This window comes from Miniopterus natalensis, chromosome 4, assembly GCF_054644295.1.
Source record: "Miniopterus natalensis isolate mMinNat1 chromosome 4, mMinNat1.hap1, whole genome shotgun sequence".
Lineage (NCBI taxonomy): Eukaryota > Metazoa > Chordata > Mammalia > Chiroptera > Miniopteridae > Miniopterus > Miniopterus natalensis.
The window spans coordinates 66643344-66786030 of record NC_142084.1 but is presented as its reverse complement, the minus strand read 5'-3'; the positions used below and the strand labels follow the sequence as shown (position 1 = coordinate 66786030).

The 142687-nt window shown below is 41.1% G+C and overlaps 10 protein-coding genes, 1 long non-coding RNA gene, 1 other non-coding gene and 2 pseudogenes across 21 annotated transcripts in view; 8 read left to right on the top strand and 6 right to left on the bottom strand.

Annotated features, from left to right (window-relative positions):
* LOC107533320 (uncharacterized) overlaps positions 1-14999 on the bottom strand; it is a 21742-nt gene extending 6743 nt beyond the window's left edge. Inside the window, exon 1 of one of the 2 annotated variants that reach the window (XR_015714410.1) lies at positions 14776-14999. This is a non-coding gene — a long non-coding RNA (uncharacterized LOC107533320). Of the gene's footprint in view, positions 1-526; positions 1160-14775 lie in introns of those variants that run through there. The other variant, XR_015714409.1, reaches the window with a different exon arrangement.
* LOC148093340 (U2 spliceosomal RNA) lies at positions 4565-4755 on the bottom strand. Its single transcript, XR_015714431.1, has one exon. It is a non-coding gene; the product is annotated as a U2 spliceosomal RNA (small nuclear RNA).
* LOC148093339 (small nucleolar RNA U3) lies at positions 11106-11308 on the bottom strand (annotated as a pseudogene).
* A 139-nt stretch (positions 15000-15138) lies between the features above and the next one.
* On the top strand, positions 15139-21824 carry ZNF846 (zinc finger protein 846). 8 transcript variants are annotated; one of them, XM_016207975.2, is made up of 7 exons: positions 15141-15479; positions 15997-16093; positions 16539-16624; positions 17119-17196; positions 17421-17547; positions 19998-20080; positions 20575-21824. In XM_016207975.2, the coding sequence occupies exons 3-7, from the start codon at positions 16592-16594 to the stop codon at positions 21709-21711; spliced, it is 1458 nt and encodes a 485-aa protein (XP_016063461.2). In that variant the 5' UTR covers positions 15141-15479; positions 15997-16093; positions 16539-16591; the 3' UTR covers positions 21712-21824. The 8 variants fall into 8 exon arrangements, with proteins under 8 accessions (XP_087672828.1, XP_016063461.2, XP_016063459.2 ...); XM_016207973.2 differs by having other exon boundaries at positions 15868-16093; XM_087816702.1 differs by lacking the exons at positions 15997-16093; positions 17119-17196 and adding an exon at positions 18022-18102 and having other exon boundaries at positions 15139-15479.
* LOC107533230 (ubiquitin-ribosomal protein eL40 fusion protein pseudogene) lies at positions 21737-22288 on the top strand (annotated as a pseudogene).
* Positions 22289-30981: 8693 nt separating this feature from the next.
* LOC107533318 (olfactory receptor 7D4-like) lies at positions 30982-32115 on the top strand. Its single transcript, XM_016207976.2, has one exon. It carries the CDS (start codon positions 30991-30993, stop codon positions 31990-31992), a length of 1002 nt encoding a protein of 333 aa, XP_016063462.2. The 5' UTR covers positions 30982-30990; the 3' UTR covers positions 31993-32115.
* A 4358-nt stretch (positions 32116-36473) lies between these two features.
* On the bottom strand, positions 36474-41433 carry ZNF177 (zinc finger protein 177). Its single transcript, XM_016207966.2, has 5 exons — positions 41155-41433; positions 40409-40535; positions 39665-39757; positions 39065-39153; positions 36474-38519 (listed from the first exon to the last, which is right to left on the bottom strand). Exons 1-5 carry the CDS (start codon positions 41305-41307, stop codon positions 37407-37409), a joined length of 1575 nt encoding a protein of 524 aa, XP_016063452.2. The 5' UTR covers positions 41308-41433; the 3' UTR covers positions 36474-37406.
* Positions 41434-48041: 6608 nt separating this feature from the next.
* On the top strand, positions 48042-48989 carry LOC107533319 (olfactory receptor 7D4-like). Its single transcript, XM_016207977.2, has one exon. The coding sequence runs from the start codon at positions 48051-48053 to the stop codon at positions 48987-48989; it is 939 nt and encodes a 312-aa protein (XP_016063463.2). The 5' UTR covers positions 48042-48050.
* Positions 48990-64027: 15038 nt separating this feature from the next.
* ZNF699 (zinc finger protein 699) lies at positions 64028-71740 on the top strand. Of its 2 annotated transcripts, XM_016207965.2 has the most exons (5): positions 64028-65793; positions 66748-66874; positions 69168-69266; positions 69662-69845; positions 70192-71740. In XM_016207965.2, exons 1-5 carry the CDS (start codon positions 65647-65649, stop codon positions 71648-71650), a joined length of 2016 nt encoding a protein of 671 aa, XP_016063451.2. In that variant the 5' UTR covers positions 64028-65646; the 3' UTR covers positions 71651-71740. The 2 variants fall into 2 exon arrangements, with proteins under 2 accessions (XP_016063451.2, XP_087672825.1); XM_087816699.1 differs by lacking the exon at positions 69168-69266.
* Positions 71741-86994: 15254 nt separating this feature from the next.
* LOC107533231 (olfactory receptor 7E24-like) lies at positions 86995-87984 on the top strand. The gene has a single exon (XM_087816164.1). It carries the CDS (start codon positions 87100-87102, stop codon positions 87982-87984), a length of 885 nt encoding a protein of 294 aa, XP_087672290.1. The 5' UTR covers positions 86995-87099.
* Positions 87985-96446: 8462 nt separating this feature from the next.
* Positions 96447-97394, bottom strand: LOC107545215 (olfactory receptor 7D4-like). The gene has a single exon (XM_087816019.1). It carries the CDS (start codon positions 97383-97385, stop codon positions 96447-96449), a length of 939 nt encoding a protein of 312 aa, XP_087672145.1. The 5' UTR covers positions 97386-97394.
* Positions 97395-105860: 8466 nt separating this feature from the next.
* Positions 105861-113365, top strand: LOC148093338 (olfactory receptor 7E24-like). The gene is made up of 2 exons (XM_087816163.1): positions 105861-105889; positions 112417-113365. The coding sequence occupies exons 1-2, from the start codon at positions 105861-105863 to the stop codon at positions 113363-113365; spliced, it is 978 nt and encodes a 325-aa protein (XP_087672289.1).
* Positions 113366-121898: 8533 nt separating this feature from the next.
* LOC148093337 (olfactory receptor 7D4-like) lies at positions 121899-122837 on the bottom strand. The gene has a single exon (XM_087816018.1). It carries the CDS (start codon positions 122835-122837, stop codon positions 121899-121901), a length of 939 nt encoding a protein of 312 aa, XP_087672144.1.
* An 8483-nt stretch (positions 122838-131320) lies between these two features.
* Positions 131321-138826, top strand: LOC107545209 (olfactory receptor 7E24-like). Its single transcript, XM_087816162.1, has 2 exons — positions 131321-131349; positions 137878-138826. Exons 1-2 carry the CDS (start codon positions 131321-131323, stop codon positions 138824-138826), a joined length of 978 nt encoding a protein of 325 aa, XP_087672288.1.
* Positions 138827-142687: the final 3861 nt, after the last annotated feature.

The window sequence follows — 142687 nt, the reverse complement described above, 5'->3', positions numbered from 1 at the left end:
ACATGTGTTGTCAGTTTGGGTCAGATAAAGGTCTTATAAAAACTCCCTTTATTTGGAAATCAGTTTGGATGTTTTTTGCACCAACAGAGTTCTATACATTTTGTTTATCCATTCATCTGTTGATAGGCACTGTTCAGAAAATGCTGCACAGAGACGTGATGCTGGAGAATTACAGGAAAACCTGACCTCAGTGGGTAAGGCCAGCTTTGTCTTCACTGGTAGATTTTTACTGCACATATTTCTTAAGCACCCGCTATGTCCCGGGAATCATTCTTGGTCTTGGGAAGAGAGTGGTGAAGAAAGAGATGTGACCTACACTTTGAGGAGTGACAGTGTAGAGCAGGGGCAGGCACACTTTTCCTTTAAGGGCCAGAGAAGAAATATTTTCAGCTTAGTGGCTAATAGGATCTCTGTTGCAACTACTCAGCACTGCCAATGTAGTGCCAAAGCAGCCACAGATAGTACTTAAAGAAATAGACAGGGGTGTGTTCCAATAAAACTTTATTTACAAAAGTAGGTGGCTAACCTTTGGGCTGTAGTCACCAACCCCTAGTCTAACATCTCTTGAGAATGAAGATTCCTCCATTATGATGACTTTATTCTCTCCTTGATAAGAAGCTTGGTTTTCCTTAAGTGTGTCTCTGTACTTGGGTCTGAGGATCCCTGATTCCTGTAGGGCATGACATTAGCTAGTTTGAGTTTTAGGTCCTGGGTACCATCAATTTACTGCTCATGGGGTCACACATGCCCATCTCTTGAAAACGCTGGCCCCACTCTGGGTGGGGGGGTGGTCCCTTGTCATCCCTTCACATCCCTCCTACATGTGCAGAGTATCATCTCTGTAAGTACACTGTGCTCACTTAGGTGGAGCAGGAGGAGCTGGGGAACAAGAGGAGAATTCTCCCACACACCAGTGCAGGTGAGCCCTGGATGAAAGGAGCCCCTTTAGGGAATTTCTAAAATGTTATTTTGTCTGAGAGATTGTCTCAGCCTACTTGGGGGGTGAGTTTCCTCTGGAAGTTTCAGCTTTCCTTTCTCACCTCCTCTCTTTTCTCTCCACTTTCTTTTGCTCTCAGTGAAAGCTTTGTCCTGCTTCCTCTTTCCAGAACATTTCCACTTTTGTAAATGAAGTGTTACTGGAACATAGCCTACTTGTTTGTCCATTCCGCCCCCCCCCCCCGCTGTTCCCAAACTTTGCTTGCCTAATAGTACCCCTCTATCAGACTATTAGCTCCCATCTAATTTTTGACAAAATTATTTCTTAGCAAGTCACCTGCCACTTTCCACTTCTTGTTCCTATCATTATCAAGTTCTTCACATTGCTGAAATCCTTGAGGTCTGCTGCTGGTCTATTCCCTGTCACATTGACTTCTCATGCTGAGGGTCCGTGTCTGAAAAAAAATTAGCATGGACCTGGCATATTTAAAAAAATTACCTTTATCTCATTTATTTCTTTAAGAGTTTAGTTTTTTTCTTTCCATTAATTTCAGACTAGAAGTCTTGACTTCAACCTAAAACCAAAGAGACTACTGCAAAGCAGAATAAAATTTGGGAAAAACCATCTACTGGCAGGAAAAGGGTAAGGGCTGTCCAGGGCTCATTGCTGGCTTTCTGTAGTGGAAGTCTGGGTTTGCCTTGAGGGAAAAGAACAGTACAGCCACAAGGAGAGACAGTTGGGGCCAGTGACCTTCACTCAAGAGAAGTCATTTCTTAGGAGAGAGTCTCTGAGTATTATGAGTTTAGGGAACATTCTATACCAATTTCAAAATTTATTTATTCATGGAGAATTCCCACAAGCATATCCACAACTATGACTCAGATAGTGAATATTAACATGTAATTCAGTTTTTGTTTAAACAATTATCAGAAAAAAAGTCTGTACATAATAAGCAGTATGAATGTCATGACTGTGATAGAACGTTGTGGCAGAGCATTCACCTTAATTTGAAAGAACTCAAAGAGGCTGGAAGCAGCAGGCAGGCTCTGGAAATGGTAGCAACTTCCAGTGTGGGATTTTGCTTTCTTGATACTTCAGACTTTCTCTGGGGGAGAATCCTTGTGAGTGCAATGAAAATGAGAAGCATTTAGTTACCACTTATCCCTTAAGTAACAGGCACCAACTCATCCTGGAGTGAAACCCCATGAATATAATCTATGTGGAGAAGTCATCAGAAATTGACATTTTTTTGCCCAAGAGAAATTACACGAGAGAGAAGTGCAATGAATGTAAAGAATGTGGGAAAGTGCTATTATCCTTCAACCCTTAAAATCCATGCTCAAGCTCATGCTGGGGAGAAACCATATGAATGTTTTTGGTACAGGAAAGCTGTTAGTCATCACTAATCCTTTAGGACACACTTGGGAACTCACACTGTAGAGAAACTGTAGGCATATAACCTGTGTGGGAAATTCTTCAGATCTAGCTCAAGCCTTTTCATACACAAGAGGGTACACACACTTGGGAGAAACTATATGAATGCTGTTACTGGGGAAAAGCCATCAGGAGCAGTGACCTGACTGCATAAGAGTGCATACTGGGGAGAAACTATCTGTGCAGTGACTGCAGCAAAAACTTAAGCAGGAAGTTCTATCTGCTGGTGCACATGAGAACCCATACTGGGGAGAAGCCCTACCAATGCTGTGACTGTGGAAAAACCTTCAATAGGGGCTCTAACCCAACTGCCCACAAGAGGGTACATATAAGGGAGAAGATGTACCAATGCAATCACTGTGGGAAACTTCAGTGGTCACTCATTCCATAAGAAACATGTGAGAACTCACAGTGAAGAGAAGCCCTAGGAATGGAAGCATGTGGGAAAGCCCAATTGACGTTACATGTGAGTATCTTCAGTCTTGAGAAGACTTCTGCTGGGACTTCACCTTTGTACGAGGAAATTCAGAGTGGGAGGGAAACTGTAAATGTTGCAAATGTGGGATTGTTTTATTTTTTTAAATCAATGTCTTATCCTTAAGTTGGAAATCTAACATTATTTTTCAGCCTTTGTTTTTTAATATAAGCATTTAAGGCCATAGATAACCCTTTAAATACCCCTTTTGCAACATTACACGAAGTTAAAAAACAATTTTTATTTTTTTGGTGTCTCCCATATATATAAGTGCTATAGACACATAAGCATAGAGTAAGAATGGTTTATATTACATTTTTCAGCTTTTTAAAAAAAATGTTTTTATTGATTTTTAGAGAGAGAGGAAAGGAGAGGGAAAAGGGGGAGAGAGAGAGAAACATCAATGGGCTGCCTCCTGCACACCCCCTACTGGGGAGTGAGCCCCCAATCTGGGCATGTTCTCTGACAGGGAATTGAACCAGTGACCTCTTGGTGGATGGGTCTACACTTAACCACTTAGCTATACCTGCTGGACTCTGCTGTTCTCTGATATTTTTAATTTTTTGAATACTCAATGCCTCAAGCTGCTGCAGGGAGTTCCTGAGTTTGCCCAGGTGGAGCTGACACATGGCAGCATTGTTGTTGCCCACTGCATTTGTTGGGTCAATCCTTAAAATTTCTGTGAATCTCTAAGCTTCTGTGAAGTTATCCTGACTGTGGTGAAGGAAAGCTCTGTTTTTTAAAACCATTATCTTCCCCTGCAGTCCATCCAGTTTCTGTGTTAATTCCTCCACATCTTGAAACCACTTTTCAGCTGCTTTTAGGTCTCCAGTATGAAGGGAAATTCAGGGATGCACTGAGCAGCTTCTGCCCGGGGTGGGCCTGGGTGACAGAGTGGTACCATCTACCACCAGCACATAGTCCCAGGAAGTGCATGCCTCCCTGGGCTTCCACAGCCAACCTGGAACTGAGGCCCTTCTCTAAACAGAATCAGTGAACATCCTCCCATCATGGAGGCTATCTGAGGAGCCTCTGGTGGTTATTTAGGCCTGAGGGTCTTTCTGCTTCCACTTTCTAAGCAGCAACAGTATTTCACCTGGACTGTCTCTAATGCTTTCTTCTTCAGAAGCAAGCAGTTTGCCATGGAGCACATCATCTGGCCCAGGTGGGACCGCTGCAGCTGCATGGAGGCTTACTCTGACCTTCCTGCTTACTGAATGTGCTTTTTTCCATGGCCAGGACTAATGGTCAATTTTGAGATGATGATCACCTAGAAATTATGCTTAATATTGGAGTGATTTATTCCTGGGATTATCTGGTGCAGGTGGGTCTTCTTCACTGGGCTATGTTTATAGGCAAAATTTATGTCTTCAACTGTAATTATGTCCTTGAGGAGCTGGCAGTAGTCCACTTTCCATACAGCCCAATTGTCCTGAAACTCATAGGCAAGAATAATGGCTCCCAAAGCAATTCTTTTCCAGTTAGTGGGACAAATGTCAATCTTGGCATAAGTCAAAAGCCTTTCAAAGTAAACCAGTTACTATTGCAGCCAGCTGTTAGCTGTGTGGCTCTGACGAACAAAATCTGTATATAAATCTGGCTTTGGGATTATGCTTAAAGTATCCTCTGGAACCATTTCTCATATGAATGGACATGTTTTTTCATCAAAAATATCATATGATCTACTTCCAGCTCTGTTTTCTTCTTTTTTGTTTCCAAGGGGTTGCACCATTCCTGGAAGTACTGCAATACCAGGTCGATGTGCAGCATGAATGGAAAAAGCTCCGATTCCATCTCCCTGCTCCAAAAATCCACTTAATATGTTGTCCTCAGATAGAGGATGGATCAGATGTTAAACTGATAAGAACAGATATCTGTGCTTGATCTTAGGCAAAGGCCAGGAAGTGGTCCATCTCTGTTTTTTAGGAGGAAACATATTTCTAAGCTCACACACTGGACTGTGGTTCTAAGATTAGGCTGGCTGGCTGTGCTGCCATCTAGGAATACTGTTGAGCATGAGCGAGTTACATTTTTTGGTAAGGTGCACTGGAAATACGTGGTTTAAGAAGTTCCTCTTCTCTTGCTCATTCGTTTCAGACTTGTTCAGAAAAATTGTGCTTGCCTTTGGGTAGTCAGAAGGGTTTGATTCTAAAGGTACCTCTTTGGGCATCTCCTTGTTGCTCAGATGCTGCACATTGTGGCCCTGGAAGGCTCCAAAATCCAACTTGACAGGCTCCAGAGCAGATTGGGCTGGTGGAACTGTCACTGAGTCTTGGCCTCCGCCTCATAGACCTCAGACTCATTGTCAGGCTTCACTCACCTGGAGTGTGGGCCCAGACTGGGGCTGACATTGGGCTTCAGGCAACAGATCAGTTTGTTCCCCATGAGGAACCTCTGCTCCTCTCTGCTGTGACCACCTTGGCACTCAGCAGTCTCCCTCCCTCTCCCAACAATGGCAAAGCTCTGTGATGCACAGGGACCCTTGAGCTATGGGCCCTGGGCAGGGCTTAAGGCCTGGCTGCAACCCCCACTGTGGTGCTGCTACTGCCTCTCTTGAGTTACCTAGTCTGTAGATACATTTTTTTTGTGAATCAGCTGAGGATATTTTTCCATTGTTTTTTTTTTATCCTCACCTGAGGATATTTTTTCCATTGCTTTTCAGACAGACAGACAGAGAGAGAGAGAGAGAGAGACATCAGTGTGAGAGAGACACATTGATTGGTTGCCTGCTGCATGCACCCCAACCAGGGCTGAGGATAGAACTTGCAACCCAGGTATGTACTCTTGACTGGGAATCGAACCCAAGATCCTTTTGTGCATGGGCTGATGCTCTAACCACTGAGCACACTGGCCAGGGCTGTGCCCTTTATTTCTTCATATGCAGTTAACAGTAAGCTTGCAGAGGTCCACAAAAAATCATTCTGGTATCATGTCTGGAATTTAACTGAATTAGTACTGGTAGAATCAACATCTTTATGTTGTTAAATCTTTCAGGCCATCAACTCAGTATCTGCACTTATTTAGGCATTCTTTAATGTGTTTCAGTAAAGTTTTATATATTTTTCTATGGAGGTTTGGCACATTTATCATCAGATATCTTCCTAGGAACGCCATATTTTCTCATGTTTTTCTTAAAATTGTTTTTTTCTAAGTACTACACAATTGACTCTGAACAATGTGGGTGTTAGGGGCACTGATACCGTTAAAAATCTAGGTCAAGACAGCCCAATATACTTCATATAACTTTGAACTCCTCAAAAACTTAACTCCAGTTGTACCTCAATATCTGGAGGAGACTGGTTCCAGGAACCCCACAGATGATATAAAATGGCATAGACCAATGATATAGTTGGCCCTCCATATCCATGGGTTCTGACCCATGGATTGAAAACAGTATTTTGGTTGAATCTGTGGCTGTGAAATGGAGATATAGAGGGCTGACTATTTATTGAAAAACTACTAAAATGGTCAAAGTCATAGAAGCAGAGGATACAATAGTGATTTCCAGGGATTGGGAGGTGAGGAAAATGGGGAGTTATTATTGTTCAATGGGTATTAAGTTTAGTTATGTTAGATGAATTATTTCTAGAGCGCTGCTGTATAACATAGTGTCCATAGTTTACAATACAGAATTGTCCATTTCAAAATTTGTTAAGAGGGCAAATCTCTTAAGTTCTCTTCCCACACACACAGAAGAGAGACACAAGGAAACTCTGGGAGGTGTTGGATATGTCTATTACCTTGATTATGGTGATAGTTTCACTAGTGTTTTCATATGTCCAAACCCATCAAATTGTATACCTTTAATATTTGCAGTTTTTTATATTTCAATAAAGCTGTCTTTAAAAAATTTGCATATAAGTGGACTTGTGCAGTTCAAACCAGTGTTCTTTAAAGGTCAACTGTATAGTAAAAATGTAATTTTCTTTGTGCACATATAATCTTAATGTTTTTGGATGCTAGAGATCAATGTTTGTTAAAAATTCTAACCCAGCCCAACCAGCATGGCTCAGTGGTTGAGCATCAACCTATAACCCAGGCAATTGCTTCGATTTCCATCTGGGCACATGCTTGGGCTGCAGGCTTGATCCCCAGTAGGGGGTGTGCAGGAGGCAGCCAATCAATGACTCATCGATGTGTCTATCTCTCTCCCTCTCCCTTCCTCTCTCTGAAATCAATACATATTTAAGTTAAAAAAATAATTCTAACCCAGTGATTCCACTTCTGGGAATTTATCCAAAGAAACCCAAAACACTACTTTGAAAGAATATATGCATCCCTATGTTCACTGCAACATTATTTACAATAGCCAAGGTTTGGTAGCAGCTCAAGTGCCCATAAGTAGATGAGTGGGTAGAAAAAAGCTGTGGTACATTTACACAATGGAATAGTTTTTGACATAAGAAAGAAGGAAATCTTACCCTTTGCGACAGCATGGATGGAACCTGGAAAGTATTATGCTAAGTGAAATCAGCTACTCAGAGAAAGACAAATACCATATGATTTCACTTGTATGTGGAATCTAATGAACAAAATGAACTAACAAGCAAAGTAGAAATTGACTCATAGATAGAGAGCAGGCAGACAGCTGTTGGGGGTGGGTATTGAGGAGCCGGGTTGGAGGAGGGTGGTGGTGGTGGTGGAGGGATTGAACAGAAAAGAAAAAAAAGAATTCATGGATATGGACAAGAGTGTGGTTATTGCCAGGAGGAGGGATAGAGGGAAGAGGTGGAGGAGGGTATGGGGGGGATAAAGGGTGATGGAAGGAGACTTGACTTGGTTGGTGAACACAATACAGATGATATGTTGTGGAATTGTACACCTGAAACCTGTATAATTTTGCCAACCAGTGTCACCCCAATAAATTTAATAAAAAGGAAAAAAATTAAAAAAATCTAAATCTTGTCGAACATTTCCAAAAAGATCTCTAAACATAGTACCTTCTTTTTTGAAGGGTAGCACTTTGGAGACAAATATGGTAAGACAATGCAATTTGAATTAACAGTTCAAAATCTTTACATCTTTGACCACATAATTTATGTTCAAAGTCAAAAGGTGAACACCATGAAATGGAAGTTTGTGCTAATTGATGAATCACAGAGTTTTATAGTTCAATATCTGTTCTTTTTCTATCCCCTATTTCCAAGACCAAAAACATCTTTAAACATATATTTCATGCAGGCAATAATTTCTTTCAATATATCTTAAAATTGTTTAATTTTGTCTCAAAATGTAATTTACACATAATAAAAAAACCATTTTAAATGTACAGGTTGATGAGATCTGACAAATGTTTACACCCCCATAAATCACCACCCCAATTCAGATATAAAACATTTCTATCACCCCAGAAAGCATAACATTTATTTTGCAGAATGCTAACAAAGCTGTAAACTGGTAATGGAAATGCTTTTGTCTTCCATAAAGAAGGAGTAATTTGACAGAAAAAAACCACCTGACAGTGAGCCTGTTCAGCGGTTTAACCTGAGCAAACAGCCTAGGAAGAATATTGGCTTTTTTTCCTGTTTAAGCATTCCTACATCCACATGACCTGGAAGTCAGCATCCTTGCCAGTAATCCAATTAATGGCTATGTCCCCAACTGTAAACTCCTTGAAGCAGTCATTGCATTGGGGCTTAAATTGCAAGCTGAACTTACTGTTCTAGGTCAAGTTAGCTTGCTATATACTCCGTTCTATTCTTAGCCCCCCCAAACTGTAGTTTAATTATTTGTATTTAGTGCAAATTTCTGAACCTTCTACTGTTATCAGTGGAAGTGGAGTTCTTGAAGTGCCATTGGGAAAATAATTTCCTGAGGCCTCCATGGGAGGATGGGGTATCACGGAAAGCTTTATTGATGATGTAAAATTAAGGGAGTTCCTCTTCAAGGTATCATCTCCATTCATCCCGCCATAGAAAAAGTCAAAGCTTGTCTTCAGAAGGGCTAGAATTAAGGCCACTGCCCAGAGCCTCCACTCTACATTAAAGCACAGTCTAGTCTAGCACCTGGCTAGCTTATCTTGTGTTCCCAGCTGCAGTCCATTGGGAGTGGGGTCTGCATGGCCATAGGCCATGCAGCTGCTTAAGGCTACATGGTAGGCAAGGGCATAGGGTGACTGTGGGTCATGGAGCAAGTGAGAGCAAGAAGAGAGAACTCTTTGTGGATTTTAATCTAAGATTTCCCGCACTTGCCAATTCACCCTACAAGCCAATGATCTTTTTCCCAGGTTAGACTGACAGGCAAGCACCTTCCCTGTATCACCCCAACTTCACTGTGCATGTGTTCATCTGCCCCTTTGTTCGATTTCTTCCCCCAGTGATCTGTAGGGAATGGGCTAGTGGTTTCCTGGGGAGTGTGAAGCTATAGCTTCCTGGCAAAGCTGCTCTGATGACCATGCTTATAATGTCTGGCCTTTCCTTTGCTCTTCTTTCCTTTATTAATCTTAACTAGCTAATTATGACAATAACACTACTGTTTAAGACAGGAGTCTACAAGCTTCTTTTGTAAATGGACAGATAGGAAATACTTTAGGCTTTGTGGGCCATAAGGTCTATTTTGCAACTATTCACCTCTGCCATGTAGCAAAGAAGTGGCCATAGAAAATTCATAAATGAATTTTGGGGACTTGTGCCAATAAAACTGTTTATAAAAACAGAAGCCAGGCCCAGCCAGGTGTGGCTCAGTAGTTGAGCATTGACCTAGGATCCAGGAGATCGTGGTTTGATTCCCAGTCAGGGCACATGCCTGGGTTGCGGGCTCAATCCCCAGTAAAGGGTGTGCAGGAGGCAGCCAATCAATGACGACTCTCTCATCATTGATATTTCTCTCTCTCTCTCTCTTCCTTTCATCTCTCTGAAATCAATAAAGGTATATTTAAAAAAAACAAAAAACAAAACAGAAGTCAGGCTGGCCAGTCCTTTTTTTAAGGCAAAGAGCTTGCATTTAAAAAGTTATGAAAAGACTGGAGTGGTGAACATACAATACAGTTTACAGATGATGCATTACAGAATTGTGCACCTGAAACCTGTATAATTTTGTTAGCCAGTGTCACTCCAATAAATTTTTTTAAATCCTCACCCCAGGATACGTTTTTATTGATTTTAGAGAGAGAGGAAGAGAGAAACATCGATGTGAGAAACATCAATTGGCTGCCTTCCACACATGCCCCAACTGGGGACTGAACCCACACCCTTTGGTACATGGGAAAACACTCTAATCAACTGAGCCACAGTGGCCAGGGCACCCCAATAAATTTAATAAAATGAAAAAAAGTAAAAAGTTAAGAGAAGAGGCTTATTTTCCAAAAGCCTTTTACCTTTTTAAAAACACACGCACAACTCTGAAGTGGACATTGGATCCTTGATATCTAAAAAAATCATTTCTATTGACAAATATGAATCTTGAAGGGAGAAGGGAACCAGAAAAAAGCAGCTTTCAAAATTCAGGGAACATTCCATTTTTGGTGAGCATGGTAACATGGTGTGGCCATTTTGAAAAATCATTTTGTAAGGGTCCTTTTTAAAACATAAATTACTGTTTGACCCCAAGAGAAATAAAAAGATATGTCCACACAAAAGACTTGCACACAAGTGTTCATAAAGTTAGAAAGGACATGGGTTTCAAGGTCTGGGTAGTTCTTACTAAATGCTAATCTTGCTAAATGTTAAATGCAGCGCAGTATTTTGCAGATGCAGCTGAGAACATGATGAGCTTAACAGGAACTCAACGGGGTAAGTGTGGCCAACTGCAAAGAAGAAATTAGTGTGTAACTGACCAAATAGTGTATATAAGCAATGACTAGGCCCTCCTGGGAGACAGAGCTTTGAATGTGAGTCCCGTCTCCTTTACTTGCTGCAAGTAAATAAAACTACTTAACAATGACCACATCTTGATCTTGAACAGAACACCCAAGCAGAGAACATCAAGTTCTGTGACAATAACATGTTTTATAATTGCCAAAGGGGGAAAACCCAAGAGCCCATCAACTAGGGAATGGATAAACAAAATCTAGTTATCCATACAATGAAATATTACTTGGCAATACAAAGAAATGAAGTTCTGATACACGCTACATGGATGAAACTTGAAAACTTGTTCAGAGAAGGAAACCAGTCACAAAGGACCATGTGTTGTATGATTCCATTTATATGAAACATCCAGAATAGGCAGAGTCATAGGAACAGTAAGTTAGTGTTTGCATGGGCTGGGGGTGGGAGCCCAATTAAACAGGCATGAGGCTTTTTTTTTTTTTTTAATTAAACCATTCAGACTGTTCTCTCCCCTCCTACTCTCTCAAAAGAGAGAGAACAGTCATTGAAGGCAAATGGCAGCTACTGAAACAACATCAAGAGCTGCCACACCCCAGAGAGAGCGCCTCCTTCTTGTGGTTTTGGGGGCTCTACACATGCAGAGAAAGTCCTCTAGTAACGAACTATAGAAATGATCCCTGAAACTATAGTCTTAGGCACGAGGTATCTTATTGGCTTGATGGAAATGTTCTAAAACTGGTTCATACTGATAGTTGCACAACTCAGTGAATTTACTAAAAATCACTTGAATTGTACACCTAAATGAATGAGTTTAATGGTATTTAAATTATGCTTCACTAAAGCTGTTATTAAAGGAGTTTCTATTGTGTGTTCATTTGGATAAATCTATCTACAGCCTCCATTGTGGTAGGATATATTCATAATAGTTTTGAAGTCATCCTTGCAATTTTGGTGTTCTTCTATTTGGTTTTCTTTTATTACTATTTGTCTGTTATATATTTCTTCATCCTTCTCATTTTAATCTTCTATGTACTTAAGCTTTATTTTAAATTTTTCTAAATATGTTTTTATTGATTTCAGAGAGTGGAAGGGAAAGGGAGAGACAGAAATATCAATGATGAGTCATGGATCGGCTGCCTCCCACACGCCCCCCGCTGGAGATTGAGCCTGCAGCCTGGGCATGTGCCCCGACTGACCAGGAATTGAACCACCATCTCCTGGGTCATAGGTCGATGCTCAACTGCTGAGCCATGCCAGCTGGGCTGTACTTAAGTTTTAGATGTGTCTCTTGTAAATAGGATGTAGCTGGATCCAAAAAAATTCCAATCTGAAAATGTATTTTAATTTGTAAACCATTCCAATTTTTTATTGTGATTCCTAATATATTGGATTAATGTCTACTACCTTAATAGTTATGATTTCCATTCTGCATTTTTCTTTTCAAAAAATTAAAAAATATATATATATCTTTATTGATTTCAGAAAGAGGAAAGGAGAGGGAGAGAGATAGAAACATCAATGATGAGAGAGTCATTGATCAAGCCCGCAACCAGGGCATGTGCCCTGACCAGGAATCGAACCCTGATCGCCTGGATCCTAGATCGACGCTCAACCACTGAGCCACACCTGGCTGGGTTGCATTTTTCTTTAAAAAGTTGGAAATAGATGAAACTGTATACATACAGTTAAAAAACAATAAACTTGTACCCGTCAACTAAGCTAAGAGATTGAAGATTGCTCTACCTGAGAAGTCCCATGTGTGTACCTTCATGATTATTCTCAAGAAAGAACTATTGTGATTTTTTAAATGTATCAATGTTGTTGTCCCTGCATAAGCACATGCTATCCAGGGTTGGGGGAAGGTGAACACAAGGGAGCTTCTTTACAGTTTTGTATCCCAGTTGTGGGAATGGTTACTTGAACGTACAGGAGCGATAAAATGTCACAGAACTTTATTATTCATGTATTACCCACAGAACTATGTTATTTCCTCCCTCCCCCAGCCCCAGAAAAAAAAAGCAACAACTAGATAAGGACTGTACTTGAGTTAATACTAGTGCAGCAATGTCAGTGTCCTGGTTTTGAGAATGCACTATGATTATGTAAGATACCTTCACTGGGGGAAGCTGGGGGAAGAATAGATGGAAAATCTGTATTATTTTTTGCAATTTCTTGTGAATCTTAAACTATTTCAAAATAAAAAGTTACTAAAAAATCAGGAAGGAAAAAATATAACATCCTATTACGTATACACACTTTAACAGCTGATAGCTCAATTTTGAAAATGAAATGTATTTTAACAAACACTACCTTTATAATTATTCAAAGTGTGTGTATACCTTTTTTTGGGACACCCTATATTCCTACATGCCATACTTTTGTTCACATATTTTAAAGATTTATTTATGTGTCCCATGTAGCTGTAGTTTAACTGCTGACTGGGATATTTTGTATGAGTATATCACAATGTACCCAGTCTCTAGTGGAAGAACCTCTTTGGGTTGTTTGCACATTTTTTCCATCATGAATAATGCTGCCATACACATTCTTGAACATCTCTCATTGCACATATGTATGAGTTACTTTAAAGATGAACTTGTCCCCTGGCAGGTGTGACTCAGTTGGTTGAAGTGTTGCCCAGACACAAAAAGGTCCAGGGTTCATTTCCTGTCCAGGGCACATATCTAGGTTGTGGGTTCAGTCTTGGTCGGGGTGCACACGAGAGGCAACCAATCAATATTTCTCTCTCACATCGATGTTTCTGTCTCTCTGCCTTTCTCTCTCTAAAATCAGCAAAAAACAGTATCCTTGGGTGATAATTAAAAAAAATAAAATAAAAATGAACTCGCTGGGTGTAGAATACGTATGTACAAATTTGTTTTGTATTTTATGTTTTTGTATTTTATATTTTATAGTTAAGCAATGTTATTTTATTGTTTTAATTTGCATTTTTTTCTAATTACTAATGAGAATGAGCATCTTTTTATATTTATTGGTCATTTTGAGTTTCTCTGTAAATCAATGGAAAAAATATCCTCACCCCTTGGGTGAAGAGAAAAAAAAAAAAAGACCACTTGTAAATTCTGCCGCAGCATCAAAGAAGACCGCACACAATTATCCGAAGAGGCTGTAAAAATATGCCATCCTTTTCCATCTGTGTATCTGTGTGAAGCTGAATTTATTCACAAACTTCAATCAAAACAACAATATATCACATCTCTTGGCTACTGTGAATAATGCTGAAGTGAACATAGGGGTACACATATCTTTATGAATGTTTTCAAATTTTTCATTGGTTGATTCTTGTATGTGCCCTGAGTGGGATCAAATCTGAAACCTTGGTGTATTGGGATGATGCTCTAACCAAATGAGCTACCGGGCCAGGGCCTCAGTTGGATGTATTAAAAATAACAGAAGAAACAGAATTTCACATGTTGATAAAACTAGACCTGACAAATTAAAAAGACATAATTTCTCAGGAACAATCAGGGAAACATATAATTAAAATAATGCTAAGACACAAGTTTCCTCCCATCAGAATGGCAAATTATTTTAAGCTAAAATTTGTATAATCCTCTACTTCAACCCCAGCCCAAGGCAACTACTAATCTACCTTTTGTCTCTGTGGATTTGTCTAGTCCCACATTTCATATAAGTGGAATCTTACAATATGTGATCTTTGCATCCGGCTTCTTTCAGTGTTATAACATGTATTGGTACTTAATCTCTTTTTACAACTTAGTAATATTCCATTGTATGGATATATCAACATTAAACCATCAGCTGATGTACACTGGGTTGTTTCCATTTTGGGGGCTATTACAAATAACACGAGATACCTTTTAAGCAGTGATCAGAAGAAAATTCACGTTACTAAACACATCAGCGCAATGAGAGAACAAAAAATGAATTCTGAGCTCAAAAAAACTCCTCACAAAAACCATGAAATACAGTATCCATGCAAACCAAGATATAAAAAGTTATATAAGACGCTACACTACAAAAAAACCATCAAACCCAGGTAGGTTGATTTTGGTTTGGGGGGTTGGGTTTTGGGGTGTGTGTTGGTTCTGGTAACGGTCTCCTTGAGATAGAATTCAAATGCCATACAATGCTCCCACTTAAAATGCACATTCAGGCTTATCTTTGTAAATACTTACACGTCGTTGCATAACGTCGAAGAAACAGGGAAAAGCCTGCGGGAAAGCGTCTAATGAGCCTTAGATCTGACTCTGCCCGGAACCCGACTCCTGCGGCCAGGCCTCGACTTAAACCAATCCCTCCGCGTCTGTCCGCTTCTAACTCGGTCCTCTGCGCTCCGCTCGGCCTTCGGCTGGGCACTGCCCTCCAGGACTGGTCCATGGGAGAGCCCGCTGTCGAATCAGGGCTACGGCTTCCCCTCCATCTACTAGCCACGGCCACCCCGGTAGGCGTCCATCTCGGCCTAACGGCTTACTGAGGCTCCGCCCCTTACGCTCTTCGCCCTGCGGCACCGGAAGCGGAAGTGCTCTCCGTGTACGTCCTACTTCGCGTTCCTCCTCGTATTTGAGATGGGTTTTCTCCTCTGTAGGCGATAGGGCTCGGTTCTCAGGCCCAGCCGCCCGGGCTGACCGGAGTCGCGGAGCCTGCTCGCCGCCTGTGCGCCGTGCTCGAGGCTTCCGTGGCCGCCGCGGCTCGTCAGGGCTCCGCCCGTGCGGGTCCGGCTGGTGGCTCGGAGTCTCGGTGGAGGCAGGGCCTTTCCTCCAGCCGCCGCGCACCTCTCCTCAGAATCTGCCAAAGCAACCTCCTCGCCTTTCTCCAGAGGGAAAAACATTTACGCTGTTCTGGGAAATGGCCCCAGCGTCCTCTTCTGCTGACCGACCTGGTGCGTTCCGATGAGCGCTGGCCGGAAATGCCTCGGCTGTGGGCATGTTAGTGAAGTTTGGTGAATGATTTAAGTGTTACCTGGCCCGGAGTGAATTCCGGTCATGTCAGGAAAACAACCACAGGAGAGCAGGCGCTTCACACACTAACCTGTGTCTACTCCTGGCTCATGCTTTCTAACTGGTGATTTTGGGTCAATTACTAATTATGGTGAACCTTAGTTTTCTCATTTATGAAATGATAGTATTAATACCCAATTTGGAGGGTTGTTTGGATAACTGAAGGAGTTTATATATGTAGAATTACTTAACAGGTGCTCAGTAAATAGCAATTGTTAATATTTGCATAGTGTATTAGTTTTTAATGGCTGTCACATGTTTCATCTGCAGAGATGGCTAAAGAGTGATGGTTGACAATTGAAAAATATTGCTTGATAATCAAATGTTGTGAACCAGTTACCAAGACACTCTAGTATGTGAAGATAAATTGAAATCAACCTCTCACTTTAAATTCAAAAGCTTCTCTGATGTGATCTGCTGAGCAAGAAGTGAAATGTTTTGGGAAATCTCACTATCAGGTTCACAGTATGCCAGTTATCGATCTGACTTGTGAGTGGTGAGTCCTTTTTGATGCTTCGCAAATCGTATATATATTCTTCACAAATGGCACGTCTAGTGCTCAAGGGATGAGTGATCATGCAGTGGGCCATATAAGTGGGATTGAAATGGCCAGAGTGAGTATAAGTCAGGCTCCTGGAATTTGAGATGCAAGAAAGTGTGTGTGCTTTTTTGGGGGAAAATGTTTATGAATCTTATCATGTCTGTCAAACAGCTCTGCACCTCTGTATTTTTAATTTGTGTACTCTAAGATGGAATTTTTAACTGGTTCCTCATGGGTAGCAAAATACTGAAAACCATTTTCTTATGCCAGGTAACTCAAGGCTTTGTCGTATTATGGAAGTAGTGTGTGGTGTGTTATGTGTATGGAATGGAACAGCTTATAGGCATGTGATTGTTGGAATTGAATTGGCTTCGAAGTCCATGTCATTCTTTTCTCTCAGATCATCTTTCTTGGAATCCTTACTGTCTTTTTGAAAGGAAAATTGAGGCAAGGATGGTGGCTGGGTTACTGATGGATTCTTCTCAGGTGAGTAGAAAGTTGACTTTTTTTCAGAATATCATGTTTGTTTCTGTTAGGCAGACATGACCCCAAGCTTCTTAAAGCAATTATGACTATGCTGAAGGAATGATTCCTGGTGAATTTCTCCAAGACCCATGCTCTCTCAGGTTATACAAGATAACACTGGAAATGATTCCTTTTTTTTTAAATTAAAATTTTTTTAATTGATTTTTTTTTTTTTTTTAGAGAGACAGGTGAGCGGGGAGAGAGAGAGACATTGATGTGAGAGCGAAACATCAAAGCAGCAACCTTTTGGTGCATGGGATGATGCCCAACCAACTGGGCCACACTGGCCAGGGCTGGAAATGATTCTTTAATCTCAAAGAATTCACTCATTCTTTCTGATCCTCAGTGATGCTTATTGTTTTACCCAGTATTATAACAGATCTTATGAAAGAAAATGAAAGTACTTAATTTTTTAAAATTTGGTGTCACCGTGGCAATAATTCTTTTGTTTTTAGCTTTTACAAAGTGCTACATTGTGTTCAGTGCTAACCATGGCCTGTCAACAGAGGAGGATAAGACAAGAAGAGCCCATGGTAATGCTGTGGTAAGATAAGTTCAGTTCCATGCCAGTGATCCCGATAAAATCCACCTGACTGAGTGTAATCACCAGGCTGTATCTAAAGCTAGAGAGAAGAGGTCTAGGCCCAGGAATACTGTAGACTTCTGGTCTACCTTCCTCACTGCCTTTTATGCATCTTCCTGAGAACATCAGTGAAGGTGGTACTTAGCTGCAGCCAGCATGTGTTTGATGGTTTAGCACTTAGTGACCTTTGAGGATGTGGCTGTGGACTTCTCCCAGAAGGAGTGGACTTTGTTGGACCAAACGCAGAGAGATCTCTACAGAGACGTGATGTTGGAGAATTATAAGAATCTCATTACTCTAGGTAAGGCTGGCATCGTTTCTTTACTGAGTCCTTTATGAAGTGAAAGTTGCTTCAGTAGCTTTGCTGTCAAATGGGAATACTGTGATGAATAAGACAGAAATAGTCTTTGGCTTCATGGGCCTTTACTGTCTAGAGGATTCTCCATGAAAATAAAAATCTGTGCAAATAAAATACTTTATTTCCTTTAGGGACTAAAAACCTAAGGGCTTTAAATATGGATGAGGTTGGACATGGTTTTCAGGTCTTAGAGATCTCCAGGCATTTGAGGGTACAGAGAGAGAATGTGCTTGGATTTCGGTTCCTTTAAAAATAAGTTTCATTGGATTTATTCAAAATTCTGTTTGATTATTTGCTGTTTGTAAAGTGAGACCTTACCATCTTGAGAAACCCTGAAGGCTAAGGGTTGGTTCTTGAATCAAGGACACGTTTTTTATGTCTTACAAGACCTTCCTTAGGTATTTTTCCCTTATATAGGGTATGAATCAGACAAACCCAGCGTCAACTGTGGTTTGGAAGGAGCAGAAATGCTGAGCTTAGGAACTGGAGTTCTGCAGGGTAAATTCACAAGCAGATACAGTTTTGTGAAGAGCAGTGCGAGTCTGGGAAAGGTGCAGTACCTTTGCAAATGTTACTTTGCAAGCTTTTAAAAGCATACTCTTTTTCTCAGAAGGCTGAGGCCATTTGATTTCTGAGTTTCCTCAGGAACCTTCAACCTCCCTGTACCCTTAATTGCCATTGATCTCAATCTTTTTTTATTCTCTCAGAAAGATCTGTTTGGCTTACTTGAAAATTTCATTAATTGAGGATAGCTTTTTCCCCAATACCTTCCTATCTTGTCTTCCTGATTCTCCCATCTTATTCATTTACTGTCAGCCTTAGTTTTGTCTTAAATTTTGTAAGTTACCTACAATTTTGACAACATACCTTTTTCATTGCCAAACTCCTAACACAGCCAAACTCTTTATGGTCCATCTTTCTTTTTGTTTCACCATTTTTGTTATGTTTCATTCATATTTAAATGTACACATGTGCCACATGCTTTATTTTGAGCATATACACATAAGTTAACCATTTTAGTGAGTATAGTTTATTGATATTGAGTACATTCACAGTATTAGGCAACCATTAGCTCTTTTTAGTTTCAAAATATTTTTATCATTTCTTTCCAAATGAGTAGATTTTTAAGATCAGCTGGAGGTGGAAGCTTTCATTCTCTTCAGCCTTTCTGAGCAGGCATGCTTATGGACTTCTTGATTCCGTTGTAAACGCTCAAGTTTTTAAAAGCCTTATTCACCCACATATAATATCCCCAACTCATTTCTTCTCAGACTTGTCTCAGCCATTTTCCATTTCCTCATGCTGTTGTGGCCAGTACTTCACCTCTATACACTTTTAGCAGAAGCTGCCTGGAATGTTTCCCCACTCCTGGGAACACTGAGTTGGGTGAAATAAGGGGAAACCTGTGCACCGATACCTGAGGAAGCTGCCAGACAGATCAAAACACAATGGTAGTTCTTTGAGAACAAGGTCCATATTGCTTCTATTGGCATGAGCAACTTGCTCAAGGAGCGTTTCCTGCCATCTATGTGGCTGCAGCTTATCTGGAGAGTGTGGGTGGTAGGTGGGAATATTCTCTTGATGAAATACAGCTGCTTCTTTCTTAAGTGTTCCTTGACTTTTGTACCTTTTGATTAGATTCCAAATTCTGCAACTTTTGGTTCTGATAGTTTTTGTAAGCTTGTTAGTTGTTTTCTGGTGGGAGCCCTGGAGTTCCCTATGCTCCATATTTTGTGGTGTCATTTTCTGTGCCATTTGTATGTTTTTAAAAATCCTCACCTGAGGACTTGTTTATTGATTTTAGAGAGAGGAGAGTGGGGGGAAGACATCGATATGAGAGAGGAACATCAATCGGTTGCCTTCCCAATGCACCCTGACCTGGGATTGAACCTGGAGCCAGTTATGTGCCCTGACCGGGAATTGAACCTGCCACCTTTTGGTGCACAGGACAACACTCCAACTAACTGAGCCACACTGACCAGGGCTGTGCATGTTTTATTTTATTTTGAGAGTATGTTTATTAAATCTGGAGTCAGTGAAACAAGGAATGGCTTAGGATAGAAGAAGCAACAGGGGAGTGCCTGGGCAGGGCTAGTTTGGCTCTCTAGAAGTGTTATAGGAAAGAAATGAGCCTAGGCAGGCTGCTTTGGCTGAGAAGTCAGAGAAAAGGGGGCCTTGGAGATAGTTTCGGGAGTTAGCCCAGGATGAGCTGCCACTGCCCATTGCTCCCCTGGTTACAAGTCTTGTGGGCACCCTTAGAGTTTAGGAGATGCATGCCTGAGAGGGAAGAAAGGTATGGGCATGCTCCTGAGAGGGAGAGCGCTGCTGTATGTTTTTAAACAACTTTATCCCACAAATTTTCTTCAAATTTGAATTTTTCTACTTTCTTTCAGAATTTGATTTACAACTCAAAACCAAAGTTTCCACACCTCTTCAAGATATTTCCATGGAAAAAACATCAAATGGAATACAATTGGTAAGATCTCCGAGAAGTAACTTTTGTCCTCCATATCAGGACCAGAAGTACAAAATCCATGCAAATTATATGAGATAAATACCATTTACCCAGAGAAAGCAGAGTGAGTCTATGAAAAGATTCTCTGAGTATCAAGAATTTGAGGAACACTCTAAACTTACTTCATATCTGTTTCTCCATAGAGGGATCTCACAAATAAACATCCACATATATGTAACTCTGTTATCCAGTTTCTGAAATACAATTTAGTCTAAATGTCAGAAAAACTCTCTAAGGTGCTCTATGAAAGTAGAGAATATATTGCAGGGTCCTGGCCTCATAGTCAGCTTATTCACCTTAAAATAAAAAACAGGGCAGGAACTTCGTACACTTAATGGAAATAGGAAAAAAATTAATTATGGTAATGTATCCAGTGCATAGAAGTTATGATGGGAGACATTCTGTTAATATAATAAATGTGAAAAAGTGTTTAATGATCATTTATATCTTAACAGGAGAGAAGCATTGCTAGAGTGAAACAATATGGCTCTATCCTCTGTGGAAAAGTATTTAGTGAACACTTGTTTCTTATGACTCACATTAGACAGAAAATTTCTAAGGGTAATCAGAGTGGAAAAGCTTTCAAAAAGAACTGTATTCAAAGCTTCAAGGAAGTCAACACTGGGGATAAAACTTACATGTGTGTTCAACATGAAAAAGCCTCTGGTCAGCTTTCAAATTTTATTTGGCACAAAAAAATTCAGACACGAGGGAAATTGTGTGAATGCAAAGATTATCAGAGAACATCTGTTAATCAGTCATCCTTTAAGGTATATTTGAGATACCACACTGGAGAAAAACCATATGAATGTAAAGAGTGTGGGAAAGCCTTCACCCATTCCTCATACCTTACAGATCATATAAAAATTCACAATGGAAAAAAGCCCTATGAATGCATGGAATGTGGGAAAGCCTTTACTCGATCCACAGGACTTATTTTACACATACAAATTCACACTGGAGAAAAACCGTATGAATGTAAGGAATGTGGAAAAGCCTTTATTCATTCCTTATACCTTACAAAGCATGGAAGAATTCACAGTGGAGAGAAGCCGTATCTATGTAAGGAGTGTGGGAAAACTTTTACCCGTTCCTCAGGACTTGTCTTACACATGCGGACACACACTGGAGAAAAACCCTATGTATGTAAGCAATGTGGGAAAGCCTTTAATAATTCTTCAATGCTTAATCAACACATAAGGACGCACACTGGAGAGAAGCCATATGAATGCAAGCAGTGTGGGAAAGCCTTCATTCAGTCATCGGGCCTTACTACACATTTAAGAACTCACACTGGAGAGAAGGCCTATGAGTGTAAAGATTGTGGGAAAGCATTTGCTCGTTCCACAAATCTTAATATGCACATGCGGACACACACTGGAGAAAAGCCATACAAATGTAAAGAATGTGGGAAAGCCTTTAGATACACCACATGTCTTAATATTCACATGCGAACTCACACTGGAGAGAGACCATACAAATGTGAGGAATGTGGGAAAACCTTCACTCAATCTTCACTCACTGAACATCTAAGAACTAAGCCTTGTGAAAAACCCTGGAAATGTTCCTCAGGACTTACTATTCACATCTAAACTCATCGGCCTAAAGACCTTATGAAAGCTCTTTTTCTTCAGTGAGGGGCTGACAGCCCCCCCAGCAGACGCAGAGAAGCATATCTTTGTGAATACTCTGATAGGCAAGACCATCACCCTCAAGGTCGAGCCCAGTGACACCACTGAGAATGTCAAAGCTAAAACCCAAGACAGGCAGGGCATCCCACGTGACCTGCATCTGATTTTTGCAAACAGCTGGAGGATGGCCACACTCTGACTACAATATCCTGAAAGAGTCCACCCTGCGCTTGGTGCTTCCTTTGCAGGGAGGCATCATCAGTCCCTCCTTCTGCAAGTTTGCCCAGAAGTACAACCGCAACCAGATGGTCTGCTGCAAGTGTTATGCCCACCTGCACCCCTGTGCTGTCAACTGCCACAAGAAGTGCAGCCACACCAACAACAACAGCCCAGAGAAGGTCAAATAAGGCTCCTCTACCTCCTCCTTGGCTGGCAGGGCAGCTTCCTGCCTAAACCCCAGCCCTGGGAGCTCAATAAAGTAGTTTCCCTGTGGTTGGGAAAAAAGACCTTATGAAAGTAAAGAATATTGAAAACTTAAGTCAGTTTTTATCCTTATATGATATGTGGGAACTTACTCGGGGCAGAATTTCCATTCAGTTGGGTCTATGGGAGAGCAGTAATTGTTTACTCCTTACAGAATGTGTAAGAACTCACACTTGAGAGAAAAGCCTAGTTATATGGCATGTGAGAAAGCCTCTCTGGTTAATTTTTGTTCTCACATTAATTTTACATATCTAAAGTGGCATTCCCCTAAAAAGCAGTATCTCTGGTAAAATATTCTGAATATGATGAACTTAGGGGTATCCTAATGTCATAGATGGAAGTGAGCTGTCCACCTGTGGAAGTGGAGGATCCTTTCCCCAGTGGGTACTGGGGTCAGGTTCTTACAATATCTTGAGAAAAAGAATTTCCCAAGAGGTGCATGGGAGAATGAATGACTTTTATTTGTGTGGAATTATATTCCTCAGTTTTAATAGTCCTGTTTTCCTTTGACCAGTTCTGGAAAATATGTAGGTGGGGGTTCAGCAAAGCTAGAAGCAAAGTCAGTGTTCAGAGTTTCCATTCCATGGTGGAGCGAAGTCCATCATAGAATCAGGCTAACCACAGTCCATTAGTCCATTGTGTGTGTGGTCCACATGGCTGTGAGCCATTCTGGCAAGTGAAGAGAGCCCCACAAGCCAGGAGTCAGGTTCCAGGAGCAAGAGAGAGAGAGAGAGGGGCCTCCTTTGTTCAGGAGCTTAAATATCAAATCTTCCCATGCTTGCAGTGGCCACAGCTATTCTGGCCAATGCCCTTTCGCAGGTATGACTTACAGGCAAGCACCTTCCCACATCACTCAGACTTTACAGGGCATGTGTCTCTTGTCCAGTTCCTTCCCCCAGGATCTGCAGGGAATGGACTTGGAGAGTTTTAAACTGCAGTTTCCTGGCAAAGCTGTACAAAGGCATGTCTATATTATCTAGCTTCCCCTTTGCTCCTTTCCTATTAATAACTGGGTTATTACAACAGTATCACTAAACCTAGCTTGAAATTTGTTTAGATTTTCCATACTCGTTCATATATATATATATAATGAGACACTTGAGTTTTTAAAATATTCCAAGAAACTATCAGAAAATTTAAGATTGGAGCTGAGGCAGAAGAATTCATCATCCAACTTAAAGCAGCAGGGTTGGAGGTGTATAAATGTAATGGAAATGGTAAAAATAATCATTGTATTGATGTTTTGATTTTGAGATGAGTAGGATTAATGAGTCTGAGATCTTTTAATTATTTATTCATTGTCACAACAGAACACACAATGGATGGGAACTCTGACTATAAGCATAGTAGAAAAGACTCCAGCAAAAATTCATGCCATAAACTCAGAGGATATCTCAAAATGGAGGGAACACTCAGGATGGTGATCAGTACGGAAAAAGTGACCTTGCTCTGCAGAAAAAAACCTCTGCTGGAGAAAAACTTTCCATGTTTAATTGGCATGGAAAAGCTGTCAGCCTGACTCTAAATATTAGGTACTGGAAAACTAGCATGCAAGAGAAAGCCTTCAAATGCAGTGGCAATGGGAAAGCGTTTGTAAATAACTCTTACCTTCAGCACATACGAGTAGTCAGAATGGAGAATACCATGAATGGAAGGAATATGGGAGAGCTTTTATTAACTCCATAAACATTGGTGTCACTGTAGAAACCCACCCTGCTAAGAGGTGTTATGAAAGTAAGGAATGTGGGAAAACCATTCAATATTCATATTTGAAGTTCACATGGGGATCTACACTGGAGAAAACCCTATAAATGTAAGGACTGTGGAAAAGCCTACCTTTAATCTCATTTTAGGGAACATATAGAATCTAATACTGGATAGGCACTTTCCATGTTCAGGATATATTCTATCTATCATCACATTATATGCAAACCCTTACTTGAGAAAAATCCTATGAATGAAAACAATGTGGAAAATCCTCCTGAAGTCCCTTAGACCTTAAGGACATTCAAATCTACACTGGAGAGAAACCCTATAAATGTGAGGAATGTGGGAAAGCCTTCACTCAATGCTCAGGCCTTTGTAAAGATGTATAAATTCACAGTGGAGAGAAACCCAAGAAATAATGTGAGAAAGCTATTGGGTATTTCAATTCATTTTACATATATTAAAATCTCACCCTGTAAAGAAGAAAATGTAAAAAGTGTGGGAAAGCCTTCTGTTCTCTCAGTTCTTTTTAATTTCATGGGAAACGTGACTCATAGTCAAAAGAAAGTGAATGTAGGAAATATAGGATGTACTACCCTGGGTCTGAAGTCTAAGGGTTTGCTGAGAGGCACAGTGGTCTGGGTGGTTCTATAGATCTATTTTAAGCATTAGTGATTTGACCCTTACCATACCTGTGCACCATGTGTGTTCTTTCTGCTGATAGCCAAGGCAGGCCAGTTTAATTGCTACACCATCCAGGTTGCAACCTGACCAAAAGTGGGTCTACAGGATTGACTCTTAATCATCTTCTAATCACCTGGATTTTCTTGTTGGGTTAATATGCTTTTACACTGTAAAGATAGCGACTGCCTCACTGTCTACACTGCTCACTGAGCCTGTTTACATTGAGTCACTCTGGCCAAGGCAGTGTGGGAGAGCCTCCCTTGGTTGAGGCTATGTCTAATAGGGACGTGGATACCCCGTGGGGAAGTACTTGGTATCATTAAAAACAATGAACAGAAAGCACTCTTGTGAGGTAAAAGTTGGCTGCCTCCTTCAAGGGACACAGCAGTGGAGACTGCATGATGGCCCCATTGCTAACAAAACAGTAATGATGATGGGGGCAGGTGCTCTCCCACTAGTCTCTGGCTTTGCCTGCAGATTTCACCTTGTCCTATCCCATCCCAGAGGAGTTTGGTCCTGGCTGTCTCCCTCAGCCCCCAGTAATGTCATCCATTGAGGGTTCCATGGGAATTGTCTCTTAGTATTTTGGTGGCTGCTGCAGTCACTGCAGCTCTGGCCCTTTCTTCACTCTTAGCTGAGACCTGCCTCTCTCACAGGCCATTGCCTTCTCTCACCTTTCCTATTTCCTTGACTCCTCTGCCACTTCCTACATAAGTGGTGGCCTGTGGGTCTGGGGAGGGGAACTTTACAAAGAAAATTGCTGCCACTAAACAGTATATCTTTCCACAGAATATAACAGCAGGAAGGCATCCCTTTAGTACAAGAGCCTTGAGGTGGGGCAGGGTTTTTTTCATTAGAGGTGAGGAGAGCAGGGTCAGCTTTTGCATTTGTGTTCAATCAGGGGGAGAGGACATACTCTTCACTTTGAGCTTGTGCACCAGGTAACTTCTGACTCATTGGAATATATCTCACCACTGCCCCTCAATGCAAAAAGGAATCACTTTTATCAGTGGAATCAATTTCATCATTTTTAGTGTAATTGAAAAGTTAATGAGACTGGGCGGAATTCCATCTCTTTACTTTCAGTCTGTGTGTGTCTTTCAATTTAAAATGTCTCTTATAGGTAGCATATAGATGGGTTTAGTTTTTGACTCCCAATATTGAATGCCTTTCCCCTATTTCCCCTGGTTTTTCTTGATACTGTGGAATGGGTGCTTTTATTTGTTCTCCAAATCCTCTCAAATCCTCTAAGTATACTATAAAGAAACCCTGCCAAGGCCATGCAAATTCAGCATCTCAGGAGAAACCTAACATTAGGGAACTCAGCATTTTACGGGTGCCCAGGGGACTTCTGGTATGCAAATGGCGCTAGTTACTCTGTTGGCTACTGCCCAACCACAGGAGTTCCCCCTAAGGACTAGGTAGAATGGGAAAAGGTAGCCAAACCACTCTTGCAGACACATGGAACAAAGTGACCTGATTAATAATCAACACTGTTTGGACAGATTTGATCAAAAGGGGGAAATATGAAACTGGAGAAGAAATATATCTGTCAAAATGGGCTCCTCATGGTTAACTGAGCTCAGGGTCTAGAAGCCACTGTAGAGGCCTCCCATGCACTCTGCATTTCTGCAAAATCCACAGACTGAGCTTTCAATGCTGTACAATGCTGTAGCCTGTTGCCTTTCTGAGTCAACCACTGCAGGGAAGCCCTGGTTTTGTATTTAACCAATGGACTGAGACCTGTCCTGGCCAATCAGAACTACACCAACTTATCCTCATTTGCATCTATACCAACCAATCAGAGCATTGTGCAATTTGGAAACCTCATTGACATAAAATTGGGAATTTGGGCAGGACTTTTCTCTATAAAAGACAGCCTCCTCTTTGTTTTTATGGAGCACAATTTAAGTTGCTAAATGAATCTGTGTCTCCTGGGCTGCAGCTCCCTTGACTGAAATAAATGCTTTTATTTTTATTACAGTCTAACATTAACTTGTTTAACAATGTACAGAAATATGCACACCTTTGGCACCTAAGAAAGTATTTTATTTTTCTACTTGTATATAATAAAAAATAACAGCTAAAGGTAAAGCCAAATTTTCAGATGACAATATTCTCAAATAAGAACATTTTTATGCAACAAAAGAAGCCTCAATCAATTTCCCTCAGTGTTCACCAGAACACACCCTCCAGGTATGTGAGAACAGGGGGCCTGGGAGGTAGAGCAACATGACTCACACAGTCAAAATTATTTTCCTTCTGCAGAGAAATCAAAAAGGTTAGACTGAAGGTTTCTGAAGAAGGACCACAGTGGATGAAAATACCCCACTGACACACTCTTACTGCACTTCTTAACCCAGCTCAGTTATGGGGATTGAGGGCCTGGCTGTCACAAGTGGAGGGGGCCTGTCTAAGGAGGCCTCCCGAAGGTCAGGTCCAAACCTGTCCTTAACACCCTTCTTGTGCCCCAGGGCCCTCCCTTTACACGGGCCTCACTCAGGATGGGCTCAACCACACGAGTACCAATGTGAATCACTCCAAAAGGCTGAATCTACTAACAATCCCTAATTTCTAGACCCATGATTTCGCTAACCTGGTGATACAGCACAGCCTTCTTGTCATTGATTGAGGGTGTGTACCGCATCCTGTGAATCATGTAGCCAGACTGCCTGTGTATTCTAATGCCTGCACTAAATATGATCTTCCTCTTTGAAAGTACATGTGTCCCATATTGTCTATTAAAAAAAAAATTGAAAGCTCCCACACTCCATACTTCCTTTCGGCTGTTTTACCTCTGTTCTCCCCTTCCCTCACAAACTGTATAGATAATTTATGTTTGCAACCTATATTTCCCCAATACTCACTCTTCCACCCACATTAGCTGAGCGATTTCTGTTCTTACCCCTTGATGTAGAGGTAGTAAGTGGGGCTCCTCCCAATATCAACAAAGGCTTCCACGTCACCAGCAAAGGTCAAGGGATGTTTTTCTGTTCCATTTTGCTTGGTCCTTTCAACAGAACCCAAACTATTAGCCACTCTGCTTTTCTTGAGAAAGGATCTCTTTGCATGATACTGTGAACACCAATTGATTATTAAAATCTCAGATTCTTCAGGGCAAGAACTTCATAGAAAGTTGGTTCCTGAGAAAATGAAACGTTCCTTAGGGGACACCTTGTCCCTTTTAAGTTTAACCAAAGAAAGAAAAATCCCTCCTTGGAGAAAATACCTCCTTCCCCCACTGTTGCCTAAGCAGACACACCACCTGCTGAAAGTTTTCCATTCTGTTATCTTTGTGCCCCAGTGGAGCTGTATTGTTTGGAGAAAGTAAAGTCAATAGAACAATTTATTTAATAAGGAGCTCTGAGAATTCAAACGTTGAGGTGATAATAACCTGCCCCTGTGGCCCACTTCCTATAATTCTTTGCTCCCAGCCTATGTGAAAACCCAAATGGACTTCTGTGGGTCAGACCTCAGAGAACAGAGAGCTTCAGTGATAACCACTGGAGAGGGCCAGTGAGACCTAGCGGGGCTGGGAGAGTGAGAAAGAGGAGAGGGAGTGAGCACCGGGCTTTACCTCTAGAGCAGTGGGACTGGGAAAGTCTATGAAGGTGAAGTCCCTGTGGCCTTAAGGTACTTCAGCTGCTATTGAAACCGGTCTTTCCCAGCTCTTACTCTGTTTCCTTCTGTCTCTTTTTGGAATCTAGAGCCTCTCTCCAATAGGAGCTGTTTCCCAGGGACTCTCCAGCTCTTCTCAACTCTTTCCCATAACTGTAGGCTCTTCTTGGGTTTCGTGTCCATTATTTCCTTACTAACCACTCACGGAGATCTGCTTTGCACGAGGTGCTGTTGGTTTCGTTCCTCACGGGGTTGGAGTTTTCCATTACAGTCCCTGACCATTTCTGCAGCAGAGTGGACTCACTCAGAGCGCTTAATACTTTTATTCTTTACTGTCCACAATATTATCTACAATGCACTTGTTTTTGACGTTCAGGACTCAGACTAATTTCTTTTCCTCGTCTTACTAATCTCTTTGACTACTCAGGAGACCACTGACATTGGAATGATTGATGGTGGAGACCACTGATTCAGGAGTGATTGATGCTGGGGCAGGCTGCCTTGGCCTGTTCAGGAATTTAACTCAAATATTTTAGTGTTTTACTGTAGGACATACAGTTGGCTGCAGTTTAAAATGACTGTTCTTTACTGGGTTAAGAAATTGTCCTGTTTCCTCACTTAGTGAGAGGCTCTGTCCTGGCTGCTAAACACAGCAATGGCTGTTACCTTTTCTCAGTTATGTTTTATATTTTGATTAGGGTTATGGATCTTCTTTACTGACCTATGTTTTTTGGGTGAGATTTGTTAGCAAACATTTTGGTACTAACCAGCTTTTCATACTTAGAGCGAGTGGGTAGTGCTTGTTCACGATATATTCTTTTAAAATAGGTAAGAAGGCATTTTATTAAGCTTTTCCATTTCGTGTCTCTATGCAGGCATATGATGCCCTTGAAGATTCCTTTCTTTTGTGTTATAGTTGATGCTTTCAGTCCCAATCTCTATTATACATGTAACATTTGCATGTGTTGAGCACCTACTATGTACCAGGCACTATGCAAGTCCCTGGAAGGCAGTGGTGAGCAAAACAGTCCTGACATCTGATCCACAAGTAAACATAAAATTGCCAGCATGAGAGGCACTCGAAGGGATACTGGGGGATGCTTGATAGATGGGCTCACACTCTGTGCTCTTGACCCTCACCCTCTGTTCTACATCTCAATGGTCTTTCAAATCCTTCCTTCCCAACCTCACTGACCCACAGGGCAAACATGGATTCTGTTCTCTCGGCCCCCCAAACTGGCCCTTTCCCTATTTTCTCTGATTAACAATTACCCACCCTTCCTCTCCAGGTCAAATATTTACATTTCAGAGAAGCCTTTTCTAAGCACCTCCCCAGAATAACTAGGTCCTCAATTATTTTTCTCTCTCTGTAATTAACTGCATTCTCTAGGTATTTCTTTTCTTTTTCTCTCTCTAGGTTTTTATAATGCCAATCTCTTTTTTTCTGTCACAGAGATTGTAAATATGTATTTTCACCTTAAATTGGCCTTTTAATCTTTTAGGGATGATTTGATTTATAGACTCTTTGAATATTTTAAATCAAGTCTATTAATATATATATACATTTTACAATTAACTGCCGATTTTTAATTCAATGTGTTTACTCAATAGCATGTACACACTCGTACACATGCTTTGTATTCCTTTTTAATGGTGCTATTTTTGTTTACCCCTCTTATCTATGCAGTCCACATGCTTTTCCCCTCTCCTTGGAAGAGTCCACATGGAAGGCAGTATCTGAAAGGGGAGCCATAAGGACTGTCACTAATGAGAAGTGCTGCGTGGTGAGCCAAAGAGGTAACAGACCTGTTGTGTTTAGGATGATCAGATTCCATCTTCACTGGCTTGTCCAGTTTAAGGGGGAGTACTGATCAATGACGGCCATGCAAGACAGACTTGTGATGTTCAGAACAGAAGTTCACATTTATCAGGTGTCCATTGTATGCCACATGAAACACACTAGAAAACTACATGCATCATCTCATTTAAACCACACATTAGTCTTACAATGTAGAAAATATTTATGACTCCCATTATAGAGGGGACGTATCTGCAGCTAAGAGAGATTAGAGAACTTTGTCAAGGTCACACACAGGAAGTTGGTGGACCAAAATTCTATTCTAGGAAGTCTCAGTCAAGATCCCATTTTCTGAATCACATCTCTGCCCTGCACTTTGGGAGAGTTATCAAAGGTCATTGGAATAAAAGGAATAGGTTATTAATAATAATAGTAGCTATAATTTTACTGAGATCCTACTGTGCACAAAGGCATTTTTAATACTCACAGAGAAGGTAATAGTAGTAACATTTTTAGAATTAAAATAAGGTAGTTGAGAGTTAAGTTTCACATCAATGGGAAGCATCAATTGAGAATCCAGGAATTAATGTCCGTTATAGAGCTATTTAAATCAAAGAAGTGTGGAGATTACCACAGAAAAGAGGTTCAATGTCTCCAATTATTTTGGAAGGGTCATATCATAGAAGAAATTGGTTAATGTCCATAGCTTAACATAGAATTAGAACCAGTGAGTAAGAGATAAATAAGATTTCTGATAAATTTAAAACAGGCTAAATAATTACATTTAAAATGAAAGTGGCTGCCATTTGTCTGAGTGAATCACTGTCATTGGAAGGACTAACTGAGGGTGAAGGATGTCCTTACAAGGTGGAATCTAAAGGTGACAATTAGCTCTTGGCAGTTCACTAAACATTGCTTTGGCTTCTCTCTCCAGCAGACACACCAGCTGCATGGAAGCAGGAAACCACACAGAAGTGTCAGACTTTCTGCTCCTGGGTCTCTCAGAGGATCCTCAACTACAGCCCCTCCTCTTTGGAGTGTTCCTGTCCATGTACCTGGTCACCATACTTGGGAACCTTATCATCATCTTGGCCATCAGCTCTGACTCCTGCCTCCACACCCCCATGTACTTCTTCCTGTCCAACCTGTCCTTTGTTGACATCTGTTTCACTTCCACCATTATCCCAAAGGTGCTGGTGAACATCCAGAAACAGAGCAAAGCCATCTCCTACACAGGATGCCTCATTCAGGTGTATTTTTTTATGATTTTTGCTGGAATGGACAACTTCCTCCTGACTGTGATGGCCTATGACCGGTATGTGGCCATCTGCCACCCCCTGCACTACATGGTCATCATGAACCCCCAGCTCTGTGGCTTCCTGGTTCTGTTGTGTTGGTTTGTCATTTTCTGGGTCGTCCTGGTTCATACGCTACTGATGAAGCAGCTGACCTTTTGTGTGGGTACTGAAATTCCACATTTCTTTTGTGAGCTGGCTCAGATTCTTAAGGCGGCCTGCTCTGACACCCTCATCAATGACATCTTCTTATATGTGACTACTGCCCTACTAGGTGTGTTTCCTTTCACTGGAATTCTCTTTTCTTATTGTAATATTGTCTCTTCGTTAATGAGAATGTCCTCTGCAGGGGGAAAATATAAAGCATTTTCCAACTGTGGGTCTCACCTCTCTGTAGTCTCCTTGTTCTATGGGACAAGCCTGGGGGTCTACCTCAGTTCTGCTGTGACCCCTTCATCCATACAAAACTCAGTTGCCTCAGTTATGTACACTGTGGTCACCCCCATGCTGAACCCCTTCATCTACAGCCTGAGGAACAAGGATGTGAAGGGGGCGTTGGGAAGGCTCCTTGGCCAAGGAGTCCCTTGTCTGTGGTGGGTCACTCGCCTCAGAACTAAGTGGACACTGAATTCCCAAAGACCAGTGTTGGGGATTTAAACCTGGTTATTTTTCTTTTCTGAAACATACTTTATTTCTTCTATTCTAACACTTTTTCTCTTCTCTTTAAATTTTATTTTTCCATCACAGTTTACATTCAGTATTATTTTGTATTAGTTTCCAGTGTACAGCATAGGGGTTAGACAATCACACACTGTATAAAGTGTTTCCCCCAATATTTCCAGCACCCACCTGGCACCACACATAGTTATTACAATATTATTGACTCTATTCCCTGTGCTGTGCTTTCCATCCACTGAGTATTTTGTAACTATAAATGTGTACTTCTCAATCCCTTCACCATTTTTACTCTGTCCCCCAACTTCCTTCTGGCATTTATGTGTTCTGTGTATTTATGTGTCTGTTTCTATATTGTTTATTATTTTTTAAGTTTCTCCTAGTAAATCTGTTTGTCGTCTTCTCTGCTTGCAGCGCCTGAAGCTTCATCTTTCTTACAGCCATTCCTGGGGTTTCCAACATTAAATCTGAAGCACTTATATGAAGTGCTGACATGGTTTCTCCCCAAAATTATCCTCTCAAATGTCGATATGCTTCACCTTAATTTGGTTGTGTGTTTGTTTTCCTTTGGAAGTAATGGAATAAAAATCACACAGTGGTCATAAAAGTGCTTACCATATCAGGACTCTGCTTGTTGCTTGACATCAGCGATTTTCACCTGGTGTGCAACAAGAATTTTTAAAACTTGCAATATTTGACTATTTAGTCAGGGGCACTTTCTCGTTAGATTGTTAAAGAAAAAAATGACAACAGGCAACACAATAGCTGTCTGGTGTAAATGAATCACAACTACATTTTTTTTTTTTTTGTCAGATTGGAAAAAAAATTTTTTTTGTGTGTGTAGCAGAACTTTAATCATTAGTTTATGTGCCATGAGATGAAAAAGGTTGACAATTGCTGTTTTACATGTATAGTTTTCTGTGGTCATGACATTTCTTTGAGTGATTTTATCTCATTTAACCCATTTTTCAGAGAGATAGGTTGAGATTGGGATGGACTCTCACCTGACCCTGAACCCACAGTCCTAACTCAGTTAGCATGCCTTTCCTGGAAACAGCGATGAGATTTCCAACTTCAGGAGTAGAAATCCAGATTTGAAAGCTAGTTTGTTCAGGTGATTAATTTCAATACGCTGCACAGGCTAACTCTGAGGTATTGCTCCAGTCTTTGCCCCTTCCCTTCCCTTCCCTTCCCTTCCCTTCCCTTCCCTTCCCTTCCCTTCCCTTCCCTTCCCTTCCCTTCCCTTCCCTTCCCTTCCCTTCCCTTCCCTTCCCTTCCCTTCCCTTCCCTTCCCTTCCCTTCCCTTCCCTTCCCTTCCCTTCCCTTCCCTTCCCTTCCCTTCCCTTCCCTTCCCTTCCCTTCCCTTCCCTTCCCTTCCCTTCCCTTCCCTTCCCTGTCACTCTCCTTGCTTTATTGGATCTTTAGTTCCCATCATCGCAACTTTAAGATACACCCCAAGATCCTAAAACAGGCACTAATGAATACAATAGATTAAGACTTGTTGTCTTAAGTGCTTTATCTTCAGGGAAGGCTACTCTCTGGAGGTGCCACCAGGAATGGTAGTTACACGTTGTGGAATATATTCAGAATTTAGTCTGCTTTTTGACATGAATGTTGGTAGAACTGAGTCTGCAGTGAAGGGTGGAGTAGCAAAATCTGTCAGCATTGCTCCCATGCCTCTGAGATCCTTTCAGTATCTGCCTTGCATACCAGCCTGACTGCCATGGTCAGCAGCAGGTGGAACCTACTTTTCCCAAAGCATGGTGGCAGAAGTGACAGGGAATCATGCCCTGTCAGGGACAGCTCTTGATGGAGAGATGTGGGGCATCACATTATCCTTCACACCTTAGCTGGGATAATTCTGAAGTTTGGCTCCTGTGCACACACTTTCTAGAATTTCCCTACAGTTTGAAAACTCAGGTTACTCATTGTGGGAACTGACGTGAGGTAAATTTTATCGGATGTATTTACTTCCCTGTATCACATCTCCTCTGTCCAACCCATGTTCCGTGTTTCTTGCTCCTTCCAATAAAGCACTTACACAAGAGTCCTTGGCTCATTGTCTGCTTCTGGGAGAACCAAAACTAACTGATAAAGGCTCTGAAGGGTGGGGCAAAAAAGAAAGAAACCAAGTAGTAGGTGTCTAGTAAGATCCTCAAATTACTTAAAAATCACAATGTATTAGTAAGGAAAAGCACACTCGAAGTGGCTTTGTCTTTGGTTCTATTAAGTTTAATCCAATGTGTACTTATTGTCTACTGTACACAAACTGAAGAGGGGCCGGAGACGTAGCCATGCTTTCAACACAGAGTGGGAAGCGTAATAAATTTGTATGTAGTAGGGGCTTGGAGGCGGGGGTGGGCGGGTGCAGGGAAGAAGGGGTCGATGCGGAAAAAGAGGACATCTGTAATACTTTCAACAATAAAGATACATTTAAAAAGTAAAGAAATGAAATAAAGAAATAAAAATTTGTATTTAATAGAGCCTAAAGGTAAAAGTTTTCAACTCACTTGAATTATTTCCAGAGAAAACTCTAACTGCACCTCCTCCTGCTGATTTTGCTAATGGCTCGCTTGCCCCACTCTTCTTCCTAATAAAAACCTCCACTGGGACAGCCCTTCTGGTTGCTGGACAGGATGCCGGCTGATTCCTGTATCACTCAATAAAGCCAATTAGTTCTTCAGATTTACTTGGTGGAATTTTTTCTTTTTAAACAGGTCTGTACTTGCCATTTCCATGCTTCTCACGCTTGTCAACCCATCTGGCATCTCTCTGCCTCGATCACAATTGGTCTCCTTGAGGTCATCAGTGATATCACGTACCCAAGAAATACTAAGGGGTATTTTCATTTTTCAAAATGTTTGATTTTACAGTAGAAATGTCACTAATGACTGCAATGTCCCCAGTGAAATTGTCACTGCAACGTCTCTTTCTTGAAATAGGGACCTTTCTCATTCATTTCATTTTTGTTACTATCAGATTCTGAGGGTCAAGGGTCCTTGTAACATTAACACATCCCTCAGGAAGAAACTCCTAATTTTGAAACCAACAAGAAAAAAAAAATTGAGATGTCCTAAATTAAATTACAAAGTCAGAGAGTGGGAGAAAGAACAGTTAGCCTGTTAATAGCTCAGGGACAGCTGTGACAGAAGGCTGCCCACATTCCTGTATGTCTGTTGGGACTTTGGATTAACTTCCATGTGGCTATTTCTACTATTAACCAAGAGAGAGACTAGCCAGGCACCATTGAACCCCAGGTGCCTCCACTTCTTATTTATGCATGCACTTTCCAATTTGCTGCCCACAGGAGCGGATGCATCCTTGCTGATTCTGAGCCTATCCCACAACTGGTCCAGCACTAAATAGATTTATACATTTTAGCATTTTGCATGTTGCCTCTCTCTGTAGATAAAGACATACAGTTTTTGGTAAACTGTTTGAGGGTAAGTTGTGTGGACCCTAAGAAAGATGACAACTACTAAAAAGGGCTCCTGGTAGCTTAACTGGGCTTGAATTAAACAAACAAACAAACAAACAAAGCCAGTGGCTGCTTCTGAACAGCGTCCTCTCACACAAACCACACTTTAGGGAGAAGCCTGCACTCAGCTGCCCGCGGGCACCGTGTTCCTGCCCTCTGAGCCAGCCCTCATAGAGTTCCTGGAATCCTATTTCAACCAGTAGGACTGCGTTTTCCCCTCCAATAGGAGCTGTGTAGCCAAATCCATCAACATCTTCACTGACCAATCAGAACAGATCCACTGTGACCAATCAGGCAGTGCTTTTTGAACCAATCAAATTGCAAGGATTTGGAATCCTTATTTGCATGAGGATAGATCAATCAGGGACCAGGGATAGGGACTTCTGTGTATGTAAGTCAGCTCCCCTCTGCCTCTGGGAGTGCACATTCCTATTCCACTGAACACAAAACTGCGTTTCCCTGGCTGGAGCTGAAACATGAAGAATGTCTCACTGGAGCCAAGTGGAGCAGACCAGCACAGGCGCTGAGCGAGGCAGACCATTGTAGAGCCAGAGTAGGTAGATCAGACCAGAGTGGGTGGATCACATCAGATCAGAGCAGAGCTGCCTGCCCAAAGAGGGGCCTAGCCCAGGGCCGTCTGTCCCCAGGGCCATCTGTCCCATAATTGAGCTATAACACTAGTAAGCTGTTCCGTAGCTGTGCTGTTTCACAGTTGAGCTGTTTTGCACTGAATAAAGTCTCCTTCTTCACTGTACCCCAAACTGGTGATTCCTGCTGGCATAATTGACACCAATCATTGGTTGATCAGGAAATAAGGTTTGTAATAATACAGATTTAATAGAGTAAGATTTATCTATCAGGATATCTGACAATTAAAGAATATACATTGCTTTCAACCATAATTGAAGGATTCATAAAACTTGGCCACATATGAGATCTATCCATTGGGACTGAAATCTGTTCTAACAGAATCTTTCCACAAGAGTGGTTTAAACCAGTTTGGAGTTTATTTTTTTAATGTTACATGAAGTCTAGAAATAAGCAACCCAGGGTTGGTACAGCCAAATACTATTGTATGTCCCTGTTGTATAACCAGTAGCCTATAGCTGCTATCCTTTTCATTTATTTCCTAAGAAACAAGAAGAGATAAGATAAAGGGGAAATGGTAAAGAGAAAATTCCAGATGAGATGCTCCCATTTCCATGGTTTTCTTTAAAAGCCATAAGCACTGACCTCTCACTATCATTGGTCAGGACTGTGGGCTCATGGGCACTCATAGCTGCAAGGAAATCTAGGCGATGAGTCCTGAAAAAAACTGTCCACACTGCCAACTTGAACACAATTGTAGTTCTGTTACTCTAAGGAAGGAAGGTAGCAATGGATATCAGGCCAGCAACTCTTTGTATCTGACACATTAGGCCACAAAGCAAATCTCCAACAATTTTTTTGCCTGAATCTTTGTCATTTAGGATCTATATCATGAAGACCACACATTCAGTGCACAATACAATTAAGTTAGAAATCTATAACTAAAAGATAACTAAAATATGCAGAGTCTGTACATTAAAAAACACATTTCTAAATAACCTTATAGGTCCTGACATCATGATGAGAATTGGACAATATTTAGTACTAAATTACAATGAAAACATCAAAACTTCTGTGATGTAAATCAAGGGAAATTTAGAGTGCTACATTACATTTAATACTCATCGATTAATGAGCTGTTGAACTTTAAGGATGAAACACTCACTAATACAGACAGAGAACAGTAACACTAATAAGCTTGGTCCCAGCATAGGGGAAGTTGAGAGTTGTGCCTAAAGGCACATTGATCACAATAAGGTTTCTCTCCAGTGTGAGTTCTAAAGTGAGGAAGGAGCTGTGAAGGAACACTTAAAGCTAGCTTGTAGTCATTTCATTCATAAAGTTTTTGCCCAGTATGTATTCGCTTGTGCATTATAAGGTTAGTGCTGGTGCTGAATGCTTTTCCACAATGGATACATTTATAGGGCTTTTCTCCTGTGTGAGTTCTCACATGTACCCTCAGGCAAGAGGAATTCCTAAAGGCCTTCCCACATTCCTTACACTCATAGGTTTTCTCTCCAGTGTGTGTTCTCTTGTGCACAATAAGATAAGAGCCTGTGCTGAAGGATTTTCCACACTGACTACACTCATAAGGTTTCTCTCCAGTGTGAGAGCGTCGATGTTTCTTAAGGGATGACTGATCAATGAAGGCTTTCCCACAGTCGCTGCATTCATAGGGCTTCTCTCCAGTGTGGGTTCTCATATGTTTTTGGAGGGAGGAAGGAACAGTGAAAGCCTTGCCACATTCCTTACAGTCATAGGGCTTCTCTCCAGTGTGAGTTCTTTTGTGCACATTAAGATGAGAGCTCTGGCTGAAGAATTTTCCACAATGACTACACTCGTAAGGTTTCTCTCCAGTGTGTGATCTCACATGTTTCTTAAGGGAAGAGTGAAAAATGAATATTTTTCCACAGTCACTACATTGATAAGATTTCTCTCCAGTGTGAGGTCTCACACATTTCTGAAGGGACAAGGGGCCACCAAAAACCTTCTCATGTTCATCGCATTCTGAGCTTTCCTTCACAGTACACGAGTTTTTGTGCACACTAAGGGAAGGTCTTTTTCCATAGTCACGGCATTCACAGAGCTCCCCTCCAATAGGATTTTGCACATGTACTGAAAAGGAAGCATGTAAGCTGAAGGACGGAAGACACTGATTGCACTCACAAGGTGTCTCTCCTGTGAGAGTTCTTGAGTGGGCCCTAGGGGATGACTCTGGATGGAAAGCTCTGCCATAATCATTACATTCAGAAATGTTCTCTTCAGAGTGAGGGCTCACATGACTCCTAAGAGTTAAGAAATGGCCAAGGTCTTTCCTGTATTCTTTATATTTGTAGCATTTCTGTCCCTTGCAATATCTTGTACACGTAAAGTGATAATTCTTTCTGAAGAATTTTCCAAAGTGATCAGATTCCAAGGGTTCTTCACCAGGGTGAGTTGGTGCCTGTTGAATAAGGAATAAGAGGTGACTGAAGGCTTTCTTACTTTCATTACACATATGAGAATTCATTTCCCTATGGATTCTGCTACATGCAGGAAGTACATTATTATGACCGTCATTTTCACTGATTTTAGGGCATATGTCTGATTTTTGCCTCAGTAATTCTTTCAAGCTGAATGCGCTGAATGCTTCCCAAGGTGCCATTGTATTCATCCCTATCAAAGGGCATCCTAAATACAGAATTTCTGTAATAGTGAGTAAGGGATAAATGAACTGTGCTTTAAATACTTAATAACAAATCCACACTTAAGTAAATGTTTATTCTTTGGTATTCTCTGTGAAGTTGCTTACTGTGAAGCAGCAAGTGCTGAGGCAGGATTGGAGATTTCTCAAATTTTGTGAGATTCCTAAAGTCTTTCCTGAGACAGCTTTCTGCCACTTGCCTCAACTGTCTCTCCTTGTGGGGATGCTGCTGCTGTTTTAATTTACTGAAATTCACAGACTTCTCCTACTATAAAAAATCAGAAATCATCCCTAGTGAACCTTACCGTTTTTATGCCATTAGAAGTGTTTTCCCCAGGAACATTCTGCATAGGATTTGCATATTTTGATTTAAGTTGAGTAGCCCAGTCTGAAACTGAAGGAGAAAAATTTTTATAACTATTGGGAGAAAAAGTAGGGATGAAAGAAAAAGAAGGCAGGCACCCTGCAGATGTGTTTTCAAATAATAACACTAAATACAGAAAGAAAAATGTAAAAGAGGAGATGAAACCAATGACCAGAGTAATTGTTTTAGTTCCTCTGTTCCTCTGATAGGAACAAGCAATGGAAATGGGAAGTGTTTTACTTAGAATGGATTCTGGAGGTTTGAGACAATAAGAGAGGGTATTACCTGGAAAGCAAAGGAGGGAGAACTGAACAAAAAGTTTTCAAGGAAATGTGAAATTGAAATTCAAAGTCTTTTAATTAAAAGGAATTAAAAGTCTTTCTCTGAGACGAGATCAACATAGGAACGAATGGAGAGATGGTGGAAGAAGGAAAGCTCACACAATGGCCTCAGCCTTCTTGTCCCACACTGACATTCCCCAAAGCACCACCCCTCCAGCTATGGCTGCTCAACACAATGACGCCTTTCGCCTGGGGCTCACCCGAACAGGCACCTTGGACAATTCTTCTCTCCCCTAGCCTCAGTTCTTCCTGCTCCACCTCAGTGATCAGACTGTGTTTGCAGAGATGATACCCTGCCAATGGGAAAAGACATGATTTGGGGACACTGTGAGGGAGGCAAGAAACCTTTCCATAAAATTAATTCCAATCCTCTGGCCTGAAGTGGACAGAAAGTGTAACTTTAGGAGCAGCAAAATAGATCAGGTCAGAGATCTTTCACAACAAACACCCACATGCCATGTCCTACATGGGACTGTCCCATGAATCCAAGCCCAAAATCAGATATATAATGCAAATTACCTGAATGTTTTAATGATAGAGAAAATGAAACCAGTGCATATTCATGGGAAGCCATGAAACTGTCCCACAAGGGCAGGGACCATCCATTTTGTGTTCACCACATATCGTTATTCTTTTCTTTTTAAAAGAAGATTTTTTAATTGATTTTTAGAGAGAGAGGAAGAAAGACGGAGAGAGAGAAACATTGATGTGAAAGCAAAACATTGATCGGCTGCCTCCTGCATGCCCCCTACCAGGGATCAAGCCCAAAACCTGAGCATGTGCCCTGATCAGGAATCAAACCAGCAGCCTTTTGGTGTAAGAGATGATGCCCAACCAACTGAGACACCCAGCCAGGGCTTGTTACTCTTTTCATGGATCTTGGGACACTATATGTGACAAGCTATTTGCTGCCTGAAGAAACGAAGAAATGAGGCCAACCTTACCCACAGAGGCTAGGTTCCTAAAGTTCTCCGTCATCACATCTCTGTACAGGATTTTCTGAGCAGAGTCCAGCAGTGCCCACTCCTCCTGGGAGAAGTCCACCGCCACTTCCTCAAAGGTCACCAAGTCCTAAAACATCACACACATTCTGCCTCAGCCAACCATTCTTCATTCACGGAACCAGAAGAATGGTGGGTGAGGCGGCCAGGACTGGGGAAGGAGACTCAGTGCACAGGGAGCCCAGACATGCTTTGGGCTCACTGTCTGCCCCAGGGCTCAGTTCTTGGAACTCTCCCCTTTCACTCTTACTCCCTGGACCATCTCATTCAGGCTCATGGTTTCAGCAGCTTTTCTAACACACGGTTGACCTGATATTTCCACACCTAGGTTCTGAGGACTCTTCCAGTCTTATTCAAGATCCAGTACAGACTGAGTGTACACCAGGATGAGAAAGCATATTTGGACAATGAAAAAATGTTTTTCCTAGTGAAAAATCTCTCTTTTCCTTCATAGCACCCCACAGAATATGGAACTAATATTCAACTTGGAGGACTATCTGGAAAAAATTAACAAATGTTACAGTAACAGAAACCTTTCCTAAGGTGTTTGCTCTCTGGTTCTAAGAAGCCCAGAGAACTGGGGAAGCCTGAGGCCGGCACAGTAGGGCTGGGAATTGTGGGTCATGGGCAAGAGGCGTGTCCTTTGGGAACAGCAATGTTTTTTTGAAAGAGAATAATTTCCCACACACCTGTGACCAAGTGGTCAGCAATCCTGCATCCATTCTTCCTCCTCTGTGTGTCCCTCCGGAACTGGCAGAGTTCTGAGCCAACAGAGCTAGAGAAAAAGAAAGAAGCCATGAGAGTTGGGCCTGACAGCCCGTACAGACCTGCAACTTCCTCATGCTAGCTTCGGAATATCCACACCCACAGGCACATACACATACACACAGCACATACAGTGCGCTCTTAAGGTTGTATCTCCCTATCTAAGAACAACTAGGAATTGTGAATATAGTACTTTTTTTTTTAACTTTTTCCTAAACTGAACCATGGAAAAATGCCTAGAGTCAGTAACAACTCAAGAGCAATGAACCCCTCTAGTGCCAAAATGCTTCTAAACGCCATCTGCCTGTGAAAGCAACCAGGACTCATTTGGGAAATAGCTGAGTCCAGTGTAAAACAGGATGTTCAAGATGACTCTGGAACATCTTCTACCAGGAAGCAAGGAGCCTATCGAAGGCTGATGAGGTCGTGTCGAAAAGACATGGGCAGGAACTTAAAAGGGCTCCCACTGGCTGCGATGGAACCATTTTATAGAGAATAACGGCTGCAGTCTGTTGAAATGTGTCAAAGGTAAAGCGAACTCATGAGTTCCTGATGATACTCAAAGAAAACCCCTCGGTGATTCCCACCGAACGTGAACAGGACAGCAAGTCATTTTCTGAAGATTTGTGAGGGAAAAGAATCAGGCATGCATCCCCCCTTTAGGAGCAATATTTTATGATCCCCAAGGTGGCTGTGATAAGGGCGAGTTCTTTACAGAAGAACCACAGGAGCCTTATCGGAGGCTTCATCAGTTATGAAGAAAATGCCAGCGTTAGGAAGTCACCATTCTGCAGCCACTAATGAGTGAACGGACCTGGGCAACGACAGTCGATGGCTACCAAAACATTAGGTGAAAAGTGAGTAGGATGCTTACTGTCAACTTTTAAGTTTGAAAACATTTCAACTCAGAAGTTGTACAAATAGGGAGATGATCAACTTCCATATACTCTGTACATAGACCCTTCACCAACTGTAAGCTCTGTCCCACTTCCCTTCTTTCTCCTCTCTCTGGAGGGGGCTGTGTGTGTCCTTCAGCAAGAATGATATTGAGAGGACTCCATTTGAGAGGAAACCACAGATGTCATGACCATTTTCTACTATATCCTTGAGGATGTCATAGGAACTTGGACATTCTCTGACATAACCACAACAATGAAGATCAGGAACACTTAACATGGGTTTAAAATTATTGTCTACCATATAGTCCACAAACAGAATTTCACAAACTGGCCCAATAATGTAACTTTATAGCAATCACTTTTGTTTTTGCTTTTTGTTGAATTTATTAGGGTGATACTGGTTAACAAAATTATATAGGTCATAGGTGCACAATTCCACAGCACATCATCTGTACATTGTATTGTGAGTTCACCACCCCAAGTCTCCTTCCATCACCACTTATTCCCCCTTCACCCTCCTCCACCTACGCCCCTTCTGGCCCTGCAATCGCCACACTGCAATCACTTTTTAAATTTCCATCCAGCTGATACCCTCAAACTCTCTCTTTACTCTTCTCTAAGCTGGATCTGGCCATCGGCCTTTATTCATCTTTGAGGATTTGAAAGACCAGGCCCAATTATTTTACAAACTGTACCTTAGTTTTTACTTATCTGGTGTTTTCTTTGATGGAATTTATCAAGTACATTTTTGCATGAAGAATTATATAACTGACATGTGACGTTCCCAGTGCCTCACTTCAGGAGGCATATAATGCCAGCTTGTCTCATTATTGATCACCTGTCAAGTGGTATGCAACAGGTTTGTCCATTAAGTTACCCTGTTTTTCCTTTTGTAATTAATATGTAATCTTATTAATTAAGGAACAATCTGACTATAAATAAGCTGAAGAACTTTATAAATGAAGGACTGAGCAAACACCAGAATCAACCGATAAATCTTAATGTCACAAAAGAGGCATCTGGATATCATGTGAGTTCTGATATGATGCAACAAGAAACAGGACCAGGTATAAAATATTTTTGCCAAAAAAAAAAAAACCTGACAAAGCCTTTAACTTAATTAACAGTTTATGGAGGAAAGGGAAGAGGAGAGACCCAGGGACATGTTAAATGACATCTGAGGATACAACTAGCCAACCCTATTTGGGGTAGAAAGAGGACAGGAAAGTGTTACTGATTAAGACACATAACCATCCACTGCAAGGTGTGTACCTTAAATCTTGATTCCAACAACACCAATTGTAAAAACACATTTTGAGACTTTTGGAGTAAACTGGACACAGACAGGGTACTACATGATATTGGTAAAGAGAAAAGCAGCCCCTGACAGCATGAACAATTTCACAACAACAGAAACAAGGCCACTCTGTAATCATGTCTGAACACAGACAAAACGTTTTTATCCAGGCCTCAAAAAGGACTAACACCCCTCTTTTTCTGGTTAATATAAGTGACTGCGTCTGTGAGAACTGGTGGACTGTGAGTTGGAGCAACGTGACGCACATAGCAGAAATTATTTTCCTTCTGGAGAGAAATCACAAAGGTTAGATTAAGGTTTCTGAAGAAGGGACCACAGTGGATGAAAATACCCCACAGGCGCACCCGTAATGCACTTCTTAACCCAGATCAATATGGCGATAGAGGGCCTGGCTGTCACAAGTGGAGGGGGCCGGGCCTGTCCTTTAACGCCCTTTTTGTGCCCCAGAGCCCTCTCTTCATGTGGGCCTCAACCACACGAGAACCAATGTGAATCACTCCAAAGGGCTGAGTCTACTAGCAAGCCTTGATTTCTAGACCCATGATTTCGCTAACCTGGTGATACAGCACAGCCTTCTTGTCATTGACTGAGGGTGTGTACCGCATCCTGTGAATCATGTAGCCAGACTGCCTGTGTATTCTAATGCCTGCACTAAATACGATCTTCCTCTTTGAAAGTACATGTGTCCCATATTGTCTATTAAAAAATTTTTAGAGCTCCCACACTCCATACTTCCTTTCGGCTGTTTTACCTCTGTTCTCCTCTTCCCTCACAAACTGTATAGGTAATTTATGTTTGCAACTTATATTTCCCCAATACTCACTCCTCCACCCACATTAGCTGAGCGATTTCTGCTCTTACCCCCTGATGTAGAGGTAATAAATGGGGCTCCTCTCAATATCAACAAAGGCTTCCACATCACCCAGAAATGTCAAGGGGCGTTTTTCTGTTCCATTTTGCTTGGCCCTTTCAACAGAACCCAAACTACTGGCCACTCTGCTTTTCTTGAGAAAGGATCTCTTTGCCTGCATGACACTGTGAACACCAACTGAATCTTTAAAAATTTTTTTTTGAATCTTTATTTTTGAAAGTATCACAGATATCCCCTTCTGCCTGCCTCCATTGATTCCCTACACCCCTTAATATCTCAGATTCTTCAGGGCAAGAACATCAAAGAAAGTTGGTTCCTGAGAAAATGAAACGTTCCTTAGGGGACACCTTGTCCCTTTTAAGTTAAACCAAAGAAAGAAAAATCCCTCCTTGGAGAAAATACCTCCTTCCCCCACTGTTGCCTAAGCAGACACACCACCTGCTGAAAGTTTTCCATTCTGTTATCTTTGTGCCCCAGTGGAGCTGTGTTGTTTGGAGAAAGTAAAGTCAATAGAACAATTTATTTAATAAGGAGCTCTGAGAATTCAAACGTTGAGGTGATAATAACCTGCCCCTGTGGCCCACTTCCTATAATTCTTTGCTCCCAGCCTATGTGAAAACCCAAATGGACTTCTGTGGGTCAGACCTCAGAGAACAGAGAGCTTCAGTGATAACCACTGGAGAGGGCCAGTGAGACCTAGCGGGGCTGGGAGAGTGAGAAAGAGGGGAGGGAGTGAGCACCGGGCTTTACCTCTAGAGCAGTGGGACTGGGAAAGTCTATGAAGGTGAAGTCCCTGTGGCCTTAAGGTACTTCAGCTGCTATTGAAACCGGTCTTTCCCAGCTCTTACTCTGTTTCCTTCTGTCTCTTTTTGGAATCTAGAGCCTCTCTCCAATAGGAGCTATTTCCCAGGGACTCTCCAGCTCTTCTCAACTCTTTCCCATAACTGTAGGCTCTTCTTGGGTTTTGTGTCCATTATTTCCTTATTAACCACTCATGGAGATCTGCTTTGCACGAGGTGCTGCTGGTTTCGTTCCTCACGGGGTTGGAGTTTTCCATTACAGTCCCTGACCATTTCTGCAGCAGAGTGGACTCACTCAGAGCGCTTAATACTTTTATTCTTTACTGTCCACAATATTATCTACAATGCACTTGTTTTTGACGTTCAGGACTCAGACTAATTTCTTTTCCTCGTCTTACTAATCTCTTTGACTACTCAGGAGACCACTGACATTGGAATGATTGATGGTGGAGACCACTGATTCAGGAGTGATTGATGCTGGGGCAGGCTGCCTTGGCCTGTTCAGGAATTTAACTCAAATATTTTAGTGTTTTACTGTAGGACATACAGTTGGCTGCAGTTTAAAATGACTGTTCTTTACTGGGTTAAGAAATTGTCCTGTTTCCTCACTTAGTGAGAGGCTCTGTCCTGGCTGCTAAACACAGCAATGGCTGTTACCTTTTCTCAGTTATGTTTTATATTGTGATTAGGGTTATGGATCTTCCTTACTGACCTATGTTTTTGGTGAGTTTTGTTAGCAAACATTTTGGCACTAAACCAGCTTTTCATACGTAGAGTGGGTAGTGCTTGTTCACGATATATTCTTTTAAAATAGGTAAGAAGGCATTTTATTAAGCTTTTCCATTTCGTGTCTCTATGCAGGCATATGATGCCTTTGAAGATTCCTTTCTTTTGTGTTATAGTTGATGCTTTCAGTCCCAATCTCTATTATACATGTAACATTTGCATGTGTTGAGCACCTACTATGTACCAGGCACTATGCAAGTCCCTGGAAGGCAGTGGTGAGCAAAACAGTCCTGACATCTGATCCACAAATAAACACAAAATTGCCAGCATGAGAGGCACTCGAAGGGACACTGGGGGATGCTTGATAGATGGGCTCACACTCTGTGCTCTTGACCCTCACCCTCTGTTCTCCATCTCAATGGTCTTTCAAATCCTTCCTTCCCAACCTCACTGACCCACAGGGCAAACATGGATTCTGTTCTCTCGGCCCCCCAAACTGGCCCTTTCCCTATTTTCTCTGATTAACAATTACCCATCCTTCCTCTCCAGGTCAAATATTTACATTTCAGAGAAGCCTTTTCTAAGCACCTCCCCAGAATAACTAGGTCCTCAATTATTTTTCTCTCTCTGTAATTAACTGCATTCTTTAGGTATTTCTTTTTTCTTTTTTTTCTCTAGGTTTTTATAATGTCAGTCTCTTCTTTCTGTCACAGAGATTGTAAATATGTATTTTCACCTTAAATTGGCCTTTTAATCTTTTAGGGATGATTTGATTTATAGACTCTTCGAATATTTTAAATCAATTCTATATATACACACACACACACACACACACACACACATTTTACAATTAACTGCCGATTTTTAATTCAATGTGTTTACTCAATAACATGTACACACTTGTACACATGCTTTTTATTCTATTTTAATGGTGCTATTTTTGTTTACCCCTCTTATCTATGCACTCTCCTTGGAAGAGTCCACATGGAAGGCAGTATCTGAAAGGGGAGCCATAAGGACTGTCACTAATGAGAAGTGCTGCGTGGTGAGCCAAAGAGGTAACAGACCTGTTGTGTTTAGGATGATCAGATTCCATCTTCACTGGCTTGTCCAGTTTAAGGGGGAGTACTGATCAATGACGGCCATGCAAGACAGACTTGTGATGTTCAGAACAGAAGTTCACATTTATCAGGTGTCCATTGTATGCCACATGAAACACACTAGAAAACTACATGCATCATCTCATTTAAACCACACATTAGTCTTACAATGTAGAAAATATGTATGACTCCCATTATAGAGGGGAGGTATCTGCAGCTAAGAGAGATTAGAGAACTTTGTCAAGGTCACACACAGGAAGTTGGTGGACCAAAATTCTATTCTAGGAAGTCTCAGTCAAGATCCCATTTTCTGAATCACATCTCTGCCCTGCACTTTGGGAGAGTTATCAAAGATCACTGTAATAAAAGGAATAGATTATTATTGATAATAATAGCTATAATTTTACTGAGATCCTACTGTGCACAAAGGCATTTTTAATACAGAGAAGGTAACAGTAGTAACAACATTTTTAGAATTAAAATAAAGTAGTTGAGAGTTAAGTTTCACATCAATGGGAAGCATCAATTGAGAATCGAGGAATTAATGTCCGTTATAGAGCTATTTAAATCAAAGAAGTATGGGCCGGCCAGGCGTGGCTCAGCAGCTGAGCATCAACCTATGATCCAGGCGATCGGGGTTCGATTCCTGGTCAGGGCTCATACCCAGGTTGCGGGCTAGATCAATGACTCTCTCATCATTGATGTTTCTATCTCTCTCTCTCCCTCTCCTTTCCTCTCTCTGAAATCAATAAAGATATATTTTAAATCAAAGAAGTATGGAGATTACCAAAGAAAAGAGGTTTAATATCTCCAATTATTTTGGAAGGGTCATATCATAGAAGAAATTGGTTAATGTCCATAGCTTAACATAGAATTAGAACCAGTGAGTAAGAGATAAGTAAGATTTCTGATAAATTTAAAACAGGCTAAATAATTACATTTAAAATGAAAATGGCTGCCATTTGTCTGAGTGAATCACTGTCATTGGAAGGACTAATTGAGGGTGAAGGATGTCCTTACAAGGTGGAATCTAAAGGTGACAATTAGCTCTTGGCAGTTCACTAAACATTGCTTTGGCTTCTCTCTCCAGCAGACACACCAGCTGCATGGAAGCAGGAAACCACACAGAAGTGTCAGACTTTCTGCTCCTGGGTCTCTCAGAGGATCCTCAACTACAGCCCTTCCTCTTTGGAGTGTTCCTGTCCATGTACCTGGTCACCATACTTGGGAACCTTATCATCATCTTGGCCATCAGCTCTGACTCCCACCTCCATACCCCCATGTACTTCTTCCTGTCCAACCTGTCTTTTGTTGACATCTGTTTCACTTCCACCATTATCCCAAAGGTGCTGGTGAACATCCAGAAACAGAGCAAAGCTATCTCCTACACAGGATGCCTCATTCAGGTGTATTTTTTTATGATTTTTGCTGGACTGGATGGTTTCCTTTTGACTGTGATGGCCTATGACCGGTACGTGGCCATCTGCCACCCCCTGCACTACATGGTCATCATGAACCCCCAGCTCTGTGGCTTTCTAGTTCTGTTGTGTTGGCTTGTAATTTTCTGGGTCGCCCTGGTACATACAGTACTGATGAAGCAGCTGACCTTTTGTGTAGGTACTGAAATTCCACATTTCTTCTGTGAGCTGACTCAGATTCTCAAGGTGGCCTGCTCTGACACCCTCATCAATGACATCTTCTTATATGTGACTACTGCCCTACTGGGTGTGTTTCCTCTCACTGGGATTCTCTTTTCTTATTGTAAGATTGTCTCTTCTTTAATGAGAATGTCCTCTGCAGGGGGAAAATATAAAGCATTTTCCACCTGTGGGTCTCACCTCTCTGTCGTGTGCTTGTACTATGGGACAAGCCTGGGGGTCTACTTCAGTTCTGCTGTGACCCCTTCATCCATACAAAACTCAGTTGCCTCAGTTATGTACACTGTGGTCACTCCCATGCTGAACCCCTTCATCTACAGCCTGAGGAACAAGGATGTGAAGGGGGCGTTGGGAAGGCTCCTTGGCCAAGGAGTCCCTTGTCTGTAATGGGTCACTCGCCTCGGAACTAAGTGGACACCGAATTCTCAAAGGCCAGGTTGGGGATTTAAACCTGGTTCTTTTTCTTTTCTGAAACACGCTTTATTTCTTCTGTTCTCAAAGCACCTGAGACTTTCTTTTTCTTTTCTTTTTAAATTTTATTTTTCCATCACATTTTACATTCAGTATTATTTTGTATTAGTTTCCGGTGTACAGCATAGTGGTTAGAAAATCACATACTGTATAAAGTGTTTCCCCCAATATTTCCAGCACCCACCTGGCACCACACATAGTTATTACAATATTATTGACTCTATTCCCTGTGCTGTACTTTCCATCCCTGTGACTATTTTATAACTACTAATCTGTACTTCTCAATCTCTTCACCATTTTTACTCAGTCCCCCAACTCCCTCCACTCTGGCAACCATTAGTCTGTTCCCTGTATCTATGAATTTGTTTCTATTTTGTTTACTTTTTTGTATTAGTTTCTCCTCAACACCTAGTAATTTTTGTTGTTGTTAAGCCTTACCCAAAGGTAATTTTTTTCCATTGATTTTTAGAGGAGAGGGGAGGGAAGGTAGGAGATAGAAACACTGACGTGAGAGAGACACATCAATTGGTTGCCTCCCCCATGTTTTCCGATTGGGGCTGGGAGATTGAACCTGCAACCCATGTATGCGCCCTTTACTGGGTATCGAATCCGCAACCCTTTGGTGCCCAGGCTGATGCTCTACCACTGAGCGACACAGGCCAGGGCCTCAGTAATTCTTTTTATCTTTTTCTTCTCTATTTGCAGCCCCGGAAGTTTTATCTTTCTTACAGCCATTCCTGGGGTTTCCAACATTAAATTTGAGGCACTTATATGAAGTGCTGACGTGGTTTTCCCCCAAAATTATCCTCTCAAATGTTGATATGCTTCACTTTAATTTGGTTGTGTATTTGTTTTCCTCTGGAAGTAATGGAATAAAAATCACACAGTAGTCATAAGTGCTTACCATATCAGGTAGTTACACGTTGTGGAATATATTCAGAACTTAGTCTGCTTTTTGAAATGAATTTTGATAGAACTGAGTCTGCAGTGAAGGGTGGAGTAGAAAAATCTGTCAGCATTGCTCCCATGCCTCTGAGATCCTTTCAGTATCTGCATTGCATACCAGCCTGACTGCCATGGTCAGCAGCAGGTGGAACCTACTTTTCCCAAAGCATGGTGGCAGAAGTGACAGGGAATCATGCCCTGTCAGGGACAGCTCTTGATGGAGAGATGTGGAGCATCACATTATCCTTCACACCTTAGCTGGGATAATTTTGAAGTTTGGCTCCTGTGCACACACTTTCTAGAATTTCCCTACAGTTTGAAAACTCAGGTTACTCATTGTGGGAACTGACGTGAGGTAAATTTTATCGGATGTATTTACTTCCCTGTATCACGTCTCCTCTGTCCAACCCATGTTCCGTGTTTCTTGCTCCTTCCAATAAAGCACTTACACAAGAGTCCTTGGCTCACTGTCTGCTTCTGGGAGAACCAAAACTAACTGATAAAGGCTCTGAAGGGTGGGGCAAAAAAGAAAGAAACCAAGTAGTAGGTGTATAGTAAGATCCTCAAATTACTTAAAAATCACAATGTATTAGTAGGAAAAAGCACACTTGAAGTGGCTTTGATTCACTTTGGTTCTATTAAGTTTAATCCAATGTGTACTTATTGTCTACTGTACACAAACTGAAGAGGGGCCCGAAGATGTAACCATGCTTTCAACACAGAGTGGGAAGCATAATAAATTGTATGTAATGGAGCCTGTTGAAAACAAAGGTGAAAGTTTTCAACTCACTTTGAATTAATTCCAGAGAAAACTAAATTTTTTTATTTCACAGTTTTATTCAGGTATAATTTACCCTGCAATTCACCCCTTGAAAGTATAAGTTCAATAATTCTATTAAATTTACATAGTTATGCAGCCATTACCGCAATCCAGTTATAGAATATTTTGATCATCCCAGTTTCCTCGTGCCCATTTGTGGTTAATGTCCACTCCCACCTCAGTACTAGGCAACTACTTATGTGCTGTCTGTATAAGTCGGCCTTTTCTAGATATATCAATGAAATCATACAATATGTGATCTTTTGTATCTGGCTTCTTTCGATTAGTTAGCATAAAGATCTTTTAGGGTTATCCATGTGGGAAACATGTATCAGCATTTTGTTCTCTATAATTACGTAATAGTATCCAAATGTATGGTTGTACATTCTGTTTATCCATTTACGAGTTGATAGCTATTTGGACATTCCAGTTTGGGGTTATTATGAATATTATTATGGACATTTGTATACATGTCTCTGTGTTGACTTGTGTTTTCATTTCTTTGGGGTAGATAATTTGAAGCATAATTGCTGGTTCATACAGTAAATTTACATTTAATTTTTAAGAAACTACCAAGATGAGAAAAGACATAGGGCACAAGGCCATACGGAGACAGAGGAAGAGATTGAAGTGATACAGCCACAAGCCAAGGAATACCAAGGATTGCCCACAACCACCAGAAGCTGAAAGATAGGCGTGGGCAGATTCTCTTTCAGAATCTGTTGACACCCTGACTTTGGACTTCTTACCTCCTAGATTGTGAAAGAATAAATTTCTGTTGTTTTAAGCTAAAAAAATTTACCAAACAGTTTTTTCAATGTGGCTGCACCATTTTATATTCCCACCAGAAATGAATGGAAGGGGTCTGTTTTTCCACATCTCCACCAACACTTGGGATTAAGAAACAACTTCTAATGGGAGACTATAGTTGAGTATTGAGAAACAAATAATCTGTAGAAATTCAACTGGAGAACGGATTTGGGTAGAAAGCAGAGTACAGGAAAATAGGAGCTAGAGCAGGGGTGCGGAACCTTTTTTCTGCCAAGGGCCATTTGGATATTTATAACATCGTTTGCAGGCCATACAAAATTATCAACTTAAAATTAGCCTGCTATATTTGGCCAAACATTTAATTAACTCACCCCTAATGTGATGGCTGGAACTACCTCTCTTTGGTGAGGCGTGTGATGTTAGCTGGTACTGATGTTGCTACTTGCAACTGCTTTTCCAGGTTTGCGTCAGTCAGTCTGGAGTGCAATCGACTCTTTGCTATGGTAAGTTTTGAAAAGAATTGCTCATGGCAGCAAGTTGTCACAAACACAGATGCATATTTCAATGCATGTTTCCTGAAAGTGGGAAATTCATCACTGCTTCTGTAACGTTTATAGAACTCAAGCAGCTGGGGGTTGTTGTACTTAGCTTTTAGCTCATCATCGCTTTGCAGCTTAATGATTTCGTGTGGTAGGTTATCAGGCACATCAGCTGGTTCCACATTGAACAGTGTAGCAAAGATGTTCAATCCCATTCATTTACTTTTCACGTCCTTGAATCTTTCATTAAATGCCTCAATTGGTTTCGCACATTCACCAGCATATTAAAATGTCATAGAAGGCTTTTGTCCTTCCAGAGTGGGGAAATGTGTCATTTCAGTGTGTCATTCCTTTCAAGTTGCAGTTTCCCCAGACTTAATTTAGCTTCAAATGATTTCACATTTGAAAACAGGGAGCTGAGAAGCTGGTTGGGGGTCCTGCAGCTTGACGTTCAGCTCTGAGAGGTACTTGGTAATGTACACTAGATCACACAGCCACTTGTTATCATTGGGTTCCCTGACAGGTTTTCCCCTCAGTTCGTAAAACCTCAGGAGCATGTTGCTGCGACCAGCCACCGAACTTCACAGTGATAAACAAGATCACCATACTCAGAGTCAAGATCATTCAGTTACTCCTTAGATTGGTAGCTGTTAAACCCTCTGCTTTTGACAAAATTTATGCAAGACACTACTGTTGACATCACATTGTTGAGCCGCAATGACTATGCATGGAGACTTTCTTGGTGTATGATGCAGTGACATATTTAAATCACTTGGATCAAGACTGAGACAATTCAGTTCTTTCTTGACAAATGCAATTAACACTTTTTGTGAGGCAACTATGGCTGGAGCTCCATCTGTAGTAAGGCCACTAAACTTTTCAAATGTTAGCTCAAGTTTTTTCATTGATAAAACAAGTCTCTCAAACAAGTCCTCACTTCTTATAGTGCCATGCATGGCTTCCAGTGACAGGAGTTCCTCTTGTATGTCAAACTGCAGTTATTCCACTAACAAAGATGGCCAGTTGGACAGTACTTGCTATGTCCGTTGTCTCGTCTACAAGCCAGAGAGAAAATCTCCTGTAGAATCCTTCAGTGAGAACACGCCAAGATAACCAAATGGGAACTATGTGGACTAGCTGAGGAAATCACATGGCATCACTATGATGTACTCCCCTTTAGGAGAAACAGTCAAAAGTCTGCACAGCTTCAAGGAGAGGTAAGAGCATCAAAGAATTTTGGGGCCATGTTCTAAAACAATCACAGTCTGTACTTTGGCCACACATTATTTACATACTTCCCACACATACAGTCACTGTTTCCTAAAACCATGCCAAAATCTCATGTCTGTAGTATCAGACTCAGCTTCTACGTCCAGGATCTTAACATCTAAATCTGACCCAATCTGGAAAAGACACCCTGGATTTGTTTTTTTAAATATGTTTTTCTTGATTTGAAGATCCATGAATTAAAGAGACATATTATCCACTTCCCAAATACCAAACGTATAATTGTGAGACGAGGATAATCAGAATAGACATTTGTATTAAAAAAGCAGTGTGGTCCTAGCGGTGCTCAGTGGTTAGAGCGTTGGCCCACGGATGGAAGGATCTTGAGTTCGATTCTGGTCAAGGGCATGTACCTTGGTTGCAGGTTTTATCCCTGGCCCTGGTTGGGGCACATGTGGGAGGCAACAAATTGATGTGTCTCTCTCACATTGATGTTTCTCTCTCCCTCCTTCCCTCTTTCTCCCCCTCCCCACTTCCTTCCACTTTCTCTCAAAATCAATGGAAAAAGTATCCTCAGGTGAGGATTAACAAAAACACACACACACACACACAATAAAAAGGACTTCCCTTGGCCAAATTTGGGAGCGTTTAAGCATCAAAATGAATGACAGCAATTGACTACAATATAGTAAATGAAAGAAAAGTCCAAGAATATGTTGTGATACTACAAAAAGAAAAAAAGTATAGAAGGGGGGGAGGGAGAGGAGGAGAGGAAGGAAAGCTCCTCTTCACAGAAGACTGCCAGCTAAAGAATGGAAAAGGAATAACAAAATTTGAAAAAACAACATTTGTATCCCCCAATATAAAAACAGGTTAAGGCAAAAATCAACCAACTGATGCTAAAACCACTGGGTGAAAGGCTTTGCGGAACAAAGTGCCACCGATAGATTACCACAAAGAAAAATGTGGTAATGTATTAACATCACTAATAAACAGCAGGACAACTTGCATTCCAGTGTTCCCTGATGAGATACAATATGAAGTACACATCACCTAGGAAACTTTCAAGTCTCTAAACCTGTGCAGTGATAGCCACTGGCTGGCTACTGCAACTGAGGAACTGATTTTTTTTTTTAAATCCTCACCCAAGGATATTTTTTCCATTGCTTTTCGGAAAGAGGGGGAGGGAGGTTAAGAGAGAAAAAAAGAGAGAGAGAGAAAGAGAAAGAAACATCAATGTGAGAGAGAGATATCGATTGGTTGACTCCCACATGCGCCCAGATCAAGCCTGCAACCAAGGTGCATGCCCTTGACCGAAATTGAACCCAAGACCCTTCAGTCCTTGGGCTGATGCCCTAACCACTGAGCAAAACTGGCCAGGGCTAAGGAACTGAGTTTTTAATTTTATTCACGTTTAATTAAGTTTAGATATAAAATTGATCCCATTACTAAAAAATTTTTAGTATGTTTGGAACAATCTGAATTTGTAAATCTACTTTTTGAACAGTACATTTTACAAAATCTGAATACAGATCAACAATTTCCAATGAAAATTTAGCATCCACATTGAGATTTGCTGTAAATGTAAAATACACAGTAGATTACAATCAGTAGGAAACAAATGTAAAAGTTCTACTAATAATTTTATATTGACTACATTTAGTTTCACCAATAATTTTCTATTGATAACTGGGTATGCTGGGTTAAATAAATTATAGAAAATAAAGTCACATGTATTTTTAATTTTTCTAATTTGGCTGGTAAAAATTTTAAAAATTACATCTATACCTTGCATTGTATTTGTATTATATACTGCTCTAGACCCAACCTGCACTTCACAAGAACTCCAAGAGGCAGACAAGTAAACAAAATCATGGGAAAACAACATTGTATCAGAACACGAACATTTTACAATACAGGGATTGGCAAAAACAGATTTACAGTTTTTGTATGGAAAAAGAATGTATGTTATGATCATTACAATAGCTTTATTAACTCAAAAGGATGACAACTGTAAACCTACTTTTGACAACCCCTGTAAAACTCTCCTGGAATCTTCAAGAACCAAAATTAAATTTTAAGAAGTGCAGGGAAATGTTTAGTTGTAATAGATTAAAGAGATCGAAAAAGAAAATGTAATGTCGGAATCTCATTTGGATCTTAGCTTCAAAAAAACCTTGCGGCTCTAATAGATACTTCTGGGAAACTGGAGAAATTTGATTTTCTTGGGTGGACAATGGAGTTTGTTTTTGTTTTTGAAGGAGACAGGCCCTTTTTTTAGGAGGTGCATGTTTAAGGGGTGAAGTGAATGTCTGCAATTTACCACTAAATGGCTCATCATCACAAGTATCTATATCAAGAGCGACAAATGAGACAAATCTTAACAATTAGTGAATCTGAGCAAGGATTCGTGGATGTTCGTTTTACTGGCGCTACATGTAGAATTCCTTCAGATAAGATTTTCTAAATGAGTAACTGGGAGAACATTCCACCCGTCCAAACTCATAAAACTCAGGGTTAATTCAATTCCAACTTCTGCTAACAGCAGAAATCAGCGTGCATCGTATTTCTTCCCAGAGACGCCCCCGTTTTGACGCGCTGGGGGGTTGCAGGGCTCTCAGGTGAGCAGACTTGAGATCAGAGCAGGCAGCCCGCTTTTCCTCCGTGGTCAATGCGGCATTTATAGTCCTTCATCCACTCACGCATTTATTTACATCTGACACTCGTGCTCCCTAACAACCTGGAAAGGTTTTCCTTTCCACTGGAATGTAACTTACCAAACCTCCATAACGGACACCCACGGCCGGAACAATTCCACGGAGCGCTCACCGGGACCCGACGGAAGTGCCGGGCTGGTGGGGACAGGGGGACCCTGGGGCCCAAGTCTGTGACGCCAATGACTGGGATGCTTTTCCTTCCGAAAAAGGGGCACAAAACGTGAAGCAGGGGCTTTTGCACAGGGAAGGAGGCCGGCCCGCCCCTCAGGTTGCTGCGCCGCGCAGCGCCGGCCGAACTCTGGGGTGGGGAATGGGGCCGCGTCAGCGCGCGAGGCCAGCGCCGTGTGACCCCGCCTACTCTTACCTCAGACTCCAGAGGGAGAGCAGTCAAGATGGCCGTCGCTTCCTGCACACGCACACGCGCGCGCACGCTCAGTCTCCGCGATCAACGTGAGGGGCGGGGCCCCGGGAGCTTTGACAGTCGCGGGGGAGTCGTCGCTTCCAGCTCTCGGAGATGCAGTTGAGCTCTGGGTTTGAGCTGGAAGGCGGGGCGGTGGCCGAGGACCCCTGCGGTGGTTTATTTTCCTCCCTAGCCCATGCCTCTTACACTTCTTACATGAAGAACAATTGCTTTGTGGACTAAAAAGTAATATCACTAGGTGTTTAATCACTAAAAAGAATTTATTGGGGTTGGGGGGAGAAGAAAAGATTGCAACCCGGTGCATGCAGACATGGCAAGCCATGTGGTGGTCTGCATGCGAAGATGGAGGGGTGTTTGTAGAAGGGAAAAGGAATTAAGGGAAGGGGAAGTTAGAACCACAGACCTGTATTATAAACAGAGTTCTTTCTGTAGGGTTCTCCCAATGACACAGTGTGAGAACTTCCATAAACCCTAGCTCTTCCCATAGACCAGCCTATGTTCCCTTAAAGTTCCAGTTAGTCTTTATCACTCTCAAATGTTGCTGCGTACTTAAATGCATCGTACTCTTCTTGGCACCATTGCTGCTAAACTCTCCTGATAAATTTAGTACCCCTCTGACCCCATACATAGTTATTAGAATATTATTGACTATATTCCTTATGTGTACTTTACATCCCCATGACTATTTTGTAACAACCAATTTGTACTTCTTAATCCCTTCACCTTTTCACCCACCCCCTCCCATCTGGCAATGGTCAAAATATCCTCTGTATCTATGAGTCTGTTTATGTTCTACTTCTTTGTTTTTTAAGGTTATTTTGTTGATAGATATGTATTTATTGCATTTTATTGTTCGTATCTTTTCCTCCTCCTCCCGTCTCCCTCCCCTTCTTTTAAAGAAGACCCTTTAACATTTCAAGTAATACTGGTTTGGTGGTGATGAACTCCTTTAGCTTGTTCTTGTTTGGGAAGCTCTTTATCTCTCCTTCAATTCTAAATAATAGCTTTGCTCGGTAGACTAATCTTGGTTGTAGGTCCTTACTGTTCATTACTTTCAATATTTCTTGCCAATCCCATCTGGCCTGCAAAGTTTCTGCTGAGAAATCAGCTGAGAGTCTTATGGGAGCTCCCTTGTAGGTAACCAACTGCCTTTCTCTTGCCGCTTTTAAGATTCTCTCTTTGTCTTTAACCTTTGGCATTTTAATTTTGACGTGCCTTGCTGTGGGCCTCTTTGGGTTTTTGTTTTTTTAAAAAAATATATCTTTATTGATTTCAGAGAGAGGAAAGGAGAGGGAGAGCGAGAGATAGAAACATCAATGATGAGAGAGTCATTGATTGGCCGCCTCCTGCATGCCCCTGACTGGGGATCGAGCCCCCAACCCGGGCATGTGCCCCAACTAGAAATCCAACCCCGGTCGCCCAGATCCCAGGTGGACACTCAACCACTGAGCCACGCCTGGCTGGGTAAGGGTTTATCTTTTGAGACTCTCTGTGCTTCCTGGGTTTGTATGTCTATTTCCTTCACCAAGTTAGGGAAGTTTTCTGTCATTATTTTTTCAAATAGGTTTTCATTTTCTTGCTCTCACTTCTTCCAGCACCTCCATGATGCAAATGTTGGTATGCCTGAAATTGTCCCAGAGGCTCCTTGCAATATCTTCATTTTGGGGGATTTTTTTTTTTCTTTTGCTGTTCTGATTGGGTGTTGTTACTTCCTTATGTTCCAAATTGCTGATTGATTCTTGACGTCACCTACTTGACTGTTTATTCCCTGTAAATTGTTCTACATTTCAGTTTGTATTCTTCATTTTTGACTGGTTATTTTATTGGTTTCCATGTCCTTTTTTATGCTTTTTAAGTTCTCTCGGTTCAACTACTCTTCCCCTAGGTCTATTGAGCATCCTTATAACCAGTGTTTTGAACTCTGCATCTAGTAGACTGCTTGTCTCTGTTTTGTTTAGTTATTTTTCTGGAGTTTTGTTATGTTCTTTCATTTGGGATGTGTTTCTTTATCTCCTCATTTTGGCAGCTCCCTTGTGTTTGTTTCTATTTTATTAGGTAGAGCTGCTATGTCTCCTGGGCTTGGTAGAGTGGCCTAATGTAGTAGGTGTCCTATAGGATCCAGTGGCTCAGCCTCCCTGATCACCCAAGCTGGGCATTCCAGTTGCACACACTTTCTCACCCCATGTGGGCTGTGTATACCTTCCTGTTCTAGTTGAGCCTTGATTGATGTTGGCATGTTAATGGGAGGGATTTATCCCCCAGGATGATCCATTACAAGGACTGGCTGAGACCACTGACCCATGGAGGATCAGCTGTGCAGGGATCCATTCCAAAGAGCAGAACTTACTTCAGTGGGGCTCTGGTGCCTGCTGAGTCTGCCCCTTGAATGTGTCACTGTGGAGGTGGTTGGGTGGTGTTTTGATGTGGTCTGAAGCGAACCACTGGGTGTGCTGGCTCTGGGCCTCCTAGGAGGTATAGGCCAAGCTCAGCTGCCACCTATGTTTTCCCTAGGGCCACCTGGCTTGAGCTGCAGAGTGATCTGCAGCTGGATGCTACTTGTGCTCAGAGGTGCCCAGGAGAGGCCATGGCTGGATGCTGCTAGTGCTGGGCCTGGGGCCACTTCTTGAGAGGTACAGGGCATGCTGAGACCAGATGCTGCTTGTCTGAGAGATTTTAGGAAAGTCTGAAACATGAACCAAGACAGGCCATTTGAATGGAAAAGGCATTGGAAATAACTTGGGTGTGCTCAGAAGTTGGGTGGGGTAGGGCCTCAGAGAGTCACCAGGGCAGGGCAAACAATCATAGCCAGGTTGCTGGAGACTCAGATATGGTGCCCACCTGCCAGCTCTGTGTTGGGAGGGTTCATCAAAGGAACAATGACCTCTGCCCGCTCTTCTATCTGGTAGAAAGCTCCTCCGACCCATCCCTCCCAGCTCTTGCCCTGATGCCAGACACTCAGTTCCTCCCCGCATGTCCCTGGTGTCCTTTGAGCTGCTATTCCAAAGCTGGAACTCAGAAAGAGTGAGTCAGAGTAAGTCCATGTGCAGGTCCTTTAAGAGGAATTGCCTGGGACTCCAGCCGCCTTCCATCTTACTCATCCTGTTTTTATAGCCAGTAGTTATAGGGACTTCTCTTCGAAGCACTGGAACCCTGGTCTTGGGGTCCTGGTGTTTGGCTGGGATCCCCACCCCCCCCATTGCTCCTCAGGGCCGACCTCTGCAGCTGAGATATCCCTCCTGATTTTTCTTTTTTTGTTAATCCTTACCTGAGGATATTTTTTTCATTGACTTTTAGAGAAAGTGGAAGGGAGGGAGAGAGAGAGAAACATCAATGTGGAAGAGACACATTGATTTGTTGCCTCCCACACGTGCCCCAACCAGGGCTGGGGATTGAACCTGCAACCCATGTATGTGACTTTGACCGGGAATCAAACCCACAACCATTCGGTGCGCAGGCCGACACTAAGCACAGAGCCACACCAGCCAGGGCCCTCCTGACTTTTATCTGCCTCACATTGATGTGGGAGCAGCTTGTTCTGTGTTTCCGCTCCTCTCACCAGTGTCAATGTGGCTTTTACTTTAAACCTGTAGCTGTAGGACTTGTATTCAGCTAGATTTCAAGCAGTTCTGAATGATGGCTGTTCTGCAGTTTAGTTGTAATTTTGATATAGTTGTGGGAGAATCAAGTACTGCACACATTTACCTACCTGCTATTTTGACTAGAAGTTGGAAACCATTTTTAAAAAAGTATAGACTTACCCGGCCAGTGTTGCTCAGTGGTTGAGCGCTGACTTATGAACCAAGAGGTCATGGCTCAATTCTTGTCAGGGTGTATGCCTGGGTTTTGGGCTTGATCCCCAGTAGGTGGCAGGTAGGGGACAGCCGATTAATGACACTCATCATTGATGTTTCTCTCTCTCCCTCTCTCTAAAATCAGTAAAAACATCTTAAAAAAAAAAGTATAGACTCACTGGGCTAAATAAAATTAAACATTTTATACAGATGGCCCGGCCAGGCGTGGCTCAGTGGTTGAACATCAACCCAGGATCCAGGAGATAGAGGTTCCATTCCTGGTCAGGGCACATGCCCGGGTTGCGAGCTGGAGGCCTTGTCAGGGGTGCGCAGGAGGCAGCTGATCAATGACTCTGTCATCATTGATGTTTCTATCTCTCTCTCTCCCTCTCCTTTCCTCTCTCTGAAATCAATAAAGATATATTAAAAAAAAAAGATTTTATACAGATGTTATATGATAAAGTAAGTTAAAGGAGCAAAGCTATGTTATCAATTCAATAGATGCATAAACATTTGATAACATTAATAAAAAAATGATAGAATGTTTTCATAAACCAGATTTAAAAGGGACTTAATTTGATAAAGGCTACCACCTACAGCAAATAGCTTGATAATCATTACTGATCATGATAAGAATGCTTTATTTCTTTCTGACTTGAACAGTTTGAGAGGCACTGCACAAACAAGAAAAAAAGTTAATATTAGAGGGACAAAATATATACAGAAATTTTTTTATTTAAGTCCAAAATAACAAATGGACAACTATTAGAGGTCAGCAAGGTTTCCAGGTAAATGAACCTACATAAATAATTATCAGTAGCCTTCCTCCACATGAGCAGTTTTCAATAAAGCAATGAAAGGGAACCCTGAAGGTCTAATGAAAGGACAGAATGAATGGAAGGGAGATCTCATGGGCTGGTATGGGCTGAAGCCCTGCGTCCTGATCTCCAGCTCCTGAGCGCCTGGTAGGAGCCCAGAACCCCAACCCACTCTCTAGCCCCGCCTACCTCAGTCCCGCCCCTCGACCTGGCCCCCCTAAGCCCCGCCCTCTGAATAGTCAACTAAGTCCCGCCCACAGGAGTAGTCCACCAAGCTTCTCCCTATTAACCTGGCCCTGCTCCACCTCCGTCCAACCCCAGCTCCTGCGCTGCTCCAGCCCCAGGCCCAGCCTCGTCTCTCCCGGGAAGAAACCAGAAACTCTCCACTCTCCGCGGCCAGCGCCCCGCGCCCCGCCCTCCCGGCGCCTCCGCCTTCGAATCCCGTTTCCCAGCCCCCGAGGCTCCGCCCCTTTCGCTGAGCGCCGCGCGAAAACCGGAAGCAAACGTGTACTTTTGCGCGTGCGCGAGCCGTGGGCCTGGGCTCCCCGCACCCTCACTAGGGTCTGAGGTCGGTTTTCACCTGGGTCCTCAGCCTACCCGGCTCGGGCCCGGCCTGCTGCAGGCCCGGTGCTTCCGAGGCGGAGAACCTGGCCTTGGGGAGGCCAGCGATCGAAGGGGGCTGCCGCCGGGACCCCGCGCCCGAGGCCTCCCGTCGCCTCGGAGCCCCGGTGCGCTCCGCTCGGGGCTGTCGCTCGCCCCTAACTCACTGAGTCGGGAACTCCGGGCTGGGGCCGGCAGTCGGAGTGAGAGCGAAGTAGAGTTGGAGCATCACCCTCCTATTGAATTCGCCTCCAAAAGCGTGCTTTGCTCTCCTTCCAACAAGGAACCGCATCCGTGCCATTAGGGTCACGGGGACGAGAGCCTCACCTGGTCGCTACGCTGACCCGTGGATTTCGGCGGCGTGTTCGGTGAGCCCGGGCTGACATTTGCCTTAACTGCGCCCCCACCTCTTCCCTCCTGGTGCAAAAAATACTATTTAACCTTAATTTTAACCCTGCCTGTGGGCATCCCGTTTGTTACACTATATTCAGTATATGTGCTGCCGAAGCGAGCACAGCTACATTACATTCAGGTGCATAAAAGTGAACTGATTATGAAATATCTTTGTAACACTACTCGCCGAATGCAGCTATACATTTTAATCACTTGTCTGTAGATTTTTTTTTTTTTAGTTTCACACATAATGTGTGACCCCCTGCCAGCTTCAGCTTCCCGCGCCCCCCCCCATACCTTGAATTTCTTTTTTATTTTAGTGCACTTGCCAGGACCTCCATCCAGTTCAATGTAGAACAGCACATAATATGTATCCTTGCGTTGTTTCTGATCCCAGAGGGAATTATTCTACCCTTAACTAGGATGTTTACTGCAGGTGTTTGTAGGTTTTTTTTTTTCCTCCTAGTAAAGTGTTTCCTTCTAGTTCTGGTGGGTTAAATTGTTATCACCAATGAACATTAATACAGATCAGTTACTGTGTATGATCTTTTTCTGTTACTGTGGTGAATTATATTAATTGATGGTTCCATTTTCAACCACATTTTATTCTTAGGATGAAATGAACTTGATTTGTGATTAATATCTTCATTATTCATTTATCGACTCTGCTAATATATTATTTGCACTAATGTGTATGAAATCTTTTTTTTTTTTTTTCAGCTGTACTTTTCTGGTCTTGGAAATACTCTGGAAAACAGCTTTAATGGAATTTTGAATTTTTTACTTCTTTGGTGAGCCTGCTGGTAAAACAGTTTGTAATTTCTGTTTTCTGCGTGGGTATGTTTTAAATTGGTGATTTTTTTCCTTTAATAACTTGATATAAGCAAGTGCTGTATTTATTTTAGATCATTGCTGGAAAGTTGCACTTCTCTCTCTTGAAATTCATTCATTACTTGTACATTTTCATATCTGTTTCCTTATTTTTTTTTGTTATACCCCTGTAACATCTGTAATTATGACTCATTCATAACTCTTTTTGTCTGTGCCCTCTTGTTCCTAAAGAAAATTGCTATGGGTGTGTCGACTTCATTAGTTTTTGAAGGACACATTCTTAGCTTTTCTAATTTTGTTTATTATTTTTTTTAAGTATCATTATTAATTGTGCCTTGTTTTCACTTTTCTTTCTAACACTTTATGCTGTTCTTTCCCCAACCTTATAAGTCAGTGGTTAGCCCATTGATACTGATTTTTTTTTTCTCTGGGAATGGGTGACATTTATAAGTATATAAATATATATACCACAATAGCTATGGATTTCCAGTGTTATCAGAAACAGTTATTTTAATTTTCTGCTTCTGTCCTGCCACATGAGTAGTCCTGACTCACTAAAGATAAATATGTGTGCATCTCCTTACCCTATAATATGCTGCATTTTTATATAGCATATACCACTACTTGATACTTTGTTAATTTACTGCCCTCCCTCCAAAAATTATAAGTCCATGTGTTACCGGGGAGGCAAAGACACCTTGGTTCTTGTCTTCTTGAGGGAAAGGTTCAATCAAGAGACAGTGTAGAAAAGAGAGCAAGAATTTATTGACCGCAGCAAAAATATACTTAGGACAGTGAAACAAGGAAGGGCCTAGAAGAAGCAACAGGGGAGTCTAGGTTGGGTTGCTCCGGCTCACTGGGAAGTCAGAAAAAAGGAAAGAGGGGCCTTAGAGACAGATTCAGGGGGTTAGCCCTGGATGAACTGTCGCTGCCCATTGCTCCCCTGGTTGGAAGTCTCATGAGGTCCGTTAGAGGTCAGGGGACACGTGCCTGAGGGGGAAGGGAATGCCATGGGTGTGCTTCCTGGAAGGAGAGTGCATTAGGACATTGATTTTCAGGGGTTTTAAAGTCTGGGCATTTGGGGGATGTCTTAGGGATGGATCAATAGAATATTCATTAGCTTTATGCTGATGTACCAAAGTGAGATTTATTCTCTTAATTTGTCTGTCCTTTGGTGTGGTTGGCAAATGGCACTAATTGGATTTTTGTTATCTGTCTCCCTGAGTAGGGTGATTTAAGCTATTTACCCTTGGTTGGGAAGGAGAAGTACAAACCATTTATTTACTCTTTAGTGTCCTTGGTTTAGAGAAGATAGGATTTACTAGGTGACTGCAAACTGCTGTTTATCTCTCTCAGTTTCCCTATTCCGCTTGCCCTGGGATTTTCCAGCTTTTACTAGGCTAGAACACATGTGCTTCAGTATTTTTCTGTTTTGTTCAGTGCTGTATCTCCTGTAACTGCATGTAGTAGGATCTGGGGAAATATTGGGAAATAAGTATGAAATGAAGGAGCAGGCGGTAGGGGCCTTAAGGGATGCATCCTTGCTCAAGACATAGGTCTTAGTCAAGAGAAGGAGCTCAAAGGTAAAACATTTGAATAACTGCTTCATTTGTTTACTCTCTGTGGTGTGTCCATCAGGGTTCTAGATCAGACCCTGGCAATGTTAGGGAGCAAGGGCCTCACTAACAACTAAGTTGTAAGGTCTATGTTCAGAAATATATTCATTGGCCACTTAGACTTTGAAGATAAATAGACCTGCATACACACTCTGACAGCAGCTTTCTAATTGGGTGACATTGTGTGCATGATTATAAATTAGTTATAATAATATCTGATTTGCAGAGTTTCTATGAAATATAATTTCTTTGCAAAGATATGGGCATTTCTTTGTAAAGTCATTTTCACATCATGGTTGCTCAAGTGCAATATGTTATTAATATAGTAAAAACTACTCACAGTTTTTGACTACTTATAGTTTTTATTGGCTTTAAAATACATACTTGATCCATTGTAGCGAAAGAAACAGTTGTGTTTTCATTGAAATTTGTGCAACAGCACTGAGATATTACTATCAGAGATGACACACCTTGCTAACTTCACTTAAGTATTCTTTTTCTGCTGCTCTGTACAGGCAAAATTTAGCATGAGGACTGCAGTGTGGCAGTCTTCTCTGCTTCCCGTGTGTGGAATTTAGTCAGTAACAAGTTGATACTCTTTACAAAAACCAGGTTTCAGGGCCCCTGCAGTGATCAGGGGCTGAGCAGTCATGCCTGTTAGCTCGCCCAGGGGTGTAGAAGTAAGGAATATTGGGAATGGAGCACCCAGAAGTTTGGTATATGAGCCAGTGCTTTCTTGGATTTGAGACAGAGTATACTTCTTAATATATTCTTAAGGTTGAAGGCATTGCCTGATACTTTCTATGCTTTTCATTATCATGGGAAAATTGACAGCTAAGCTTTTAGACTTCAGTTAACTTACTTGCAAAATGGGACTCTTAACCTTTTTTTTTAAAAAAAAAAATGATCAGCAAGAACCAGAGCATAGTTTTCTAGCTCTGGATGAGGTGAGATTGCTCCGCTTTCTTACAAGATCAGTGTATGTTTGCTTGGGTGTCTTGGGCTTATGCGTGCGCGCGCGTGTGTGTATGTGTGTGTGTGTTTTCAGGGGAATGGTCGCTCATAATGTGCTGCACCCAAGCTCATGGGTATGCAGATTGTGGGGAGACCTAGATTATCATGTCATCTTCCTTGTTCCTCAGCTGTAACTTCTCAATACTCTGCCTTTCTTCATGAAGGGAACATGGACAAAGAAAGAAGAGCTGCTGAGTTACGGAAAAACATGACACAGGTAGGTAAGAGCTAACAATTCTCAAAAGAATGTTCTCATTTCACCAGTTCATAGATCTGATTGTTTAGAGCAGGGATCAACCTATTTCTGTGTTGGGCCACATGGTAAGTATGTTAGGCTTTGAAGGCCAGAGTTTCTTTTGGAACTCAACTCTGTCATTGTAGTGTGATAGCAGCCACAGACGTTGTATAAACATGTTTTATTGTGTTCCAATAAAACTTTACTTACACAAACAGGTGGGAGGCTGGATTTGGCCCTGGCCTAGAGTATAAGAAAATATGCCCAGCTGGGGGCCTGGGTTGAAAGTGTGCTTCTGCAGGCTTATGGGCCTCTTGGGTTTATGAAAAGCACCCTTTCTCTCTTTATTCATTAGAACCTTACCCAGATATGACCCAGTGTTTCACGTTGTGCTTATTGCTATAGTGGAAGAGAAGGAAGAAGGTGAAATTGTTTCTCACTTAACATTGTTGATAGTTACTGCAACTTTAAGCAAAACAATGGATACTGAAACCAGTTTCACCTTAGACTAATTGATATAAACAAGACTTAAATTCTCACAGCATCTCATCAACATTATAACAAAATGAAATCATTCGAGGACCTGCTGTATTTCATTTTTAGAGCATTTCTCTCAGTTTTGCATATATGCTCTGGACTGTTCTGGATCATTGTAAGACTGGAATTGTTTACTATCAAACTGTGGAGAGATAAATTGAGTGTTTTAGAAGTGTCATTCGGTCTGGGAGACAGGATTTGATCTGTCAGGAAGGATGTGGGGAGAAAGAGAAATGTATCTGATGCCTGAGTCCTAGGGTCAGTGTTCGGAGACCATAAAGCCTTTAGAACTTCCTACGACTGCATTCTTAGTTCCCCCGTGTTGTCAGCATCATCCATCCTCCTGAAAATGTTTGGGGAGTTGGTGCCTTTCTGAACAGAATATGTGGGATGTTTCAGGACTCAGTGGTCTTTGAGGATGTTGCTGTGGACTTTAGCCAGGAGGAGTGGGCTTTGCTGGATCTTGCTCAGAGGAGCCTCTACAGAGAGGTGATGCTGGAGAACTTCCGGAACCTGGCCTCACTGGGTAAGAATGGCAGCATTCCTTTATTGAGCTGGTTAGAACACAGATATGACAAATCAACCTTACTCCTTGTTCTAGGTTTTGGTCTGAGGAATTGGAATACATTGGTGAGTAAGACAGACACGGTCACTGACCCCAAGGAACATGTACTATAGCCTAGTGGCTTCACCATGAAAATAAACATCTGTGTGTTGAACTGACTTTTTATTGTGATTGAAAGTGTGGGCATAGACTTCAGGAGTCTCTTAGGGACACAGGGAGGTTTATAGTTTCGGACCTTTTGAGAATTTTGCTGACATCAGTGCCCTTTACTCAAAGACCACTGCTAACACACCTAAAGTTAAGCCAGTTGGGTTTATTACTCAGTGAAGTGAGGGAGAACACATGACACAGGGAGCTGTGGGGTGTCACAGTAAGAGGGTATTAGAAAGTAAATATAGGATGTGAACTTTGGTTGAGTGATTTGGGAATGGGTCTGTGGAAGCAGGCTGTATTAAGTTTCCTAGGCCGTTTGTACCAAAGTACTACAAGCTGGGTGACTGAAAACAAATGAAACTAATTCTTTCACATTTCCAGAGCTGGAAGTCCAAAATCAAGGTGTCAGCAGGGCCTTGCTCCTTCTGAATGCTCTGTGGAAAAAATCCTGCCTGCCTCTTCCTGGCTTCTGGTGGCGGCCAGCAGTCCTTGGTGTTCTCTACTTGCAGATGCATCGCTCTCATCTCTGCCTCCATCTTCACACAGACTTCTCTCTGTCTCTAAGTCTCTCCCTCTTTATAAGGACACTAGTCATTGGATTTAGGGCCCACCCTAATCCAGTATAACTTCAGTTTAACTTGATTACATCTCTTTTTATGTGTATGTAACCTTTTCACAATGGCTTTGTGTGTGTCCACTTAGTAACATGCATTTAAAGTTCTTTCATGTCTTTTCATGGCTTGATAGCTCATTTCTTCTTAGCACTGAATATAATATTCCATTGTCAGGATGTACCACAATCTATTTATTCATTCACCTACAGAAGGACATCTTTACTGCTTCCAAGTTTTGGCAGTTATGAATAAAGCTGATATAAATGTGTGTGCAAGTTTTGTGTGGAAATGTTTTTAATTCCTTTGGGTAAATTCCAAAGAGCAGGATTGTCTGATCATATGGGAAATTGGATGTTTAGTTTTCTAAAATACCTCTAGCCTGTCTTCCAAGGTGGCTGTACCATATTGCATTCCCACCAGCAATGAATAACAGTTCCTGTTGCTCCACATCTTAACCAGCATTTGGTGTTGTGAGTGTTCCAGATTTTGGCCATTCTCCTAGGTGTGTAGTGATATCTCATTGTTTTAATTTGCATTTTCTGATGACATGTGATGTGGAGCATCTTTTCATATGCTTATTTGCCATCTGTATATCTTTTTCAGTGAAGTGCCTTTTAAGATCTTGGGCCCATTTTTAAATTGTTTTATATTTTTTATTTTATTTTGAGTTTTAAGAGTTCTTTGTATATTTTGGATAACAGTTCTTTATCAGATATGCCTCTTGCAAATATTTTCTCCCAATCTGTGGCTTGTCTTTTCATTCTCTTGACAGCATCTTTTGCAGAGCAAAAATTGTAATTTTAATGAAGTCCAGCTTATCAGTTCTTCCTATTGTAGATCATGCCTTTGGCGTTGTACCTAGCAAGTCATTGCCAAACCCTAGATCATATAGATTTTTCTCTTATTGTCTTTTAAGAGTTTTATAGTTTTGCATTTTAAATTTAGGTCTATAATCAATTTTTGTGAAGAGTGTAAGGTCTGTGTCTAGATTAATTTTTTTGGATGTCAATGTCTAGTTCTAGGCTTTTTTGAAAAGACTATTGTTTTCTCCATTGTATTGCCTTTGCTCCTTTGTCAAAGATCAGTTGACTATTTATTGGGTCTATTTCTGGACTCTCTATTCTGTTTCATTGATCTATTTGGACATGGATTTTTCAGGGACACTATTATACCTTGTCTAAAATTGGTATTCTGTGAGATTGTTTATGTTCAGCAGGAGAACAAAATATCCTGGCTGTAAGTATCAGACCAACTTCTAATGATAATGAGGATTAGATATGAATGTCAGATCAGTTTTAGACATCAGAGGCTATGTTGCAACTCCTCCCCCTTAAAAAAATTTTTTTGACAAACATTTTGTTGCAATTAAATTCACAATTGCCCCATCTTTATAATATCAGAAGACCAAAGTTTTGGCCTTGTCTCATGGAAATGTTTATGGTTCCCCATTGTTTTCTTTCATGTGATCTGCATTTCTGCATTAATAGGGTATCCACTACGTACACCCTGTCAGATCTTCCAGTGGAAACAAGAGGAGGACCTGGAGATAACAGAGAGAGGGGCTATCCAGGGAGAGCACCAGGAAGGCAAGAATTCCCTGGGGGAAGTTGGTCTGGTTGGGGGATATTACATTTAGAAAAATCAGATAAAAGCAAAATGAAACTTTTGCCTGAGGCAGATTTTCCACAGATACCACTGATTACTGTTTTGACTTTTTATTAGTCCTCTCACACTTTCCTTGTTTTTGGGAAAGACTTTCCATGTTTTCTCTTTGTAAGTTAGTATTTGGTCTTGTACATTTTATCCAGTTCCTTTTCGTTTTGTTCTCCTAATAATACCCTATTCATGTTACCATCAATCTCAATCTTCATGGAATTGTTTCTTAGTCAGTTGCTCAACATTTTGACCCTTGGGCTTATTACCAGTCTAGCTGCACTGCCAAAACCCCTTAGCTCATAGGTGCCTTTACCTTTTGTTTCAGGTTTTGAGACTCAACTTAAAAGTAATGAATCAGTCACTTCACAAGATATTTATGGAGAAGAAACATCCAATGAAAAGAAAATAGTAAGATTCAAAAGGAATGATTCCTGGTCATCCATTTTATACAAAAACTGTGAATACCATTGTATTGATTATGAGAACGAAAACCACAAGAGACTTTTGAGGTGAGTGCCATTCTTATAAAAGAAAGCAGTGCCTCAGAAAAGAATCTTAAAATGTCACAAAATTAAAAAACATGTATGTAAAACTTGGTCAAAAATTGCGATCTCATAAATAATTTTCACAAGATATTTTTCCCCACAAACAAGACTGAGATCTTCAGGGTTTGGCAGTTTTAAGCAATTATGAGAAAAATCCCACAAGTCCAAAACTCAGTGATAAATATTGGCTGTTGTAGAATCCTTTGTGAGACCTTTCAGCTTATAACCTGACAGGACAACAAACATACATAGTTACTGAAAATGGTAAAAATGTATTTATTACTAACAGTGTGCTTTTTATTTTTGAAAGAAGTAATGTGGTGGAGAACGTCTATGAATGTAGTGAAGAAAATCAATGTGGACAAACCTTGAGCCAAATTTCAAATCTTATTATACCCAAGAGAACTACTGAGATAAAATCCTATGAATGCCATGAATGTAAAAAGGTCTTCACGGATCATTTATCCCTTAAGAGTCACATCAGCTCTCACACTGGAAGCAAACCCTACCAGTGTAAGGAATGTGGGAAAGCTTTCCATTTTCTCGCTTGTTTCAAGAAGCATATGAAAACTCCCAATGAAGAGAAACCCTATGAATGTAAGGAGTGTACCAAAGCCTTCAGTTGTTCTTCATTCTTTAGGGCACATATGAAGATTCACACTGGAAAGACAAACTGTGAATGTAAGGAATGTGGAAAAACCTTTAGCTGCTCTTCATCTCTCACGGAGCACAAAAGAATCCATAGTGGAGATAAGCCTTATGAATGTAAGGAATGTGGGAAGGCCTTTAGTTGCTCCTCCTCACTCTCCAAACACAAAAGAATCCACAGTGGAGATAAGCCATACGAATGTAAGGAATGTGGGAAGGCCTTTAGTTCTTCCTCTCATCTTATCATACATATAAGAATTCATACTGGAGAGAAGCCTTATGAATGTAAAGAGTGTGGGAAGGCCTTCAGTGAGTCTTCAAAACTCACAGTACACGTCAGAACACATACAGGAGAGAAACCCTATAAATGTAAGGAATGTGGGAAGGCCTACAATTGTCCCTCCTCCTTAAGTATCCATATGAGAAAACACACTGGAGAGAAACCCTATGAATGTCTGGAATGTGGGAAAGCCTTCTATCTTCTCACTTCCCTTAATACACATGTGAAAAATCAAAGTAGAGAGAAACCCTATGAATGTAAGGAATGTGGAAAAGCCTTTAGCTGTCCCTCATCCTTTAGAGCACACGTGAGAGATCACACTGGGAAGATACAATATGAATGTAAGGAGTGCGGGAAGGCCTTTAGTCGGTCTTCGTCCCTCACTGAACACTTGAGAACTCACAGTGGAGAGAAGCCTTATGAATGTAAAGAATGTGGGAAAGCCTTCATTAGTTCCTCCCACCTTACAGTACATGTAAGAACTCACACGGGAGAGAAACCTTATGAATGTAAGAAATGTGGGAAAGCCTTTATTTATCCTTCAGCTCTTAGGATTCACATGAGAACGCACACTGGGGAGAAACCATATGAATGTAAGGAATGTGGGAAAGCCTTTCGTCATTCTTCATACCTAACTGTGCATGCCAGAATGCACACTGGAGAGAAACCGTTTGAGTGTCTGGAATGTGGGAAAGCCTTCAGTTGTCCCTCATCCTTTCGAAGACATGTAAGGAGCCACACTGGAGAGAAACCGTATGAATGTAAGGAATGCGGGAAAGCCTTTGTTTGTCCTGCCTACTTTCGAAGACATGTGAAAACTCACACTAGAGAAAACATATAAATGTAAGCAGTATGGAAATTTTCTGCAAGGCTTTTCAAATCAAAGGCAACATGTGAGATCCCACACTGTGGAGACATCCTATGACTATAAGAAAGTAGGAAATTTTCCCTCATCTTTATGAAGACATGAGAATTCACAACTGAGATAAGCCCTTTGTATGTAAACCATGTGGTAATGCCTTCATGAATATCACATTTTATTGGTCAAAATTCAGAAGAAATAATTGTATAAGAAAATTTATACTAGAAGCAAAGATCAGTGCCTCACCCTTAAAGTGGAATATTGGCTCATTGATTTCTGGTTTTTCTTCTTAAATTTAAAAATCTTTATTGTTGAAAGTATTACAGATGTCCCCCCCCTTCCCCTGCATTGACCCCTTCTACCCCCCAGATCTCCACCACACTTTTGTCTGTGTCCATGGGTTATGCATATATGTTCTTTGGTTAATCTCTTCCTACCCGCCCACGCGGGCCTTCCCTCTGAGATTCATCAGTCTGTTCCATGCTTCTATGACTCTGGATCTATTTTGCTCCTCAGTTTATCTTGTTCATTGAATTCCACATATGAATGTGATCATGTGATATTTATCTTTCTCTGACTGGCTTATTTTGCTTAGCATAATACTTTCCAGGTCCCTCCATGCTGTCTCAAAGGGTAAGCTATCCTTTTTTACAGCTGTGTGGTATTCCATGGTATAAATATACCACAGCTTTTTTATCCACTCATCTACTGATGAGTGCTTGGGCTGTTCCAGACCTTAGTTACTGTAAAGTGTGCTGCTATGAACATAGGAGTGCATACAGGGTGGGGTAAAAGTAGGTTTACAGTTGTGAGTATGCAAAACAGTTTAATCTTGTATTATTACTTATTATTGTATTATTTTCCATATGAAAAACTGTAAACCTACTTTTGCCCCACCCTATATATTCTTTGTAACTGGTGTTTCAGGTTTTTTAGGATATATTCCTAGAAGTAGCATCACTGGGGCAAATGGCATTTTAAAGTTTTTTAAAAGTTAATTCCATTTATAATTTTTTGAGGAAACTGTTTTCCACAGTGGCTGCTCCAGTCTGCATTACCACCAGCAGTGCACTAGGGTTCCCTTTTCTCTACACTCTCTCCAGCACTTGTTTGCTAATTTGTTGATGGTGCCATTTTGGCAGGTGTGAATAAGAGTGGTGATACCTTGTTGTAGTTTTAATTTGCATCTCTCTGAGGATTAGTGATGTTGAGCATTTTTTCATATGTCTAGAGTTGACTATAGAGAAGTGGGTTGATTTCTGGGCTCTCAGTTTTGTTCCATTGATCTGTATGCCTGTACTTATACCAGTACCAGGTTGTTTTGATGACAATGGCCTTGTAGTATAGTTTGATATCTGGTGTTGTAGTCCCTCCAACTTTGTTTTTTTCTCAAGATTGCTGAGGCTATTTGGGGCCTTTTTGGGTTCCATGTAAGTTTTGGAATATTTGTTTTAGGTCTGTGAAATCTGACATTGGTATTTTCATAGGGATTGCATTGAACCTATAGATTGTTTTGAGTAGTATGGGCATTTTAATGATGTTAAGCCTTCCAACCCATGAGCATGGTATATATCTTCCTCAATTTCTTCAGTCTCCTATAGTTTTCTGAGTATAGGTACTTTTATCTTCTTGGTTGTTTATTCCTGGGTACCTTATTTGTTGCAATAATAAATGGGATTGTTTTCTTAGTTTCTCATTCTGATAGTTCATTATTGGTGTATAAAATGCCATTAAACCCTGGCTGGATGGCTCAGTTGGACCATCCTCCCATACACCAAAAGGTGTGTGTTCAGTTTTTGCTCAGGGCATATGCTTACGTTGTGGGTTTGATTCCCCTTTGGGGCGTGTAGGCAACTGATTGATGTTTCTTTCTCACATTGATATTTCTCTCTCTCCCCTTCCTCTCTCTCAAATCAGTAAAACATATACTCGGGTGAAGATTAAAATAAAAATGCCACTCATTTCTGAATATTCATTTTCTAGTAGTGTTTTGGTGGAGTCTAGGGTTTTCTATGTACAATATCATGTCATTTGTGAATAACAACAGTTTTACTTTCCAACTTGGATGCCTTTTACTTCTTGTCTTATTGCTGTGGCTAGGACTTCCAGTACTGTGTTGAATAAGAGTGGTGAAAGCAGATGTCTTGTTCCTGATCTTAAGGGTAATGCTTATAGTTTTTGCCCATTGAATATGATGTTGGCTTAGGCTTTTCATGTATGACCTTTATTATGTTGAGGTATGGTTCCTCTATTCCAGAGATTGGGAATGTCTGGCCCTGGGCTGTATACAGCCTACAAAACCATTTGGTCTGGCGCTGCCAAGACAATCGCAGGCAGGACTCGAAATTCAATAAATCCAGCATATTTTTCATAGCTAATTTTTAAGTTGGTAATTTCATATGGGGCCTGTGAATGATGTTATAAGTATCCAAATGGCCCTTGGCAGAAAAAAGGTTCCCTACCCCTGTTCTGTTCCCACTTTGCTGAGGGTTTTTATCATAAATGGGTGATGTATTTTTGTTTTAATTTGCATTTACCTGACATGTAATGATGTTGAATACTTTATTATGTGCCTGTTGACCCTTTGGATATCTTTAATGAGGGCACCTGTTGAAGCATTTTACCCATTTTTTTTTTTAATTTGAAGGGTTTCCTTCTGGTTACTTGTCCTTTATTGTACGTATGTGTATCTCTATAGTTACATATATATGCCATGTATTATATATTATATATATGTTATAATATGTATATTATATATACATATATTTCAGAAAACTTTTCTTAGTCTCTGGCTTGTCTTTTCACTGTTTTTATATTTGTTAGCTATATAGGGAATCTATTGGTTTGATTATTGGAAAGTCCTTGGGTATAACTGGTTTTAGGCATGACTGGATCCTGGGGCTAAAAATTATTATCTGAATGAATTCTGTTTTAGCATCTTGCTGTGTATCTTCCTGCATTAGCTATTCTTGGCAGGCTATCTCTCTTTATAGTGGGCCCCAGAAGATTCAAGCTGCTTTCTTTCCAGGTTGAATTCTCAGGGAGAATAGAGTGATGGTCATTTGGGACAATTTCAATATGATTATTGCAATTGAAACTTATTGGCTCACTTGCCCACTCTTATCCAGTGGAATGTAAAAATCTGATTTGTTTAAGACTGGCTCCCATGCTCATCCAGAAGCCAGAGTAGAATCTATATTTGCCTTCTCAATTCACCATTTGTTTCTATATTAATTTAGAATCTCCTTATCAATTTTACAAATAAAACTGGGACTATGTTTGGAATTCCATTGGTTTTATAGACTAACCTGAATGAAATAGGTATCTTTACAATATTAAGTCTTCCAATTGATAAATGTAATGTAATTGTCCATTTACCTGGGTCATCTTTAATTTTAACAGGGTGTGAAGTTTTAATTGAAGAGATATTGAATACTTTTATTTATTTCTAGGAATGTAGTATATTTTACTTTGTAAATATTTTTATTTATTTTCTTTTTTGATTTTCCAGGCTAGCACATAGAATTGCAGTTTCTTTTTGTACATTGATCTTTTATTCAGTGACATTTGTAAATTTAATTATTTATTCAAATATTTATGGCTTATTTTAGATTTTCTTTGTATACAATCCTGTCAATACCAATAAAAAATTCTGAATTTTATCCTTTATTTTTCTTGCCTCATTGGTTTACAGTGATGAATAGATATGATGAAAATGAACACTTTGTCTTGTTTCAGATTTAGGGGAAAGTATTCCATATTTCACAATTAAGTATAATAACAGCTCTAAAGTTTTCATAGTTAATGGTATCTTTTAGGCAAGCACTAGGTATCTTTTCAACCATCCACATCATATGGGTTCCCTATGTTATGTAGGGAGTGTTAAAAGGAAGGTGAACATCCAGTCAGTAAAGTATGAGAGAGCAAGATCACTCTATCTTTGAGTGAAAACATATGGCACATTGTTATTATATAAATATTGATAGTTTGGTTTGACCAAAATAGCTAATGTTTATTGAGTGATTAGTTTATGTCAGACACTATTTGGAGCACTTCATAGCTATAATCCATTACTCTTCACATCTTTGAGATAGATGCTGTCATTATCTACGTTTTTACAGGTGAGGAAAAAGAGGGAGAGAAACAGCTTGCCCAAGGTCACACAGCTTGTAAGTAGCTAAATCTGCCTGGCTTCAGAATTCACACTTTTGCCCACTACATATTAGTTTTCAAGAGTAATCTGTGGTAATAGTATCTATTGCACAGTAGTAAATGCTGACATTCTTTAGCTTCAATATATAACTCGAAGTACAACTTCTGAATAGTAATTTGTAATACTTAACATTTAAAAAAATTTACCATGTGCCACATACTCATGAATCCTCTTTTTGTTATGTACTTTTCTTTATTCAAAAACTTAAACTTTAGCCCTGGCTGGTGTGGCTCAGTTGGTTGGCGTGCCATTCCACACACCAAAAGTTTGTGGGTTTGATTCCCCATCATGGTACATACCTGGGTTGTGGGTTTGGTTCCCAATTGAGGTGCATGTGAGAGGCAACCAGTTGCTGTTTCTCACATCGATGTTTCTCTCTCCAAAATCAATAAACATATCCTTGGGTAAGGATTAAAACAGATTAATTGCAAAATTTAATTTTATGAATTGATTCCTTCTGATTTCCAGATGAACATCTTCCTTCAGTAACCCTCTCATTTTCTTCTATCTTGTTTTCCCTTGTTTTGATTTTTTATTCTGGCAAAAAATAAAACATAAAGTTCACCCTCCCCAAAATGTCCAAGTGTACAGTAAAATGTCAATCATTTGCACATTTTGTGCAACAAACTCGCAGACTTCCTTGTCCCTATCCTTCATGACTGAAATTATACCCCCCCAACAACAACTCCCTATCACCCCTTCCTCTCAGCCTCTGGTAACCATCATTCTACTTTCTGTTTCTATGAGTTTAATTACTTTAGATACCTCATGTAAATGGAATCATGCAGTATTTGTCTTCTTATGACTTATTTCACTTAGCATAATGTTCTCAAGGTTCATCCATATTGCAGTATATGACAGTATTTCCTGTTTTAAGGCTCAGTAATATTCCATTCATGTATACACCATTTTCTTTATTCATCTGTGAATGGGTACTTAGGTTGCTTCCACCTTTTGGCTGTTTGGAACAATGCTGCAATAAACATGGGTGTGCAAATATCACTTTTCTTCTGTGAGCCTCAGATTCCTAACACAAAATTGGGATTATTTGCATTTACCTCTCAAATAGGGCTGCCAGATTCAGCAGGAAAGAAACCAAAACAAAACGTGCCCAAATTGGAATTTCAGACAAACAATGCATTTGGGACATACTTGTACCAAACAATTCTTGGTTGTTATCTGAAATTCAATTTTAAATGGGCATCCTGTATTTCATCTGGCAACTCTCCTTCCAAGGTCATTATGAATGGCAAGTTTACATCAAATGTATCCATTTTTATAACTTCTATATGTTTCCATTTAAAATAAGAATCCCAGGAATTCAAAATTAATTTGATATTGCTATCTTTATGATCCTGGACAAGTTCAAGCTGTGATCCTGAGTACTTCACCTAATTTCTAACTATCATTACAAACTATGATCTTTGGGCCAAATCTAAGCTGCTACCTTGTTTTCATAGATAAAATTTTATTGGAGCACAGCCTTGCTCATTCATGTATATGTTTTTGATGGCTACTTTTATGCCATGATGACAGAATTGAGTAGTTATAACAAAGACCATATGGCATACAAAGCCTAAAATATTTACTACCTGTTTTTTCACAGTAAAATTTGCTGACCCTTTCTTGATGTTACTGGGATAATTGTTCATTTTATGGGGTTACTACGAGGAGAAATCCTAATGTGTGTAAAGTGCTTAGGACAGTGTTTGACACAGTAAGTATTAATAAGTGAAAGTTGTTATTGTATTAAAGAAGCCAAAGGAAAAAATATACAATATTTCTAGAGATGTTAAAATGGCATTTGGTAAATTATAACCTATTCCAGATTAGATATATTAACAGAACAGGTATATAATGAACAAAATATGTACATTAACCTAGAAGTAGTATGAGGTTAATTCAGGAACCTTGGGATCATGTTCATCATAGTGAACAAAGATACAAGTTCATTCTATCACTATTATGTTTCTAGAAGAGGTAACCTATGCATTAGGACAGAAACAAAAAAGGAAAAAGATCACCATAATGAATTATTTCAGATAGTATGATTCTACTCAAGAAAAACAACTAGCCCAGCCGGGCGTGGCTCAATGGTTGAGCATCGACCTAGGATCCAGGCGATCAGGGTTCGATTCCCGGTCAGGGCACATGCCCAGGTTGTGGGCCCGATCCCTAGTTGGGGGCTTGCAGGAGGCTGCCGATCAATGACTCTCTCATCATTGATGTTTCTATCTCTCTCTCTCCTTCTCCTTTCCTCTCTCTGAAATCAATAAAGATATTAAAAAAAAACCAAAAAACAAAACAACTAGAAACACTTAGAATAAAGAAGAGTGCTAGAAAACAAAACAATAATTTAAAAACATGAGGAAAGGTTAAGGGAACTTTGGGAAAACATGAATGTAACAACATCTGCATCGTAGGGGTGCCAGAGGGAGACAAAAGTGAGCAAGGGATAGATAGAGAACCCAAGTGAAGAAATAATGACAGAAAACTAACCTGGTGAAGGAAAAAGTCACACAAATTCAGGAAGCACAGAGGGTCCCAATCAAGATAAACCCCAAAAGACCCACACTAAGACACATCATAAAATGGCAAAAGTTAAAGAGAATCTTTTTTTTTTTTTTTTTTAATATATCTTTGTTGGTTTCAGAGAGGAAGGAGAGAGAGAGAAACAACAATGATGAGAGAGTCATTGATTGGCTGCATCCTGCATGCTCCACACTGGGGATCGAGCCCGCAACCCAGGCATGTGCCCTCATTGGGAATCAAACCACGATCCTCTGGGTCAGCCATACCCAGCCGGGCAAGACAAAGAGAATCTTAAAGGCAGCAAGAGAGAGAGAGTCAGTAACCTACAAAGGAGTTCCCATAAGGCTGTCAATTGATTTATCAACAGAAACACTTCAGGCCAGCAGGAAATGGCATGAAGTATTCAAAGTAATGAAAAGCAAGGATCTAAGACCAAGACTACTCTATCCAGCAAGGCTATCATTTAAAATTGAAGGGGAAATAAAGAGCTTCCCAGACGAAAAAAGGCTAAAGGAGTTTATTATCAACAAACAAGCATTGCAAGAAATGTTAAAGGGACTGCTAGAAGAAGAAGAAGAAACAGAGAAAGAGGAACATAGGCATAAACAATAAAAATGGCAATAAATATGTACTTATCAATAATAACCTAAAATGTAAATGGATTAAATGTTCCAATCAAAAGATACAGGGTAACTGAATGGATAAGAAAATATGACCTGGGCAAAATGGACAAATTCCTAGAAAATACAGTCTTTCAAAACAATCAGGGAGAATCAGAAAACCCAAATAGACCAATAACAACTATTGAAATTGAAGCAGTCATAAAAAAATTTCAGCCAACAAAAGTCCTGGACTGAATGGCTTCAAACGCAAATTTTACCAAACATTCAAAGAAGAACTAACACCTAGACTTTTCAAGTTATTCCAAAGACTTTAAGAGGAAGGAAGACTTCCAAGCTCTTTTTACGAGATCAGCACTACCCTAATTTCAAATCCAGATAAAGACACTACAAAGAAAAAAAATTATAGGCCAATATCCTTGATGAACATAGGTGTCAAAATCCTCAACAAAATATTAGAAAATTGTATCCAGCAATACATTAGAAAGATCCTACACCATGACCAAGTGGGATTTATTCCAGGGATGTAAGGTTGGTACAATATCTGTAAATCAATAAACACGATACATCACATAAACAAAATGAAGGATAAAAATCACATGATCTTATCAATAGATGCAGAAAGAGCATTAGACAAAATCCAGCACTCATTTATGATAAAAGCCCTCAGCAAAGTGGGACTAGAGGGACCATACCTCAACATAATAAAGGCCACATGTGAAAAACCTAGAACCCACATCATACTTAATGGGAAAAAACTAAAATGCTTCCCTTAAGATCAGGAACAAGGCAGGGATGTCTGCTTTCACCATTCTTATTCAACATAGAACTGGTAATACTAGCCACAGTGATAAGACAAGAAGAAAAAATAAAAGACATACAAATTGAAAAGGAAGAAGTAAAATTGTCATTCATAGATGACATGATATTGTACATAGAAAACACTAAGGACTCCACCAAAAACTGCTGCATTAGATTTAATAAATGAATTTCGCAAAGTATCATGATACAAAATTAATATCCATAAATCAATGACATTTTTTATACATCAATAATGAACTTTCAGAAGGAGAAACTAAAAATAAAAATCCCATTTACCATTGTAACAGCAAAAAAATAAGGTACCAGGAATAAACATAACCAAGGTTGTAAAAGACCTGTAAATGGAAAACTATAGGACACTGAAAAAAGAAATACAGGAAGATACAAATAAGTGGAGGAATATACCATGTTCATGGACTGGAAGAATTAACATCATTAAAATGTCCATACTACTCAAAGCAATCTATAGATTCCACACAATCCCTATGAAAATACCAATAGCATATTTCACAGATCTAGAACAAGCATTCCAAAAATTTATATGGAACCAAAAAGACCCTAAATAGCTGTAGGAATCTTGAGAAAGAAGATCAAAGTTGGTGGGATCACAATGCTGGATATCAAATTATACTACAAAGCCATTGTAATCAAAACGGCCTGGTACTGGCATAAGAATAGGCATACAGATCAATGGAACAGAACCGAGAGCCCAGAAATCAACCCACTCCTCTATATGGTCAACTCATATTTGACAAAGGAGGCAAGAACATACAACAGAGTAAAGACAGCCTCTTCCATAAATGGTGTTTGGAAAATGGGACAGGTACATGCAAAAATAATGAAACTAGACCACCAACTTACACCACACACAAGAATAGACTAAAAGTGGATAAAAGGCTTAAATGTAAGTCTCAAAACCATAAAAATCCTAGAAGAAAACATAGGCAGCAAAATCTCAGACATCTCACATAGCAGTATCTTTCCCTATACATCATCTAGGGCCAGGGAAACAAAGGAAGAAATAAACAAATGGGACTATATCAAACTAAAAACCTTCTGCACAGCAAAAGAAACCATCAGCAAAATGAAAAGGGAACCCACTTTATGGGAGAACATATTTGCCAATGACACATCTCATAAGCGATTAATTTCCAAAATATATAAAAAAACTTATACAACACAACACCAAGAAGACAAACAATTCAATTAAAAAATGGGCAAAGGACACTAATAGACACTTCTGCAGAGAGGACATACAGATGACCAATAGACATATGAAAAAATGCTCAACATCACTACTCCTCAGAAGATGCAAATTGAAACTAAAATGAGGTATCACCTCACACCTGCCAAAATGGCACCATCAACAAATTAGCAAACAAGTGCTGGAGAGGGTGTGGAGAAAAGGGAACCCTAGCACACTGCTGGTGGGAATGCAGACTGGAGCAGCCACTGTGGAAAAACAGTATGGAGTTTCTTCAAAAAATTAAGAATGAAACTTCTGTTTGACCCAGTGACCCCACTTCTGGGACTATATCCTAAGATTCCTGAAATACCAATCAGAAAAAATATATGCACCCCTGTGTTCATAGCAGCATTATTTACAATAGCTAAGATCCGGAAACAGCCCAACTACCCATCAGTAGATGAGTGGATAAAAAAGCTGCGGTACATTTACACAGTGGACTACTATGTGGCTGTAAAAATGAAGGAGCTCTTACCCTTGGAACAGCATGGATCAACCTGGAGGTTATTGTGCTAAGTGAAATAAGCCAGGGAAAGAAAGACAAATATCATATGATCTCATTTATATGTGGAATCTAATGAACCAAGGAAACTGAGGAACAAAATAGGACCGGAGGCATGGATACATGGAACAGACTGACAGATCTCAGAGAGGAGGCCAGGGGACTGAAGAGATTAACCAAAGAACATATATGTGTGTATGCATAGCCCGTGAACACAGATAATAGTGTGGTGAAGGCCTGTGGTAGAATGGGGCTGGGTGGATGGGGGCAAAGTGGTGGAAAATGGGGGACAACTGTAATACTGTCAACAATAAAAAAAAGAGTGCTAGGTAATGGAAATATACAATTTGATTGTGTTTTAATATGCCAATATAAATCAGTTAGCAATAAATGAAACCAATGATGTGACTTAAATTAGCAACAAAAAATTGCCAAGGAATGAACTGCATAAGAAATGAGAAGAACCCATATTAAGAAAAGTATGAAGCTCTCCTTGCAGACATAAGCATGTTCAAATTTGGAAATATTTTTATATTCTAGCATGGGAAATGCATTTCAGATAATCAAAATTGCAAGTGAGATTTTTTTTAAAAAAATATTTTTTACTGATTTTTAGAAAAGGAGGAAGGGGGAGGGAGAGGGAGAGAGAGAGATCGATGTGGGAGTCAAACATCAATAGGCTGCTTCCTGCATGCCCCCTGCTGGGACCAAGCCTGCAGCCCGGGCATATGACCTTGACAGGGAATGGAACCAGCAACGGTTCGGTGCATGGTACGACGCCCAACCAAATAAGCCACACTGGCCAGGGCAGCAAGTGAGTTTTTAAGTGGAAATAATAAATCTAATCTTTATAGGGAGAGCCTTCCTTGGATATGTGACTAGAGGTGACAAGTGAACTCTCTCCTGGGATGGGATAGAGGTCAGAAGTAATTGAGCTGGGCCAAGGACACTGACTTTCTCCTCCCATGGTTCTCTAAGATTGTGAAATCTTTAGGGAATAGATTTCATGGACCAATTTGGCTAATTGTGAGCTCTGTGCATTGAGTGCTCAAGGCCATACTACCATAAATAATTAGTCTGCGTCCCCAGCCTTTCAGGTTGCCGGTCCCTGTGTAGCTGGCTTCACACCTGTGCCTCTTCCATTCAGTACACTAATGTCCTTCCGGAGGCTGGCCTGAGCCTGTCCTTCTGCCAGCCCTGGGGACGAGCCTCAGCCATCACTGCTCGGCAGACAGAAGAGGGGCAGCAGCCTGGGCCTCCTGGTCATGCATCAGCAGAGTTGCAGCCCAGCCCAGTGAGTGCCCTGGGAGACAGCGGGGGGCCGAGGGACTGGAGAGCATTGCTTTCTTATTGCCGGGACAAGCAGGGCATAGCCAGCACTCTCTTGCCAAGCCAGCCCATCGTTTCACTTGGCAGGTCACCCCAGGCAGAGACCCCCTGATCACTGTCCTGTTCCCTTTGGGGTTCCCAGTAGGCCTCAGCGCAGAGTAAGGGGTGCCCTTGCTGCACCAACTGTAGGAGGGGTAGCTGAGCTCAAGGTGGGGATCATAGAAAAATAAACAGATTATAATTTAGGGCAGACCTCGCTCTTGCCGCCACTCCTAGGTTTTCCTTAAACCATCCTCTTCCTCCGTCATTTCCGTACCTTGGCCCTTCTCAGTGTCTGCGGGAGACACACATTGAGGGTGCTGGGTGCTCTTAGGAAGTGGAAGCCGGTTCAAAGGTGTATCTTAGGCGTACTTTTGCTAAAGACCTCCGAACTTCTGTGTTCAGCTTTCTGAAGTGCCAGGAGACAGCGTGAAGTTTAGCATGTGGGCACCGGAGACGGGCAATCTAGTTTAATTTTTCCTGCTCTTTTTATTGTCTTGTGCAATATGGGGCAAGCTCTTGGTATCTCCGAACCTCCGCATTGTCATCTGAGCTGATCCCTCGCTGTCAGAACTGCACTGCTGTAAGGACTCAACAATACAGTGGAAGCTACATATGTGATTACATATGTGATGAATGTATAGAGAAAGGACAAGATACATCTCAAATATTGTTATTAATAGTAACAGGCTAGCTTTATACAGTTTGACGAGAATATTCTGTAATTTGAAGGTATGAGCTCCCCTGGATCTCTGGCGGGACATTTTATTTTGTCCATACACAAGTAGATACTGAGCATATGAAGGGAAATGACTGAATCTCATTGATTTCTGATCCCCCGGAGCCCGTGCTGACTTTGGCACAGAGTAGGCAACAAAAACACAAAGTCTCTGTTGAACGGGAAATAGGTCCTTAGCTCCCACAAGCAGAGCAGGGGCAAGGCTCCCGCACCCAGCGCTTTGCTGCCTGTCTTTCCATCCCGCGCACCAACATCCACGGCACTAGAGACAAGAGGCCGTGGGGATCGTGCATATCTCTGACACGGTTCCTGTGAACCGATTCTTTTCCTCTCATGAGATACACGTCATTCAGTTACCAAAAAACTGTGGCGATTTAAAATACTGAAAATGATAAAGGATGGAGAAGGGGGAGGGGGGGTCAATCTGACTTCATGGACTGAGACACTTTCAGGATTTCACATTTGGGATGCCAAGTCACTCCATGCTCAGGCTCCCTGGGACAAGGAAGGCTTTGACGTCTCTGCCATGTAATTAAAGAAAAGTCTTTAAATATTTCTTGAGATTAAATTTATCAATAGCCTGCTACTGCAATAATAATTTAATTCTGATTAAAATACAATAACTGAATATTAACTTCCAAACTTCTGGGGGTACTATTCTCCCCATTTCTAGGTAAAAAAAAAAATACCATCAGAAGGAGGCTGAGACATTTGCACACACTCTAAATTTACTGTGTGAGAGATGTGGGACTCAAACTTTCATCTCCCAGCTCCTGTCCCAGGACTCTCTCCTTTCCGCTACAGCTGAACCAATGTTTTTTTCAAACCTGCTTCATCCAAGATGAGGAAACAGAGACAAAATCATTGATTTCCCCTCTTGAGACTCAGTGAGCTCATCTGTAAATAAGGGAATGGACTAAGCAATTCATAGGGGTCTTTCTGGAATATATATTGTGAACAACCCTATATATTGTTTATAGGGTTTTCTATAAATAGTAATGTTTTTTCCATCTCACTTAGGAAATCTGAGATATGCAAGCATTATTTCCAATACCAGTTGAGAATTTCATGTGAGCTCTCATGAAATGACTATGACTAGACAGACTCCAGGGACATCCTGGTTCTATATCTCAGCAATAAGACCAGGTAATTGATTGTATCTGATTTTTTTTTTTTTTTTTTTTGGTTAGAGAAAAATTTAGGCTACTAATAGTAAAATTCAGTGGGCAATGATTTTTACAGTGCAAACAACTAAACTTCACATATATCTTATAGGTATTTTCACTTGTGTGATATGGAGAGGTAAAAGAATTTGCATAGGATTGTCATTATACTGAATTGAAAATAAAATGAAGTCCACTCCTCTGGTAATATTATGCATTAGCTTAAATGTTTAAACTAGATGCATGTACTTCACAGAAAGATTGAAAACATAAAGTTTTAATGAGAACATTTCAGGGACATGTGTAGTATGACACTTTACAGCCAAATTTTCAGGAAAACTGTTTATGAATATAAAATCAATCCTAACACCATGGAAACAGTGGCAGGAAAATATACCCACCAAATTCACTGACAGTGGGGTACCGTGGGACAGGTATAGAGGGGAAGGGGATCACGAAGGGACAGCAACAAAGCTGAACTTTGGTAATATTTCAAAGCTCTATAAAATATAAGTTCTGAAACAAATATTACTGAATGCTCACATTTTTAATATGGTAAGGGAGCAGTAATGACAATAATAGATAATATTAATGAAACATTTACTAAGTGCCTGGTAATATTCTAGGGCAATGATTCTGAACTCTGGCTGTACGTTAGAATCACCATCAGACTCACAGGTAGAGGTTCTTATTTAACTGGTTCTAGGCTGTAGCTAGGGCATCGGTATATTTTAAAAGATCCACAGGTAATTATAGTAGCCAATCAGGAGTGAGAGCCACTGGTCTATATTAATTTAATTTCTTGCAACAACCCTATAAAGTAAGTTCCATTTTTATCCCCATTTTATAGATGTAGAAACTATCCAGGCTTTTGTTATATTATTTTCTGTGCTTTCCTCTTTTGCATTTTTCTCAAATTAAATCATATTGCTACCTGCCAGGAGAAAGGAAGTCTCAAGTTGTCTTTAGGGAGCTGGTTTAAAGAGAATTGTAATTCCTGTTATTAGGAAGGAGTTACAGAAAAAAATTCTCAACTAGGCTTAAGAAGACAGAATCTTAGACATAGCTTTGGGATGTCCCTTGGTTGTAAAACCTCAGTTGTAAATAAGAGGGCTGATTTGATGAGGAAAGAGTGCGTCACAGATTTTCAAATGAGGAGCATGTTTAAACACTTTAACCTATAGCCACTACTTAATGGAGGAAAGCAAAGCAAAGAGCAGCTTCAAACACAAAGACTCCCTGAGGCTATAGGGTGGTTAAAAAAAACCTGCATAAAATGCCTAGGGTAATGATTGATATTTGAAAAGACTTTCAAAAGAAAACTCACATATTTGAGTGAGCACCTATTTCCATTGATGATGGATATTGGGGAAAACCAAATGATAATAAAAATTCAGGATGATAACTGTCCTGAATAAAAATTCTAACTGATTTAATTACATTTGACTTTAATTTAGAATTTGGGTAATGTTATGAAAGGGTATAAATATTCCAAATTAAAGAATTTCTTTGCATGGTATTTGGGTAAATAAAAGCATATTTGCTTCCCAGTCTTTTAACTGGAGTGGTTTTTTAAAAACTTTTTTATTGATTGATTTTAGAGAGAGTAGGGAGAGAGAGAGACATTGCTTTGTTGCTCTGCTTATTTATGCACTCATTGGTTGACTCATGTATGTACCCTGACTGGGGATTGAACCCGCAACCTAGGTGTATTGGGACGATGCTCTAACCAACTGAGATACTGCCCAGGGCTGAAGTGATTTCTTTTAAGGGAGAAAGATATTTCTTATTCCAATATTTCCTTCAAAGGAAGAAACTAATATTTACTGTGCTCATGACGTTATCAACTCTGTTAACTTTAGTGTCTCTCAAGTCGGTAAATACAGGAGCAGGTAAGTAGTCAAGATACCAGTGAGGAAAAATTCCAATGAGGTAATGAGTTTGTCATCACTGAGAAATATTGCTGAAGGCACTGGAGTACATGTGCCTAGAGTGTAAACGCCTTACTTTGATTTGATTGGATCCAAAATATAGACTCAGCACTGGTTGCCTTTTAGTTGTTTCATCTATTCCAAGCCTCTTTTCCTTCTTAGAAGGTTTCTCAGCCCCAGGGAACTAAAGAATCGAACACGTGTCTCAGAATTCTTCCTCGCGGGCCTCTCAGATGATCCGGAACTGCGGTCTTTCCTCTTCGGGCTCTTCCTGTCCCTGTTCCTGGTCACTATGTTGGGGAATCTGCTCATCATCCTGACTGTCAGCTCTGACTCCCACCTCCACACCCCCATGTACTTCTTCCTCGCCAACCTTTCTTTGGCTGACATGTGTTTCACCTCCACCAGCGTCCCAAAGATGATTGTGGACATCCAGACTCAAAGCAGAGCCATCTCCTATTTTGGCTGCCTGACACAGATGTCATTTTATATAGTTTTTGGATGTTTGGATAGTCTCCTCCTGACTGCAATGGCCTATGACCGGTTTGTGGCCATCTGTCACCCTCTGCACTACTCAGTCATCATGAGCCCCCGCCTCTGCTGCTTCTTCGTCTTGGTGTCATTTTTCATCAGCCTTTCGGACTCCCAGCTCCACTATTGGATTGTGGAACAACTTACCTGCTTCAAGGATGTAAACATTTCTAATTTTTTCTGTGATCCTTCTCAACTCCTTCGTCTTGCCTGTTGTGACAGCTTCACCAATAACATAGTCATGTATTTTGTTGGTGTCATCTTTGGTGGTGTTCCACTCTCTGGGATCCTTCTCTCTTACTATAAAATTGTTTCCTCCATTCTGAGAGTTCCATCAACAGGAGGGAAGTATAAAGCCTTCTCCACCTGTGGTTCTCACCTGTCAGTTGTCTGCTTATTTTATGGAACAGCCATTGGAGTTTACTTTGGGTCAGTGTTGTTCCCTTCCCCCAGGAAGGATGTGGTGGCCTCAGTCATGTATACCGTAGTCACTCCCATGCTGAACCCGTTCATTTACAGTCTGAGGAACAGGGACATTAAGTGTGCCCTATGGAGGCTCTACAGCAGAGTCTCATCTCAATATCTGTGGAATCCTTTCTGCAGTGTAGCTGGAAAAACTAGTGAAACCAAACTTGGAGACCTGTGAATACTGTTTCCTTGGTCACATTCTTTTTAGTCTCATGGTTTTCATTCCTCTGTGCTTCATCTATGAACTTTGCTTCTTTTGATTTGTCCTAAATTGAATTGGCAGAGTATCCTGGGATCCTTTGTACATCACAGTAAATGCATGGGAGGTTCTCCTCATTGACTCTGTATCCATGTGAAATGCACAATTCTCTTGGTATATACTTAAACTTTACATATTTTTCCATGGTTTTAAGGTATTTTCCATACAAATTTTGCATCTGTCAAATCTATTTATTCGGGTAATTTCTTAGGATGCAGTTTATTGGTTTTCAGTGGAGAATTTTATTGGAATGCCCTGGGGAGTTTTATAAATACTGATGACTGGCCTGTTGGAGGAGTTCATCAAGATGTGACTATTAAATACAATATCTGAAAGAAATCTTAACCTTCCTCTAGTATTTTGTTCTATTTAATATTTCTTATTGTGGTTAAATTTATATTTCAGAAAATGTATCGTTAAAAAGTTCATGTGCCCAACACTTCAAAGGGCCAATATTCAAAGTGTCAGAGTTTGGAGTAAGGAAAGGTTTACTGATCAAGAAGGTGCCCAATGAGAAGAAGGTACCTCTAATTCCTCCTCCCTCAGCCCCAAGTTCAGGCTTCTTTTAAATCAGGGAAGGGAAAATGGGAGGGACAAGAGGTGAATGATGACAGCAGACATCTGGGCACCTGCAGGGATCTGAGGAAGAGCAAGAAATCTCTCAATCTCTCTATTGACCCCTGCTGCTCTGAGTCTGGGTCTTGAGGCTCCTCTCTTGCAAATGCTTGATAAACACTGATTATTTTGCACATATTTACCCACCTCCTTGGGGAAGACACCTTCTGACAGGGGGCTGTTCTTCCAAAAACTCCTGGCTCAAGCAGAATTCCCCTAATAAATTAGCATATCTATAGCAGGAGCTATTAGCCTGAAGATCAAGGGGAAAATGCAGGCTAAAATTAACATAGAGTCTCCAAAACCAAGCTTTTTACTTTGTTACACTATCATTTTAACCGTTTTTAAGTGTACACTTTTGTACACTTGGCATTAAGTACATTGACAGTGTTAGGCAACCATCACCATCACCTGTCTGAAGAACTTTTCCATCTTCCCAGATTGAAACTCTGTAGAGCTACACATTGGACGCTGTCCCCATTCCTCCACTCTTTCAGAACCCTGGCAAACTCCATCCTACTTTCTGCCTATGGATTTTACTACCCTTGGTACCTTATATAAGTAAAATAGTATAATATTTGTCCATTCAGAATATCTCAATCTGGACATTTCAAAACCTGAACTTCTAATGTTCCCTTTCCTTCCAAATTTGCTCCACTCATGGCCTCCCTGTCTCAGCGGAGGCAATTCCAGGCTTCCAGTTGTCCAGGCCCCAAACCCTGGAGACATTCTTGGTTTCTCTCTCTCACATCCAGATCCTGACTGATAACAAATTCTAGTAGCTCTTCCTTCAAAATATAGCACAACTGACCACTTCTCAACTCTTACACTGCTCTCCCTACTTTGGTCCTAGCTATCTCTATCACACCTGGATAGCTTAAATCAGCTCCAGGCAGGCTGCCTCACAGCGTACAATCCACGCTCAGCCCAGCAGCCATAATGATTGTTAAAATTCCTAAGTCAAATCATGTCATGATGTGTCTGCTCAAAGCCCTTCAAAGACTCCTCAGGCACCAGAGTAAATGGAAGGAAAAGTCCTTCAGTGGCAGAGAAAGCCTCACACAAGGACCCCTGAGACCTGTCCTCCTCTTAGCTGCTAGGCTCTCTCCCACTGGTTTGCTCCAGCCACATTGCCCCAGACAACATCCCACCTCAGGGTCTTTGTATTAACTTTACCCTCCGCCTGGGGCACTCTTTCCTCAGATGTGCACTCACCTAAATCGTTCACCACCTTCACAATATTACTTTCAAAATGAGGTTTATGAAGACCACTGGTCTCAATATGACAACCAGCTCCTTCCCGTACCCCTGATCCTCTTATTCCTGCTGAGGCTGAACCTAAAATAATGACTGACAGATAGTAAATAGTAAGGAAAACTAGGTTTGATAAGTTGAATAAACAAATGTGGTTCTGAAGGGGCTGCCAGTAACATTGTCTCCTGAGCATAGTTGATCGGCCAATGTGGGAGGAGACATGCCTGTGCCAATCAGAACTTTTTCTAAGTTTTTCTTCTTCTTCATATAGGAGCTTAAATAAATCTAGTTTCTATTAAGTAGTGAAGCTTACAAGATGTGAGTAGTGAGAGCAGCTGTTTCCCACGTCTCTTTCTATGTAGAGGTAACCAGTCTGAGAATATAAAGTTGATCTTCTGGAATGAAACCCTCAGGATGTCTGAGCCCCTATATGCAATTGTGTCAGTGTACAGCTGAGCCTCTGCTCCACTAGGATCAGATGAATCAGGAGATTCTCTTTTCTGTCACTTGCCACCAAAGCACACCTATCCAGTGTGGCCTCATCTCTATGTGAGTAAGTATCATGAGGTGGTGATGCTCAATGAAAGTTAGCAAGAGATCTTCCACCTTCTCAGCTCAAGACTTATGGATCAATTGTTGGCAAATTCTATATCACACACATGTCTTGTCATAGGTTGAATAACCTCCCAAAGATTTTCATGTACTAATCTCTAGAACCTGTGAATATGTTACCTTGGGTGGCAATAGGCACTTTGCAGGTGTGATTAAGTTAAGGTTCTTCAGATGGGAAGATAATTCTGAATTATCTGGGTGGGCTCAATGTAATTACAAGAGTTCTTATAAGAGGAAGTGAGGAGGGCTAGAGAGAGATTTGATGATGTTATACTGTTGAGTTTAAAGATGGAGGAAAGCATCACAAGCTAATGAACTCAGGAGACTTCTAGAATTTGGAAAAGGCAAAGAAAGATTCTCCTCTAGAGTTTCCAGAAGGAAAGCAACCCTGCTGAAACATGTTAGACTTCCAATCTCCAGAGTTGTAAGATAATAAATTTGTGTCATTTTAAGCCACTAGACTTATGGCAATTTGTTATAGTAGCAAAAAAAACCAATACACCTCACTTTAAAAATGTCCTCATCTCCTTGCCACTGGCTTAGATCAGGTTCCCATCATCTCTCCCCAGGACTATTTCAATTGTCTCCTGTTTCCTGTACCTCAAATTTCTCCTAGTCAGGGAAATTCTAAAGTGCTCACATGATAACTATGATGATGACATGGCCCTGGTGCTAATTTGCTTATAAAATCCTTGGTGGGTCAAATTATACGATTTATGGTCTGTCCCCCATCTATGTATCCAACCTTATTTTTAATAACTGACCTACAAGTTCCATATACTTTTCTGATATGCCTCATCCTTGAATGTCTCTTGGAGATGACCCAAACCTATTCTCCATGAAACTTCTACTCATGATCTGTTATTCAACACTCAAGTATATTTTCCTATTACAATGTCTTCTTTAATACGAAGTGTTGGCAAAGGTGTGGAAAAACTGGAATCTTCAGTTGCATTCCTGGTGGGACTGTAAATTGGTACAGCCACTTTGGAAAATAGTGTGGCAGTTTTGTAAAAGTTAAAACTTAGTTTACTATATGACTCAGTGTGTCCTCCAGGTACTGAAGAGAAATAAAAACAGAGTTTGCAATACAAAGACAAATGCACAAATGTTCATAGCAGCATTATTGACAATAACCCCAAACGAGAAATATTCAAGTGTCATTAACTGGTAAGTGCATAAGCAAATTGTGGTATATAAATGCCATATAATACTTTGTTGCAATAAAAGACAAAATGTTGATACTTCAACATAGATGACCCTCTAAACATGTGCTAAGAGAAAGAAGCCAGAAACAAAAGCCCACACATTGTATGATTCCATTTATTTAAAACAAATCAATATCTAGAAAAGGTAACTTTATAAAGACAGAAAATGATAGGTGTTTTCCTAAGGTTGAGGTGGGAGTGGGAAGTAACTGGAAATGTGCACAAGGATATTTTTTGAGGTGACAAATATTTTAAAACAGGATTGTGGTAATCATTGCATAACTATAATTTTACTAAAATCAGTGAATTTACATGATCATTGTGTGAATTTCAAGTATGTAGATTATACCTCAATAAAAATGTTAAAAATGTTTAAAGATTTTTCTGCAATTACTCAAGGTGAGTTGGGGATTTTCCCCTTAGTTTTGTTTTTTAATTTTTTTAATTTCTTTTTTATTTTTATTTATCTTTTTTGTTGAGAGTATAACAGGTGTCCCATTTTCCCCCCCAATTGACCCCCTCCACTTCGCTGCCACTCTCTCCCCAGGCCTTCACCCCATTGTTGACTGTGTCCATGGGTTATGCATGTATGCATATAACTTCTTCTGTTAATCTCCTCCCACCCTCCACCCCCTTTCCCTCTTTCCTCTGAAATATGATTATCTGTTGTATGCGTCAATGTCTCTGGATTGTCATATATTTAGTTTGTCACATTCTTTTGTTTATCAGCTTCTTCTTAGAGATGACCCTTCAACATTTCCTGTAGTGCTGGTTTGGTGGCGATGAACTCCTTTAGCTTTTCCTTGTCTGAGAAGCTCTTTATCTCACCTTCAGTTCTAAATGATAGCTTTGCTGGGTAGAGCAATCTTGGTTGTAGTTCCATGTTTTTCATCACTTTGAATATTTCTTGCCACTCCCTTCTGGCCTGCAAGGTTTCTGTTGAGAAATCAGCTGACAGTCGTATGGGTGCTCCCTTGTAGGTAACTAATTGCTTTTCTCTTGCTGCTTTTAAGATTCTCTCTTTGTCTAACCTTTGGCATTTTAATTATGATGTGTCTTGGTAGGGGTCTCTGTGGGTTCCTCTTGTTTGGGATCCTCTGTGCTTCCTGGCGTTGTAAGTTGATTTCTTTCCCCAGGTAGGGGAAGTTTTCTGTCATTATTTTTTCAAATAGGTTTTCAATTTCTCGCTCCCTTTTTTTCCCCTTCTGACACCCCAATAATACAAATGTTGGGCCTCTTGAAGTTGTCCCAGAAGCTCCTTATGCTATCTTCATATTTCTGGATTCATTTTTCTTTTTGCTCTTCTGGTTGGGTGTTTTTTGTTTCCTCATGTTGCAAATTGCTGATTTGATTCTCAGCATTCTCTACTGTTATTTCCCTGTAAATTATTCTTCATTTCAGTTCGTTTAGCCTTCATTTCAAATTGGTACTTTCTTATGTTATCGATATTCTCGGTTATTTCCCTAATAGTATGCTTAAACATCCTTATAAACAAAATTATGAACTCTGTATCTGTTAGCTTTCTTGGATCTATTTCATTTAGTTCCTCTTCTAGAGATTTCTTCTCTTCTTTCCTTTGTGACATGTTTCTTTGCTTCCACATTTTGGCTGCTTCCAGGTGTTTGTTTCTATGTATTAGGTAGAGCTGCTTTGTCTCCTGGAATTTATAGAGTGGCTTTGTGTAGTAGGTGTCTAGTAGGGTCCAGTGGCTCAGCCTCCCCAGTCACCTGAGCTGGGCCTTCTAGGTGCTCCCCTGTGTGGGCTCCTGTGCACTGTCCTGTTGTAGTTGAGCCTTGGTTGCTGTTGGTGTCACTGGGAGGAACTGACCGCCAGGCCAATCAGCTGCGAGGACCAGCTGCAACTACAGCCAAAGAGCTGCTGAGCTGGAGACACCCCTGTAGAGCAGGATTTACTTCAGGGGAGCTTTGGTATTCACCAAGTACGACCCTTGAGTGTGTCACTCCTGGATGTGGTAGGGTTGTAATCCAGTGTGATGAGTCTGCCCACCAGGTGCACTGTCTCTGGGGCCTCCTGGTAGGTGCAGAGTCAGCCTGTGCCAGTGCCTTGCCCAGGGCCACCCAGCATGAGCTACACAGCAAACCCTAGTTGGCTGCTACTTGTGCTGGGCTTGGAGGTGTCCAGGAGAGGCCAAGCTATGAGCCAATGCAGGCTGCCGCTAGTGCCAGGCCTGGGGTCGCTTATCAAGCTGTATGGGGCCCGCTGCTGCTTGTTTGAGAGATTTTAGGAAAGTCCTAAGCATGAGGCTCAAGAGGCCACTTGCACAGAAAAGCCCCTGGAAATGGCCTGGATGAGCCGCAGGTGGGGAGGGGCGGGGCCTCCGGGAATCACGGGGCGGGGCCAAAGGCGTGAGTCAGGTGCTGGCGATTCAAACATGGCGCCTGCCTGCCGGCTGTGTGCGGGGAGGACTCGCCAAAGGATCCATGGCCTCTGCCAGCCCTTCTGCCTGGGAGGAAGCTCTCACCCGGATCTCAGGCAGGTTAGTTCCTCCCCGAGGGTCCCGGGTCCTTTCAGGCTGCTGCCCGGCGCTGGGCTCAGAGGGAGCGTCCGAGTGAGTCCGTGCCGGGCCCTTAAGAGGAGCTGCTGGGGCTCCCGCAGCCTCCGCGACCCTCAGCCACAGTCCCTGCTGGTTTCATAGCCCGAAGTTGTGGGGACGTCTCTTCCCGGCCCTGGAGCCCTGGGCGGGGGGCCGGCTGTGGGGCTGGGACCCCTCACTCCTCCAGGAAACCTCCACCGCCGAGATTCCCTCCCGGGTTTACCCCACGGCACCAGGTGTGGGCCCGGGACCGCGTGTCTTAGATTCAGCCCCTATCCGCCCGTGTCTCCGCCCCTCCTATCGCTCTCGATGCTCCTTCAGTTCCCTGGTTGTGGGGCTTCTGTGCAGCCAGATCTCAGGAGGCTCTGAGTGATGGTGGTTGTGTTTTAGTTGTAATTCTGATGTGGTTGCGGGAGGCGGCGGGTGCAGCTGTTACCTTCGCCGCCATCTTGTTTCTCCCTCCCTTAGTTTTCAACAGGATCTACTCCACACCAATGTTATTATACTTAACACTCTGCACTGCAATAACTTTACCTCTAAGATCCCCTCCTCAGTTTGTATGCAGTTAGGTAATAAATGCACACTGGATTAAACTTAATGGAACCAAAGTGAGTAAAAGTGAAGTAACGCTTCCCTATTTAACAAATTATTGTTTCTGAGTAATTTTGCAGTCCTTACTCTGTCTCCAAATAATTAATTCCTTCATTCTCAAAAGTTTCCACTTCCTTTCAGCTCTTGTCTTAATACTTCTTCAGTCTTTATCACCTGTGTTATATTTGGTTCCTGTAGATGGAGATGCTCAGGGAAGAGCTTTATTGGAAGGAGCAAGGAACATGGATAGGAGGGAGCAGAGTGAGGAGGGGACGAGCAGGCATCCAAGAAAGTTTGCAATAAGTCAGCCACAACAGTGAATGAGCCGTTATCACCCTGTGGGGAAATTCTGGAAATTGGTACAAAATCCAAATCCCAGCTGAGGAATGAGAGATAAGGTGTACCCCACACCTCTCCATCAAGAGCTGTCTCTGACAGGACATAATTCCCGGTCACTTCTGCTACCACATATTGGACCTACCACAAGTAGGCCCCAGCTGGTGCTGGATGCGGGCAGTCATGCAATGGCCATGGTGAGGGGATCCCAGGGAACGTGGGAGGAGTGTTGACAGCATGTACCACTCCATGCTTCACTGCAGACTCAGTTCTGTCAACATTCTCCCCCCGAAGTGAATTAAGTTCTAAACATGTTCCACAAATATGTCATTGTTATTCCTGATGCACCACCACAAAGTTCCAGAAAAAATTAAGTCATGTGAGAAAACAACTCTTATTTTATTGTATTCATTATTACATGGTTTTGGATCTTAGAGTGTATATCTCGAAATTGCAATAATGGGAAATATAAGTCAAATGAAAAAAAAGGAAAAGAAGGAAGGATCAGAAAGAATGACACATCTCAGTTTCCTAGGGAGTAAATTCCCCTAACTTATTTGAAGGAACCATCTTTCAAATCTAGATTCCTACTCTGAACTTGAAAATCACACTACTGTTCTTAAGGAAGGTAGGAGAGCAAAGTCAGGTTGCCTGGCTGTAGTCCAGCTCAATCTCAGTCTCTTCTTTTGGAAAGTGGAGTGAATGACAGAAAATATCTCAAAGAAATATCTTTAAGAAGAAATTAAGTCACTCATGTGAAGAAACAAGAAGAGTCCTGATATTGTAGCATTTTCTTCTGATTACTGTATGAGCTTCATTCTATATCTTCTGGGATAAACAAGCATATAACCAAATTAAGGTGAAGATCAGGAAGGTATGAAGACAACATTTTGGGAAACTAAATCAGCACTTGATGTGATAAGTTCTTTAAATTTAAAATTACAAACCTTAAGAATAGCTGCAGGAATGCTGGCCAAACATGGAACACTGTGGACAGCACATGGGGAAGAAAAGTAAAAAAAAAAGGAATTTCGGCGGGAGTTTCTGAGAAGGAACTAATACAAATACAAACAAAAGCGAAATCAGACATGCTTTGGAAATAGAAGAAACGAAGCCTGTCTTTTATGGGAGAAAAGGAACCAGATATTTAAGTTAGCAATGTTCACCTTTGGGGCCCACAGTGTCCACTTAGTTCTGAGGCCAGTGATCCATCATGGACAAGATGCTGCTCGGTTGAGGAGCCTTCCCAGCGCCCCCTTCACATCCTTGTTCCTCAGGCTGTAGATGAAGGGGTTCAGCATGGGGGTAACCACAGTGTACATAACTGAGGCAACTGAGTTTTGTAGGGTAGAAGGGGTCAGAGCAGAGCTGAGGTAGACCCCCAGGATTGTCCCATAGAACAAGGAGACCACGGAGAGGTGAGACCCACAGGTGGAAAATGCTTTATATTTGCCCTCTGCAGAGGACATTTTCATTAGAGAGGAGACAATCTTACAATAAGAAAAGAGAATCCCAGTGAGAGGAAACACACCCAGTAGAGAAGTAGCCACATACATGAAGATGTCATTGATGAGTGTGTCAGAGCAGGCCACCTTGAGAATCTGGGCCAGTTCACAGAAGAAATGTGGAATTTCACTGTTTATACAGAAGGTCAGCTGCCTCATCAGTAGAATATGAACCAGGGCGACCCAGAAAATGACGAACCAAGACATCAGAACCAGGGAGCCACAGAGCCGGGGGTTCATGATGACCGTGTAGTGCAGGGGGTGGCAGATGGCCACATACCGGTCATAGGCCATCAGGGTCAGGAGGAAGTTGTCCATTCCAATAAATATCATAAAAAAAAACACCTGGATGAGGCATTCTATGTAGGAGATGGCTTTGCTCTGTGCCTGGATGTTCACCAGCATCTTCGGGACGGTGGTGGAGGTGAAGCAGATGTCAACAAAGGAGAGGTTGGACAGGAAGAAGTACATGGGGGTGTGGAGGCGGGAGTCAGAGCTGATGGCCACAATGATGAGCAGGTTTCCCAGCGTGGTGACCAGGTCCATGGACAGGAACACTCCACAGAGGAGAGGCTGCAGTTTAGGATCATCCGAGAGACCCAGGAGCAGGAATTCGGACACTGCTGTGTGGTTTTCTGCGTCCATGCAGCCGGTGTGTATTCTAAACAAGAGGGAAAAGGAACGTTTAGTAAATAGCCGAAGGCCTTTCAGTCACCACCTTTTTAATTTTTATTTAAAAATTTTTTAAAATTAAATTTAATTTTTTTTGTTGTTTAAAATATTACAGATGTCCCTTTTTCTCCCCACTGACCCGTTCCACCCTATCCCCTCCCGCTCCCCAGTCCCTCTCCCCACCATTGTCTGTGTCCTTGGGTTGTGCATATATGCATATAAATTCTTTTCACTCACCACCTTTTGATTCCACTTTTGCATGGACCTCTTTCATGACCCCGTAGTCATTCCAATGGCAGTGATTCACTCATTTAAGTGGTAACCCAATTTCATTTCAAATTGTGTAATTATTCAGACTTTCTTTAATTTAGTAGAAATCTTTCTCTATGTTCTACTCACTGGTTCTAATTCTCTTATCCAAATTATGGACATAAACCAACTTCTTATTTCATATGAGCCTTCGAAACGAACTAAAGACATTTAAGGTCTTTTCCTTGATAATTGCCATACTTCCTCCATTTCATAATAGTGAGTAAAACATGTGTTTTCAACTCCGACAACCTGAATTTTGTTATCTGATGCTTTATATCGATGTCACAGTGAACTCTCCATGGACCTTATTGTGTTTCTTTCTGAAAACATTACCATCTTTGTGAGGTATGAAAATGCCTTTAATCACAGTAAGATCTCAATAAATTTTAGCTATTATGATCATTATTAATCTATTCTTTTCGTTACAATTATTTTTGACATATAACTCCTCCAAAGTAGAGTATAGAGCTGTGATTTAGAAAGGAGGATGTTGAGTCAGACTTCCTGGAATAGAATTTGGTCCACCCTGTCACACCTCTGTGACCTTGATGAAGTTATTTAATCTCATTTATCTGCTGATACTGCACCTCCACCATGGGAGTAGTGAATATTCCCTACATTGTAGGACAGATGAGTGATTAAATGAGATGATGCACAGAATATTTCTAGTGCAGTTTCTGTGATGTACTGTGGACACCTGATAAAAGCAAACTTCTGTTCTTCACATCACCATAAATCTGTCTTGCACGGTCATCATTTCTAGTATCTCTCTGAAATTGGGGCAGTCATCAGTATAAACACAACAGGCCTGTCATCTTTTTTAAATCATCATGCAGCACTTTCAATTAATTACGATCCTTATGGCTTCATCTTTTAGAGACTTCCTGCCAAGTGGATTCTTGTAAGAACAGGAAGACGCATATGGATACATAGATAATGGGGGAAACAGAAGCACCCCACCATTACAATGAAACAGAAAGCAGGTGTGTGGGCATGTGCCCATGTGTACATGCTCGCAAGTGGCAATGTGTTGTATTAAAATCAGTGGAATTAACTGGGAAAAAATAGAATTTATTTAAAAGTATTCAAGGTGTTTATACATGAAATCACCCTAAAAAGGGAAAGGACAATTTAAGATTTGAAAATAGAAAGGCAGCTAGTCAAATGGGAGAAGATATTTGCAGACAGTATCTCCAATAAAGGGGTTAATATCCAAAATATATAAAGAACTCATACAACTCAACAACAAGAAAACAACCAAACAGTTCAATTAAAAAATGGCCAGAGAAATTGAACAGACACTTTTCCCAAGAAGGCATGCAGATAGCCAACAGATATATGAAAAAATGTTCACTGTCACTAGCTATGGGGGAAATGCAAATAAAATCCACAATGAGATACCACCTCATACCTGTTAGAATGGCTATTAGCAATAAGACAACAAATAAGTTTTTGAGAGAATGTGGAGAAAAGGGAACCCTAGTGGGAATGAAAATTGGTGCAGCCTCTGTAGAAAACAGTAGGAAGGTTCATCAAAAAATTAAGAATAGATTACTTTATCACCCAGTAATTCCTCTTCTGGGTATCCACCTGAAAAATTTGAAAACACTTATTTGTAAAGATACATGTATGTACCCTCATGTTTATTGCAGCATTATTCACAATAACCAAGACATGGAAACAACCTAAGTGTCCTTTAACGGGTGATTGGGTAGAGAAGATGTGGTGCATGTACACTATGGAATATTACTCAGCCACTAAAAAGATGAAATGCTGCTGTTTGGACAACATGGATGGACCCTGAGAGCGTCATGCTGAGGGAAATAAGACGGAAAAGAACAAGAAGCACCTGATTTCACTCATACGTCGGATAGAAAACTGAAACCAACAAATGAGCAAACAACACAAACTCACAGACCCAGACGACAGAATGGTGGTGACAAGGGGTGGGGGCGGGGAGGGTGGTGGGTGAAGGGCCAAGCGTAGGGCGATGGATGCAGACTGGCCTCTGGGTGGGGAGCACACAATGGACACACAGATAATGTGTTTATATAAATCTTTGCACCTGAACTTGTGCAATGTTATTAACCAAGGTTATCCCAATAAATTTAATTTTAAAAAGACAGTAAGTAAATGCTTATATTCTCAATGGAAAAAATGTTTCAGAGAATGCTGATTAATTAAGGAGAGAAAAAATCACCGAGGACCCACTTAGTCTGGGGAGGTGGGTTGAAACCGCTTTTCTGAAACATGACTATTTGAGCTGAGAGAGGAAGGATGGGTAATTGTGAATTTGGAGAAATTAAAACGGGCAAGCATTTGGGGCTAAGAGAACAGAATAACCAGTTGTAGTTGGGTCGCTGAGCTTGGTAACAGAAGGGATTTGAGAGACCAGTGAGATGGAGAACAGATAACTGGGGTCGGGAAGGACAGAGTGGGCGAGGCCCACAGTTCGAGCTCCCTGTACTATTCCTTCAGGTGCCCCTCGTTGTAATTTTACATTCATTTGTGGGTTCGAAGTTTTAACTGTTTTTGCTCACCACCGACATTCCAGGGACCTATCTGGTGCCTGGCACATAGATGCTAAAGGTCTACTAATGTTAGAAGTATAATAAAGTTTGAGAACAAAGTGTCAACTATAACACAAAAGAGAAGTCTTCACGCTCATCATATAACTGATTTCCACTTGCTAAATGAGGAAACCAATGGCAATTTTTTCATAAAGAACAGCTGTTTTAAAGCTGCAGGCAACTGAATATTCTACATTAACTCACTAGAATATTTGTGTTAAATTCATGAACAGACCACGGCAGTCAACCCCAATTTCAATTACTTGAACATCTAAAGAGATTGGTAAAATGAAGAATAAAAATTCGTCTGATTACTGAACTTAAGAAATAATTACATTATTTGTAGATAATATTGTGCACACTAAGGTGAAACAATAATAACATCAATATAGAAATATAAGTGCTATCAGTGAGTCATATCTACTGCAAAATTGGTAGGAAATATAATAAGGAAACTCCAATCACATTAGGAACAACATAGACAGTATCTCATGCATAGAAAATCTCTAGTGAGTAGTCAATAAATTGTTGAGCACAGAAATCAGGAAGAGCCTACAATTATGGGAAAGAGTAGAAAAGACATGGAGATTCTCTGGAAAACAATTCTCATTGTAGAGATCCCTAGATTCCAAAAAGAGAGAGTAGGAAACAGAGCAAAGGGTGGAAAAGACACGTTTCAGTGGAGACTAAAGTACCTTCAAAGTACCGGACTTTGTGAGCCAGGCCTGTCCCAGTCTAGCTATTCCAGAGGCAAAACCGGTACTCACTTGGCCTCATTTCCTTGTCATTCCACCAGCCCTCACTGGAATACAGTGACCCTCTCTGAAGAATGTCACTGAAGCTTTCTCTTCTCCAAGGTCTGTCCCCGGGAAGCCCAACTGAGTTTTTATTTGGCTGGGATCAGAGAATTAAGGAAAGGGACAACAGGAGCATGTGGACAGTTTCCAGGGTCTCAAGGGCTGAATTCTCAGAGCTCCTCATTAAATAGACTGTCCTATTATCTTCTCACTCTCCAAACAACTCAGATCTCATGGGGCGCTAAGATAACAGAATGGAAAAATTTCATCGGATGTGACTGCACAAGCATCAAAGGGGGCAGATACATTTATTTCCTCCAAGGAGAAACACTTCTTTCTTTGGTTTGACTTGAAAGTGACAAGGTGTCTCCCAAGGGATGTTTCATTGCCTCAGAAACCAACGTTCTGTGATATACTTTCCTTGAGGAACCTTTGGAGATTTCATGGATCACTTGGTGTCCACAGTGTCATGGAGGCAAAGAGGTCTTTTTATACAAAAAGCAGATTTGTTAAATCATTTGGTTCTGTTGAAAGGACCAAGCAAATGAAGGCTAGAAAATATTCTTGATGTTGTTAGTGACATGGGCCCTCTGTTGACATCAAAGAGGGCTCCACTTATTACCTGTAAATAGAGGGGTAGAGACAGAAACCATCCAGGTAGAAGGGTTGCAGAGTGAGTGTTGGGGAAATAGAGGTGACAAATATAAAGCACCTATCAGTTTGTGGAGAAAGGGGAGGAGGGAGTATGAAGCATAGTGTAAAGAGAGTGTGGAACCTGAGAGGGTTTAAGAAAAATGGAAGATACAGGAACAGGTTAGTGTGAAAGAGAATGACCCAACTTAGTGCAGGCCTTTGAGCACACAGGAGGTGCTGACCCCATAGTCCCCAGGATGCAGCACCCGTTCCAAGTCCCTGACAATCATAGTGCGCTGGATGTTCGATGTATAGAATATGTGGGTCCATAAATCAAGGGTTGGAAGTAGAGTGGCCCCTTCTAATGACACTTCCGTTGAGCCACTTGGGAAGCTTGTGCTTTAGATCTCCACAACTCTGGCGTGTGCAAGCCAAGAGGTCTTGACTCCTAAAGAGAGACACTTCCAGACACAAGGCAAAAGTCCCAGTGAACTTCAAGCTGTACTGCTGCCTGGCAATTCAGGTCCTTTATGCCAAGAAGAGGAGTCACCATTCTGGCAGGGGTAGCCGATCCTGGTCACCAGTGTCATTGTGTGACCATGGCAATGGGCATGTACTGGCAGCCTGCTGTTCTCAGTAAGTGGTTGGGAGCAGCTCAGGAGCAACCTGAATGCAGACATAGTGGTGAATGCAAATGTCTTCAGCCAGTGAGACGTTTATATGATTTATGAGGTGATTTTCCCTGATCGGTTTAGTACCAACCTGGCACCATACATAATTATTACAATATTATTGGCTATTATCCCTATGCTGTTCTTTATATTCCTGTAACTATTTTGTAACTACCAATTGGTACTTTTTTTTTATCTTCATCTAGGATATACTTAGAAGAAGGGAGAAGGGGAGCGAGGGAGAGAAGGAGGAAGGGAGAGAGAGCGAGAGAGAGAGAGAGAGAAACATTAATTGGTTGCCTGGACCAGGGATCAAACCCGCAACCTAGGTTGTGCCTGGCTGGGAATTGAACCTTTTAGTGCACAGGACAATACTTAATGAATTGAGCCACTCCAAGCCCAATTTGTACTTCTTAATCCCATCACTCTTTTCACCCAGCCTCACAAATGTCCCATCTGGCAACCATCAGTTTGTTCCTTGTATCTCTGAGTCTGTTTCTCCTTTGTTGCTTTATTTTGTTCTTTAGATCCCACGTGTAAGTGAAATCATATGGTATTTTTCTTTCTCTGACTGGCTTATTTCACTTAGCGTAATACCCTTTAGGTCCAGCAAATGGTAAGATTTCATTCTTTTTTATGTCTCCGTAATATTCCATTGTATATGTGTACCACTTCTTTATCCAATCATCTATTGATGGGCACTTAAGTAGCTTTCATAGCTTGGCTATTGTAAATAATGCTGCAATGAACATCGGGGTGCATATATCTTTTCAAATGAGTGTTTTAGATTTCTTCAGATAAATACACAGAAGTGGAATTGTTGGATCATCGGGTAGCTTTATTTTTAATTGTTTGAGAAACTTTCACACTGTTTCCCATAGCGGCTGCAACAATTTGCAATCTTACAAATTGTGCATGAAGTTTCCCTTTTCTCCATATTCTTGGCAACACTTGTTTGTTGATTTATTGATGACAGCCATTCTGACAAGAGTGAAGTGAAATCTCATTGTGGTTTTAATATGCACTTCTCTAGTGATTAGTGATGTTGAGCATCCTTTTATCTATCTGTATGTCCTCTTTGGAGAAATGTCTATTTATGTCCTCTGCCCATTATTTAATTTGTATTGTTTGGTGTTTTTTGGTATTAAGCTGTATGAGTTCTTTATAAGTTTTGTATATTAACCTCCTATTGGATGTATCATTGGCAAATATCCCAATCAGTAGGTTGTATTTTTGTTTGTTGATTGTTTCCTTTGCTGTGTAAAAACTTTTTAGTTTGTTGTAGTCTCATTTGTTTATTTTCTTCTTTTGTTTCCCTTGCCCAAGGAGATATATCAGGAACAATATTACTAGGAGCAATGTCAGAGGCTTTACTTTGTGTGTTGTCTTCTGGGAGTATTATGGTTTTGGGTCTTACCTTTAAGTCTTTAATCCATTTTGAGTTTATTCTTGAATATGGTGTAAAAAGGTGGTCTAGTTTCATTTTTTTTGCATGTATCTGTCCAGTTACCAAGTCATCACATTAAACTTATCTTCTTTTACATTACTCTAGAATTACAAAGGACGATGTTGTCAGCAAAGGGGAGTTCTCTTCGCTTACTAGTAATGGTCTGGTTAAAATTTCACTTTATTACCATTCTTCCCTGTCGTCTGTCATGATAACTCATTCTTTGGGTTCCTTTTGAGTTCAACAAAATAGTATCTACAGTTTTCTTTATATCACTTAATGAGAAACCAACCTTCATGTTCCTCAGCAGAGAGATCTCTAAATCAGGAAGCTTGCATGGATAGGATTTAGAAGGTTACAGCACACCACTATCCACAGACATCCCACTTTATCCAGTAGAAAAAAAACCCAACAACACATAGAGAAACCCAAACTACGTTTTATTGTAGTTTTCAAGAGCTAAGAACACAAGGAAATATAAGCAAAATAGATTCTGGAGTGAGTAGATTGCTTTCTAGTTAGCAGAAATCCGAACTGCTGGGGATATTTGTTAAATTTGACTGTGGAATGGGTGCAAATTGGACGGATGTTGATGGAGGAGCTATCCTGGTATAATAGAAACCAAGGGGTCTATTTGAGACTGTGTGACCAGAAGTAATAGAGAAGTAATATAGTCAGATCTGCAGAAGTTTCCAATGGAGAGGAAGTTCTACCCATTTGCAAGGTTGTCTCCAATGAATTTTTGTTGTATGATAAATTTGAGACTATGCTGGAAGGCAGACAAATGTGATCTGAGTCTTTAAGAGCCTGAGCACAAAGCCTTTCTAGATGAGGCCTATGTGGTGGGCAGTACCTGAGACCCCAATTCCTGGTTTCCATGCTCTTGTGTATTTCCTCCCATTGAATTTGTGCTGGACATAGTGACTTGCTTCCAACAATGAAAATAGAGTGAAACAAACCTGGCTCTCTTCCTGATGTCCCTCTTTTGCTCTCCAGGCTGATATAACCCAACTGCCATGTTGGGAGCTGCCCCATCAAGGGGCCCACTTGTCAAGGATCTGAGAAAAACTTCTGGCCAATAGCCTGCAAACATGGGCATCCTACCAACAGCCTTGTGAGTGTACTTGGAATTGGGCCTCTGCCAGTCAAGCCTTGAGATGACTGCAGCCCTGGGCAACACCTTGATTAAAACCTTATGAGAGGCTCCCTGAAGTAGTTAAGCACCAGTTATCAAATAAATATATAAAAATCAATAGTACTTTAATACACTAATATCATTCAATTAGAGAAAAATCTTAGAAATGAAGATTCCTTCAAAATAGCAAAACAAGAATAATAACAACCCCCCCAAAACAAAACAAACAAACCCACCCCAAACCCCCCAAACCTGTAAATCTTGAAAATACAAAATGCCAACCCAAACAATATCTAAGGAAATGAAAATAAGAAGTTATCCTCAGAAAAAATGTTAACTGATAAAATGGAAATAGTATCACATTCTTGTATAGAAGGCCTAATTCTGCATAGATTTCATGAGTAATACAATGGATTTACAGGTATTAAAATCATACATTAAGTGGTTAAATTGAAAAATAAGTCTAAATCTTATATTAAGATCCTGAAACTTGGAAGTAAGATGCAAGGAGTAGGTGACCCTCCTCCTCAGGAGAGAAAGGACCAAGACCCTCCAAGGGCATTTAGTTTTTTCTTTTTTGCCTTTCATTAACAATAGCAAATACACAGAGATTAAGACAACATGGACCAGTTGCCTAATTAGGCGATCTGAGCATTGAGTCCCTCAGGTCACACTATAGTAAATAATTGGCTGGTGCCTCTAGCCCTTATGTTTGGTAGTCCTACTACAGTGGCTACTTATCTGTGTCTCCTTCCTTTGTGGGCATATGCATCAGAAGGTCCCAGCCTGAGTCTGTCTTCCTGCGAGTCCTGAGGAGAAACCCCAAGGCCTTATCACACACAAGTCAGGAGAAGGGCAGCAGATCCATCCATACTCCTTGGTCATGCTCCAGCAGAGATGCAGCCCAGCCCAGTAAGTACTGTGGGAGATGGTGATTGCAGAAGGAACCACTGAGAGCATGATTTCCTCCTCAACAAGATGAACATGGCAGTTGGGACAGATAGGTGAGAGGGCACCAATATACAACATTTCAGATCAGAGCTCTATGAAGTTTGTGTTCTTGGTTCTGGTGGGGGTGTGAGACTCTCAATCAGAGTTCTGCTTCCACACTCATTGGTTCTGGCTCTGGTTGGCATCTTTCCCAGCATAGCAGAAAATGAGTCTCTCTAAACTTTCCCCTAAGCACCCCAAAACGATCATGAAGGTGATGATGAGAGGGATGACATTAACCAGAGCATCATGTACTTTTACTGAGGGCTTCCCAAGTGCCAGGCTCTGGGACATGTGTTTTATAGACTTTGCTTGGTTTCATCTGCATAATCTCTCCTGAATGATAAGTGCACAGGTTATTTATTACTCTTTTACATAAATGGAAAGGAGCATAGCATGTTATGTAACTTGTACCAGGTCATGAGATAGAAAGAGCTGAAGCCAGGTTTGAATCTGGGCAGTCTGACTCCAGACACAGGGCATCTGGCCAGCCTTCTCCTCTGCTGACCCAAACAGTCATTTCATTTTCTGTCAATCCTGACAGGAACCCCTGCTCACTCTGCTCTTCCCTATGGAGTTTTCTGGCAGACCACAGTGGAGAGCAGTAGGTAGCATTTGCTGCATCAACCATAGAAAGGATGGCTGAGATCAGAGGCAAAGGTCATAGAAATAATTGGCACACGATCATTTAGGGAAGATCTCTCTCTTGTCCTTGCTCCTGGATTTCACTTCAACTGTCCATTTCTTTCTCTATTCTTATAATCAACCTACTCAATTTCAAAAAGAGACAAAGTCAGAGTCTTGGGGTCCATTCCTACTGAGGATACTAAAAACAGTTTAAAATGAACCCTGGATGTACCTGTGGTTAAGTTCTCTGCACTCCTGCTTAAAACTTTCAGAAAATCTGGGCACACTGAAGTTTAGTGCATGAAACTTCAGAGACTGAGAATTTAATTTTAATCCTGTCTGCTCCACGTATTATTATTGTGTTATAGGGAAAGTTCTTAGTGTCTTTGAAACTTTGGATTGTCATCTGAGTCGATTCCTAGCTGACACAGTGTCACTGAATAAAGATGAAAGAAATAATGGATGCCCCTCTATGTAATAAATATGTGACAGATGCATAAAGCAAGGGCAAAATAAATTTAAGATATTTTACTAATAATAATGATAAGGCTAATTCTCATGTCATATGACTTAAGTGTTTGGTGACCTGAAGTTATGGTTTCCCTACATCCCTGACACGACGTATCATTTTTGTTTTTACAAGTACATCCTTAGTATATGGAGGGAAATGATGGAGTCTCATGCATTTCTGATCTCCCATCCCAGCGCTATAACTTGGCAGAGACGAGGCATCAGAAACAAAAAATCTCAGTTAAATATTGAATAGTCTCTTTCATTATTTATAGAAACAAAGAGGGCAATGTGAATTCCACACGTTTGAACATTCATGCCGGTGTTTTCACCCTTTTCTGGAACGTCCCATAGGACTATAGACAAGATAAAATAGTGCTTGTTTGTGTCTATGTTATGGGTTTTATCTGAGACCTATTATTTGTCATTCAATATTATCCATAGTATTCAATTATTGAAAATCTATTGCAGAGGGCTTTCATAAATATAAAAATAAGAGGCTGAAAAGTAGGGTGTAGTAAATCTTGTTGTTGAGGTGAGACACATTTTAGGATTTCGTGTCATTCCACGCTCTAATGCCTTGAGACAAGAAAGGCCTCACTTTTTTCTGTTATAAAAATGGCATTATATTTTTGGAATTGTATTTTATTACTGAGCACAATATTCTAATAATGATTGAAATAATTTGTTTAAAAGAAATGACCAGATATTTCTTGAGTTCCAAACTTCCCTTAGGTCTCACAGAAGTTCTGGAGATGGATGTTAGGCTCTCTATTTCCAAGAAGGAACACAAGCACAGAGAGATTCAGAGATTTGCACACACTCCATATCCAAGGCTGAAAGATTCAGGACTCAAACATTGACCTCCTTAATTCTGCACCAGGGCTCTGTCACCTCCTGTTTAGCTAATGAGTGGTTCTCTCAAACCTACTTTGGTCCCAGATGAGAAATGGAGGTAGAAGTACTGATTCATCCTCTTTTGGTTCATGAGTTCACCTGTGAATTTGGGAATGAGCCAGAGGTTTACAGGGCCATAATGTCACACACATTGTGGATTATAGGGTTTTCTAGAAATAGCCATTCATTGTACAGTCCAGTTTTGAAATCCAAGATGGAAAGTAAATTACTATGAAGATAAAAATTTCATGTGGATCTATCATGGAATGATTATAACAAAACAGACTTCAAGGGTATTTTCAAATGCATACCTTTATAATAAGAGAATGGAGTTGATAGGAAATGATTTTTGTATTGGGACAAGAAATATTGTCAGTTAGGCACTGGCAAAATTGAACATGTACTGATTGTTAGAAATTGGACTACTAATCACCACTAAGTTATCCATATGAATTCTCACTTGTGTGATATGAAGGGTGGTACAAGAATTTTCATGGGATTGTAGTAAGAAGAAACTGATATAAATAAAAATATGATGTAAATATAAAATGCATACTATAAAATAAATATTTCATATACATATAAATAAAACATTAAATTATAAATGTGTTAAATATATTTTTCACATTTGGAAAATTTATATTGAAATATGTAAATATAAATTTATAAACCAAACAAAATGAAGTCTCCCTCACTTAGTAATGTGCACTAATAAAATGTTTAAGGTTGATGTATGTAATTCACAAAGAGACTTAAACACAATATTGTTGCTCCTACAGGTTTGGCTCAGTGGTTAGGGAATCAGCCTGGGGACTGAAGGGTCCCAGGTTTGATTCCAGCCAAGGGTACGCAACATGTTATTTAGCCTCCATGTCTTTGTGTGTTTTTCAGTGTTCTTCTTGTGATTGATTTCTAGTTTCATAGCATTATGGTTAGAGAAGATGCTTTCAGTTCTTAAATTTGTTGAGACTAGCTTTGTGTCCTTACATGTGGTCTGTCCTAGAAAACATTCCATGTGCATTTGAAAAGAATGTATATTCTGCTGCTTTGGGGTGAAATGCTATGAAGATATCAATTAAATTCATCTGATCTAGTGTGTCATTTAAGGCTGCCATCTCCTGGTTGACTTTCTGTCTGGAAGATCTATGCATTGATGTTAATGGAGTGTTAAAATGCCCTACTATGACTGTATTACTGTCAGCCTCTTCCTTTATGTACATCAATATTTGGTTTACATATTTAGGTGCTCCTGTGTTGGGTGCATAAATGTTTGCAAGGCTTATATAATCTTGTTAAATTGCTCCCTTTATCAATATTTAATGCCCTTTGTCTCTTACTATAGCCTTGGTTTTAAAGTCTATTTTATCAGATTTAAGAATTGCTACCCAGTTTTTTTCCTTTCCATTTGCATGAAATATATTTTCCATCCCTTTAGTGTTAGCCTGTCTGTATCTTTCATTCTGAGGTGGGTCTCTTGAAGACAGCATGTATATGGGTCTTCTGTTTCCATCCGTTCAGCTACCCTATGTCTTTTGATTGGAGCATTTAAGCCATTCACATTTAAAGTGATTATTGATTAGTACATATTTATTGCCATTTTATTTTTTAAACTATGTTCCTCTGTTTTCCTTTCCCCTCTTTCTCCTCCTCCTCCTCCTTTTTTTTCTTCTTCTAGAAAGACCTTTCACATTTCTCGTAATACTGGTTTGGTGGTAACAAACTCCTTTCGCTTTTTCTTGTCTGAGAAGCTCTTTATTTCTCTTTCAATTTTAAATGATAGACTTGTTGGGTAAAATAGCCTTGGTTGTAGGTGCTTGCTTGTCATCACTTTAAATATTTCATGCCAATCTCTTCTGGCCTGAAATGTTTCTGTTGAGAAATCAGCTGAAGGTCTTATGGGAGCTCCCTTGTAGGTAACTAACTGCCTTTCTCTTGCAGCTTTTAAGATTCTCTCTTTGTGTTTAACAATTGCCATTTTAATTGTGATGTGTCTTGGTGTGAGTCTCTTTGGGTTCATCTTGTTTGGGAATCTCTGGGCTTCCTGGATTTGTGTTTCAGTTTCCTTCACCAGGTTAGGAAAGTTTTCAAACATTATTACTTTAAATAGGATCTCAATTCCTTGCTTTCTCTCTTCTCCTTCTAGTACCCCTTTTATGTGGGTGTTATTACACTTCATGTTGTCTCAAAGGTCCCTAAACTAGCCTCATTATTTAAAATTCTTTTTTCTTTTTGCTGCTCTGATTGTTTTTCTCTACTTTGTCTTCCAAATCACTTATTCGATCCTCTGCTTCATCCAACTTAATGTTTATTTCTTCCAGTGTATTCTTTATTTCAGATATAGCTTTCTTGATTTTTGACTGGTCCTTTTTTCTGTTTCTAAATCTCCGCCCCCCCACCCCCCATGCTGTTGAGCATAGTTATAATGATTACTTTGAACTCTATACCTGATAAATTGCTTGCCTCCATTTCATTGAGCTCTTCTTTGGGTGAATTCTCTTTTTCATTCATTTGGGGTCTTTTCTTTATCTCCCCATTTTGGCTGCCTCTTTGTGTTTGTTTCTATGTATTAGGTACATATGCTATTACTCCCAGTCTTGATAGGGTGGCCTTATGTAGTAGGTGTCCTATTGACCCAGTTGCACAGTCTCCTTGAGCATCTGAGCTGGGTGCTCTAGGAATGCCCCTTGTGTGCATTATGTGGGCCCTCCAATTGTAATTGAGTCTTGATTGCTCTTGGCCATTTGCATCTGGGATTGACCCTCAGGCTGGCTGACTGTGAGGCTCAACCACCAACACAGTGTGGAGGTGCCATGCAGGTGCTGATCACATGAAGCAGAACTTGCCTTGGTAGGGTTTGGTGTCTGCTGATATGACCCTGTGAATGTGTTGTTTATGAAGCTTATTGGATCCTGCTGTGCTGTTGTCTGAAGCTGGCCACTGAGTTTATTGGTTCTGGGCCTCTTTGGAGGGACTCCAGTGCAGGCCTCTGTCAGAAGCTGCCCGTAACTGGCCCTGGGCAGCCTGTTTGGAACTCTCAGTGATTCATAGCTTGTGGCTTCTTCTACTGGTCCCAGGTATGTGCAGAAAGCATCAAGCTGTTCACCAAGGCCAGCGTTTACAAGTACCAGGCCTGGGGGTAGGTCAGCAAAAGTCTCAAAGCACCCAGAGATCTACCTATGCCTGCAGGCTGCCTGTTAAGCTTAGTCACTGTATTCCTCAGCAGGGCATATGCTCCATAGGGTGAGTGAGAGCCATTCCAGTTGGTGGGGCTATTGCTTCTCCCCAGGCTGATGGAGGGGAGTGCTCTGCTCAAGAAAGCTGGCTTCTGAAATATGGGGGAATGACTCAGTACAGGGATCCTGGTGGTTGACCCTTCAGCTCTTTTCCCAGAACCATCAACCCCAGACTCTTCTCATGAGGCTCTAGTCTGCTCTACCCTGCCTCCACCGGAGCTCAGGATGAGTGGCTGAGAATAAAATTGTGTGCCTTCACCCTTTAAGCGTGTGCCCTTCTTTTTATGCCATCTCTCCCTGGCAGACAGAAACCCCACTGCTTTTCACAGGTGGATGTTATGTGGGTGCCTTTCCCAGTTCTGGTGCTTTAGGTTTGGGAGTCCATTTGGGGTTTAGATCCCACAATTCTGAGGAGGAACCACCCCACAGCTGAATTATTTCTTTGGAATTTCAGCTGCCATCCTTGGGAGCTAGGCCAGCCCTCTCATGCGTCCACACTTCCTACCAGCCTTGATGGGGCTTCTTCCGTATGTCTATGGTTATAAGGCTTCTCTCCAGTTAGTCTTCAGTTGGATATTCAGGATGATTTTCTAAAAATAATTTAGTTGTAATTCCAGTTTGGTCCTGTGAGGAGGTTAGTGTAGTTTCCACTTAATCTGCTGCCATCTTGGTTGAAGGGTATTTCTTATTCTATATATATTTTTTAAAGATGTAGGCTGGGGGTGAGAGGGGTGGGAAGGGATTGAGCAAAAAGAGAAACAAAATAGAGAGAACTATGGGCATGGACAACAGTGTGGTGATTGCCAGAGTGGAGGAGGATGGGTGGAAGTGGAAGAGGGCAAAGGGGGAGAAAAGGGGATAGAAAAAATAAAATTAAAAAAGAAAGAAGTAGGCTGTGTTTTCCTGTGAGTTTGGATTTATTATCTCTAATGTCCTTGCTCCTCTGATACTCTTCAGTTGAGTTTCTGGTAAGTAAAGTGTGTATGGAAAGAGGTGAATAACACAGAAACCAATAAAGAAACAGTTCTAATTAGATAGGACTTGTCATACTGAGAAATATTGCTAAAGGTACTGGGGTGTATGACCTCACAAGTGCTTGGCCTGAATAGAAAATACTGACAAGAGTGCAGTGTGCCCATTTACTTAATTCCTTTTTCCCTACCCTCTTTTCTTTCTCAAAAGGTGTCCTGGATACATAGAACTACAAAATCTAACACATGTCTCAGAATTCTTCCTCGCGGGCCTCTCAGATGATCTGGAACTGCAGCCTTTCCTCTTCGGGCTCTTCTTGTCCCTGTACCTGGTCACTGTGTTGGGGAACCTGCTCATCATCCTGACTGTCAGCTCTGACTCCCACCTCCACACCCCCATGTACTTCTTCCTCGCCAACCTTTCTTTGGCTGACATGTGTTTCACCTCCACCAGCGTCCCAAAGATGATTGTGGACATCCAGACTCAAAGCAGAGCCATCTCCTATTTTGGCTGCCTGACACAGATGTCATTTTATATAGTTTTTGCATGTTCGGATAGTCTCCTCCTGACTGCGATGGCCTATGACCGGTTTGTGGCCATCTGTCACCCTCTGCACTACTCAGTCATCATGAGCCCTCGCCTCTGCTGCTTCTTTGTCTTGGTGTCATTTTTCATCAGCCTTTTGGACTCCCAGCTGTACTATTGGATTGTGGTACAACTTACCTGCTTCAAGGATGTAAACATTTCTAATTTTTTCTGTAATCCTTCTCAACTCTTTCATCTTGCCTGTTGTGACAGCTTCACCAATAACATAGTCATGTATTTTGCTGGTGTCATCTTTGGTGGTGTTCCACTCTCTGGGATCCTTTTCTCTTACTATAAAATTGTTTCCTCCATTCTGAGAGTTCCATCAACAGGTGGGAAGTATAAAGCCTTCTCCACCTGTGGTTCTCACCTGTCAGTTGTCTGCTTATTTTATGGAACAGCCATTGGAGTTTACTTTGGGTCAGTGTTGTTCCCTTCCCCCAGGAAGGATGTGGTGGCCTCAGTCATGTATACCGTAGTCGTCCCCATGCTGAACCCATTCATTTACAGTCTGAGGAACAGGGACATTAAGTGTGCCCTATGGAGGCTCTACAGCAGAGGGGTCTCATCTTAGTATCTGTGGAATCCTTTCTGGAGTGTGCCTGGAAAAACTAGTGAAACCAAACTTGGAGACCTGTGAATACTGTTGTTTCCTTGGTCACATTCTTTTTTAGTCTCATGGTTTTCATTCCTCTGTGCTTCACCTATGAACTTTGCTTCTTTTGATTTGTCCTAAATTGAATTGGCAGAGTATCCTGGGATCCTTTGTACATCACAGTAAATGCATGGGAGGTTCTCCTCATTGACTCTGTATCCATGTGAAATGCACAATTCTCTTGGTATATACTTAAACTTTACATATTTTTCCATGGTTTTAAGGTATTTTCCATACAAATTTTGCATCTGTCAAATCTATTTATTTGGGTAATTTCTTAGGATGCAGTTTATTGGTTTTCAGTGGAGAATTTTATTGGAATGCCCTGGGGAGTTTTATAAATACTGATGACTGGCCTGTTGGAGGAGTTCATCAAGATGTGACTATTAAATACAATATCTGAAAGAAATCTTAACCTTCCTCTAGTATTTTGTTCTATTTAATATTTCTTATTGTGGTTAAATTTATATTTCAGAAAATGTATCGTTAAAAAGTTCATGTGCCCAACACTTCAAAGGGCCAATATTCAAAGTGTCAGAGTTTGGAGTAAGGAAAGGTTTACTGATCAAGAAGGTGCCCAATGAGAAGAAGGTACCTCTAATTCCTCCTCCCTCAGCCCCAAGTTCAGGCTTCTTTTAAATCAGGGAAGGGAAAATGGGAGGGACAAGAGGTGAATGATGACAGCAGACATCTGGGCACCTGCAGGGATCTGAGGAAGAGCAAGAAATCTCTCAATCTCTCTATTGACCCCTGCTGCTCTGAGTCTGGGTCTTGAGGCTCCTCTCTTGCAAATGCTTGATAAACACTGATTATTTTGCACATATTTACCCACCTCCTTGGGGAAGACACCTTCTGACAGGGGGCTGTTCTTCCAAAAACTCCTGGCTCAAGCAGAATTCCCCTAATAAATTAGCATATCTATAGCAGGAGCTATTAGCCTGAAGATCAAGGGGAAAATACAGGCTAAAATTAACATAGAGTCTCCAAAACCAAGCTTTTTACTTTGTTACACTATCATTTTAACCGTTTTTAAGTGTACACTTTTGTACACTTGGCATTAAGTACATTGACAGTGTTAGGCAACCATCACCATCACCTGTCTGAAGAACTTTTCCATCTTCCCAGATTGAAACTCTGTAGAGCTACACATTGGACGCTGTCCCCATTCCTCCACTCTTTCAGAACCCTGGCAAACTCCATCCTACTTTCTGCCTATGGATTTTACTACCCTTGGTACCTTATATAAGTAAAATAGTATAATATTTGTCCATTCAGAATATCTCAATCTGGACATTTCAAAACCTGAACTTCTAATGTTCCCTTTCCTTCCAAATTTGCTCCACTCATGGCCTCCCTGTCTCAGCGGAGGCAATTCCAGGCTTCCAGTTGTCCAGGCCCCAAACCCTGGAGACATTCTTGGTTTCTCTCTCTCACATCCAGATCCTGACTGATAACAAATTCTAGTAGCTCTTCCTTCAAAATATAGCACAACTGACCACTTCTCAACTCTTACACTGCTCTCCCTACTCTGGTCCTAGCTATCTCTATCACACCTGGATAGCCTAAATCAGCTCCAGGCAGGCTGCCTCACAGCGTACAACCCACGCTCAGCCCAGCAGCCATAATGATTGTTAAAATTCCTAAGTCAAATCATGTCATGATGTGTCTGCTCAAAGCCCTTCAATGACTCCTCAGGCACCAGAGTAAATGGAAGGAAAAGTCCTTCAGTGGCAGAGAAAGCCTCACACAAGGACCCCTGAGACCTGTCCTCCTCTTAGCTGCTAGGCTCCCTCCCACTGGTTTGCTCCAGCCACATTGCCCCAGACAACATCCCACCTCAGGGTCTTTGTATTAACCTTACCCTCCGCCTGGGGCACTCTTTCCTCAGATGTGCACTCACCTAAATCGTTCACCACCTTCACAATATTACTTTCAAAATGAGGTTTATGAAGACCACTGGTCTTAATATGACAACCAGCTCCTTCCCGTACCCCTGATCCTCTTATTCCTGCTGAGGTTGAACCTAAAATAATGACTGACACATAGTAAATAGTAAGGAAAACTAGGTTTGATAAGTTGAAGAAACAAATGTGGTTCTGAAGGGGCTGCAAGTAACTGTCTCCTGAGCATAGTTGATTGGCCAATGTGGAAAGAAGACATGCCTGTGCCAATCAGAACTTTTTCTAAGTTTTTCTTCTTCTTCATATAGGAGCTTAAATAAATCTAGTTTCTATTAAGTAGTGAAGCTTACAGGATGTGAGTAGTGAGAGCAGCTGTTTCCCATGTCTCTTTTTATGTAGAGGTAACCAGTCTGAGAATATAAAGCTGATCTTTTGAAATGAAATCCTCAGGATGCCTGAGCCTCTATATGCAATTGTGTCAGTGTACAGCTGAGCCTCTGCTCCACTAGGATCAGATGAATCAGGAGATTCTCTTTTCTGTCACTTGCCACCAAAGCACACCTATCCAGTGTGGCCTCATCTCTATGTGAGTCAGTGTCATGAGGTGGTGATGCTCAATGAAAGTTAGCAAGAGATCTCCCACCTTCTCAGCTCAAGACTTATGGATCAATTGTTGGCAAATTCTATATCACACACATGTCTTGTCATAGGTTGAATAACCTCCCAAAGATTTTCATGTACTAATCTCTAGAACCTGTGAATATGTTACCCTGGATGGCAATAGGCACTTTGCAGGTGTGATTAAGTTAAGGTTCTTCAGATGGGAAGATAATTCTGAATTATCTGGGTGGGCTCAATGTAATTACAAGAGTTCTTATAAGAGGAAGTGAGGAGGGCTAGAGAGAGATTTGATGATGTTATACTGTTGAGCTTAAAGATGGAGGAAAGCATCACAAGCTAATGAACTCAGGAGACTTCTAGAATTTGGAAAAGGCAAAGAAAGATTCTCCTCTAGAGCTTCCAGAAGGAAAGCAACCCTGCTGATACATGTTAGACTTCTGATCTCCAGAGTTGTAAGATAATAAATTTGTGTCATTTTAAGCCACTAGATTTATGGCAATTTGTTATAGTAGCAAAAAAAACTAATACACCTCACTTTAAAAATGTCCTCATCTCCTTGCCACTGGCTTCGATCAGGTCCCCATCATCTCTCCCCAGGACTATTTCAATTGTCTCCTGTTTCCTGTACCTCAAATTTCTCCTAGTCAGGGAAATTCTAAAGTGCTCACATGATAACTATGATGATGACATGGCCCTGGTGCTAATTTGCTTATAAAATCCTTGGTGGGTCAAATTATACGATTTATGGTCTGTCCCCCATCTATGTATCCAACCTTATTTTTAATAACTGACCTACAAGTTCCATATACTTTTCTGATATGCCTCATCCTTGAATGTCTCTTGGAGATGACCCAAACCTATTCTCCATGAAACTTCTACTCATGATCTGTTATTCAACACTCAAGTATATTTTCCTATTACAATGTCTTCTTTAATACGAAGTGTTGGCAAAGATGTGGAAAAACTGGAATCTTCAGTTGCATTCCTGGTGGGACTGTAAATTGGTACAGCCACTTTGGAAAATAGTGTGGCAGTTTGGTAAAAGTTAAAACTTAGTTTACTATATGACTCAGTGTGTCCTCCAGGTACTGAAGAGAAATAAAAACAGAGTTTGCAATACAAAGACAAATGCACAGATGTTCATAGCAGCATTATTGACAATAACCCCAAACGAGAAATATTCAAGTGTCATTAACTGGTAAGTGCATAAGCAAATTGTGGTATATAAATGCAATATAATACTTGTTGCAATTAAAAAGACAAAATGTTGATACTTCAACATGGATGACCCTCTAAACATGTGCTAAGAGAAAGAAGCCAGAAACAAAAGCCCACACATTGTATGATTCCATTTATTTAAAACAAATCAATATCTAGAAAAGGTAACTTTATAAAGACAGAAAATGATAGGTGTTTTCCTAAGGTTGAGGTGGGAGTGGGAAGTAACTGGAAATGTGCACAAGGATATTTTTTGAGGTGACAAATATTTTAAAACAGGATTGTGGTAATCATTGCATAACTCTAATTTTACCAAAATCAGTGAATTTACATGATCATTGGGTGAATTTCAAGTATGTAGGTTATACCTCGATAAAAATGTTAAAAATGTTTAAAGATTTTTCTGGAATTACTCAAGGTGAGTTGGGGATTTTCCCCTTAGTTTTGTTTTTTAATTTCTTTTTAATTTTTATTTATCTTTTTGTTGAGAGTATTACAGGTGTCCCATTTCCCCCCCCAATTGACCTCCTCCACTTCGCTGCCACTCTCTCCCCAGGCCTTCACCCCATTGTTGACTGTGTCCATGGGTTATGCATGTATGCATATAACTTCTTTGGTTAATCTGCTCCCACCCTCCACCCCCTTTCCCTCTTTCCTCTGAAATATGATTATCTGTTGCATGCGTCAATGTCTCTGGATCATCACATATTTAGTTCGTCACATTCTTTTGTTCATCAGCTTCTTCTTAAAGAAGACCCCTTCAACATTTCCTGTAGTGCTGGTCTGGTGGTGATGAACTCCTTTAGCTTTTCCTTGTCTGAGAAGCTCTTTATCTCACCTTCAGTTCTAAATGATAGCTTTGCTGGGTAGAGCAATCTTGGTTGTAGTTCCATGTTTTTCATCACTTTGAATATTTCTTGCCACTCCCTTCTGGCCTGCAAGGTTTCTGTTGAGAAATCAGCTGACAGTCGTATGGGTGCTCCCTTGTAGGTAACTAATTGCTTTTCTCTTGCTGCTTTTAAGATTCTCTCTTTGTCTTTAACCTCTGGCATTTTAATTATGATGTGTCTTGCTGTGGGTCTCTGTGGGTTCCTCTTGTTTGGGATCCTCTGTGCTTCCTGGCGTTGTAAGTCTATTTCTTTCCCCAAGTAGGGGAAATTTTCTGTCATTATTTTTTCAAATAGGTTTTCAATTTCTCGCTCCCTTTTTTCCCCTTCTGACACCCGAATAATACATATGTTGGGCCTCTTGAAGTTGTTCCAGAAGCTCCTTATGGTATCTTCATATTTCTGGATTCATTTTTCTTTTTGCTCTTCTGGTTGGGTGTTTTTTGTTTCCTCATGTTGCAAATTGCTGATTTGATTCTCAGCATTCTCTACTGTTATTTCCCTGTAAATTATTCTTCATTTCAGTTCGTGTAGCCTTCATTTCAAATTGGTACTTTCTTATGTTATTGATTTTCTCAGTTATTTCCCAGTAGTCTGCTTAAACATCCTTATAACCAAAATTCTGAACTCTACCTGTTAGCTTGCTTGGATCGATTTCATTTAGTTCCTCTTCTAGAGATTTCTTCTCTTCTTTCCTTTGTGACATGTTTCTTTGCTTCCACATTTTGGCTGCTTCCTGGTGTTTGTTTCTATGTATTAGGTAGAGCTGCTATGTCTTCTGGAATTTGTAGAGTGGCTTTGTGTAGTAGGTGTCCTGTAGGGTCCAGTGGCTCAGCCTCCCCAGTCACCTGAGCTGGGCCTTCCAGGTGCTCCCCTGTGTGGGCTGTGTGCACTGTCCTGTTGTAGTTGAGCCTTGGTTGCTGTTGGCATCACTGGGAGGAATTGACTCCCAGGCCAATCAGCTGTGAGGACCAGCTGCAACTACAGCCAGAGAGCTGCTGTGCTGGAGACACCCCTGTGGATCAGGATTTACTTCAGTGGGCCTTTGGTGTTCACCAAGTGTGCCCCTTGAATGTGTCACTCGTGGAAGTGGTAGGGTTGTCATCCAGCGTGGTCGAGTCTGGCCACCAGGTGCACTGTCTCTGGGGCCTCCCCGGAGGTGCGAAGTCAGCCTCTGCCAGTGCCTTGCCCAGGGCCACCCAGTGTGAGCTACACAGCAAACCGTAGGTGGCTGCTACTTGTGCTGGGCTTGGAGGTGTCCAGGAGAGGCCCAGCTATGAGCCAATGCAGCTGCCGCTAGGGCCAGGCCTGGGGCTGCTTATCAAGCCGTATGGGGCCCGCTGGTGCCTGTTTGAGAGATTTTAGGAAAGTCCTAAGCATGAGGCTGGAGAGGCCACTTGCACAGAAAAGCCCCTGGAAATGGCCTGGATGAACTGCAGGTGGGGAGGGGCGGGGCCTCCGGGGGTCACGGGGCGGGGCCAAAGGTGTGAGTCAGGTGCTGGCGATTCAAACATGGCGCCTGCCTGCTGTGTGCGGGCGGGGGGAGGGGGGGACTTGCCACAGGAGCCATGGCCTCCGCCAGCCCTTCTGCCTGGGAGGAAGCCCCCCCTCCAGCTCTCGCTCGGACTCCAGGCAGGTTAGTTCCTCCCGAGGGTCCCAGGTCCTTTCAGGCTGCTCCCGGCGCTGGGCTCAGGGGGAGCATCCGAGTGAGTCCGTGCCGGGCCCTTAAGAGGAGCTGCTGGGGCTCCCGCAGCCTCCCCGACCCTCAGGGATGGTCCCCGCTGGTTTCACAGCCCGGAGTTGTGGGGACGTCTCTTCTGGGCCTGGAGTCCTGGGTGGGGCCCTGCTGTGGGGCTGGGACCCCTCCCTCTTCCGGGAAACCCCCTCCCCGGAGATTCCCTCCTGGGTTTACCCCCTGGCACCGGGTGTGGGCCCGAGGCCGCGTCTCTGCGATTCAGCCCCGATCCGCCCGCATCTCTGCCCCTCTTCCTGGTCTCGGTTCTTCTTCAGTTCCCTGGTTGTGGGGCTTCTGTGCAGCCAGATCTCAGGAGGCTCTGAGTGATGGTGGTTGTGTTTTAGTTGTAATTCTGATGTGGTTGCGGGAGGCGACGGGTGCAGCTGTTACCTTCGCCGCCATCTTGTTTCTCCCTCCCTTAGTTTTCAACAGGATCTACTCCACACCAGTGTTATTATACTTAACACTCTGCACTGCAACAATTTTACCTCTAAGATCCCCTCCTCAGTTTGTATGCAGTTAGGTAATAAATGCACACTGGATTAAACTTAATGGAACCAAAGTGAGTGAAAGTGAAGTAATACTTCCCTATTTAACAAATTATTGTTTCTGAGTAATTTTGCAGTCCTTACTCTGTCCCCAAATAATTAATTCCTTTATTCTCAAAAGTTTCCACTTCCTTTCAGTTCTTGTCTTAATACTTCTTCAGTCTTTATCACCTGTGTTATATTTGGCTCCTGTAGATGGAGATGCTCAGGGAAGAGCTTTGTTGGAAGGAGCAAGGAACATGGATAGGAGGGAGCAGAGTGAGGAGGGGACGAGCAGGCATCCAAGAAAGTTTGCAATAAGTCAGCCACAACAGTGAATGAGCCGTTATCACCCTGTGGGGAAATTCTGGAAATTGGTACAAAATCCAAATCCCAGCTGAGGAATGAGAGATAAGGTGTACCCCACACCTCTCCGTCAAGAGCTGTCTCTGACAGGACATAATTCTCGGTCACTTCTGCTACCACATATTGGACCTACCACAAGTAGGCCCCAGCTGGTGCTGGATGCGGGCAGACATGCAATGGCCATGGTGAGGGGATCCCAGGGAACGTGGGAGGAGTGTTGACAGCATGTACCACTCCATGCTTCACTGCAGACTCGGTTCTGTCAACATTCTTCCCCCAAAGTGAATTAAGTTATAAACATGTTCCACAAATGTGTCACTGTTATTCCTGATGCACCACCACAAGGTTCCAGAAAAAATTAAGTCATGTGAGAAAACAACTCTTATTTTATTGTATTCATTATTACATGTTTTTGGATCTTAGAGTATATATCTCGAAATTGCAATAATGGGAAATATAAGTCAAATGAAAAAAAAGGAAAGGAAGGAAGGATCAGAAAGAATGACACATCTCAGTTTCCTAGGGAGTAAATTCCCGTAAGTCATTTGAAGGAACCATCTTTCAAATCTAGATTCCTACTCTGAACTTGAAAATCACATCACTGTTCTTGAGGAAGGTAGGAGAGCAAAGTCAGGTTGCCTGGCTGTAGTCCAGCTCAATCTCAGTCTCTTCTTTTGGAAAGTGGAGTGAATGACAGAAAATATCTCAAAGAAATATCTTTAAGAAGAAATTAAGTCACTCATGTGAAGAAACAAGTAGAGTCCTGATATTGTAGCATTTTCTTCTGATACTGTATGAGCTTCATTCTATATCTTCTGAGATAAACAAGCATGTAACCAAATTAAGGTGAAGATCAGGAAGGTATGAAGACAACATTTTGGGAAACTAAATCAGCACTTGATGTGATAAGTTCTTTAAATTTAAAATTACAAACCTTAAGAATAGCTGCAGGAATGCTGGCCAAACATGGAACACTGTGGACAGCACATGGGGAAGAAAAGTAAGAAAAAAGGAATTTCAGAGGGAGTTCCTGAGAAGGAACTAATACAAATACAAACAAAAGCAAAATCTGAAGTGCTTTGGAAATAGAAGAAACGAAGCCTGTCCTTTATGGGAGAAAAGGAACCAGATATTTCAATTAGCAACGTTCACCTTTGGGGCCCACAGTGTCCACTTAGTTCTGAGGCCAGTGATCCATCATGGACAAGATGCTGCTCGGTTGAGGAGCCTTCCCAGTGCCCCCTTCACATCCTTGTTCCTCAGGCTGTAGATGAAGGGGTTCAGCATGGGGGTGACCACAGTGTACATAACTGAGGCAACTGAGTTTTGTAGGGTAGAAGGGGTCAGAGCAGAACCGAGGTAGACCCCCAGGCTCGTCCCATAGAACAAGGAGACCACAGAGAGGTGAGACCCACAGGTGGAAAATGCTTTATACCTCCCCACTGCAGAGGACATTCTCATTAAAGAGGAGACAATCTTACAGTAAGAAAAGAGAATCCCAGTGAGAGGAAACACAGCCAGTAGAGAAGTAGTCACATACATGAAGATGTCATTGATGAGAGTGTCAGAGCAGGCCACCTTGAGAATCTGGGCCAGCTCACAGAAGAAATGTGGAATTTCACTGTTTATAGAGAAGGTCAGCTGCCTCATCAGTAGAATATGAACCAGGGCGACCCAGAAAATGACGAACCAAGACATCAGAACCAGGGAGCCACAGAGCCGGGGGTTCATGATGACCATGTAGTGCAGGGGGTGGCAGATGGCCACATACCGGTCATAGGCCATCAGGATCAGGAGGAAGTTGTCCATTCCAATAAATATCATAAAAAAAAACACCTGAGTGAGGCACCCAGTGTAGGAGATGGCTTTGCTCTGTGCCTGGATGTTCACCAGCATCTTTGGGACGGTGGTGGAAGTGAAGCAGATGTCAACAAAAGACAGGTTGGACAAGAAGAAGTACATGGGGGTGTGGAGGCGGGAGTCAGAGCTGATGGCCACAATGATGAGCAGGTTTCCCAGCGCGGTGACCAGGTACATGGAGAGGAACACTCCACAGAGGAGAGGCTGCAGTTTAGGATCATCCGAAAGACCCAGGAGCAGGAATTTGGACACTTCTGTGTGGTTTTCTGCGTCCATGCAGCCGGTGTGTATTCTAAACAAGAGGGAAAAGGAACGTTTAGTAAATAGCCGAAGGCCTTTCAGTCACCACCTTTTTAATTTTTATTTATTATTTAAAAATTTTTTAAAATTTAATTTAATTTTTGTTGTTGTTTAAAATATTACAGATGTCCCTTTTTCTCCCCAATGACCCGTCCCACCCTATCCCCTCCCCCTCCCCAGTCCCTCTCCCCACCATTGTCTGTGTCCTTGGATTGTGCATATATGCATATAAATTCTTTTCACTCACCACCTTTGATTCCACTTTTGCATGGACCTCTTTCATGACCCAGTACTCATTCCAATGGCAGTGATTCACTCATTTAAGTGGTAACCCAATTTTATTTCAAATTGTGTAATTATTCAGACTTTCTTTAATTTAGTAGAAATCTTTCTCTATGTTCTACTCACTGGTTCTAATTCTCTTATCCAAATTATGGACATAAACCAACTTCTTATTTCATATGAGCCTTCGAAAAGAACTAAAGACATTTAAGGTCTTTTCCTTGATAATTGCCATACTTCCTCCATTTCATAATAGTGAGTAAAACATGTGTTTTCAACTCCGACAACCTGAATTTTGTTATCTGATGCTTTATATCGATGTCACAGTGAACTCTCCATGGACCTTATTGTGTTTCTTTCTGAAAATATTACCATCTTTGTGAGGTATGAAAATGCCTTTAATCACAGTAAGATCTCAATAAATTATAGCTATTATGATCATTATTAATCTATTCTTTTCGTTACAATTATTTTTGACATATAACTCCTCCAAAGTACAGTATAGAGCTGTGATTTAGAAAGGAGGATGTTGAGTCAGACTTCCTGGAATAGAATTTGGTCCACCCTGTCACACCTCTGTGACCTTGATGAAGTTATTTAATCTCATTTAGCTGCTGATACCGCACCTCCACCATGGGAGTAGTGAATATTCCCTACATTGTAGGACAGATGAGTGATTAAATGAGATGATGCACAGAATATTTCTAGTGCAGTTTCTGTGACGTACAGTGGACACCTGATAAAAGCAAACTTCTGTTCTTCACATCACCATAAATCTGTCTCGCATGGTCATCATTTTTAGTATTTCTCTGAAATTGAGGCAGTCATCAGTATAAACACAACAGGTCTGTCATCTTTTTTAAATCATCATGCAGCACTTCCAATTAATGAAGATCCTTATGGCTCCCCCTTTCAGAGACTTCCTGCCAAGTGGATTCTTGTAAGAACAGGAAGATGCATATGGATACATAGATAATGGGGGAGACAGAAGCACCCCACCATTACAATGAAACAGAAAGCAGGTGTGTGGGCATGTGCCCATGTGTACATGCTCGCAAGTGGCAATGTGTTGTATTAAAAGCAGTGGAATTAACTGGGAAAAAGTAGAATTTATTTAAAAGTATTCAAGGTGTTTATACATGAAATCACCCTAAAAAGGGAAAGGACAATTTAAGATTTGAAAATAGAAAGGCAGCTAGTCAAATGGGAGAAGATATTTGCAAACAGTATCTCCAATAAAGGGGTTAATATCCAAAATATATAAAGAACTCATACAACTCAACAACAAGAAAACAACCAAACAGTTCAATTAAAAAATGGCCAGAGAAACTGAACAGACACTTTTCCCAAGAAGGCATGCAGATAGCCAACAGATATATGAAAAAATGTTCACTGTCACTAGCTATGGGGGAAATTCAAATAAAATCCACAGTGAGATACCACCTCATACCTGTTAGAATGGCTATTAGCAATAAGACAACAAATAAGTTTTTGAGAGAATGTGGAGAAAAGGGAACCCTAGTGGGAATGAAAATTGGTGCAGCCTCTGTGGAAAACAGTAGGAAGGTTCATAAAAAAATCAGAATAGATTACTTTATCACCCAGTAATTCCTCTTCTGGATATCTACGTAAAAATTTGGAAGCACTTATTTGTAAAGATACATGTATGTACCCTCATGTTTATTGCAGCATTATTCACAATAACCAAGACATGGAAACAACCTAAGTGTCCTTTAATGGGTGATTGGGTAGAGAAGATGTGGTGCATGTACACTATGGAATATTACTCAGCCACTAAAAAGATGAAATGCTGCTGTTTGGACAACATGGATGGACCCTGAGAGCGTCATGCTGAAGGAAATAAGATGGAATAGAACAAACACCTGATTTCACTCATACGTCGGATAGAAAACTGAAACCAACAAATGAGCAAACAACACAAACTCACAGACCCAGACGACAGAATGGTGGTGACAAGGGGCGGGGGCGGGGAGGGTGGCGGGTGAAGGGCCAAGTGTATGGCGATGGATGGAGACTGGCCTTTGGGTGGGGAGCACACAATGGACACACAGATGATGTGTTTATATAAATCTTTGCACCTGAACTTGTGCAATGTTATTAACCAAGGTAATCCCAATAAATTTAATTTTAAAAAGACAGTAAGTAAATGCTTATATTCTCAATGGAAAAAATGTTTCACAGAATGCTGATTAATTAAGGAGAGAAAAAATCACCGAGGGCCCATTTAGTCTGGGGAGGTGGGTTGAAACCGCTTTTCTGAAACATGACTATTTGAGCTGAGAGAGGAAGGATGGGTAATTGTGAATTTGGAGAAATTAAAACGGGCAAGCATTTGGGGCTAAGAGAACAGAATAACCAGTTGCAGTTGGGTCACTGAGCTTGGTAACAGAAGGGATGTGAGAGACCAGTGAGATGGAGAACAGATAACTGGGGTCGGGAGAGACAGAGTGGGCGAGGCCCACAGTTCGAGCTCCCTGTACTATTCCTTCAGGTGCCCCTCGTTGTCGTAATTTTACATTCATTTGTGGGTTAGAAGTTTTAACTGTTTTTGCTCACCATTGACATTCCAGGGACCTGTCTGGCGCATAGATACTAAAGGTCTACTAATGTTAGAAGTATAATAAAGTTTGAGAACAAAGTGACAACTATAACACAAAAGAGAAGTCTTCACGCTCATCATATAATTGGTTTCCACTTGCTAAATGAGGAAACCAATGGCAATTTTTTCATAAAGAACAGCTGTTTTAAAACTGCAGGCAACTGAATATTCTACATTAACTCACTAGAATATTTGTGTTAAATTTATGAACAGACCAAGGCAGTCAACCCCAATTTCAATTACTTGAACATCTAAAGAGATTGGTAAAATGAGGAATAAAAATTCGTCTGATTACTGAACTTAAGAAATAATTACATTATTTGTAGATAATATTGTGCACACTAAGGTGAAACAATAATAACATCAATATAGAAATATAAGTGCTATCAGTGAGTCATATCTACTGCAAAATTGGTAGGAAATATAATAAACTCCAATCACATTAGGAACAACATAGACAATATCTCATGCATAGACAATTTCTAGTGAGTAGTTAATAAATTGTTGAGCACAGAAATCAGGAAGAGCCTACAATTATGGGAAAGAGTAGAAAAGACGTGGAGATTCTCTGGAAAACAATTCTCACTGTAGAGATCCCTAGATTCCAAAAAGAGAGAGCAGGAAACAGAGCAAAGGCTGGAAAAGACACGTTTCAGTGGAGACTAAAGTACCATCAAAGTACCGGACTTCATTGCTGTAAACTATGTAAGACAGGCCTGTCCCAGTCTAGCTATTACAGAGGCAAAACCAGTACCCACTTGGCCTCATTTCCTTGTCATTCCACCAGCCCTCACTGGAATACAGTGACCCTCTCTGAAGAATGTCACTGAAGCTTTCTGTTCTCCAAGGTCTGTCCCTGGGAAGCCCAACTGAGTTTTTATTTGGCTGGGATCAGAGAATTAAGAAAAGGGGCAACAGGAGCACGTGGACAATTTCCAGGGTCTCAAGGGTTGAATTCTCAGAGCTCCTCATTAAATAGACTGTTCTATTATCTTCTCACTCTCCAAACAACTCAGATCTCATGGGGTGCTAAGATAACAGAATGGAAAAATTTCATCGGATGTGCCTGCACGAGCATGAAAGGGGGCAGATAAATTTATTTCCTCCAAGGAGAAACACTTCTTTCTTTGGTTTGACTTGAAAGTGACAAGGTGTCTCCCAAGGGATGTTTCATTGTCTCAGAAACCAACGTTCTGTGATATACTTTCCTTGAAGAACCTTTGGAGATTTCATGGATCACTTGGTGTCCACAGTGTCATGGAGGCAAAGGTCCTTTTATACAAAAAGCAGATTTGTTAAATCATTTGGTTCTGTTAAAAGGACCAAGCAAATGAAGGCTAGAAAATATTCTTGACATTGTTGGTGACATGGGCCCTCTGTTGACATCAAAGAGGGCCCCACTTATTACCTGTAAATAGAGGGGTAGAGACAGAAACCATCCAGGTAGAAGGGTTGCAGAGTGAGTGTTGGGGAAATAGAGGTGACAAATATAAAGCACCTATCAGTTTGTGGGGAAAGGGGAGGAGGGAATGTGAAGCATAGCGTAAAGAGAGTGTGGAACCTGAGAGGGTTTAAGAAAAATGGAAGATACAGGAACAGGTTAGTGTGAAAGAGAATGACCCAACTTAGTGCAGGCCTTTGAGTACACAGGAGGTGCTGACCCCATAGTTCCCAGGATGCAGCACCCGCTCTAAGTCCTGACAATCATAGTGGGCTGGATGTTCGATGTATAGAATATGTGGGTCCATAAATCAAGGGTTGGAAGTAGAGTGGCCCCTTCTAATGACACTTCCGTGTAGCCACTTGGGAAGCTTGCGCTTCAGATCTCCACAACTCTGGCGTGTGCAAGCCAAGAGGTCTTGACTCCTAAAGAGAGACACTTCCAGACACAAGGCAAAAGTCCCGGTGAACTTCAAGCTGTACTGCTGCCTGGCAATTCAGGTCCTTTATGCCAAGAAGAGGAGTCACCATTCTGGCAGGGGTAGCCGATCCTGGTCACCAGTGTCATTGTGTGACCATTGTGTGGCAGCCTGCTGTTCTCAGTAAGTGGTTGGGAGCAGCTCAGGAGCAACCTGAATGCAGACACAGTGGTGAATGCAAATGTCTTCAGCCAGTGAGACGTTTATATGATTTATGAAGTGATTTTCCCTGATCAGTTTAGTACCAACCTGGCACCATACATAATTATTACAATGTTATTGGCTATTATCCCTATGCTGTTCTTTATATTCCTGTAACTATTTTGTAACTACCAATTGGTACTTTTTTTTTTTTTTATCTTCATCTAGGATATACTTAGAGAGAAGAAGGGAGAAGGGGAGCGAGGGAGAGAAGGAGGAAGAGAGAAAGGAGAGAGAGAGAGAGAGAGAGAGAAACATTAATTGGTTGCCTGGACCAGGGATCAAACCCGAAACCTAGGTATGTGCCCTGGCTGGGAATTGAACCTTTTAGTGCACAGGACAATACTTAATGAACTGAGCCACTCCAAGCCCAATTTGTACTTCTTAATCCCATCACTCTTTTCACCCAGCCTCACAAATGTCCCATCTGGCAACCATCAGTTTGTTCCCTGTATCTCTGAGTCTGTTTCTCCTTTGTTGCTTAATTTTGTTCTTTAGATCCCAGGTGTAAGTGAAATCATATGGTATTTTTCTTTCTCTGACTGGCTTATTTCACTTAGCGTAATACCCTTTAGGTCCAGCAAATGGTAAGATTTCATTCATTTTTATGCCTGAGTAATATTCCATTGTATATGTGTACCACTTCTTCATCCAATCATCTATTGATGGGCACTTAGGGTAGCTTTCATAGCTTGGCTATTGTAAATAATGCTGCAATGAGCATAGGGGTGCATATATCTTTTCAAGTGAGTGTTTTAGATTTCTTCAGATAAATACACAGAAGTGGAATTGTTGGATCATCAGGTAGCTTTATTTTTAATTGTTTGAGAAACTTTCACACTGTTTCCCATAGCGGCTGCAACAATTTGCAATCTTACAAATTGTGCATGAAGTTTCCCTTTTCTCCATATTCTTGGCAACACTTGTTTGTTGATTTATTGATGATAGCCATTCTGACAAGAGTGAAGTGAAATCTCATTGTGGTTTTAATATGCACTTCTCTAGTGATTAGTGATGTTGAGCATCCTTTTATCTATCTGTATGTCCTCTTTGGAGAAATGTCTATTTATGTCCTCTGCCCATTATTTAATTTGTATTGTTTGGTGTTTTTTGGTGTTAAGCTGTATGAGTTCTTTATAAATTTTGTATATTAACCTCCTATTGGATGTATCATTGGCAAATATCCCAATCAGTAGGTTGTCTTTTTGTTTGTTGATTGTTTCCTTTGCTGTGTAAAAACTTTTTAGTTTGTTGTAGTCTCATTTGTTTATTTTCTTCTTTTGTTTCCCTTGCCCAAGGAGATACATCAGGAACAATATTACTAGGAGCAATGTCAGAGGCTTTACTTTGTGTGTTGTCTTCTGGGAGTATTATGGTTTTGGGTCTTACCTTTAAGTCTTTAATCCATTTTGAGTTTATTCTTGAATATGGTGTAAAAAGGTGGTCTAGTTTCATTTTTTTTGCATGTATCTGTCCAGTTACCAAGTCATCACATTAAACTTATCTTCTTTTACATTACTCTAGAATTACAAAGGACGATGTTGTCAGCAAAGGGGAGTTCTCTTCCCTTACTAGTAATGGTCTGGTTAAAATTTCACTTTATTACCATTCTTCCCTGTCGTCTGTCATGATAACTCATTCTTTGGGTTCCTTTTGAGTTCAACAAAATAGTATCTACAGTTTTCTTCATATCACTTAATGAGAAACCAACCTCCATGTTCCTCAGCAGAGAGATCTCTAAATCAGGAAGCTTGCATGGATAGGATTTAGAAGGTTACAGCACACCACTATCCACAGACATCCCACTTTATCCAGTAGAAAAAAAACCCAACAACACATAGAGAAACCCAAACTACGTTTTATTGTAGTTTTCAAGAGCTAAGAACACAAGGAAATATAAACAAAATAGATTCTGGAGTGAGTAGATTGCTTTCTAGTTAGCAGAAATCTGAACTGCTGGGGATATTTGTTAAATTTGACTGTGGAATGAGTGCAAATTGGACGGATGTTGATGGAGGAGCTGTCCTGGTATAACAGAAACCAAGGGGTCTATTTGAGGCTATGTGACCAGAAGTAATAGAGAAGTAATATAGTCAGATCTGCAGAAGTTTCCAATGGAGAGGAAGTTCTACCCATTTGCAAGGTTGTCTCCAATGAATTTTTGTTGTATGATAAATTTGAGACTATGCTGGAAGGCAGACAAATGTGATCTGAGTCTTTAAGAGCCTGAGCACAAAGCCTTTCTAGATGAGGCCTATGTGGTGGGCAGTACCTGAGACCCCAATTCCTGGTTTCCATGCTCTTGTGTATTTCCTCCCATTGAATTTGTGCTGGACATAGTGACTTGCTTCCAACAATGAAAATAGAGTGAAACAAACCTGGCTCTCTTCCTACTGTCCCTCTTATGCTCTCCAGGCTGATATAACCCAACTGCCATGTTGGGAGCTGCCCCATCAAGGGGCCCACTTGTCAAGGAACTGGGAAAAACTTCTGGCCAATAGCCTGCAAACATGGGCATCCTACCAACAGCCTTGTGAGTGAACTTGGAATTGGGCCTCTGCCAGTCAAGCCTTGAGATGACTGCAGCCCTGGGCAACACCTTGATTAAAACCTTATGAGAGGCTCCCTGAAGTAGTTAAGCACCAGTTATCAAATAAATATATAAAAATCAATAGTACTTTAATACACGAATATCATTCAATTAGAGAAAAATCTTAGAAATGAAGATTCCTTCAAAATAGCAAAACAAGAATAATAACAACCCCCCCAAAACAAAACAAACAAACCCACCCCAAACCCCCCAAACTTGTAAATCTTGAAAATACAAAATGCCAACCCAAGCAATATCTAAGGAAATGAAAATAAAAAGTTATCCTCAGAAAAAATGTTAACTGATAAAATGGAAATAGTATCACATTCTTGTATAGAAGGCCTAATTCTGCATAGATTTCATGAGTAATACCATGGATTTACAGGTATTAAAATCATACATTAAGTGGTTAAATTGAAAAATAAGTCTAAATCTTATATTAAGATCCTGAAACTTGGAAGTAAGATGCAAGGAGTAGGTGACCTTCCTCCTCAGAAGAGAAAGGACAAAGACCCTCCAAGGGCATTTAGTTTTTTCTTTTTTGCCTTTCATTAACAATAGCAAATACACAGAGATTAAGACAACGTGGACCAGTTGCCTAATTAGGTGATTTGAGCATTGAGCCCCTAAGGTCACACTGTAGTACATAATTGGCTGGTGCCTCTAGCCCTTATGTTTGCTAGTCCTACTACAGTGGCTACATATCTGTGTCTCCTTCCTTTGTGGGCATATGCATCAGAAGGTCCCAGCCTGAGTCTGTCTTCCTGCGAGTCCTGAGGAGAAACCCCAAGGCCTTATCACACACAAGTCAGGAGAAGGGCAGCAGATCCATCCATACTCCTTGGTCATGCTCCAGCAGAGATGCAGCCCAGCCCAGTAAGTACTGTGGGAGATGGTGATTGCAGAAGGAACCACTGAGAGCATGATTTCCTCCTCAGCAAGATAAACATGGCAGTTGGGACAGATAGGTGAGAGGGCACCAATATATAACATTTCAGATCAGAGCTCTATGAAGTTTGTGTTCTTGGTTCTGGTGGGGGTGTGAGACTCTCAATCAGAGTTCTGCTTCCACACTCATTGGTTCTGGCTCTGGTTGGCATCTTTCCCAGCATAGCAGAAAATGAGTCTCTCTAAACTTTCCCCTAAGCACCCCAAAACGATCATGAAGGTGATGATGAGAGGGATGACATTAACCAGAGCATCATGTACTTTTACTGAGGGCTTCCCAAGTGCCAGGCTCTGGGACATGTGTTTTATATACTTTGCTTGGTTTCATCTGCATAATCTCTCCTGAATGATAAGTGCACAGATTATTTATTATTCTTTTACATAAATGGAAAGGAGCATAGCATGTTATGTAACTTGTACCAGGTCATGAGATAGAAAGAGCTGAAGCCAGGTTTGAATCTGGGCAGTCTGACTCCAGACACAGGGCATCTGGCCAGCCTTCTCCTCTGCTGACCCAAACAGTCATTTCATTTTCTGTCAATCCTGACAGGAACCCCTGCTCACTCTGCTCTTCCCTATGGAGTTTTCTGGCAGACCACAGTGGAGAGCAGTAGGTAGCATTTGCTGCATCAACCATAGAAAGGATGGCTGAGATCAGAGGCAAAGGTCATAGAAATAATTGGCACACGATCATTTAGGGAAGATCTCTCTCTTGTCCTTGCTCCTGGATTTCACTTCAACTGTCCATTTCTTTCTCTATTCTTATAATCAACCTACTCAATTTCAAAAAGAGACAAAGTCAGAGTCTTGGGGTCCATTCCTACTGAGGATACTAAAAACAGTTTAAAATGAACCCTGGATGTACCTGTGGTTAAGTTCTCTGCACTCCTGCTTAAAACTTTCAGAAAATCTGGGCACACTGAAGTTTAGTGCATGAAACTTCAGAGACTGAGAATTTAATTTTAATCCTGTCTGCTCCACGTATTATTATTGTGTTATAGGGAAAGTTCTTAGTGTCTTTGAAACTTTGGATTGTCATCTGAGTCGATTCCTAGCTGACACAGTGTCACTGAATAAAGATGAAAGAAATAATGGATGCCCCTCTATGTAATAAATATGTGACAGATGCATAAAGCAAGGGCAAAATAAATTTAAGATATTTTACTAATAATAATGATAAGGCTAATTCTCATGTCATATGACTTAAGTGTTTGGTGACCTGAAGTTATGGTTTCCCTACATCCCTGACACGACGTTTCATTTTTGTTTTTACAAGTACATCCTTAGTATATGGAGGGAAATGATGGAGTCTCATGCATTTCTGATCTCCCATCCCAGCGCTATAACTTGGCAGAGACGAGGCATCAGAAACAAAAAATCTCAGTTAAATATTGAATAGTCTCTTCCATTATTTATAGAAACAAAGAGGGCAATGTGAATTCCACACGTTTGAACATTCATGCTGGTGTTTTCACCCTTTTCTGGAACGTCCCATAGGACTATAGACAAGATAAAATAGTGCTTGTTTGTGTCTATGTTATGGGTTTTATCTGAGACCTATTATTTGTCATTCAATATTATCCATAGTATTCAATTATTGAAAATCTATTGCAGAGGGCTTTCATAAATATAAAAATAAGAGGCTGAAAAGTAGGGTGTAGTAAATCTTGTTGTTGAGGTGAGACACATTTTAGGATTTCGTGTCATTCCACGCTCTAATGCCTTGAGACAAGAAAGGCCTCACTTTTTTCTGTTATAAAAATGGCATTATATTTTTGGAATTGTATTTTATTACTGAGCACAATATTCTAATAATGATTGAAATAATTTGTTTAAAAAAAATGACCAGATATTTCTTGAGTTCCAAACTTCCCTTAGGTCTCACACAAGTTCTGGAGATGGATGTTAGGCTCTCTATTTCCAAGAAGGAACACAAGCACAGAGAGATTCAGAGATTTGCACACACTCCATATCCAAGGCTGAAAGATTCAGGACTCAAACATTGACCTCCTTAATTCTGCACCAGGGCTCTGTCACCTCCTGTTTAGCTAATGAGTGGTTCTCTCAAACCTACTTTGGTCCCAGATGAGAAATGGAGGTAGAAGTACTGATTCATCCTCTTTTGGTTCATGAGTTCACCTGTGAATTTGGGAATGAGCCAGAGGTTTACAGGGCCATAATGTCACACACATTGTGGATTATAGGGTTTTCTAGAAATAGCCATTCATTGTACAGTCCAGTTTTGAAATCCAAGATGGAAAGTAAATTACTATGAAGATAAAAATTTCATGTGGATCTATCATGGAATGATTATAACAAAACAGACTTCAAGGGTATTTTCAAATGCATACCTTTATAATAAGAGAATGGAGTTGATAGGAAATGATTTTTGTATTGGGACAAGAAATATTGTCAGTTAGGCACTGGCAAAATTGAACATGTACTGATTGTTAGAAATTGGACTACTAATCACCACTAAGTTATCCATATGAATTCTCACTTGTGTGATATGAAGGGTGGTACAAGAATTTTCATGGGATTGTAGTAAGAAGAAACTGATATAAATAAAAATATGATATAAATATAAAATGCATACTATAAAATAAATATTTCATATACATATAAATAAAACATTAAATTATAAATGTGTTAAATATATTTTTCACATTTGGAAAATTTATATTGAAATACGTAAATATAAATTTATAAACCAAACAAAATGAAGTCTCCCTCACTTAGTAATGTGCACTAATAAAATGTTTAAGGTTGATGTATGTAATTCACAAAGAGACTTAAACACAATATTGTTGCTCCTACAGGTTTGGCTCAGTGGTTAGGGAATCAGCCTGGGGACTGAAGGGTCCCAGGTTTGATTCCAGCCAAGGGTACGCAACATGTTATTTAGCCTCCATGTCTTTGTGTGTTTTTCAGTGTTCTTCTTGTGATTGATTTCTAGTTTCATAGCATTATGGTTAGAGAAGATGCTTTCAGTTCTTAAATTTGTTGAGACTAGCTTTGTGTCCTTACATGTGGTCTGTCCTAGAAAACATTCCATGTGCATTTGAAAAGAATGTATATTCTGCTGCTTTGGGGTGAAAGGCTATGAAGATATCAATTAAATTCATCTGATCTAGTGTGTCATTTAAGGCTGCCATCTCCTGGTTGACTTTCTGTCTGGAAGATCTATGCATTGATGTTAATGGAGTGTTAAAATGCCCTACTATGACTGTATTACTGTCAGTCTCTTCCTTTATGTACATCAATATTTGGTTTACATATTTAGGTGCTCCTGTGTTGGGTGCATAAATGTTTGCAAGGCTTATATAATCTTGTTAAATTGCTCCCTTTATCAATATTTAATGCCCTTTGTCTCTTACTATAGCCTTGGTTTTAAAGTCTATTTTATCAGATTTAAGAATTGCTACCCAGTTTTTTTCCTTTCCATTTGCATGAAATATATTTTCCATCCCTTTAGTGTTAGCCTGTCTGTATCTTTCATTCTGAGGTGGGTCTCTTGAAGACAGCATGTATATGGGTCTTCTGTTTCCATCCGTTCAGCTACCCTATGTCTTTTGATTGGAGCATTTAAGCCATTCACATTTAAAGTGATTATTGATTAGTACATATTTATTGCCATTTTATTTTTTAAACTATGTTCCTCTGTTTTCCTTTCCCCTCTTTCTCCTCCTCCTCCTCCTTTTTTTTCTTCTTCTAGAAAGACCTTTCACATTTCTCGTAATACTGGTTTGGTGGTAACAAAGTCCTTTCGCTTTTTCTTGTCTGAGAAGCTCTTTATTTCTCCTTCAATTTTAAATGATAGACTTGTTGGGTAAAATAGCCTTGGTTGTAGGTGCTTGCTTGTCATCACTTTAAATATTTCATGCCAATCTCTTCTGGCCTGAAATGTTTCTGTTGAGAAATCAGCTGAAGGTCTTATGGGAGCTCCCTTGTAGGTAACTAACTGCCTTTCTCTTGCAGCTTTTAAGATTCTCTCTTTGTGTTTAACAATTGCCATTTTAATTGTGATGTGTCTTGGTGTGAGTCTCTTTGGGTTCATCTTGTTTGGGAATCTCTGGGCTTCCTGGATTTGTGTTTCAGTTTCCTTCACCAGGTTAGGAAAGTTTTCAAACATTATTACTTTAAATAGGATCTCAATTCCTTGCTTTCTCTCTTCTCCTTCTAGTACCCCTTTTATGTGGGTGTTATTACACTTCATGTTGTCTCAAAGGTCCCTAAACTAGCCTCATTATTTAAAATTCTTTTTTCTTTTTGCTGCTCTGATTGTTTTTCTCTACTTTGTCTTCCAAATCACTTATTCGATCCTCTGCTTCATCCAACTTAATGTTTATTTCTTCCAGTGTATTCTTTATTTCAGATATAGCTTTCTTGATTTTTGACTGGTCCTTTTTTCTGTTTCTAAATCTCCGCCCCCCCACCCCCCATGCTGTTGAGCATAGTTATAATGATTACTTTGAACTCTATACCTGATAAATTGCTTGCCTCCATTTCATTGAGCTCTTCTTTGGGTGAATTCTCTTTTTCATTCATTTGGGGTCTTTTCTTTATCTCCCCATTTTGGCTGCCTCTTTGTGTTTGTTTCTATGTATTAGGTACATATGCTATTACTCCCAGTCTTGATAGGGTGGCCTTATGTAGTAGGTGTCCTATTGACCCAGTTGCACAGTCTCCTTGAGCATCTGAGCTGGGTGCTCTAGGAATGCCCCTTGTGTGCATTATGTGGGCCCTCCAATTGTAATTGAGTCTTGATTGCTCTTGGCCATTTGCATCTGGGATTGACCCTCAGGCTGGCTGACTGTGAGGCTCAACCACCAACACAGTGTGGAGGTGCCATGCAGGTGCTGATCACATGAAGCAGAACTTGCCTTGGTAGGGTTTGGTGTCTGCTGATATGACCCTGTGAATGTGTTGTTTATGAAGCTTATTGGATCCTGCTGTGCTGTTGTCTGAAGCTGGCCACTGAGTTTATTGGTTCTGGGCCTCTTTGGAGGGACTCCAGTGCAGGCCTCTGTCAGAAGCTGCCTGTAACTGGCCCTGGGCAGCCTGTTTGGAACTATCAGTGATTCATAGCTTGTGGCTTCTTCTACTGGTCCCAGGTATGTGCAGAAAGCATCAAGCTGTTCACCAAGGCCAGCGTTTACAAGTACCAGGCCTGGGGGTAGGTCAGCAAAAGTCTCAAAGCACCCAGAGATCTACCTATGCCTGCAGGCTGCCTGTTAAGCCTAGTCACTGTATTCCTCAGCAGGGCATATGCTCCATAGGGTGAGTGAGAGCCATTCCAGTTGGTGGGGCTATTGCTTCTCCCCAGGCTGATGGAGGGGAGTGCTCTGCTCAAGAAAGCTGGCTTCTGAAATATGGGGGAATGACTCAGTACAGGGATCCTGGTGGTTGACCCTTCAGCTCTTTTCCCAGAACCATCAACCCCAGACTCTTCTCATGAGGCTCTAGTCTGCTCTACCCTGCCTCCACCGGAGCTCAGGATGAGTGGCTGAGAATAAAATTGTGTGCCTTCACCCTTTAAGCGTGTGCCCTTCTTTTTATGCCATCTCTCCCTGGCAGACAGAAACCCCACTGCTTTTCACAGGTGGATGTTATGTGGGTGCCTTTCCCAGTTCTGGTGCTTTAGGTTTGGGAGTCCATTTGGGGTTTAGATCCCACAATTCTGAGGAGGAACCACCCCACAGCTGAATTATTTCTTTGGAATTTCAGCTGCCATCCTTGGGAGCTAGGCCAGCCCTCTCATGCGTCCACACTTCCTACCAGCCTTGATGGGGCTTCTTCCGTATGTCTATGGTTATAAGGCTTCTCTCCAGTTAGTCTTCAGTTGGATATTCAGGATGATTTTCTAAAAATAATTTAGTTGTAATTCCAGTTTGGTCCTGTGAGGAGGTTAGTGTAGTTTCCACTTAATCTGCTGCCATCTTGGTTGAAGGGTATTTCTTATTCTATATATATTTTTTAAAGATGTAGGCTGGGGGTGAGAGGGGTGGGAAGGGATTGAGCAAAAAGAGAAACAAAATAGAGAGAACTATGGGCATGGACAACAGTGTGGTGATTGCCAGAGTGGAGGAGGATGGGTGGAAGTGGAAGAGGGCAAAGGGGGAGAAAAGGGGATAGAAAAAATAAAATTAAAAAAAGAAAGAAGTAGGCTGTGTTTTCCTGTGAGTTTGGATTTATTATCTCTAATGTCCTTGCTCCTCTGATACTCTTCAGTTGAGTTTCTGGTAAGTAAAGTGTGTATGGAAAGAGGTGAATAACACAGAAACCAATAAAGAAACAGTTCTAATTAGATAGGACTTGTCATACTGAGAAATATTGCTAAAGGTACTGGGGTGTATGACCTCACAAGTGCTTGGCCTGAATAGAAAATACTGACAAGAGTGCAGTGTGCCCATTTACTTAATTCCTTTTTCCCTACCCTCTTTTCTTTCTCAAAAGGTGTCCTGGATACATAGAACTACAAAATCTAACACATGTCTCAGAATTCTTCCTCGCGGGCCTCTCAGATGATCTGGAACTGCAGCCTTTCCTCTTCGGGCTCTTCTTGTCCCTGTACCTGGTCACTGTGTTGGGGAACCTGCTCATCATCCTGACTGTCAGCTCTGACTCCCACCTCCACACCCCCATGTACTTCTTCCTCGCCAACCTTTCTTTGGCTGACATGTGTTTCACCTCCACCAGCGTCCCAAAGATGATTGTGGACATCCAGACTCAAAGCAGAGCCATCTCCTATTTTGGCTGCCTGACACAGATGTCATTTTATATAGTTTTTGCATGTTCGGATAGTCTCCTCCTGACTGCGATGGCCTATGACCGGTTTGTGGCCATCTGTCACCCTCTGCACTACTCAGTCATCATGAGCCCTCGCCTCTGCTGCTTCTTTGTCTTGGTGTCATTTTTCATCAGCCTTTTGGACTCCCAGCTGTACTATTGGATTGTGGTACAACTTACCTGCTTCAAGGATGTAAACATTTCTAATTTTTTCTGTAATCCTTCTCAACTCTTTCATCTTGCCTGTTGTGACAGCTTCACCAATAACATAGTCATGTATTTTGCTGGTGTCATCTTTGGTGGTGTTCCACTCTCTGGGATCCTTTTCTCTTACTATAAAATTGTTTCCTCCATTCTGAGAGTTCCATCAACAGGTGGGAAGTATAAAGCCTTCTCCACCTGTGGTTCTCACCTGTCAGTTGTCTGCTTATTTTATGGAACAGCCATTGGAGTTTACTTTGGGTCAGTGTTGTTCCCTTCCCCCAGGAAGGATGTGGTGGCCTCAGTCATGTATATCGTAGTCGTCCCCATGCTGAACCCATTCATTTACAGTCTGAGGAACAGGGACATTAAGTGTGCCCTATGGAGGCTCTACAGCAGAGGGGTCTCATCTTAGTATCTGTGGAATCCTTTCTGGAGTGTGCCTGGAAAAACTAGTGAAACCAAACTTGGAGACCTGTGAATACTGTTGTTTCCTTGGTCACATTCTTTTTTAGTCTCATGGTTTTCATTCCTCTGTGCTTCACCTATGAACTTTGCTTCTTTTGATTTGTCCTAAATTGAATTGGCAGAGTATCCTGGGATCCTTTGTACATCACAGTAAATGCATGGGAGGTTCTCCTCATTGACTCTGTATCCATGTGAAATGCACAATTCTCTTGGTATATACTTAAACTTTACATATTTTTCCATGGTTTTAAGGTATTTTCCATACAAATTTTGCATCTGTCAAATCTATTTATTTGGGTAATTTCTTAGGATGCAGTTTATTGGTTTTCAGTGGAGAATTTTATTGGAATGCCCTGGGGAGTTTTATAAATACTGATGACTGGCCTGTTGGAGGAGTTCATCAAGATGTGACTATTAAATACAATATCTGAAAGAAATCTTAACCTTCCTCTAGTATTTTGTTCTATTTAATATTTCTTATTGTGGTTAAATTTATATTTCAGAAAATGTATCGTTAAAAAGTTCATGTGCCCAACACTTCAAAGGGCCAATATTCAAAGTGTCAGAGTTTGGAGTAAGGAAAGGTTTACTGATCAAGAAGGTGCCCAATGAGAAGAAGGTACCTCTAATTCCTCCTCCCTCAGCCCCAAGTTCAGGCTTCTTTTAAATCAGGGAAGGGAAAATGGGAGGGACAAGAGGTGAATGATGACAGCAGACATCTGGGCACCTGCAGGGATCTGAGGAAGAGCAAGAAATCTCTCAATCTCTCTATTGACCCCTGCTGCTCTGAGTCTGGGTCTTGAGGCTCCTCTCTTGCAAATGCTTGATAAACACTGATTATTTTGCACATATTTACCCACCTCCTTGGGGAAGACACCTTCTGACAGGGGGCTGTTCTTCCAAAAACTCCTGGCTCAAGCAGAATTCCCCTAATAAATTAGCATATCTATAGCAGGAGCTATTAGCCTGAAGATCAAGGGGAAAATGCAGGCTAAAATTAACATAGAGTCTCCAAAACCAAGCTTTTTACTTTGTTACACTATCATTTTAACCGTTTTTAAGTGTACACTTTTGTACACTTGGCATTAAGTACATTGACAGTGTTAGGCAACCATCACCATCACCTGTCTGAAGAACTTTTCCATCTTCCCAGATTGAAACTCTGTAGAGCTACACATTGGACGCTGTCCCCATTCCTCCACTCTTTCAGAACCCTGGCAAACTCCATCCTACTTTCTGCCTATGGATTTTACTACCCTTGGTACCTTATATAAGTAAAATAGTATAATATTTGTCCATTCAGAATATCTCAATCTGGACATTTCAAAACCTGAACTTCTAATGTTCCCTTTCCTTCCAAATTTGCTCCACTCATGGCCTCCCTGTCTCAGCGGAGGCAATTCCAGGCTTCCAGTTGTCCAGGCCCCAAACCCTGGAGACATTCTTGGTTTCTCTCTCTCACATCCAGATCCTGACTGATAACAAATTCTAGTAGCTCTTCCTTCAAAATATAGCACAACTGACCACTTCTCAACTCTTACACTGCTCTCCCTACTTTGGTCCTAGCTATCTCTATCACACCTGGATAGCCTAAATCAGCTCCAGGCAGGCTGCCTCACAGCGTACAATCCACGCTCAGCCCAGCAGCCATAATGATTGTTAAAATTCCTAAGTCAAATCATGTCATGATGTGTCTGCTCAAAGCCCTTCAAAGACTCCTCAGGCACCAGAGTAAGTGGAAGGAAAAGCCCTTCAGTGGCAGAGAAAGCCTCACACAAGGACCCCTGAGACCGGTCCTCCTCTTAGCTGCTAGGCTCTCTCCCACTGGTTTGCTCCAGCCACATTGCCCCAGACAACATCCCACCTCAGGGTCTTTGTATTAACCTTACCCTCCGCCTGGGGCACTCTTTCCTCAGATATGCACTCACCTAAATCATTCATCACCTTCACAATATTACTTTCAAAATGAGGTTTATGAAGACCACTGGTCTCAATATGACAACCAGCTCCTTCCCGTACCCCTGATCCTCTTAATCCTGCTGAAGGTGAACCTAAAATAATGACTGACAGATAGTAAATAGTAAGGAAAACTAGGTTTGATAAGTTGAAGAAACAAATGTGGTTCTGAAGGGGCTGCCAGTAACATTGTCTCCTGAGCACAGTTGATCGGCCAATATGGAAAGAAAATATGCCTGTGCCAATCAGAACTTTTCTAAGTTTTTCTTCTTCTTCATATAGGAGCTTAAATAAATCTAGTTTCTATTAAGTAGTGAAGCTTACAGGATGTGAGTAGTGAGAGCAGCTGTTTCCCTCGTCTCTTTTTATGTAGAGGTAACCAGTCTGAGAATATAAAGCTGATCTTTTGAAATGAAATCCTCAGGATGTCTGAGCCCCTATGTGCAATTGTGTCAGTGTACAGCTGAGCCTCTGCTCCACTAGGATCAGATGAATCAGGAGATTCTCTTTTCTGTCACTTGCCACCAAAGCACACCTATCCAGTGTGGCCTCATCTCTATGTGAGTAAGTATCATGAGGTGGTGATACTCAATGAAAGTTAGCAAGAGATCTTCCACCTTCTCAGCTCAAGACTTATGGATCAATTGTTGGCAAATTCTGTATCACACACATGTCTTGTCATAGGTTGAATAACTTCCCAAAGATTTTCATGTACTAATCTCTAGAACCTATGAATATGTTACCTTGGGTGGCAATAGGCACTTTGCAGGTGTGATTAAGTTAAGGTTCTTCAGATGGGAAGATAATTCTGAATTATCTGAGTGGGCTCAATGTAATTACAAGAGTTCTTATAAGAGGAAGTGAGGAGGGCTAGAGAGAGATTTGATGATGTTATACTGTTGAGTTTAAAGATGGAGGAAAGCATCACAAGCTAATGAACTCAGGAGACTTCTAGAATTTGGAAAAGGCAAAGAAAGATTCTCCTCTAGAGTTTCCAGAAGGAAAGCAACCCTGCTGAAACATGTTAGACTTCCAATCTCCAGAGTTGTAAGATAATAAATTTGTGTCATTTTAAGCCACTAGACTTATGGCAATTTGTTATAGTAGCAAAAAAAACCAATACACCTCACTTTAAAAATGTCCTCATCTCCTTGCCACTGGCTTAGATCAGGTTCCCATCATCTCTCCCCAGGACTATTTCAATTGTCTCCTGTTTCCTGTACCTCAAATTTCTCCTAGTCAGGGAAATTCTAAAGTGCTCACATGATAACTATGATGATGACATGGCCCTGGTGCTAATTTGCTTATAAAATCCTTGGTGGGTCAAATTGTACGATTTATGGTCTGTCCCCCATCTATGTATCCAACCTTATTTTTAATAACTGACCTACAAGTTCCATATACTTTTCTGATATGCCTCATCCTTGAATGTCTCTTGGAGATGACCCAAACCTATTCTCCATGAAACTTCTACTCATGATCTGTTATTCAACACTCAAGTATATTTTCCTATTACAATGTCTTCTTTAATACGAAGTGTTGGCAAAGATGTGGAAAAACTGGAATCTTCAGTTGCATTCCTGGTGGGACTGTAAATTGGTACAGCCACTTTGGAAAATAGTGTGGCAGTTTGGTAAAAGTTAAAACTTAGTTTACTATATGACTCAGTGTGTCCTCCAGGTACTGAAGAGAAATAAAAACAGAGTTTGCAATACAAAGACAAATGCACGAGTGTTCATAGCAGCATTATTCACAATAACCCCAAACGAGAAATATTCAAGTGTCATTAACTGGTAAGTGCATAAGCAAATTGTGGTATATAAATGCAATATAATACTTGTTGCAATTAAAA

Bases quoted from the DNA above. Each gene is read 5' to 3' on its own strand.
- ZNF846 (XM_087816702.1), top strand. From the start codon at position 15,446: ATGGCCCCAGCGTCCTCTTCTGCTGACCGACCTG. The intron at 15,480-16,538 runs GTGCGTTCCGAT...CTTTTCTCTCAG, and splicing joins CTCTTCTGCTGACCGACCTG to ATCATCTTTCTTGGAATCCT. The intron at 17,548-18,021 runs GTAAGGCTGGCA...TCCCTTATATAG, and splicing joins TAAGAATCTCATTACTCTAG to GGTATGAATCAGACAAACCC.
- LOC107533318 (XM_016207976.2), top strand. From the start codon at position 30,991: ATGGAAGCAGGAAACCACACAGAAGTGTCAGACTTTCTGCTCCTGGGT.
- ZNF177 (XM_016207966.2), bottom strand. From the start codon at position 41,307: ATGAGGAAGTTGCAGGTCTGTACGGGCTGTCAGGCCCAACTCTCATGG. The intron at 40,536-41,154 runs GTGTGTGGGAAA...GTGATGTTTTAG, and splicing joins TGCTGACCACTTGGTCACAG to GACTTGGTGACCTTTGAGGA. The intron at 38,520-39,064 runs GTAAGGTTCACT...CTTATTCAACAG, and splicing joins CTTCTAATGGCATAAAAACG to GCACCAACTCACCCTGGTGA.
- LOC107533319 (XM_016207977.2), top strand. From the start codon at position 48,051: ATGGAAGCAGGAAACCACACAGAAGTGTCAGACTTTCTGCTCCTGGGT.
- ZNF699 (XM_016207965.2), top strand. From the start codon at position 65,647: ATGGGTATGCAGATTGTGGGGAGACCTAGATTATCATGTCATCTTCCT. The intron at 66,875-69,167 runs GTAAGAATGGCA...CTGCATTAATAG, and splicing joins CCGGAACCTGGCCTCACTGG to GGTATCCACTACGTACACCC. The intron at 69,846-70,191 runs GTGAGTGCCATT...TATTTTTGAAAG, and splicing joins AACCACAAGAGACTTTTGAG to AAGTAATGTGGTGGAGAACG.
- LOC107533231 (XM_087816164.1), top strand. From the start codon at position 87,100: ATGTTGGGGAATCTGCTCATCATCCTGACTGTCAGCTCTGACTCCCAC.
- LOC107545215 (XM_087816019.1), bottom strand. From the start codon at position 97,385: ATGGACGCAGAAAACCACACAGCAGTGTCCGAATTCCTGCTCCTGGGT.
- LOC148093338 (XM_087816163.1), top strand. From the start codon at position 105,861: ATGCTCCAGCAGAGATGCAGCCCAGCCCA. The intron at 105,890-112,416 runs GTAAGTACTGTG...CTTTCTCAAAAG, and splicing joins CAGAGATGCAGCCCAGCCCA to GTGTCCTGGATACATAGAAC.
- LOC148093337 (XM_087816018.1), bottom strand. From the start codon at position 122,837: ATGGACGCAGAAAACCACACAGAAGTGTCCAAATTCCTGCTCCTGGGT.
- LOC107545209 (XM_087816162.1), top strand. From the start codon at position 131,321: ATGCTCCAGCAGAGATGCAGCCCAGCCCA. The intron at 131,350-137,877 runs GTAAGTACTGTG...CTTTCTCAAAAG, and splicing joins CAGAGATGCAGCCCAGCCCA to GTGTCCTGGATACATAGAAC.